Below are 110,861 nucleotides of genomic sequence, written 5' to 3'. Positions count from 1 at the left end.
ATGAGGCCCACGGTGAAAAACACTTTTTGGAAAGAAAAAAAATATTTTTTCACCCGTGGGCCCCACTGTATTTTTGTGGTTGGGAAGCCGTCGGGAAGCACTTCGCCCAATGATCCCAATCCGAAAGAGAGAGCATTCTTCTTCTCTCTCTCGGTCACTATTTAAAAAGCCTCTCTAGCTAATTTTGTGTCTCACTGATCCAAGGGCATATTGAGGTACGAATCTCTTTTTTTTTTTCCTCCCTTCTTCTTTTGTTGGGTGGTTTCCAACAAGATAGGTTTTGGTGGTGGTTCAAGATGGGTGAAGGAAGAAGTGGTTATTGAGGGTATTTTAGTCTACCATATGTATTAAACAATTTGAAAATTTTAATGATAGGTAATGATGTTAGTTTAGTTGGGACCCAGATGTAATATATTGCGTGAAAGAGACCTAACATTAGTTTAGAGTCTACTAAAAAGACCAACAGGTAAAAGACTCTATTTATTATCTTAAATTTTGCATAATGTATGTATTTATCAATTCTAAATCACCAAGAACAAACAAAAAAGAAATGAAGTATTCTTAAAATGCTCAAATAATGGGCATTTTTCATAAATATCACAAATTTAAACATTTCTTTGTATTTACTTTATTTCACTAGTGTACATTATAGTTTGAAATATTATTTGGCTTTACAATGCATCAAAGAACCTTATAACTAATTGTCACTTATGAGTATGACGTTTTGGGGGGGGGGGGGGGGGGTTTGTCTTGTTAAGAGCTGACCCAAGCTAATTTTGATAAGTTTTACCAAATGTCCTGAACTTTATAGACAAAGTATTATGAGATCTATTAGTAATTTTATACATAAATTTAAAACTAATTAGTGACCATGTTTTTTGTTTTTTTTTGTTTTGTTTTGTTTTTTTTTTTGTAGAAATTAATTACCATGCCATATGTATGAAATATATTACTCCCCTCCTCTATTTGATATTTTTTCTACACCCTCGTATATAGCTTTACATGCATATGCACCTGAAAGTTTACTAGTTTATTAAAATAATTTTTTTTGCTTTGAGATTAAATTTTTTTTTTTTTTTACTTTGACCCAACCTGGTGTTAATGCTATCCATTTGATTTGCTATGGGCCCTGGTCTTTAGGCGCCTTTGTTCTTGCTTGTAGAAGTCTCTGGTGACCTTATAGGCAAAGTTGAGCACTTGTGTTGCTGGTATGCAAGGTTTTCCATATATGCATTGTAAAGTTTTTCCACAGTGACCCCATAGTATTCAAGTGCAATAGGTACTTAGATCTGAAATACTTAAGTAGAACAGTTTCTTCAATTGTATAACCTACAAGTGAAGATCAAATTAGATCATCAGGCCACCACTACCTACCAAGATCTACATTCCAAGTATGCTCTTGAGTAATAAAATCTGCCACTTCCATGATAAAGAGGAAGAGAAGAGGGTTTTCAAAGTCTCAACACCATGAATCTAATTTTTTTTTGTACGAAACTGAAGAGCTTCATTCATGAACTTGAAAAAAACTACAGACACAGCAAAGAAAAGAAAGAAGAGTAACCATCACTAATGCACTTTAAACACCTTTGAAGCATTAGGGGGAGATTTGGCTTCAGTATTCTATCCCAAGAGGCTTGACAAGTTTGGAGAAGTTCCCATGCTTTTTTAGCCAAGATAGCTTGCTTCATATGCTCCATAGACTTGAACAGGCATGGCATTAGTTGTTGATTGAATGAGTAGAGTTCTATCAACAATAGTCAAGTACTTTGCTTTTCACCCTTGTAATTTAGTGGTCACTTCATAGATGAGGAGGTACTAGGGCTAGAATATGCTCTTATTTTAGAGACATTGAATTATTGCCCCTAGAGAGAGCAATACTCAGTGATAATGTCTTGGAATTTTGCTGTCCTTTGTCTATTTGCTTGACTAAAGAGGATCAAATCATCAGCAAAGTTAAGATTGTTGCGACTTTCAATACCCTGAGAGATTCTGATACACTTGATTTTCTATCTGAATAATACTCGATTCAAAATGGGACGAAAGAAGTTCAGTAAATAATACAAAAAGATAGAATGTCAAAGTATCGCTTTTTTGAGCGCATGCTTGGGTGATGCGTAATTAATTTGTAGCACCTGTAGCGAATGTTGGAGATTGAAATCTCGACCGCTCATTTTGAAAATTCACTTTTCGAAAAGGAGAGGTCAACCCAAGCAAAATCACTTTTTTTGATACCTTCACCATAACTACCACCACAACTATTGCCTCAGCTACCATCACCATTTCTATGAATCTATTTTTGTTGTTGTCACTGCCTCTGCCACTTGCAACACCATCACATCGAACATGTTTTCGATTTTTTCTTTTTTTTAACTAAAAAGGAAATTGTTATTACCAAGTTTTCTAATGCTTAAATTTGAGTAACAATAGAAATTTAAAAAGAAGTAATTTAAAATACAAATGAGATCCAAGTGACCTTGGTTCATAAAAATGAGAACTATAGATAAGGAGGGGCACACTCACATGCAAGGAGTTTAGGACCCATTTGATAACTCACGAAGTGACCGAAAATAGTTCTATGTGTTTCTGGAAGCTAGCTGAACCACTTTTTAGGCATGAAATAGAACTTGCTTCTAGAAGTAGAGACAACATTCATGGGCGATTTTTTTATATCTCTCGTGTACTGCTCCTGTAATTCTAATTCCAACTCTCATCTTCTTCTTGCCAAGGATGGAGGAGCTCTATCATAGCATTGAGAAGATTTTTAGCAAGCTCTTACGTTTAGAGTGTCAAATTTCACAAATACCTTCTAAAAGTGTTTCATTTAAACCTAACTCATGCTCAATTTTTGCTTTCAGAAACAAATGCAAGAAAAGTGTTTTCTCGAAGTAAAAATTTTCATAAATTTCAACTTATGTTGCAAAAAACTTGTGTAACAAAATGATTTTATCAAAGACTTTTGGCTGAAGGATAGTGGTTGGGGGATGAATTCGAGTTTGGATCACCTCTTTGTTTTCCCCTGACACTTTTGAACAAGCCACACAGTAGAAGGTGGGTCCACTCTATGCTCTCCGACGGATGTTGACCACAAATTAGAGTGTCAAATTTCACAAATACCTTCTAAAAGTGTTTCATTTAAACCTAACTCATGCTCAATTTTTGCTTTCAGAAACAAATGCAAGAAAAGTGTTTTCTCGAAGTAAAAATTTTCATAAATTTCAACTTATGTTGCAAAAAACTTGTGTAACAAAATGATTTTATCAAAGACTTTTGGCTGAAGGATAGTGGTTGGGGGATGAATTCGAGTTTGGATCACCTCTTTGTTTTCCCCTGACACTTTTGAACAAGCCACACAGTAGAAGGTGGGTCCACTCTATGCTCTCCGACGGATGTTGACCACAAATTATAAGGGGATTCACAGGATTAAGGTGAACTTTAAAAAATATATGTATATTATTATTATTTATAGATCCCACATAGTTTGTGGTTGTAAAGTCAACACGTTAGGAGAAATGATCCAGATCGGCGAGAGGGGTGGTCTTGCTTGAATCCCGATCATCACCCCGCCGATAGCTTTACCACCACAAATCCTATGGGACCCACAAGTAAAAAATAATAAAAAGATCCTGTTATCCAACCTGTGATAAAGTCGTCGGAGAGCACAGAGGGTAGCTGATCCGGACTCGCCTTGCTTGGTCATTGGTGGCGTACCGGATAAGAAGCTGTTTACACATGCCTGTGCACCTTCGGGACGCTGATTTCCTCGTGGCTACTTGAAGTGATGCCTCAGCCTCCGACAACGGATAGATAGCTAGGTTTCTGTACATCTTCTGTTCGAATAAATGCGCAAAAGAAGGAACAACGTTGTGCCAAGCCCAGACTCTCTCATGTTTCTCTTACACAAACACACACACACACGAGTGTGACGAGTCTTTGCCCTTTGGTCTTTTATTAAGGAAGAGTTATGTCAAACTCTTTCTTTCTAATCATCATTACGTACTTAGCTTTGCTCAGGTTCAGGTAGGTTTTATTTATTATTACCACCTTGGAGTCTGGACTCTGGAGAGAGCGAGAGAGAGAGGGGCAAAAAGTAGTTTAGGGAGTTGAGTGGTAAAGTGGTAAATCCATTTGAGAGTGGTCAAGAACTAGACAACTTGGACCGGCGGGGTTAAAGGATGAACCAATGGAATAGCGGAAATTTCGGGTCAAACCAATTTTGTCGAACCCGAGATAGGATTCCATTTCTCTCCCACAAGCTTCCATGTTTTCGGTTTCTTTATTTAAAAAACATGTCGCATCGCATGAAGGCTACTGTTATAGACTTCATGGTTACTATTACCTAGTGTACCTATGTGCCCTACCCTATTAGTAGACCTATACACGTGTCATGCTTTTGACGATCTCTGTGTGGTCCACACTCCACACCTCGCTTGGCTCTTCAAGAAGGTTGACTGAGACTCCGCGAGCGACGTTTAGATTCCACAATTATTAAATATAATGGTACTACTACTACCATGTTTAAATCCTTTGACAATTTTAACCCTCGCTAATTGCTAAATTTACCTCTCATACCCTTGTGTTTAACTCTCCGAGTATATATCCATGTGATATATCGTAACTTTAACGTAATAATTATCAATTTTTACTATCGTAAGATTGTTCAATTAGAAATGACCAACATTTTTTATTGAAAAAATCGTGAATTTGACTTTCGCTGGTAATATATGTAATATTTTCGTTCCTTATATATATAAAAAATCATTTCTATACCAAAAAGAGAAAAAAATCTACGATTTTTCAATATTAAAAAAGTTTGATTGAGTTTAACTTTAGAGGTTCTACTCGCGTAATAAAGGATTCGACAATCTCGTAGTTCTTGATTTAACAAATTTAGAAGGATGACCCACCATCAAGGGTGAAGCTTCTTCAGGGATAGGTTGATTTTTTAAATTTTCCTAAAAAATCCCTTTCAGCCCTATTTGTTTTTTCTTAGTCATTTGGCGCTCTTTCCGTGTGTGCTTTTTAATTGAATAAAAAATTTAAAGGTAAAGATAATAAGTAGAAAGTCATTATCAATAATTATTCAAACATTATCTACCTCTCTTAATGTTGAATCTTGACTCCATCCCTACGCACCTCTGAACATTGACAATGGAACGGAGGCGGGCTTCCTTTTCAAATTCTTTGTAACATTCATTTGTGTAACTTAAATATCTTATGTGTAAACATATTGATTCATATAAATGTACTTATGTATATTTTTGATAAACAAGTATGTGCATACATATGCAAAAATTTTCTCATGGAAGAAAATATCAGATGCAAGAAAAATGCAAATCCAAAAGATTTAGGTCATAAATTAACATTATATATAACAATAATTAAGAAGCTCAGGATTTATGTTTTTGTCAAATCAAATAACCTTGCCTGGTCTACTCAAGATATTTGTCACACATCAGATGAGATGAGATAGAAGATTTGTGGAGAGACAAAAAGTCCTTTCCTCACATGCCTTGTCTGAGGAGAGAAATTCTTTTTGTATCTTATGACAAAAAGACAAAACAATGAAAAACCTCATAAAGGGACAGCATAATTTTAGGAAAAATTTTAGATTTTCTTTCATATGATTCTTACTTCAATTCGAATTGATTTCAAGAAATAGTTAGCAAATAAGTTTTTTTTTCTTTTAAATCATTTTTGGGTAGGAAAAATAATTTTTATTATACAACTGAAATTCTAGTATTTTTGCTCACTTATAGAGAATTTTAATTTATTTGGTTTTCTTTTTTAGATAATTTATAATAAAATAAAAATTGATGTTTGAGTAAACTAGATGGTTACCTTGAAAAACTAAGAAGAGTTAAGAAGATTCAATTCTTTGAACTAGAACAAGTAAAACAAACCAGGGTTAGACCCAAGCGACTGATACCATGTTTGAGTAAACTAGATGGTTATCTAATACAGGTCTATCATAATATATATATATATATATAAATATGTAGGTACATAAATATATAAATGTAGGTACAGGTATACAATTTTTTTGGACCAAGGCGATAATATTATATTAATAAAATATTAAGATAATACAAAGCTAATAACGGAAGAACGTCTATCCTCCATTTCTTCACAAACCATTCCATGAAGTTTGTTGGACAAAATATTCGTATCTAACTGAATCTTCACCGGAACCAAAATCAAGCTTGTCGAATAATCAGCACACCGATTGGTCTTACAAACTCCGATGAATCACCCGAAGATGAGTCAACTCATCTTTCAACCTCCAAATATCCTCCACAATTCCCATAATATACCAGGGAAGGTTGGTCTCTCCATTCACAACTTGAACAGCATTGAGAGAATCACATCGAAGCTCCACCATGCTAAAGCCACACCTTACAGTCTCTAACAAGTCTGCTCTCATCCCTTGCAGTTCACATATAAGAATGTTGTCTTCCAATGAACCAGCTGCAAGTGCAAAGATGATTTTTCCTATGTGATCCCTTCCAATCGCCCCATACCCTCTCTTGTTGTTAGACACTAGCCCATCACTATTCACAACCACCTAACCGGCCAATGAGGCTGAGTAATTAAAGGAACAAGTAATGTTTGTGACGGAGGTATAACCCGAATTGATCATCAAATCCGTTGGGCATCTCTTACCCGCTTTCATCATGTTACGCCCAGTGGGGCCACATCCAATCGGGACATAACATTCAAAAAAGGCAGCACACCAACAAGTAATGTTTGAACGATCAAGAAAGCAACCCGCGCCGATGGGGGGGGAAGCGCGCGCGGGGGGGGGGGGGCTCGGGGGGGGGGGGGGCCCCGGGGGGGGGTAAACCTACCAAATGCATCTAACGGTGGGAGCACACCGCTACTTTCAACCACTAAGAAATCCTCCATAAATCAAAGTTGAACTAGTCTAATTGATCCGCACGTTGAACAATAAAAGCCTCTCACCCGGTCTTTCACCACTGAAATCCTCCTAAACGAAGTGCTAATGATTCCACGAGTCACTTGCTCCACCGTTTGCACACCACGGCTAATTACAATAATATTTACTATTCTCTAATAATGAGGGAGCATAAGTAAATTATTTTAATTGTTAAGAGAACTTTATCAATCTTTATTTTCCAAACTCATAGGATTTCAATGTGGGTTTCTTAGTCTTTGACCAAGTTTCTCCTGATGAAAACCCATTGGCTGTTATTGATAGAAATGATTCTAAATTGGCACACTTAAAAAGCCTATATCCACCATGCCTTATTTTCAGGTTTTAAGGGCATGATTGGATTGATGATAACAAATCTAGATGATAACCTCTAGATGATAGCCTAAAAAAGTAGAAATTTATTAGAGTATAAAAATAACAATAAAATAGTTTAAATTTGAGGTGTCAAAATCAAACCAAAACAAATTCTTGAATAATTGATTAAAGATGTTTAAAGTGAATAACAACAATTGACATTTTTGATAATGGCTTCTCATGTTTATCCAAAACTACAAAGTGCTTTATTATAGCCAAACTTCCAAACACGGCTAAGTGAGATGACTCATGTTTGATTGGAAGTGGAGATCTTAATCTACACTCAATCTATGATGAGTGAAAGAAACCAAATTACTTTTTTAAAATTGGTCTGATGGTGCGTTTGGAATCAATTTTCTTTTCTTCTCATTTCAAAGAAAACCAAACACAACTCCTGAGGGAGCACGCATCCCAAATATCCTGTCCATTTCGATAAGAAAATAAACCATGTAAATGTGTGACGTATGTTCTAACATTACATCAAAAGATTGAAGTCCATTTATAAGTCATATAATTTTTTTAAAAAAATTTAATCGTAACTCTTTGATGTGACTTATAAATGGATTTCAACCATTTGATGTGATGTTGAGACGCATATCATACATCTACAAAGATCTGGACGGTCCATTTTAGAATGGATAAAATTTCCACGCATCCTACCTTGTCACTTGAAGAATTGTGATGTACGTCTATTCAAATTCAAATTGGTTTAATGATTTATTCACTTTGGTTGATCTAAAATTACTTTGGTACCCATGAGCACTTTAGCAAGGTCTATGGAGGGTTACATGTAAACATTCTTTTTCGTGTTCTAAGAAAATAAGGATGTAAATTTGGCTCTGATGGCTTGGGTTTGTTATAACTCACCTTTGAGCCCAAGTAGGGTTTGGATTCAAAATTTTGCTTTGGTTGAATTAGGGTTGAATGGTTGAGTAAGATCGGCCTGGCTCGACATGGTCTAACCCAACCATCTTATAAAACCAATCCAAATTGAACCAAATCAAATAAAATAAAACCAACCAGTTGACATTTAAAATTTAATTAAATTTTGAAACAAAAGATAAGAGAAATTTAGAGGCAAATGGGTCATAGTCACACCCAACCACTCCTTTTGTTTCTTTAATACTTTTGTAAGGGGTTGGAAAAGTCTGAAAGGAAAGATTCATGTAGACAAAAAATCTTGCGTTTTCTTAACCACTCGACAGATCAGCTATGAGAAAAATTCAATTGCTGATGAATTGACATCCATTTTCTTTAAAAAAAAAGAAAAATAAACAAATATTTATTTTACAATTGAAAATTACCTTTGAAAAACGCTGAAACGATTTAGAAGAATTAGGAGTTTGGATCTTCTACATGTAGGGGTAGAGAATTGTGTTTTCTTCATACTTATCTATCATATATGTTGAAGGAAGATTTACTTTTGAGTATTAATCAAATATACTAGAGGTAGATTCTCCTTTTATACATGTAAAGGAGATATAAGGGGAGTGAAATCCTCTATCCACGTAGATAGAGGATTTAAATACGAAGAAAAATGTCTAGTTTTAATGTTGATTGAGGGAGCCTACGCTGCACATACATGGGTTTAGTCGCAATTTCCTAATTGATCAACGGAATCAAATAGTTTTCCAGAACGGCTATGCAGATTAAGTAGCTTATTTACATGGTTTTTTCACTTGACTTTAGTGAAGTCTCTCTTATAGTCTTATGGGTGTGTGGGAAAGAGATTCATCTTCTTTTTTCAAAAAAAGAAGAAGAAAAAAAAGAAGTGATTTTGATGGAAAGGAACTTTTAAAGTAAATTTGAGAAACCTTCTTCTTCATTTCCCCATCAATAGTTGCGTGTAGAAAAGCTGATAAAGCTTCGAGTTTACGTGATTCTTTCTTTTCCTTTTGCTTCTTTCTATGCTGTTATGGTTGATGTTAGGTTTTGGTCAACTTATCATATAAAAGAAAAGAAAATAATATAGAAATATAGATAAGATGAAGGAAATGGAATTCCACTAGTGGATTTTATTTTTGTGGGGAATGGTAATGGATAGGGTGGGGAGGATGTTGTGCCATGATTATAGTTTTCTTAAGGGCTTTCCTCACCGGTTTTAAACTCAAAAGAAAGTACGGGAGAAGAGTTTGAGGCAAAGTCTTGATGGTCGAAATACGTGCTCATTTTGCGCTATTTATACATAAAATTGTCCTTGTAATTTAGGATATTTCAAAGTGAGGAAAAAAAAAAACTTTCATGCATGGGCAGCAAGGAATATTTTTCCTTAATTTTTTGAGACATTAGGAGTAACAGAGGTATAGCCCTACCTCAATCATTTGGGACTATGGATGTTTCTTCATATGGTTGTATCTCATGTTGGTGGCCCATGGGCCAAAATGATTGTTAGTCTCTTGGGCTTGATGTTGAACCAAAATCTAGTTAGAGATCTCCTCCTTCATTTCATATGGATGACAAGGGCCTCTATCTAGCAGAGAAACTGATATGTATCATCTTGTAGTAAGAATTGAAAATCAGTTTGTATATATCAATGTAAGAAGACTAGTAGAGGGGAAGTTATATTAAAATATGACTCTCATAACCAAGGTTTAAAGTATCGGTATCGAGTATCGTATCAGTCAGGTGATTTTAAGAGACGTATCGTCCTGTATCGAGTATTGTATCGCTCTAGCTAATGTATTTTTGTGTAATTCAATGGAAAGACGTATCGAAATGTATCGTATCAATTGGGTCAAATATGGAGCAAGTATATAAATACTTTAAACCTTGCTCATAACCTTATGTGAACTCTCTTCAACAACCACCACAACCTTATCCCAATTCAATAGGTAAAATATGTATTTGATTTAAAAAAATAAAATGTCAGAAGTGGGATTTGAACCCACGCCCTCTCACGAAGACCAGAACTTGAGTCTGGCGCCTTAGACCACTCGGCCATCCTGACTAAATGTTTTATAAGATTCCTACACTAGTTTTATAATGTTTAACTTGTTAGAAAAACATAGAAGAGATAAGAGAAATAACACTAGAAATTTTAAGTGTAAACAGAAATAAGTAGGATTTAAAAAGTCAAAGTAGCATTCCAAGAACATCTCTTTACATGGGATCAGCTGCGTGTCTTCAACCTCCAAACAAATCTATAAACACTCACATGGGCGTCTAGTCTTGTCACAAACATATTCTTTACTTACTATAATTGTCAATTTAAGCTTATCCATACATATTTTAGATCAATCCAATAGGGTTGGATCACTTTTTCTATAGTGCTTCTAATAGTTTGCGTTAGACATTCTCAAGCAACACTCTCTTAGCTTGTCTTGAATTGTTGCAATACTCAAGTCAAATACAATATGATGTTGTTTTTCTCGTGAGGATTGGATAGGATGGTAGGTCAATCATTCTAGTCTAATACAAGTGTTATAAATCTCCAGAATTGTCCATTGAAGAGAAGAGAGAAGCCGATATGCATCATCTTGTTGTAAGAAGGGAAAATCAACTTGCAGATATCAATGTACGAAGACTAGCAAATAGGGGAAATCATACGAGAATAGAATTCTAACCTTATGTGAACTCTCTTCAACAACAACAACCATAACTTTATCTAAATTTAATAAGTAAATAAAATAATCTTTTGACGAAAAATGTATTTTGATTGAAAAAAAAAATTAAATTGGAACCCAGGCCTTCTCACGAAGGATTAGAACTTAAGTCTAGCACCTTAGACCACTCGGCCATCCTGACTCTATATTTTGTATAAGCCCATTAATATTATAATCTTTAACTCGTTAGAAAAACATAATGACTATCTCTTTACATGGGATTAGCCGCACGTGTCCTCGTCCTCCAGGCAGCTCTAGCAACACTCATATGGGCATCTAATCCTAGTACAAACGTATCATTTTCTTACTACTTCTTCAATTGTCAATTTAAGCCTACCCCTACCTCTTTTAGTTCCATCTAACTCGATCTGATCACTTTTTCTTATAGAGCCTCTATCAGTCTGCGTTGGACATTCCCATACCACACCTCAAATGTCACTCTCTTAGCCTGTTTTGAATTGTTGTAGCATTCAAGTTGGACCCAATACGATCGTTCCTTACTTTGTCTCTCATAGTCATGCTACACCTCCTCCTCAACATCCTCATCTCTGCTACACTTGTTTTATTTATACGGCTCCTAATTGCTCATTACTCTCTTCCTAGTTAGGTAATAATGCATCCCACCCATGTTTTTGATCCTATATTAACTGATACCATATCCTAAAACCATGCCCCTAAGTAGTGATCTTGATTTACGAAAAAAAAAAAAAGGTAGTGATCTTGATTTTCATTTTTAAACCTAAATTTTTTTCAATTTGATAGCTTAGATGCTAAACAGAATAAAATAGTGGGCTTGCATCACTGGACCATATCTTGAAAGATCGAGCCCAATGAGATCAGTTGCAAATCGGGTTGGGCCCAACACCTATCTCTGCAAGGCCCAACTTATGTTCCTTCTTGTGCTTTGCTTATTTCGAGTCATTAGGCTTTGGACTCTAGCGTTAGGGTTACCTACGGGCCTCAGCTGCTGAATTGTCGTTGCGAATCATGTAAACTTGAAATTGAATTTTAGGTTTCCAGAAAGCTACAGAATCATGTGGACTTGAAACTCAGTTCCGGTCAGTGTTTTTCGGAAGAAATTTATTGTTCTGTCTCTCTTCCGCATGAGATTGTAATTTTGTTTCGATTTGTTGTTTTTAACCTTCTATTGTGTTTTTTCTTTCTCAGGAAGGAGAAATCGTTGATATTCCTTATCAGTTTTCGACTGGATTTTTGACATACTTGTGACTCCAGAACTGGAAAATAGGTCATGTAGTTGCTACTTTTCAATTATCAGATTTCAGAATTGTAGATCTTTAGTTAAATCTGTAATTTGTTTATTTACCAGTATTTGATATTTTGAGGAGTGTTCGTCTGTACAGTTTTCATAACCATTTTTGATAATACGAAAATTATTTGAATGCGTGATTATTTTTGTGGATCGAAAATGGCTGATGTTTCTTTGCTCTTGATGATTCTGTATCTTCCAATTTCTAACTGTAGAACATGTAAAGATGCTATAGGGTTATAAGAACTTGCTTACTAACCAATTCATCTTTATCTTCTCTTTTCATTTCTCTCATCTTATTGCTGCTAAATGGAATAACTGAGTTACGTTCAGTTCCTGGCATTTAAATCCAATAGCTTTTATGCTTGTAAAACACTGTTTGCCGAGGACGACAACATTAGGCATGAACCTCAGCAACATTTGCGCACCAAGGTATATTCATACCTGGGTTGTTGGTGGTGAGGAAGAACGTGCCAAAATGCTAATCTGAGGCTTTATCTCTATGTTTACATGTTTCTTTTCTTTATCCATGCTTCTCTATCTTCCAATTTCTAACTGTGTAACATGTAAAGATGCCATAGAGTTATAAGAGACTTGCTTAGGAACCAAGTCTTCTTTTTCCACTTTCTTGTCTCTCATCTTATGTAATGGAATAACTCAGTTATTGTTCAATTCCTGACACTTTAATTGAGTAGCCTTTATTCTTGTAAATACTGTTTGCTGAGGACGACAACATTAGGCATGAACCTCAACAACATTTGCGCACCAAGGTATATTCGTACCTGGGTTGTTGGTGGTGAGGAAGAATGTGCCAAAATGCTAATCTGAGGCTTTATCTCTATGTTTACATGTGTTCTTTCTTTATCCATGCTTCTGTATCTTCCAATTTCTAACTCTGTGACATGTAAAGATGCCATAGGGTTATAAGAGACTTGCTTACAAACCAATTCCCTCTCTTTTTTCCACTTTCGTTTCTCTCATCTTCTTGCTGCTAATTGTAATGGAATAACTCAGTTACCATTCAATTCCTGGCATTTTAACTGAGTTGACTTTATTCTTGTAAACACTGTTTCCCAAGGACAACAATATCAGCCATGAACCTCTACAACATTTGCGCACCGAGGTATATTCATACCTGGGTTGTTGGTGGTGAGGGAGAATGTGCCAAAATGCTAATCTGATGCTTTATCTCTGTGTTACATGTTTCTTTCTTTATCTATGGATGGTTGGTTGGTTGCATCTCCCTTCCATACAATGATAAAAAGAAGAGATTTTTAGCTAGGAATCTTGATGGAAGCTTTTTTGTTTTTCTAAAAATGGTTCATGATGTCACATTGAGACTATAGACTAGCTGAAAAGGATTTCATGGAATTCTGCAATTTTCAGCCCACCCAACTACAACAGCAAAGCCCAATGATACAAACATACCTGCTATCTTCCTCAGGCTGGAGACCACCAGGTCCTCATTTTTCATATTCAACTCAGATCTGAATACTAAGAGCGAAAGAGTGGTTGATTGGGTACATAATTAGAGATGTCAATGGCGCATCTGTTTCAGCTTTCTCTGAGCTTAATGTTTACTAATTCTGTGCTACTGGAAGAGGCCCTTACACTTTGAGCTGGGATGATAGAATGCTTTTTTCTAGCACTACAATATGTCATTGCTGAATTGGACATGGAGCTACACATATGATAGAATCTGAGGTTCAGGGTATGGTGCCAGATATTTTAGATTCAGCTCTTAAGTTGTCAGTTTCATGCTTCTTTTCATATTTCAAGAGAGTTGAACCTTACTGTGGATTCCTTGTCTAGGAGGGCCGATGAGTTTTGGATGTAATTGCCAATTGCCGATCCTAACCCCTGGTTATTGAGCGCTGTTATTCTGGCATCAGGCTTTATCATATATAGACTTTCTTCTACCCCCTCCCCCCTGAAGAAAAATAGTGATAGGAAAATGCTGTTTTTGTACTACTATATACTGTGTATGGGTACCTCCTTATCTGAGTCTTGGTTTTCCCTATCTGATATTATTGTTGGAACATTGTTGTATTTTCGATTTGATTTGAAACCTATGTTTGTATGTTTGGTTTTGTACTATCTATCACATATGTTGTCAATGTCTAACGATAACACTTCATCATTTCATTCGTCCAATTTTCCAGCATCATGTTAAGTCTTGGAGGGGTGAAACCTCATCAGGACAAAAATCAATGGCTTTAGATGGTGTATTTCATATATTCTTTTGAGTGACTGAGAAGAGGGGTTCCAGGGAGGGAGCAGGGCACTGTGACATGCTTGTTAGTCTCAGTCTACTGAGTTGATGCAAGACAACCCAGCCTGCTTAATTTTGGTTGGGAAACTTTGTTGCTTTATCGGCTGTGGTTCCTCGGCAGATCTTTGGCATCTAAATTATGGTTTCCAAGATACACTATCTGCCTCTTAAATCATTTTAACCCTGTATGTACTTATGTTTTAGTGGAAACCATATTTCCCTTCCCTGAACTTTGCTTTAATTTCAACACCTACCCCTACATATTGAACAATGACACTACCCAACTGTACGCAGTTCGTGAAAAGTGCGGTTAATGGTGACTTGTATGCAGTTCGTGAAAAGTGCGGTTAATGATGACATTAGCCTTTGATATATTTTTTTGAACCCAAAGTATCCTTCTCATGATATTTAAGGTTATCCTCTGTTGACCATAGTGCCTTCTTCCTACAACACCTGCCCCCAACCCAGCTGGAAAATTGGTGAGTTGTTAATGCTGTTTAGATTTTAAAGGAAGTTGAGGTAATTTGAAGGTTAGTTGAAACGAGAAGAGTAGTTCTGGGTGTGGTCGTCAAAGAAGCTCAGGTCCAACTGTTTTATATTATTGACCAGTTGTTGGAAGAGAAGATGGACAGAGTCTACTTGAAGGCTAAGAAAAGGGGCATGCCGTGTACACCTATGTAAAACCGCTGCACGGGTATGATATCTCTGTGTGTTCAGACTTCTCAGATCTCAGGCTACTTAAGGTGTGTCTATGCTCAATTTTCCTTTATGCTTCTTTACTTACGAATCCAATACTCCCTGTGGTGATTGTGTTGCTGATAAGCTCAGATAAGAATGGGTCCTGGAGGTCCAGGAGGGGGAGGAGGAGGAGGAGGTCCAGGTGGTGGCTGGGGTGGACCAGGAGGTCCGGGGGGTGGCTGGGGTGGACCTGGAGGTCCTGGGGGTGGCTGGGGTGGACCTGGAGGTCCGGGTGGTGGCTGGGGTGGACCGGGAGGTCCGGGAGGCCCTGGTGGATGGGGTGGAGGACCAGGACCTGGTTGGGGTTGGGGTTGGGGTGGAGGTCCTTGGGGTCCTGGTGGCTTCTTCGGTGGCTTTGGGAATTTCATGTATTCTTGGTGAGTTAGAATGAATTTTGCTTGGTTTGATCCTTTCAGTAGGATTTTCTCCTCCCCCCCCCCCCCCTCCAAAACCAAAGTCACTAATCCATTTGATTGATTCTCTTTCATTTGGGTGATTTTGCAGCTTGGACTTCATGTGCTGTTGCTGGCTGCTGAGAGACTGCTGTGGTGGAGGCCCGCCTGGTGGCCCTGGTCGTCCCTATTGATATGCTTGATTTATTCGCTGCAGATGAGTCTTAGGTTGTCATGACAGAGTATCTGCTACCTTTTTGGCCATTTCTCATATATTCTTTTTCCACTTTTACGGTGATCTTCATGGGCTCTGTCAATTGCTGCCTTCCGTGCTCAACTTTCACTCTCGATCTTCTGAAATAGTACCTACAGAGACATGGTATTATGTTATTATGCAGTAAAATGATATCTGAAGAGAAATGATTGGAAGTGGATGTTGATACAAGAAGGTAGATGATGGGAAATAAATTATATCTGTCTCCTTAAAATTGTAGGGTCAAGGTGGTACAATTGGTTCTTCTTGGCGGTGTTTGGTAGTTTTTCTTTGTTGAAACACATGTTTTTCACTTCTAGGTAATGTTTTATGTATTAATAAATGTTTTCGAACCATTTGATGAATGCATTCTAAAAGCTTTTCTTAGTAGTATAGGTAGATCCACTGAGATTGAATATGATGAAGAGTTGGGGATTTTTATTTGTTGCAGTAGATGCAGTCGGTTGTTAACGGTTAGGATTTGGCCATGTATTTAAAAATAAATCGGATGATTGTAAGAGACTGTGGGATATATATAAAAAATTTTATTTTTATATTCTAAGTTTTAAAATTTTTGGAGTTCATAAAATCAATTACCTAATTTTATTGGACTCAAATCTCCAAATTTCCCAAACCCTACGAGTTTTCACCACCACTATCTGTGGTCATATTGTGGGTTTTATTCTTGGGTTTTGCTTCCTGTGTTTTTTTTGTTGTTCTTTCCATATGCTCTGAATCCGGACTGAATCTGTCTTAAAACTGCTAGTATATTATTCGAATCCGTCTAAATATAATAGGATGCGGATATGGTATTACCACTATTTGATCAGAATTTGGTTCGTTTACACCCCTAGTTAAAAGACCATAATCAAACCATTTCAGCCGTTCCAAATTAAAAATTATACTTCGGTTTTGGATTTTGCTTTTTGGGGCCTAAGGTCCAAATTTACCAACCTCTACAAATCAAATTATATTAAGGGATAATTACTGTTGCCCCTTGTACTCTGATTTTATTACTTCTTTATCCTCTCTACTTTTTAAAATTGCTAATCCAACCTTTAACTTTGTCTAAAATTACTAATGCCCCCTTCCGTTAAGCTCAGTTAGTTCACTGATGATGTGGCATTTATATATTATTTCAAAAACCCAAAAATAACCTTACAATTATCTCATTACTTATTTACTCTTTTGCAAGTTATAATACTATCCTTAATTAACTATGGAGAAAAATTAACTTTAAATTAAAATTTCTTTTTTAAAAAGAAACTACCAAATAAAGAAAAGACTTGATTTTTCTTCTCTAAAAAGAAATCGCCGAATAAAGGAAATATGTGATTAAATAAAACTTAAAATAGAAACTAAAATATTAGGAAATATCAAATGTAATTCAAAGTTGGAAATTGAAAATCTCCAAATATATGCTAACCATTGTACAAAGTGTGTGGTCCCACCAAAGTCAAAATTTATTGTAAAATATAAGATTTTAATGATATAATTGACATTCAATATAGTTTCTAAAAATGACGGTAATGTCATATTTTTTAACTTCTTAATTTTAATGAAGGGCAAAATAGACATTACATATTTGATGTTAACAACCACTTAACACCGTTAGAAGTGAAGGGGGCAACAGTAATTTCATAAAGAAAGAGGTTTGATTAGTAATAAAACCAAAGTACAAGGGGACAATAGTAATTATCCCTTATATTGAACTGGTGGGTTACTAATGAGTTGGACCAAACTAGTTCGAAACCAATTAAGTTTTTTCAATATTCAACTTGCACCCTGGGCTAATTAACCTGAAGTTGATCCGGTTTGGGTCATTAATGCACTAATTCGGTTCAATCCTAAAATTGAGTCCCATAATTCAATTAATTCTAAGCTAGAAATTGAATTACAATGAGGTTTGGATCATTTGTTTGAAAGAGAATTTCTAATGGTGAAGTTAAATTTGTTTGAAAGAGAAATTTCTTCACTAACTCTATGACTTGTTGATATTTTAAGCATAATTCAAAGTCTTCTCAGTTGGTTGACAGAGCTTGTTAAGATTAAATAAGACTTCACAGTTAAATTTAAAATTAGATTTTTTATCCAAAAAAAGGGGCATATTTGTGCACAATAGCTCTGGTCCAACTGTTTTATGTTATTGATTATGTAATTGACCAGTCGTTGGAAGAGAAAATACACAGTGAAGGCTAAGAAAAGGGACATGCTATGTAAAACCGCTGCACGGGTATGATATATCTTTCTGTGTGTTCAGACTTGTCAGATCTCTGGCTACTTAAGGTGTGTCTATGCTCAATTTTCCTTTGTGCTTCTGTACTCAGAAACCCAATACTTCCTGTGGTGATTGTGCTGCTAATAAGCTGAGATAAGAATGGATCCTGGAGGAGGAGGAGGAGGTCCGGGTGGTGGCTGGGGTTGTCCAGGAGGTCCGGGGCCTCCGCGTGGATGGGGTGGAGGACCATAACCTGGTTGGGGTGGAGGTTCTTGGGGTCCTGGTGGCTTCTTTGTTGAAACACATGTTTTTCACTTCAAGCTGATTTTTTATGTGTTAATAAATGTTTTTGAATCATTTGATGAATTCATTCTAAAAGCGTTTTCAGAAGTATAGGTAGATCTACTATTGAATATGATGAAGAGTTAGGGATTTTTATTTGCTGCAGTAGTTGCACCTTGCTACTAAACGGTTAGGAGTTGGCCATGTATTCAAAAATAAATCGGACGATTGTGAGAAGAATAAATGGTAGTAACATATGAAGAAGAATAATGGCAGTTATATATGTACCATATTAAAAAACGGGAGTTGTTGCTCCAAAATCTGACTATAGGCTGACTGGTTCGTTTTAAGACCAAACCTATTTTCTGAGGAACAACAAAAGTGAGCGTGGGAAGCATGGTCTGACATGTCGGTCGTGTGCTGTGTCGGACCATGGCGACACGGCGACATGTTGCCAAATTTTGGCCAACTTTTGGCAAGGGTTTGATTTTCTTGTTTTGAAGGGTATTTTAGGTCATTTTGACATGAAATTTGACGTGTAGTCTAATTTGAGGCCAATAAACACATTGGGAGTGTTATTTTGACCTAAAACATCACATAATCTAAAGTTTATAATTAGCACATGTCCGGCTATATGCGGGCAAAACTTGAAGTTTGGAAAATTCATATAAACTAATGTAAATATGTAACTAGAACACAAATACACAACTAGTAAATATATGTACTAAAGTTTACAATTCATTATACAATTATGTTGAGTATGGCTCATGCTTCACATATTGTTGTCGACGGATACGGGGTCCCGCTCCCGGAGCCTTGTAGAGGTCCTATGTCACTTTGGCAAAAATAGAGCGAAAAATCAGCGAAAAACGAATGAAATACTGTTATATATGCGAATGTAGTGATATATCACCAATTTTTCAGCGATATATCAACATTTCGGAGATATATCGTTGACACAAGGTGATATATCGCCGATATATTGTAAATATCGTGTCGCTGGGGGGAGTCGTGTCGCCCCCCAGCGACACAGCGATATATCGCCCTGTGTCGGCGATATATCACCGACATAGTATACCATGGTGGGAAGCCACATCCAATGATTAAGTTAGATCCTGAAGAGCACAAATTCTCGTGGAGAGGAGTAAATGCTCTCAGAAGACGAAGAGAGAATGTCTTCTTGGGTAGTTGCAGGAGAGTAATAACTAGAGTTAATTAAGATATATATCACGCTCATACCTCTAGGGTGATGAAGATGTATCGTAGCCCTTGGATTTCTTGATCCCAGAAAGAGGGTGGCGATGTCATTAGATGTGTTCCTTGATCAGCAAGCTAAGTGCCCAAACTTTCCGAAGAAGCCTCAAGACATAATCCCACTAAAAGACGATTAGATTTATGTTGATGTGACAGCAAGTCCAATCTTCGGCAGACAAAACAGTATGGTACAATACTCGAGGAAGCCTTAAGCGAATGAGAATTTTTCTGGTCGTCAATGAGCGTTTAATGAATCTCAGTGCCTTAAATACTGAAATTAATGCGTTGATTGACGTATGGAGAGAGATATTCATAATCCTCTGGCAAAGCTACTTTATCCTAGATGTAGCTTGTCGGGAGTTCACTGAGAAGTCATCCGAAAGTCCCTCATGACAGCTGGCTGCCAGCATAGGAGATGCTCTTTTTAGCAAGTTCTCTGTTGAGAAGTGCCTTGCCAAAAAGTGCCATATGAACCCCATGAACCAAGGCCGCATCAGAGGTGCTGGTCCGTTGATTTACTTGGGTCCAAGGTCTCAAACCAAATGTTCATATATAGAAGGATCATTCTTAAAAGAAAGCCCATCGTGAAACTCCTCCAAACACAACATTGTTTTCTTGACTTCTCAACGGAGGGGTAATAGGATAATTAGGAACTTGACTTCTCAGTGGAGAGGTCGTGGGTTCAACCCCTACCGGCGACAATATAATATCCCTATCCCCTATATATAAAAGCGCCTTTGTAAAAAAAAAAAAAAAAATTGTTTTCCTTGTGTTTTGATGAGAAAATATCTACAACAAGGGTTCTCAAAATTTATGTAAGCCGCAATCTCAATACATAAAGTTCAAGTGATTTGAAAGAGGGCTTGACACAAAAACTAAATTGTTTTGACCAAAAATATATAAACTAATGAATGCATCATCGTATTACTTGTGTTATTATATTTTTTATTCCACCTTTTTCTTGGTTGTTCAAACATAATCTGCATGTGGAAATTAATTGTATTTGACGAGGATGTCATAAAAGAGAAAGCTAGTCTAACACGAAATTTATATCTATTGATACTATCCAAAAAATAATAAAATACGATATGATATGTGACGCTAGTGAGTATGCATTTATATTAAAATTTATTTTCATGCTCTCTCTTTTTTTTCTTTCTTCCAAAGCATGCGCACTAGATAGCACAAAAAATGCATTGGCCAGTACAATACAATATATGATACAAATACTTCAAAATTTGTTTGGCGACATTCGTATATAAGAACAACCTGGATGAGTCAAACTAGGCCAGGTTCTTCCGAGTCTATTGGGCTCGACTTCAGTGCTGCAAATGGTCAAGGTCGAGATTGACATCTCGACCGTCCGTTTTTCAAAAGTATGAAACACATTTTTTAGAAATGGAAAGTCGAGATTTTGATCTCGACCATTCGCTGCAGCCTGCAGGTGCTGCGCATTAATTGTGCAGCATCCAAGCAATTTCCGAGTGCATTAGGGCTGAGAATGCCCTAGAAAACAAAAACACTGAAAGGGTTGGGCTGTTACTTAAGGATTGTCTGTGAAGGAGTTATCTTAGGGGTTAAAGAAGTTTCCTTAGTTGTGAAGGCAGAGAAGCAGTTCCCTATTAATGAAGTAATAGAATTTTGAAATTTGAATGGTAGGTGTTGACGAAGAGCATTACATGTGATGTTGATCTCAAGCTACTTCTTCTTAATTAGCTAGCTCCTCTACCATTCCAACACTCTTTCCCATAATGAATGCTCCATGCACCCACTTCACTTCACTGGCTTTGAAAATTTTGGACACTCACCCAGAAGGCCCTTCTCTCTATATAAAGTTAGCAACACTGCTTTGCTTCACAAGTGTCTCCTTCCCTTCATGTATGCCCCTGTCATGAACATTTGATTTGAGATCTCAGGTAACAAGTCTGGTCAGTGAGAACACAGAGAAAGAGTAACAAAAATGCGATGGGGACCGCCACCACCAGGGCCAGGAGGCCCTCCTCCTCCCTGCAACTGTTTTGAGTTTCTCTTCGGTGGAATCTGTCGACTGGTGTCTTCATGGCAAGTCTCTTCTACTTCTCTGATAAATGAAATGCTTTACTGATTCAGATATCTTTCTTTCTCTCTGGGTTTCTTTCTTTCTTTTCTCATTGTTGTTTATGGTTGCAGTTTCTACGTGTTGTGTTGTTGCTGCATCTTCCAAGAGTGCTGTGGACCATTTTTTGGTGGTCCACCCGGTCCGCCCGGCCCTCCTCCTTTTGGTCCTCCTCGTTTTTGAAGCTTTAACAAGCAACAACTATGGTGGAGATTATGTTTTTTTTCTTTACCAACATCAACATGTATGGTTCATTCATCGAACCAAGAACATAACCCTAAAATAATTTAGAGTGTGCTTTTCTGATTTTTCTTCTGGGATCCTGACCATGAAATCTTTTCAATGTTAAGTTCCATGTTTGGTTTATTGCATTTTATTAACTCGATTTGTAAATGAGCCGGGACGCCGGTTCAGAGACTCGAAGTAAGTGGAAAAACATCCTACCATTCTTAACATTTGGTTTAAAGGAAGATGAGCAATTAAGCATACGTAGGTCGATCAGTACATCTTAGTTTGTATTCAATTTAGGGGTGTTAAGGCTTTGGTCTGGACCGGTTTTGGTTTGAGTTTTCTTGTTTCGGGTTAAAGTACCAAACCCAATCAATTTTGATTTCGGGTTGGGTTTGGTTTGGGCTTATAGTTTGAGTTTGATTCGATCCGTTACAAGGCCATTTTCAACCCCAAATCAAACCATTTCAACGTCATTTCAAATTAAAAAGGTATATCACCCCTCTTAGTAGAACAAATAGCAGTTAGGCCCCTCTTAGTTGGATAATGTCATTTACCTTACCTCCCCTTTTACCTAACAAATATGTAAAACACCTCACTTTTGTTAATTTCTTGGTAAAATTTGACTTTTACTGTTAAATATCTTTCTAAAATCCTAAACTACAATTCTGAAAACATTTTTTTAGTTTAAACCCTAAACTACTTGATATGGGAAAAATATCATTGAACCGGTTTCGCCCGAGGTTCAACCCTCGACCTCGGTGGGGGATGAACCGACCGATTCAGACGCGAATCAACCGGGTTCAAATATGGCGTATTTAGGAAGAAACAACGGCTATCAGTAGATGTGCACGAGTCCGAGATTCCTGGGACGTATAACGGGTCAAAGCGACAATAGTACTGTGTTTATATACTTATTGATGTTATGATTTACTTTTCAATATGATGAATTTCATTTATGTATGATATGGTGAAATTGAGAATGTGATTGGATAAGTACGATTTGGGATTGGGGAATGTCCTATTGATATTTATGTCCTTGGACATCGGAGGGAATAGTATGGATGTTCTCCGAAGATGCCCGTCAACGCTTTCCTGGATTATTGGATGTCATATATAGGACTTGTCTAGTGGTGTTGGCTAGGATGTCCTTGTTGTATCAAACCCGAATTGGAAGGGTATTGAGACCGAACGACCCGTTGTAGTAATGTGATTTTATGGGAACTCAAGACTGGTAACCAACCCGTGAGAGGACATAGATCGCATTACAGATACTCATTGAGGCCATTTATTGGTAAGGTTGCGAATAGCTAGACTTGGGCTCACGGGTGCTCAAGACCGGTAACCAACCCGTGAGAAGACGTGAGAGCTTCCCGTCTATTATTTGTGGATGACCAATAGGGTTGATGAGTCCGTAGTCCGAGTTGGTTGTAACCATATGATACGTGACTCTAGTGTAAAAGATACTGAACCGAGTTGGTTGTAGCCATATGAAAAGTATCCGGATCTGACATGATAAGATTGAGTAGATGACTTGCATTGGGCTAGGCTTTACCGTGACATGCGTCAATACTTATACCAATGGTGATGTGAGAGAGCGGTGACTTAAACCCCAGCCATGGATTGTCCCTAGGGATGCAGGACCTAATTACCATCGAAGAACCCAATATATCGGAATGGTTGAGGGAAGAGTGATTTGAGACCTACCCAAAGAAGTATGGTGCTATGACTTAAAGCATGTCTACCATATAGACTAACATATATAGAGTTAGAATCATATTTGCATCATCTGTTTCATATCATCTTGCATCATGTTATGTTTTGGATCACGTGACTTATGTATTATGGATAACTGCCTTGCTGAGTTCTTTCGAACTCATTCCTTTCTGTGCAAATGTTTTGTTAGATTATTCCACAGTACAAGAAGGATTTGATGGCACCTACTCCGAGACGGCCCTTGATGAGGCATACTACCCTTCGGGTACTAGCTACCATAAAGATTACTGTGAAGATCCTGAGGGTGATTACGCTTCATACCAGGATTAGTTCGACTCTGGTGTGGGAGTGGCCGTGCCTTGTCTCTTATGTTTATACATATGAAGACATTTTGTATATGACTGAGGAAATAATTGTTTAGATATTCATCTCTTTATTTCTTTTTTCGAGACTTGGATTTGTAACCTTAACTATGATTTGATTTACTTTCTGCTACTCTCTTCCTTTTTGATTATATACATTGGTATCTTTTATATCCGTGCTCTAATTATATTGTTCTTATTCTTATCGTGATTTCATTGTTTATATGCTATGACCTTGATCATATTATTGTTCATGATTGTGTTATCACGTATGTGGGAGGCATGATTGCTCGATACTTGATCATTGGGACTGTGGATCACATACCTGGGTATGCTAGGTAGGGTACTGGCTGGGTGGATGTGACAGATTGTGCTTACAGATTAAGGGGGAGATTTGTTAGGGTTAATCTATAACTTTTCTGGTTTGGGTGAACTAAGGCTGAACCGTTTTGGTTCATGTCATCGTATATATTTATTAAGTGGTTTGAGAGTTTAAGGTCATATTTGGTTTTCTCATACGCGATCTGTTCACTCTCCTCTCTCTTGTGCGATTTGACTCTGACAAAGGTGTTACCGGTGCAACTGGAGGGGTTTTTCTCTTGTGATTGGTGTGCGTTCTCAAGCGATGGAGGTGTTGGCTGGTTCACCATGATTACCCCTTTTTAATATGTTCATTTTACCCTAAATCTGTAAGACTTCTACTTCTCATATTGGAATCGGACTCTCTCTTCAGTCCCGAAGATGTAGGCCATATTGGCCGAACTGCGTAATCACTTGTGGTGTTCTTCCTTCTCTTCTCTTGCAATTATTGAGTTTCATCACAATTTAGAACAACATTTGGTATCAGAGCTGGCTGGTTTTCCATGATTACCCATTTCTATTATGTTCATTCTACCCTAAATCTGTAAGACTTCTACTTCTCATATAGGAATCATACTCTCTCTTGAGTCCCAGAGATGTAAGCTATATTGGCTGAACTTTGTAATCACTTGTAGTATTCTTCATTCTCTTCTTTTGCAATTCTTGAGTTTCATCACGGTTTAGAATGACATTTGGTATCAGAGTTGGCTGGTTCATCATGATTATCCTTTTTTATTATGTTCATTCACTCTAAATCTGTAAGACTTCCATTTCTCATATTGGAATTGGATTCTCTCTTAAGTCCTAGAAATGTAGGCTATATTGGACAAACTTCGTAATCACTTATGGTGTTCTTCCTTCTCTTCCCTTGTAATTATTGAGTTTTATCACGGTTTAGAATGACACCTTTGGACGTACATACCACAACTAAACAACCAAATGCTAAATGCAGTGGAATCTCCATTTGGAGGAGATTTTGCCATGAATCAAATGCTCCAAGTTTCTTGGAAAAATTACATGATTAGTAATCTTTTATATTTTTTTTCTTCACAAAAGTAGCTCCTTAATGTTTTAAATGTGAGTTTACAAAACTGATCAAAATAGGGAATTTTCATCCTTTTAGACGTTTTTACCCTTTAATCATGCCAACACATTAAGCAACCATTATCTACTCTCTACATCCCTAACTTCTCCCATTATTTTTTTTTCTTTTGTCATTGCCTTTCTGGTTGTCTGATGTGTCAATATAATTAAAATTTTAAGGGTAAAACTGTTGAAGGGGATGAAAAATCATTGTTTTGATTACTTCTATAAATACAAAATTAGACTTAACTAATTTTATTAACTAAAATATTGGGTGGCCACTTTGTAAAGAAAAACCTACTTTTTGTTAAATTTTATTTCTGATAATTGTATTGTGTTGATGTTAACTGATCTGGTTTGGATCTTCTCCTTAAATAAATCTTTAATGAGTGACAATATTCGATCATGTGAAATATTTTAATCTAAGAGTGACAATATTCAATCATGTGAAATACATGTAAATGAATCATGTCACTCATTCTTAGAAAAAGAATTTCAGTTGGTAAAAATTTTAAAATATAAAAAGAAATTCTTTTAAGGAGTTGAGCCAAACTCAGTGTAGATGTTTTAATGGCGATAAGTCTTTTAAATAATATTTTTAGAACTTTCTTATTATTATATTTAGTATAAGACAGATGTCCCACGTGGGAGAATCCAAGGTGCTTAAAAGTTAAAACAAACAAAGGGTAACAAAAACAAAACCAAACCCCAGGCTGCGTTTGTTTGCTGGAATAAATGTGGGGTGGGAAAAAAGGGGTGGGAAAATTCTTGAAAAATGTGTAAATTTATTACTTTTCCTTTAAATCCTAAAATGGTAGAGTGTTTGGTTGCTTGGGGTGGGAAAGTGGGAGACAAGGTTCCTTGATTCAAGGAACCTTGTCTGCTGATGTGGCAGTTCAACTTTCCCACCCCATGCTATTTTAAAACCCCACATATTTGATGGGATTTTGTGGGAAAGTTGGGAAAAGTAAAAAGTGGGACCCACCTCATCACTTTTCCACAAAACCCTTTCCTTTCCTTTTCTTCTCCCTCACCCCACTACATGTGGGACCCATATGTTTTTTTTTCCCACCCCTTTTTTCCCACCCCACCTTTGCAAACAAACGCAGCCCAAGTGGTTGTGGTTGTTTTCAGGGGTTACGTATCGATGACTCAGCGCGCACTCTGATGCTGTAACCAACCTCTATTATGAAGACACGTGTTTGACTTGCTTTTGAATTGTCTTTTCTCTCTTTCTCTTACGTGGTCCACACGTTTTACTGTTCGTGATGAGAATAAAATCTCCACCACAAATAAACGGTAAACGGCCCATGGCTTTTCATTTTTTGTGTGGAAGTGGAACACGTCAGCCCATCACGATTGAAACCAAAACCGCCAGATATCACTTTTATCTGGTTCTTTTACTTTCCATGTCACTAAAGGCCAAATTAATCCTACGTGGCTAATCTTTTTCTCTCCCCCATCCATTGTAATGCATATCGCTCAACACATCATCAACTTTTTGTTTTTTGTTTTGTTTTTCGGTAAACACATCATCATCTTTTGTTAGTTACTAGATAAACATCTATGGAAATATGGGATTTTTATTCGTGCCTGTGCGGATATCCTCTGCACGCAGGTGTTAGAGTGCGCCACCTTTGTTCAAAAATAGATGAACGGTTGAGATTTATAAACGGAATTTTGTATTTAAAAAGTCTTGAATAATTACAATTTGTCACCCCTCAGACTTCTTAAATTTACAAACTAAACCCAGATTCTCCGATCAAATGAAATCCTCGATGAAACGAAACCCTAAATTTCAGAGTCGTCTTTCCTAGCGATGGTCTCTTTGGATTTTCTTCGAAGTCAACCATAGGTTTCGATTCATCTTACTCGAATTCACAATAAAGCAAGATATGAACTGAATCCTAAAACTCTACAAAACGATGAACTGAATGATTGGTGAGAATGGAATAAACCCATTCGCAAATAGAAAGAATAAGTGATGAAATTGGTGCTAATAAATGCCAAAGACTACCCACATTACCTCAGTTTCTTTGCTCCTCTGTGACCGGAAGTCGTTTTGACAAAGAGAATGGTCAATCACTTCGCTTTGCTTTCTCTTGTTGTATGTTCAACCTCTCACAGTTGTTGAATTTAACCCTTCCAACTTACTCTCTTCCCCTTCATCTCTGCCCGATAAACCTTACCCTTCCTCTTATGATATTCATTTCTCAAAGGTACATCAATTTTTGATGCTTTTCAAGTTATCCTGTTACAGATTCATCATTGTTTGAGAAAATCCAAGAAATTTTACTGAAAATTCGTAGATGCGTCCATTTTGAATCAAAACCCTATTTGGGATAGTTGCCGCTTCCCCATGTTTCTGGATTGAGTTTGCAAATTCAAGAAGTTTGAGGGGTGATAAATTGTAATTATTTAAGACTTTTAAATACAAAATCCCATTCATTAAATATCAATTTTGATGAAACGCGCCTGCGCAGAAGATTTCTACATAGGCGTGAACAAAAATCCAGAAATATGGGACTTTTGTTTGTTGTCTTGTGGATATCTCTCAACTGTCAAAGGGAAGAATGCCATTTAAACAATAAAATATTCAACAATATAAAATATAAAAAACAAGGTGTAATTTTTTACATTTTTGGGCTTTTTTTCCCTGCAATTTATATTACCAAAAGTGAGAGATGGTGTCACTCAATCATACTTTTGTTGAGTGATATGTACGATATATATAATATATATATATATATATATATATATAGTCTCTTTCTCTACAGATCAATTATAAGTGATATATATACTATTAAAAATATTAAAAAAATCCTGATATAGCAAATCTCTATTATAGTGAAGTAGAATCTGTATGTTGCTTCAATAGTTGTATTGGAAAACGAAATTTTATGTAATTTGCAAGATGCAACATTCCGGCGAGATTCGTCAATTCGCCTTTTAGTGAAACTTGATAAATCGGAGAATTTCACCAATTGTTTGCCGACATTTTCAAGACGTGCAAAGTCTGCAGATCCAGTTTCAGCCACTTTTAGGTGAAGTTCAACTAGTGCAGAGAATTTTGCCGATATGTTTTACTTTGGTAAATTGTACTCTTATGCTAGAGACAGTTCTGCCCCTTGATTAAACTCGAATAACTTCTCCAAAAAAATAAAATAGAATCAATTCTAGAATTAAATGGAACCAATTAATATGGATTATGTCTCCTTGAGAATAATTAGAATCGACTTGGATTCCATTCGATAAAACGGTTTGATCAATAATAAGTGAATGATTTTTACATTTTACTGTGATTTCTCAAATCTAATTACTTTTTTTATTCTTCTTTTTCTCCTTATTTTCGGTAAGAAATCCCATTATAAATTTCTAATTACACAAAAATCGATCTGTGGCCAAAACTCTACGGAGCCATTTTGTTCTTGTTGGCTTTCTTGCCTTATTATTATTTGAAATAACAGCATCTGCTGTGCAAAGCTTACAATGGTAGACGTACACGTTAAATAATTAGTTGAAAAAACAAAAAAAATTACAAAACTATTTTGAAATTTTCAAATTTGAAATCGAGCGTTACATCTGCCTATTATTTGGTATAAAAAGTGGATAAAAGATTTTTTTTTCTATTTCCATTTTCCACAAAATAAAAAATGTTCACATGGTGACGTGGCTAATTTCCACCAAATCCCATGAAGCTGAGTAGTCTTACGTGGAATTTAATTTTCATTTGGTGGGACCTTATCCATAATCACCCACCCGACACAGGTGGTCCAAAAAAAAAAAAAAAGACACAGGTGGTCCAGGGTGGCCGGTGACACAGGTGGAGGAAATATCCATATCCTCCTTAGACGCCACTATTAACCGTCTTTACTTATTTCACCCACTTTAAACTCGACATGTGGCATTTCCGACGTGTACTATAAATAAACGACTCCCGCGGCTTCGGTTTCGACGAACGAACATAGAATCCAGCTATTCTCTCTATTTTTCCAGATCTCTTCGCTTATCTATTTTGGATTTCGTTAGGAAATATTCATTTTTCAATCTCTTAGACTTGTTCTGACAGTTTCATGATTTCCTAAATTTTGGCGAATCAGTTTTACTGTTTAGTTGGATCCATCTGCTTTTAAAAGAAAATCTATCTAGCTATATATCTGTCTTCTTCTCTAGAATTCTCTGTGTGTCTTGCTGGAAGGTATCGTGTTCGTGTCTGGTAGAATTGAATTCTGGTTTTCGAGGAGATGGAGGTTTCAGTGGTTGGAAGGTCTCAGTCGAAGATGCGAACGACGGCAACGGAGATCGCTTTCCGTGAATTAGGTTTATTTTGTAGTTCAAACCATCAGGTCTTGCCAAGACAGAAGAAGGTTTCTTTCAATCTCTCAACAAACTGGAGAAGTGCCGGAGTTAGACTCACAGCAGCCAAGGCTAATAACTCGGCTGTTTCTCTTTCAGCAGAGACGAGCACAAACAAAAGATCAGCGACTGTAAGTAGTGCTCTGCTTTCTTTTCTTTTCGATATGAAATATTTTGATTTGAAAGAGTTTTAAGATGAAATTGATGTCTGTGTTCATCAATTTAAGAAAAAAGCCCTCTTGATGTACAGGACAAGGTGAAGTTATTCGTGGGGCTTCCCTTAGATGCTGTTTCCGATTGCAATACGATTAACCATGCAAAAGCCATCGTCGCCGGTTTGAAGGCTTTGAAGCTGTTAGGGCTGGAAGGTGTGGAACTCCCTATCTGGTGGGGTTTGGTAGAGAAGGATGCCATGGGAAAGTACGAGTGGTCATCTTATCTTTCTCTTGCTCAGATGGTTCAAGACGCAGGTCTCAAGCTCCATGTCTCTCTCTGTTTCCATGCCTCCACAAAACCAAAAATCTCTCTCCCTAAATGGATATCTCAGATTGCTAAATCGAACATCTTCTTCACGGATCGCTCTGGAAACCAGTACAAAGACTGTTTGTCACTGTCGATCGATGACTTGCCTGTCCTCGATGGCAAGACTCCCTTGCAAGTTTACGAGGAATTTTGCGAGAGCTTCAAGTCTTCCTTTTCTCATCTCCTGGGTTCCACAATCACGGTAGTTAACACATAACCACAACTTCTTAATCCAAAATTTTGGTTTATTTTGTTAAATCTGATCTGATTGCGATTGTTCCTTCAGGATGTCTCAATGAGTCTTGGGCCTGACGGCGAGCTACGATATCCTTCGAACAGAAGCAGCAAAACTAAAATTCCTGGAACTGGGGAATTCCAGTGCTTCGATGAACACGCGTTGATTCATCTTAAGCAACACGCAGAGGCCACCGGAAACCCTTTATGGGGTCTCCGAGGTCCACACAATGCACCCATATACGACGATGTACCAAACTCCAATTACTTCTTCAAGGAGAACGGTGGTTCATGGGAAACTTCATATGGAGATTTCTTCCTCTCCTGGTACTCCAACCAGCTCATCTCCCACAGCGACCGAATCCTCTCTCTGGCTTCCGCTGCATTCGCCGATTCTTGTGTCAGCGTATCAGGTAAGGTGCCCTTGGTGCATTCCTGGTACAAGACCAGATCCCACCCTTCTGAGGTAACAGCAGGGTTCTATAATACTGTTAAAAGAGATGGCTACGATGCTGTAGCCCAGGTGTTCGCTAAAAATTCTTGCAGAATGGTTGTTCCTGGCATGGATCTATCCGAGAAGCACCAGCCCAGTGGATCACTGTCCAGTCCTGAGTTGTTGCTTGCACAAATCAGGGCAACATGCAGTAAACACGGAGTTATGGTCTCTGGGGAAAACTCTAACTCAGAAACCCCAGAGGGTTTGGAACAAATTAAGAAGAATTTGCTTGGAGAGAATGAAAAACTGGGAATTTTGGATTCGTTCACTTATCAGAGGATGGGAGCTCATTTCTTCTCACCTGAACACTTCCCCAAATTCTTTGAGTTGGTCAGAAGCATCCAAGCACTTCCGGAGCCACATTCAGATGACCAACCTGATCTGGAGGAAGAGACCTCTGTCTCTCTACCCATGGATTCGAGTTCAAGCAAGGATCTGCAGATGACAGCTTAATGAGTTTCGAGTTCATGTACATAAACCAAGCATACCATAAATATAGATAAACAGATAGCCGTTGAAGAGAAAAATTTCTGGGTACTTTCTTTTATGTTACAAGTCCCTGTCTATTCTGTGCTACCTGAAAGTAGTCTTCCTATATTGGCTTCTTTGTCATTTTTTATTTCATAATGAAAGAGATATTCTATGATAAACTACAAGCCTCCTGAATCATTCCATGAGAATCAATGAAGAAAACCCGATTTCCCAAATTAAATTTTCATCTTCAAGGATCAGCAATAAACTCATTAAATCCAATGAATGTTTTTAGATTAGAATACGTACAGATGGTTAAATCTTATCATTGAACGCTTTTTGGAAGATTTCTGCTCTTCGAGGAGAAGAGCTAAATCCACTCTAGCATATATTAACGAACCAACTCAGACTAGCAGAGCTTAACGAGTGAATTAAAAAAAGTCCAATCTAGCCAACTCTCTTCTCCTCGGTAACTTGATTCCCTTTCTGTACAAGTGTTTTCCAGTGAATCTCAGAAACAAGTTCCAATTCTATTGGTTGACACTAACCAGGTTTGATTTGATTCAAATCGACCGTTCTTTTTTCTTGTAGTTTGGCAATTTGGCCAAAGTACAGTGAAGTGATAAATATACTTCGCTCTTGGTGGATGTGCATCCACTTTCACCACGGTTCCCATTCAATGACTACTTTTAAAAAATAAAGAAGATCAACAAAATCTGCAGCACACACAAACCGACTTGACTTTGGTTTGAAAGATGTATGATTTTTATTGTTATGATGAATTTTTCTTTCCCTTTCTATTATCGGCTTCCAAACATAGCCTTCGGATTGGATGAGAAATGTGAGATAACATCAACCTATCGAACTTAAGATAAACCCAAGAAAAATGACAGCAACTTCAAGGAAACACTTGGCAGGGGTGGTTCTCCAAAGTAACAAATCTGGAAAAAAGACTTGAAAAATCTAGTCTCTGGTTTGGTTTGAGACAAGGGATTAGATGTAATTGAATCTAGGAGCACAACCCCAAACATGTTTTTTTTCTTCCCAACATGTCATGTTCCAGAATATTATGTACATTGAAATATACATACAGACTTGCAGAAACAGAAGATTCAGCCCAGAAAGTAACATCTCATTGCAGTCCCACCAGCCTCTGCATTTATAGCACTGCATGCTGAATTTCGATCGATCAGTCATGGACCCTCATGAAACACCAGGAAATGCTGCAAAAACAGCTGCTCCAACAAAGAACAAGATCAAACAAGAAACATAATTAGTATCTCAGAGATTTAATCACAGTAACAATGACTCAATAACAAATTTATCTGTGCATGATTTCATTTATTTTGGCCAAGAAATGAAGAATTACGGTTGAATGGATCTAATTTAGAACAAACATCATGATTCAATGATTTGAATGAATTCAGACCATAAAATGTTCATTAATTTATCTGGGTCACCTGAATTTTTACAGCTCATCCCTCTTCCCATCTGCACTACACGGTTTTATAGAAACATGAAACATATTCTAAAATTTCCCATTCTACAACCCAACCATGAAACTTAATGCATTTATGAAAATGTTACAACTATCAGATGGTCCATATCTACATAAATAAGTTTGTTTTGGATGACTGAGGCCATGACAGCCTATGTACTTCAATCATCCAAACCTAGAAAAGAATCTGGTGTTTCAGACATCTAAGTCTGGCTTCAGCAATATGGTCTCATCGAGTCCTGCATGAATGTCACAAACACATGGCATGGAACCACACTTCCACATGGTACTGTTAGCCTAAAGTTTGATTGGCAAGCAGACCACCACATGCAGGGAATAGCTGACATGCATCCATTAGCGACTAGCAAATGCCGTCCTTATCTACAACAAATTTCACAATGGTTGGTCAGTCTGATGGACCATGGACAATTTGAACCCAGAGCAATGTTAGGCAGTGCACAATGACTGAAAGACGAAGCAGAATTTGGCCATGCCAGGGAAAAAAAAGATTATGAAGAAAACATGCTAGCAACATGTAACAGTATAACATTCAACACTAGAATTTCTAGTCCCCCACCTCAAAAATGGGTAAAAGTAGACACACCTAAATGTCACTCACAAGCAATCTTGGTGTCAAAGCTGCTGAGGCAGATAGCAAATGCCTGGAATGCTGAGATTGGATACCGGTAATCCATGGTGAACAAGTCCTTCCCCACTTTCCCAAACTGAAGGATCACCTTCTCATGCTCCTGCCCTGCAATTCCATTCTCTGGAGAGGCCACCAGCTGAAAATTCTTCACCGAAGCAACTGTCACTCGTCCTCGAAAATTCAGGCACCAGCACTGGAGCTGTTCGTGCCACCTAGGAGCCTTGTTCTTTAACACAAGCGATCCATCTTTTGGGGTAGTCAAAGGTCCTGACGGTCCTGATGGTCCCGACGGGACATTATCTGTGCGAATTGATTTCGACCTAAAAAAGGGAAGAGACGGGAAGGAATCTGGGTTGCTTAGGGGGAATTCAGTTGGTGTGGGGGCCTCACCCCCAGGTTCAATTGCAGACGCAGGGATGCCATCCATTATACAGTTCATTCTCCTTGGACCCCTGATTTATCCAGAAGACATACGAGGATCAATTAAAATTGTTTAGGAAAGTAACAGAACAAGTAAATGATGACTCAGACAAACTTTGGTACCGTGAGCAATACATATGGTATCAAACTTCTTCCAATTCCATACAAAACAATACTTGGGCTCCATGAGGGAAATAAAAACCCACTGGGAAACATCATCAATAATCTAAAAATAGTTGCATAAGCCTATTACCTGGAACCCAAAACATTCAACTCATAAGAGATGTGCGCTACTGGGTAGTTGGCAGCAGGGATTCTGGGAGAAACTTGTTTCAAACCCACCAGCCGAGTGGAATGACTTTTTGTCATCATGGCGCCAGCATGAGGAGGCTGTGCATCATATACTGTAAACTTGGTTCCCAAGAAGTTTGACCTACAAAGGAAGCAAGAAAGTGAAATCTTGGTCCAACCCACAAAAAGAAGATAACATTTATAATATAATGCCACCTGGCACACACCTCAGCTTCCCAATGTAAGTTCCACTCCCCTTAGACATATCCTCAGCATCTAGAGAGATGATATAGTCGGTGCAGGTAGGGCGTCGACACTTGCGTGCGGCAAGAAGGAATTTCCCATTATCAGTTAGTGCTGCTCAGCAGACAAGGAAAAAGAGTTCACAGCTCACCTACCCCAAAAAGTTCCTCTTTATACAAATGTATAAAAACAAATGAATTTAGCTATTTACTACTATAAGCAGCCAATAACATACAAAGATGGCCTGTTGTGTGTACAACAAACTCTGGGCTCAAAGATGGAAAAAGTTAATGACTTGATAGTATTACTAACACTCACCTTGAGTTAGTCCAAGGTAAAGACGGTATGTCTGGGAGGCTCTATTCCGTTTTATGAAACACTGGAGGAGGGAGTCTCTAGGGCCTGGCTGCAATATCATTACAATGCATTCTCTTAGAACAACAGCATAAAACCTCAAAGTCAGCTGACAAATAGATGATTACAATGTTCCAACTTCAGAAAAAGTTCAATGAGAAAAATATTATGGATTATTCCACAGGGAATGATAGAAAACTAGAATGATTGAGTTTTCCTGAATCATTAAATCCAGCATGAAGAGCGAAATATATGCACAAGTAGCACAACCGATATTCACCCTATAAAGCAAAAACAAAAGCCAATTGTCATCACAGTAAATTTGTAATTGCCAAATCAGTGCTTTACAATAGTTACATTACTTCCATTACTGTCCTGAATCTTATGATCAACTACTTCTTGGCGCACAATTTGCAGGATGATTCAATTGATACCAGCATCCACCAGCTTTACTGATATGAAGTCTAACATAAAATTGGCATACATTCAGAAAAGTAATAATCCAAACATGACAGGACTGCTCAAAGAGGCAGCACATTTAATTTACCATTGCGACAATCAATTACCCAAAAATAATCAGAGTATGGGTCTAAGAAAATAGAGAAGATTATATTTCTCCAATAAATCATTGGTACTGATTCTAAAGTACAGCATATTTTAACTGAAACTTGCAGTAAAGACTAACACAAAGAATCACGCATCATAGATAAGATTAGTCATGGAAGCATTCGCACTTGGAAACAAAAACACATTAAGTCAGGAAAATAGAAATGGCAACAGAGAAAACTGTATATTGGAAAAATAGAACATTTATAAACTCAACCTGCTTCAAGGCAATTGGAAATGTAATCTTGGCGGAGAGTTGGGGAGTCTTAACAATCTCCATTGTGATATCTCTCCAGCTCCTGCAAACCCCAGCACATGCGACTACATGCTTCCGCGGAGGCCATGTACTCTCTGAATCTTCTATCCTCATAAGCACATCCCTCAGAAGCTCCGGTGGCATGTTAGCCCAACAGCTCTGCTTCATAGCATCAACTGGAACGAAAACATCTTGAACCACTCGATGTGATCTCGATCGCAAGCCATAGCCCAGCTTCACTTCAAAGCCTTTCCTCGAAATGCTACCGAAATCCCCCTTCATGTCTTGAATGATACTCTTGAAAGACATCTACTTCCCCTTTAAATCACAACACAACACACAATGCCTACAAATCTCGAAACCCTCACTTTCAAGTTTCAACGCCGTATCAAAAAAACCCAAAAGTTTAAGAACCTTAAAAGATCTTAAAACGCAAAATACCTAGCGTTGGTGTGTACAGCACATTAGCATCATAAACACCATCGTAAAAGCGGGGCAGAGACCAGTGGTATCTTCCCAGGACCCACCAATTCAACAACCACGGAATAGATCAACGAAGAAAAGGAAATCGAATTTCAAGGATTCGATCACTTAGAGCTAAATCAACATACAACCCAAGCAACGCCATGGATCTGTCCTTGAAAGCTTCAACTTTGCGGAAAAGAAAGAAAAGATTTTGCAGTGAACCGAGTATATCAACAACTCATCCCTCTCCGGAATACTCCTACCAAATGACAACCCATAAAGCTTTCCAGAACGCGAAAGAATCAAACTTGAGTCCCAACAAGAACTTCCCACTAAATAACAAAAACTAACCACAGATCCAAAACCCAAACAGTTAATAAGCTCGAACGGATAAGATCAAGAACCCCTCTCTCTCTCTCTCTCTCTTTCTCCACTCGTTTATATATCTCTCTCATCTGGGGAAGCTTCTTTGTTATTGCTCGAACTACTACTAGCTATAGGCCCTTCAATGGGCGTTAGGAAGCCAGACCCATAAGCAAAAGAGGAGTGATTAGACAGAAATTAGGGTTTTCTGTGCAGTTGGGTCCCTTTCAGTTTCAGGGATCGATCTCAGAACAGAAGAGCTGCATTATCTCAATTTCTCACTCCCTTGTCTCTCGTTGGTCTCTACCGTCTCCACTCCATTCCATTTCTCTCTCCTCTCTCTCTCTCTCTCTCTACCTCGGTAAAGCAACTCGGTCCCTCTTTTCTATCATTATCGACCTTTAATGTCAAATGTCCAAACTACCCTTCTCTCACATGGGGCTTATAAATTACTTAATTTTTTTAAGAAATAAAATAAGACGAATAAGTGGGAACCACATGGGCATTACGTGGAATGAAGCTTTCATGATTATATAGTTGCTCCACGTGGCATCCATCTTTCTTAACTAAATACCTTTTTTATTAATTTATCTTTTTTTTTTGGGTAATAAATAAAATTACTTTTTATTCTCTATGAACACTATTCTCAAGAACATTAAAAATTCAAAGAGGACTTCCATGAATAATATGTAAGAGATGCATCAATCGATCTATACTATTATTGGTCATGGCTTTCTATATAAAACTATAACATCTTGAGACGTGCAAGATGCATGATGTCATGGATGTAATGACAATTCACTTCTAATTTTAGATTTTGAATTATTAAATTTTTAATAGATGTGTTTTCGGTACAATGGTGACGACTTCTTTCTGTAGGAAGACCAAGAAAATCTCGAGTTTTTCGTTCTTACACACATCTTTTTTCCTCCTCCCTTCCCCTTAGGACATTATAATCTAATATCTCGATAAAAAAAGAAATGGGTTTGCTGTTAAGCTGCGTGGCCTTGACCTACAATGGGTTTCTGGGAGATCTCGAACACGGCAATACCAACATGATTTTTTTACTCTATGAAGATAAGAGAGTTGTTCTAAGGAAAAATGAAGTTGTAAACTTCCTACCTAGGTCATCATAAAATGAGAAATGTTGTATTTCCTCCATAAAAAATCTACATCATAAGAGAAAATGATCCTACAAAAATCTGATCCTTTGGCATCATCATCTAATATATTTTTGCTTGTGTTTTCAAGCTTACTAGCTAAAATGGGTGCATCACATGATAAAGTTCCATGACTTCCATCACCATCTAACAATAATTCTACTTTAGTGCTAAATTTGCTAGTAATCTCAAGAAAGTGAAAGAGCACTCCAAGAGAGAGTGTCAAACTCAAATTGGTAGCTTTATCTAACAATCAATTCTATCTATTCCTAAATCAAGAGTTTAACCTCTCAATTCTTTCTATAGCTATGGTAAGGGCAAGTGTCTACTTTCTCTAGTCACTAGACTGTTTCAATTGAACAATGACTTTTGTAGTAAAATGGTCAAGTTCACATACTTGTTACGGGGTCCCACTTATATTGGGTAGGCCTAAATATATTCTTTTATTGACTTAAAATAAAGATACAGTGGTCCAATATTCATTTTTCACCGCCCGGTGATAGGTTAAGGCAAGAGTGTCAATTTAGAACCGAAATCGATAGCAGAAATACAATTAGCTCATTAAGAATCGAAAGTAATGGCGGTTCTAATCCTAGTGATCAGAACTCATAGAACTAAGTAAATACATGCATAAATTCAAGAAAATTTGCGCTCTTTCTTAAATATATGAATAGCTAGTTAACTATCTTAAATATCTAGATTACCCTAAAAGAGTATTATTTTTATCCCTCCCCCTCCTAGATAAAAAAAGAGAGTGGCCAAAAGCAAAATTGTGGGGGTCCATTTGTCTTGGAGTGAGAAGTGACCCAACATTGTATTTTATAGCAACTTGCAAGAATTGGAATGCTTAGGAAAGTTATTTGGATTTTTTTTTGATGTCTTGGATAATTTGGATCCATTAGGGATTTAGAACCTATAGTTAGTGGTTTTGGATCTTAGACATGGAATTGGTAAGCTCATTGGTTCGGGTATAGTCCTAATGTCATGGAACTAGAAAACTAATAAGCTATGTTGTGTATATCCATCATTCTATGGGTATATCCGAATTTGATTTGTATTTGCAAGAATTAAAAGTACTTAATTCTTTCATACCAATTAATAAATGTTTTGGTCAATATAAAAATAAAAATGATCTAAATACTGATGATTGTCTTAAGAGTAGACCCGTAAACAGATTGGATTCGGCTCGGATACACCAGTATCCGAATCTGAATCCGCCAGACATTTAGAGAAGGCATCCGAATTCGAATCTGAAACTTTATCGGATATCCGATTTGATAAACTGTTCGATTATTGATCGGTGATTGTCATTTTTTTAAATTTTTATATTTCTGATTTCCGATTATCTGATTACCGATTACTGGTTTCCAAATCCGATTATTAACCCCTTTCTAAAGAAAAATATTTAATACTTTACTCTAACCGAATAATTCTGATTATCCGATTATCGATTTTCAAATTTGATTATCATCCATTTCAAAGAAAATAATGTTGAATACTTAACTCTATCGGGATAAATATTATCCGATCCGATAAGTAATTATCTGAATCCAAATCTGGTTGTTTAACGGACGGATAAGGATATTTTTCGATAAGAAAATTTTTGGATACGAACCCCCTTAAACAAATAAGTTATAAATGGGAAGAAAAATTATAGACCAGTGAGAGACAAGGAATAACAGAAAATCATATCCACTAAAGTTAGGAAAGTTGCCTATCTCCATAATTGGAGCTTGAAAAATTGAATAAGAATTAAATTTTGTTTTTCTTTTTCAATCGATGATGAAAAGAAAACTGTGGTCCTTATGAAAAGGCATAATTATAAAACCTGAAATCTAGGCAAATGGGTGAGATGATGATACCATTTCCTTTTCAACTTTCTTATCACTGTGAGAAAGAAAGAAAGAGAGAGAGAGAGAGAGGAGGGGACACCCCACCTAAAGTTAGTGGACTTTGTTTAGTTACAAGTTTCCACAGAATCAAGGACAAGTTGGTAATTATACATTTGTCAGGTTTACATAAAAGCATATGATCATGTAACACATCTAAAAAACATTTCACAAAGGAAAAGAGATGCTATATTGTTATTATTATAAGGTTGCAAAAGTGAATTATTTTGACTCCCTTTATCAATTTATGGTTCCTTTTTCTTTTTCTCTTTCTTTTAGGGTTTAAAAGGGGTTGCTATAGGTTACTTAAAGTTAGATTCGATGTAAGTCCAAAACTTTGGAAGATGCTTCTCTAGACAAGCGAAAAACAAAGAAAATATTCTATCAGAATATTTTATAAATGTCAAAGGAAGTGTTTCCTAAGCAAAAAACAAAGAAGAGTGCTCCAATGAGACATTTAGTGTACGAGAGGGCATGCAAGTCTTCCCGTAAATTTAAGTATGATAACTATATTGGTCACGACCATATCGATACAATATACACGATAATTGCATCAGTGAAAGAAGTCATTTGAATTTTATTTAAAACTGATTTGAATTGTATTGAACAATTTTTTAATTCAATAATTACATCAATACAGTGAACAAAACCCTATACACCACCAAAAATGGATTCAATTTGACAATGACCAATACTTATTAATAAAGATGTCATAGATTCGACTCTGTTCGATGGTATATACAATAATCTCCCCCTTATTATATTTAGAAGCTTTCTTCTGCTCAAAACCAAAACCTTAAACATAAATAGCCTTCCTGAGTAGCACAGAGAACCCTTTTCCCCTAGATTCTTCACAAACTCATTTAGGTACCGTTTGTTTGTTGGATCTAAAATAAGGTATGAAAAAGGGGTGAAATTTTTCTATAAAATTCTCTGTTGAGGAGACATGCGACATGCTAACTTTCCTATCCTATCATTTTTTAAAATCCCACAAAATTGATAAAATTTTATAAAAAAATATAGAAATTAACAAAATTAGACCCACATTTAAAACTTTTTCATAAAATCATTTTTTTCCTTCTTGCTCCACCCCGATGCTACGTGATTATTTTTTCTGCCCATTTTTTCTTACTCCATTGTCGCAAACAAACGGTGCATTAAGATGGTGACACACAAGAGGTATCAAAGACATTCACAGCAATTGTCTCTTTCCCGGTGGCAAAGAGAAGATGATATGAGTGTGCCTTGTGGGCCTGGTTCCTGAATTTAGATTCTTAAAATGGCCATGTTTCCCATTAAACAAAAGACAAATTGATTAAAAAGAGACAACTTGGGTGAAGAATTCAGGTTCTTCCCAATCTCTGCTCCCCACTTTAATGGGTGGCTCTTAGACTAATAAAAAGAAATTTTTACCAAAAGCAGGATCTGAAGTTAGATGCTATGGTACATGGAAAGCAAAATTGCATTACATAAATGTGATTCGAAGTATTGTAAGATTTCAGTCCAACTAGGGTTTGAAATGACCTGGTAAGAAAATAAAGCTTTGAAAATCTAAGATCAATTGATGCTAATCTCATTTCCAATTCCAGCTACATGAACCTTGCTCAGGAATCAAGACAAAACTTAGTGAAATGCAATCACTGGCGCACCTTTAACATGTGATGCACTCCTGTAAGTTTTCTGGTGTTCTTTCACTCTCAAAGCTTAAAAGCAAATTCCCCACTAATTTGCAAAGTAGTTTCTGGTCTTTTCAGAGGTTGGAGAACCCAAACATTGTGGTGGTAGGTTACCCTATTATTTCCTTTTTGGTGAAGGGTTACTCTCTTAGCTGGCCTTGATTTATGAAAGGGAAATTTCATTGATTCCTTCATAGAAAGCTTTTCCACGAATATATACAATACAATGACTTGTCCGACTAAGGGGCATGGAGCACCACCACTACTGCTCATGATGATGATGGGCTTATGGCATGAGCTTCTAATTCAAATGTTCCAATTGTTTCAACATCAAAGTCAATAATTCAAACTCTCCTGTCTTCTCAATTCTCATAAAATTGTCTTATGTGTTGATCAATATGTTCAGGAGAAAAGAAGAAGAAAAAAAAAAATTCCAAGTATCTGGTGAGAGGATACAAAAACATTTCGTATTTCGTGCAGAAAAATCTCAGGATCCTAACAGAGGTAATAATCACAAATCTGAGTAAGAACATTTACAGTAACTAACGCTCAGGCTAGTTAAGTGGGTTCTTAGTGAGCTATAAGAACCCACTTAACTAGCCTGAGCTATAATTAATTCTCCTGTACTTTTTGAAATATAAAGGACCCAAATGGTTTCCTAATGACTCCCTGGCTAACACCAGGAAAGAACCAGAACAGACTCGAGCACTCACACAATTTAATGACTTTTGAATGGTTACATCCACTTCCTGTTCGATAGAAGACAACTAAAATAAAAAGAAGAATGTGAAACTAATAAGATTCAGAGAACCCTGAAAGAGAGGTAAAGTTGCAATTCATATAAAGATATAAACTAACTTGGCAAACAAAGTTTAATGCCAACAAAACAATAGACTTGGTATTAAGATTCTAAGTATCACCATGTAAGACAAAAGTGGTATCTACTGCTAAAAATAACAATGGAATATGAAAATCCTGAAGGGAATGGTGGAATGATCTACAACTTGAATTGGGAAGTGATGGACCAACTTTACCCAAGGAAAAGTAATTTTTTGAAGAGTCCTATATAACTGGAACACTACCATTCGCCTGCTGCATGGTCCCAAGTGATGTGCCTACAAAACCAGCAATAGTTTTTATGCATTAAGAACTAACTAAATTTGATATCTCCTAAATATCCCACTGTACCCAAAAGGACAGGAACACGGCCATTAGAAATCCATTGGCAGACGTAGTAACATCCCTAAGAAGAAAGGATGATGCCTACTGCTTTACCCGCAAGCATTCACAAATTTTAGCATGCAAACATATGCAATGCAGAATGTCTAATGAATTAATGTATTAAATGAACTTAGGGTTTCAAAACAAGAGAGCAATATAGACCATTGTAAATTACAGAACTTCACAACCATCAGACCAATTAAGATGTCAAAGCAGTATATGGGAAATATATATCATAATATGAACATTGCTACACCAGGCAATGAATAATAAATCAATGGAGGAAGCTTGCTAGGAGACTCTAATCCAAGATTTCAGTGGAGGCACAAGCCTAATCTGAAAATATCCTACCGATCCAATGAACTATAAGCCAGTCAAACAATTTTAAAATCTCTAGAGAAGATTGGTGGGGATACTTAACCTTTTCATTGTACATTAAACCTGAAAATTCTCATTTAAAATTATTGATTTACATTAAACCTGAAAATTCTCATTTAAAATTATTGATTTCTCAATGTTCAAACTATATTCTGCCACATGATGACACCGACGAACTTACCACAAGAGTACATGAAAATAGGATTGGGTTAAACAGTTCCTTTTTATTGTAAGAGTCTGTTCTTTCAAACAAGGTTCTGAGGGGACAAGTATTGAAAAACAAATTGATAAATAAGATTATTATTTTGGGTATTGCTTAGCCTTGTCTGAACTATTCAACTTCTCCATTCCTCCATCAAATTCTTCATCCTTCCTGAACCTGCCCTATGCAATTTCTTGAAGATCTTCTTCAAGTTTTGATAAAAAATCAGAATCAAGTTCATTCTCAGATTCAAGTTTCAATCTTTATCCAAGATCTCTATCAGATTGCCAGGCCCTCAGCTAGTGAGTCTCATACACCCCAAACATCTCAGGCACAAAAAGCCAAATCAAGAAGTAGGTCATATATCCCTGCTACAGATATGAGATGTGAATATGAGATATTATGATGTAACACGATAGTGGGAGTCCCCCTATCGTGGTTTCCTTATTGCTTTAGGTACTCTCTTATTACTTATTAGTATCCTAATCTGAGTAAGTTTCTATTGTTGTTTTCTCATTGCTTAATGTCTTCACTTCAGTGTCCTGATCTGAGTTAAGTTTCTTGTTAAGTTTTAGGTTAATTAGATAAAAGTTAGGAGTCATATTCCTTACGTAATTCTATTTTGGCTTATTATAAATATGTAGTGGGTGATATGATAGAAAATAGGTTTTATCCCCAGCCCTGTTTTCAGATTGTTCTCCTTTCTTCTCCCTCAATCTCTCTCCTTATTGGTTACAGATCTTCGGATTGTTAACCAAAACAGTCTTCTCCCAAAACCTTTGCAGATCCATCCAACCATCTCCTCTCTATTTTAAAATGTAAATCATTAACTGAGCTGAGCAGCAACTCAAGACAGGTCTGCACCAAAAGAACTATTCCTTGCATTGTTTGTAACGTGCCTCGACAGCCTACATGCCTCGCATCCAGGTGCCCCCACCCCCCAACCCCCAAAAAAAAAAAAAAAAAAAAAAAAAAAGAGAACACCACCACCTTGGTTGCTGTCTCCTAGATGCCATGAAAAATATGATCACTTCCATATTTGTACGTCCTAAATGAAAATTATAGTGCATAAGGGTTTCCACCTACACAAGGGGGAAAAACACTTAAAATGAGATTGGGAGCTGAAGGGATTCAAACTATTAGTGGACTAAAGCCAAATAAAACTCATTATTAGGCTCCAAATGAATGGGTCTGACAAAGTGCAAAACAAATATCCCTTTCGCTTAAATCAATTTTTCTATGTTTCATGATCTATGGTTATAGGTAATTAGGTTTGCAAAATTGTTTTGCTGCAAGGAGGAAGAGCACATCAAATGACCTAGAGTGAGAAGTAGAAAGTAACTACCAGAGTTGCCAGGAAAGGAATACGGAGCAGGAAAATATCTGCCTCTCATTATCCCTGCGGAAGAAGCATCAATAGAGATCCCAGGTCTTGAGAAGTTATTATCCAGAAACTGTTCTGAGAAGTTTGTGAAGTTTGTGACTGCTGGATGTTCACTTGAGTTTCCCAAACACAATTCAGAACTTTGAGCCAAAATCTGGTCAGGCTTTTGCACGGCATGCAATGTATAAGTATTATCCTGTTCCATAAAAAAGAAATGAGGGGGGCGACAAGAATAAGTTTTCCTTTCTATATGATCAAGCAAAACAACCACAGCCAGGATTCTTTATAGTATGAACTAGAAGTCTAAAAGACACACTTGACCTGCCCAACTATGTAACCTAATGTAGGTTGTGATAAAATTAAGATGCCAAATGCTAGTCAACCACAAGGTCAAAACGCAACAGCTAGGTACATTATACAGGAATAAGCTGAGCTGCAAACCTTCTTTTGTAGTGGATCATCCATTCTCTCATGTGATGAATCCTTAGGTGATGAATTCTGAGATGGTAACACCGCAATTCCCTCTGCTGATTTTGGACTCAGAGAGTCACTGGAGTTCACAGATGTGTCAAAGTAAAGACGGCAAAGTGCTGACCGGAGACGATTATTTCTTTGCAAGTTGTAAACTTTTGTTGCAAGAGGAACTGGAGCATCTGATTTTGTTACCATCACATCAACTTAAGTCAGATGGTTTAAAGACCAATAAATTCAACATGTAGTGAAGTTGAGATCATTGTGTTGCAACCCACGCAGGATGGTTGAACTGGGTTAAGATTGGAAATGCCTCTTTTTTGGCTTGGTGTAGAGATATAGAACTGCCTAGGACCAAAACCAGAATTAAACTATCTGAACTTCAGAAACCACAGAGTTCAGTTTGATGGTTTATTCACTTTTTTCAATTTTACTTTTATATCTATTTTGAGGCAGTTTGATCGGTCTGAAGAACAGACCCATTTTCAGTTCAATGCCAGGATGGATTATAAAAACTGTTGCAACCCATAAGACAAGAGAGTCAGGTGACTCAGGTTCACTTCCAAATTTCTGAAACATCTGATTTGCTCCAAGAAAATTAGGCGTGGACATTTTCTTATTATATTATTTCGTGCTCCTCAATAGATTTATCAACAGGACAATTCTTGAAGTGGGGAAAGAGGGGGGGGGGGGGGGGGAGGAGGGGTTAGGGAAATTTATTCAAATCCATTGTTACCTTTGGCTGAAATTTTGTGTTCAGGCACCTGCCGAAGCTTTGAATTTCCAGCAGAATCACAAGGCTTTTCTCTTCCGGCAATTAATCCCATGGAAAATTCTCCACCTGGCATGAGGCATGAAGAATAATGCCAGCGTTATTCTGTGTACATGTAATTTGTATAAGAATGTATCTGGCCAACAGCTACAATTCCATTCAATCATGCATGAGAGGAAACAGATAATACTATTTAAGTTACTAATTCAGTTTTCTTTTTCCCCAAGACAAGGCAACTAGAAACATGTGAGGAGATATCAGTTAGCAGTATGGTCTCAAAATCAGAGTGGTAGAAAAATGTGAAATGCAGTGTACACCAGTGTCATGCAACAATGTGCATCTCAAGATGGCAATCAGTACATAATAATTAGAGATGAAGCAGTTTGGCTGACTTAAATAAGCCTCAGATGTAGGAATTCCTCCTACACCAGCACCATTAAGTGTAGGTTAGGTATACAGAGCAACCTACATTTGCACCAAAGTTACAAACATGGTTAGGTGTTATAATTTTTCTATTGGCCTATTAGCTGCATTTTTTTGAAGGTCTACTTCATAAGTCCAATAGGACATGTGAACCTACTGTTCAAGTGGACAGTAAACTTGGTTCTATTGTGAGTCCTAACTCCTAATTTCTATCTCTGAACCCTAATTTAACTCTGGAAGTTAAGTCAGACAGTATAGAAATAAGTACTCATTTGAGCCCAATGATCTGGTTAATGAAAGTTCTTATTTGTCAGATTGCTATCTTTGAGACAAAAGTTCCCCTCCCCATCCCTCAATCAAAATTCTTCAAGCTTCCATAATCGATTTCCACCGAAGAATCTTTCTAGTTTCTGGGATTCTGCAAGTTGAAAGATATGTCCAACCATTCAACCCACCGTTCATCACTAATCAGTAAGCTGAATCATTCCCCAAACCCTGTTCTCCTTCTATTCTCTATAATGAACCCTTGTTTTCCCCTCTCTTTTTTTTTTTTTCTTTTTTTCTTTCAATTTTCCAAGATCTAACTTACCCAATGGAGCCAATTTTGATAGAATAGTCCCTTGCCACCATCGGAAACTCAAAGCTACCAAGCCTCCATCTCCTACTCAAACCCTTAAAAGAAAACCTATCTCTAATTATTTCCAAGCAACCTAAGATTTCCCCCAGCCCATACCAGAATTAACTCCAATTCTGACTGATTGCTTTCTGTACTCTCCTAACACAACCATTCGAGTTTGGTTGCATTCTGACTAAAAGAAAGTGCAGACTCCCTCATTCTTCACTTTCTAGAAACCCTGAATTGCAGAAGCTTCAAAGCAGGCAATATTCCACCGTCCATGAAACCCCAAACCTTCACCAATAAAATTCCCTACACTCACGTGACATAACCCTAACATCAAACTGTACGTTTATGTAGTCCTAGATTGACATCAACTAGGGCCCAGTAAAACCAGGATCTTGTATGCACCAGCAAATTCAGGCAGGCCAAAATTGAGTTTGGGGGCCCACTAGAGAGTTAGGGTTTAATGACGGGGGTTATGTCAAGCAATACCGAAGACAACATGTGGAAAATTATAATATCACGTTACTAAATCTGTATGTATGGAGGAATTCCAAGTAGAACTAGGAATGAATGAAGGCTAAAGCAGTAATTTCATGTAATCAGCTGGGCGGATGTGTATAAATTTTGATCAAGTCTTAAGGTAGGAGAAGATTTAATCAAAATTTCAGCAGGTTTTAATAGTTAAATTTGGCTAGGCAGAATTCATGCCTGTTGATGCTGAAGCTTTAATTCGAATCTCCTGGGACACACACACAGTCAAGGATTCAATTGGTCCAACCAATCCTACCAATGGAACACCTGAGCACTTCCCACTGAAAGGAGTCAGACTCAATATTCCACAACAATCCCACCAAAGTTTAGATCTTACTCAATAAACTAGAACCCTTGCTCCACGGAGAAGGAAGGCACCGGCACTCGCAAAGCAAATTTCATTGATGAAATTTTGTGTTCAGTAATGAACCCTATTACAACCTTATATAAAAGGCTAAAAAATATACTCCTATTCCAATGGTTCATCCAGAAAAGGGGTCCAAAAATAGACTCTTATTCTAGAAGGGAAAAGCCTCACAAAATCCTTGACATACTAACTTAAGTTGACAAGGAAACAAAAGTAGACTCAAGATAAAGTCCTAGTTACATTACACTAATTAATTCTGTTAGTAACATGCTAATTAACCAATTAGAACATTGGTTCAATCAATTCAACTAAAAAGACTTGAAATATAAGTGTAGAAGCTATTTTCGTGCTCAGCCTAACTACCAAAATTTTAGGCCCATGAGAGTTGCTGATAAAAAGTAAACCCACGGGATCAAAGCCCAACTATATATTCCCACACAAGCCTTGTTTCTAAGGAAAGAAGCCCAATTTGGTGATGAATATGCAATAAGTCTTACCAACCCTAACCCTCGTTTGGTCCCTATCGAGCTTTCCATTTCATGGCAAATCATGGTTGGTGGCTCCTATTATCTCTTACCAATCTAGGGACTACATTAAGTGGTATAAGTGATGGATCGGAAGAAGAATCAACAATGTAGAAGAGGTTCTGTTATGAATAACTCTGCAGTAGGATCAATAACATGTAGTAGAAGAACACCAAGATAGCAATAAACCAGGACTAGTCACTTAGAGAATAAGAACCAAAGCAGCCAGCATAATGGCTCCAATCTTGATTGAGTAGCTCATATGATGGATAAACACACAAGGTTTTGTCAACTTTGGATGGTTCAATCAAAAGATATGCCAGCAACTCCGAAATCAATAACTAAGGGGTGGCAGGTCAAATGAGCCACTAGAAGGCAACAAAAAATTAGACCAAAAGATGGTCTAAGAAGAGGCTGTGCTTGAAGTTTGGAAAAGTCATGATGGTTAGAATGAAAGAATGGAAGCTGGATCAACAGCTACCTGGATGTAACAACCACAGATTGAGTCCCCTGGTTAAGTATAGCTGTCAAATTATTGTCTATAACTTGGGTCCCTTGGTTGTCTTGTTGGTGTTGCCCTGATTTTAGATCCTCTATGACGAATTGGGTTATGTAGAAAACATGACAACCCTGACTCTAGGAAACCTTGATGGCCGAAGCTACATTAATTCACCAGACTAGCTTATTATTTGCAGAGGGGAAAATGGAGATTCCAGAGCCGATTTTTTCAGCAGCAATAACTAAGCAGAGAAAACCATGCAAAATACTTTCTTAATACTTGTAGCAGCCTGCCATCTAGGTGCTAGTGCACCTTATTTGAGATTTACCTGACAATCTACAAGCTGAAAGTCATGAAAGCAATGGCTGATTTGATAAAACAGGATAGCTGCAATAAATTTAAAGTTGGCCTTACAGGTTTGAGCCTCCTGACAACTTATGCCCGTATTTGTAGTTACCCCATATGCTGTTTCTATGCCATCAGATGGTTGTAGACCCTCGGAAGCCATCCTACAAAGACAAATGAGAAGACTTGCTTTAAATTTTGGGGGAGGAATACAAAAAGTAACTTCAATGCATTAAAAACCTAAGAACATAAAGATGGTCTTATTAAAAATGAGCATGATTAATATATGACAAGGCCAAAAAGTACGAATTTTTTTGTTTATATCCACCAGGACACATTCATGAGATACAATGACTAAATATCAATTCACAAAGATAACAAGAAATTAGTCCTAGGAATTGAAGCTATGCAGGTATGATCAAGATCAGTCGTACTGTCACAAAGGTGAGGTGAACATACAACTTAGTACGTCTTTTTGAAGGAGACATTACACCTGCTAAATAGTTTGTATTTCTAGGACTGAGTCGTGAACCATCAATTACAGCTGACCCATCAATAGAAGCCAAGTGCCCTGTACAGAGAAGAGGGAGGGATTAGTCTTGTCAACTCAAGGGTTAACACCAGAAATTTGCCTCAAGGAGAAACTTTCATCCACATAAGCTCTAGATTTCTAGCATGAGATAAGAGATATTCTACAATGAGGAAGTTAGGAGTACTCAGAGAGAGAGAGAACATGGAAATCTCCCACAAGAGAGAGAGAGAGAGAGAGAGAGAGAGAGAGAACATGAAAATCTCCCCCCCCCCCCCCCCCCCAAAAAAAAAAAATAATAATAATAAAGTAAAAACAACCACATACACAGACACATACATACAATTTTGTGATTTGAAATTAATCCCTTGGTCGACCACAATAAAGGTCAGATCCTTATCGTAAACATATAATATTGCAAAATCAACACAGTTTGAAGCTTTAAATGATATGAGATATAATTAACGCATAAAACATAAATTAAGAACTTACAAGATTCTACTACAAAGTATGAACTCATTTAAACAACAAGTAAGTCGGTATTACACATACCAAACTGTCAAGTATCAACTACCAACTGAAACTTGCCATCAAATCACCAAAAAGGTTGGCCTTATAAGGACTGTAAGTACACCTAGAGAGAGCCTAACCACTCAATATAAATTGGTGGCTCTAAAAATGTGCCACATTACATAGAATCATAAGATATAGGTGCCTACTTGCCTTAAGATAAGCTGGTGGAGCTTAAAAGGAAGTACCTTGAATTCACTTACAGAGAAAGCAAGGTTTGAGATCTCGTCTCAACTTGCCATCTCAACCACGACAAGATTCTAAAATCTTGATACCACAAGGCATTGCATATTTTATTCTTTTAGGTTTCAAATTGACGTTTCTGTGGTCAACTGGGCACGCTTGGTTCTGAAACTTTAAGGTAAGCTTGTTATAACATTAATAAACATATTTAAGCTTTCATATTGAAGATGAGACACACATAGAGACAAATAAATTTACGTATTTGAATTTTCACCCTTGGTATTGAAGGCTAAAACATTGTCATAAAGATGTAATATTGCATATTCTACACATAGTTTGATAACTAAATTTGGCATTAATTGACATGCAAAACTTAAATAAAGACTTGGATGTTTCTACTTTAAAGTACAAACTCGTCTCTAATGATAACTGAGTCAAGATTACATATTACGAACTTTCAACTATCAAGTACCAACTTCTACGTACAGCAAATCGTGATATACATAAACATAAACTCATGGAAAGTTAGAAAACTTAATCTCCCTGATCCATATATGCTTACCTTGGACCAACCCAAACCCAACTCGGTTTCCAACCCAAGATGGATCGTGTACAATTTTAGTCATGGGTCTAGTAGAGTTCTAGGAGTTTATGTTTCTCGGAGACTAATTGTATAAGCTGGGAAGGATATTTGGTTCCAAATCCTTTTTCCCTTAGTTGAAGAATCCTGGTAAGAAAAGTAAGTTTTATTTCCAAAATCTAATAATTTTATTTATATATGATGTGGTCCCACATCGGTATGGATAGATTGAATTATTATTTGAGAGCTCATGTGGCTTTTTGTGTGTCTGTGCCATGTCAGCACTCTTCATCCCCCACCCCCTCTCCCTTATGCATACTTCTCCCTTGCAACCTAGATTTCACTTTAGGTTTTCCCTGAAACCCTAACAAACCAGCCATCAACATGGTATTAGAGCCAAAGGATCCATCATATTTCTCCGTTTATCTCTTTCAACCGATAATTTTTCAATTCTCCTGTTTTTCGGATGCTGTTCAACAATCAGCAGCAGCACTGGCAGAGTTGGTGGAAGGTGGGAACACAACCTGCAAACCTCCCCCACTTCTTTCCTGCTTCTCTATGAACCTATCAACCCTGTTCCTTCCTTTTACTTTAGCAGTAAATCCAACTGCAGGGGCTCTGAGCTCATCAGCAAAAATTCCAAAACCACCTCACCGCCCCTTTTTTCCTCCACAATTGAAGCTTTTAGGGTTCAAACCAGTGAACCCAAAGAAGAATAATAATAATAATACAAAAGAAAGAGAAATCAAAGAAGAGAGACAAGAGCAAAGAGTCCACCACTCTCAGTAACTTAATGCCCCTTCCCTTTTTGTCGGCTTTCTAGGAATACCTTTCCCCTCATTTTACTTTCTTAATATTTTACTCCGTAACCCATGATACCTCTTCTGACCCTTCCCTAAGTGATTTTTTTTTTTAATCTTGCCTACACTACCCTTCCCTTCTGTTTTCATTACTTCCATCCTATTCTTTTTCACTTATTTCCAAGATTGCTCTTAGAACCTTTATTCTTCTCTTATGTCACTTCCAAACTGGTTTCCAACTTTGCCCTCCCTTATTGTACTACTAATTCTTCCTCTGTTTGAATTCCAACATTTTGACTTTGACATCCCTTATTCGTTTGAATTTATTTACTACTCTGCCATTTAATCACAAATTCACAAGCCACCACATGGAGATCGACCAACATGATTTACTCTATGCCAATAGTGATGGATTCCATAAAATACAGACCAAACTCTCTGACTGATGATAGGTCTTCAGGAGCTTGCCAGTAGTGCTAACTGCCTCAATGATAAGAACCCAAGCATGATAAAATCATCAGAAAGTGGATCAGATGTAGAAAATGAAAGCAACAATCAAACTGAAGTACATGGTCCAACCAAATTCATGATTGAAGAATCAATGAATGGTCCAATTTCAACTGTGAAACCCCACAATCAGATTGCCACTTAAGAGATGTCGTTTAATAGTAGACCATGATGATAGACCCTATGGTGCCCTGGCTCATCACCTCATCAAAATCAAATGTTTGTCGACTAAGCGAATGGTTGTTTGGTATGAGTTTTTCTCAACACCAGGAGTGTATGCAAACACACCATATTAGACGGACCCAAACCCAAGTAGGTTTCCAGACAAAAATGTACAAAGTCTAGACTGAGTCACGACTCATGAGTAGAATATTAGGAATTTATGTTATTTGGGGAAAATATTGTCTTTTAATTTATTTTAATCTATTTATTAGAGATATCAGCTGCATAGATAGAATATTTGGATCTTAACTCCTATTTGTTCTCATTTGAATTACGGACTACTAAAATAGTTACTCTTATTTTAGAAGTCTTTTAATTCTCTTTACATAGGATGTAAACCTACCCCGGCTTTTGTCTTACACTAGCCAGGGGCAAGCGTAAAATAACCAAAGGAAAGTGGTGAGGCAAGAAATTCAGAGCTTAGACCTCATATCATGTATGACTGCCAATTGAGCTGATCATATAGCCAACCACATTTAGTTGGAATAATGTTATATATCCGGTCAACAAATTCAGACTCACAGACAACTATCACCCATGTAGAAGACAGACTAACTAGCCAAAAATGGCAAAGATTCTCTCACTGTAGCATTCATCGATGATAGCAATTTGATATTGACAAGTACACTATTTTTGCAATATGAATTCTATGGTTATCAATTTCTATGCAAATGTTGTGAGTTTAGTATGATAATATGATAGAATATATCAAATTGAACATTAAAAACTAGTTACTTTTTGCCTCTCTAGAGATGGAATAATTCATTCCACTTTGGTCATCAGCAGTGGATTCTGAAACAGCATGATCATCAGCATGCAGAGACTCAGACCTCTCTTGTTCCACAACTGCAGCAGCTTGATCTAGAAGACATCAACAAATTATTAGGAATATAGTTCGTGGTCCCACAAACCGCTCGTATAAAATTAAAAAAGAAAAAAGAAAAAACACAACAATATTCAAGGGATACTTCCCAAAATAACATTTGCAACCTGTAAAACTTTATTTTTATTTACGACACAAGAAAGAAATTTACGCATGCTTAAGTTAACTAGCATAGTATTTCAAAACAGGGGGTGGGGGAGAGTGAAAGTGTACCCTAGCTTATGCTATGCTGGGGTTGTGCCCAACCTTTTCCCTACAATGAAATAGTATAAAGGAAGGAAGCATACTATCCTGAGCTGTTTGCAATTTTTTCCTCCCCTTTCTTGGAGGTTTCTTATGTCCTGTACCACCATCAAGCTCCAAACCAGTTTCTTCTGAGGAATTAAATGGCCTACAATGCTCTGAAAAGATTAAATGGACTTGTATCACTTCAACACATCCACAAAAAATTTAAAGGTACCAAATGAAATATCAACCAAAAGATAATGCATTAATGGTGTAGGAGAAGAGGGTGACTTGGGAGTAGAGTTGCAGTGGGGAGAAGAGAGGAGAGAGAGGACACATGCATACTACTTCTTGCACACACACACACGCATAGGCAACTCTTGCATTTACAACTTTCAACATTCGATTCTTCCTAACTTCAAATCTGAGTTCTGCTGCAATTACAATAATATATAGAGAATATTATTGCACAGCAATAGAAACCCAACAAAAAGAAAAAGCCAACTAGAAACTAGCAAACTAAGCTAATCTAAGAAAGAGAAACTACCATAGTAATCCTATGTTATCTACCCCACCTTCTAAAACAATGAGGATTAAGTACAAGGAAATAAATATTCTACATGATCTGCCAACCCTCGCCCAGTCAGAAAACTAGTTTAGAACCAGTCCTCAGTTTAGGCCTCAAAGTGGGTCATGCTGGTTCAGCCAAGGCAACTGCATCAACAAAGTCAACAAAAATATTATTCTAGAGAAACCACTTGAGGTTTCTACTCACCTCATTACTTTATTCTGTAAAAAATCCGAATATGTTTTGAAGTCAATAAAGGATACAGATAATAAGAAAAACAATTGCAAACGAGGAATTGACAGTCTTTAATCTATACAATAAAATGATCAGTCTCCTCCATGAATAACCTTTTGAAGCATCTAAAATGGGCAAGATGGAAGACCCAAGATGCAGGATATGACCTCACATTTAATGGAACATCACATCTGGGATTGGCAAACATAATTGCTCCTAAAGTAACTGATACAGCATATATTATGCAGTAATCAGAATCACGGTATGTCTGATGTGCCCAAAATATTCTGAGAGTTTTTTACCGGTGGCTCCCTAAGTGGGGGTGACATTGAAGGCACCTCCCTTAAGCGCCAAATATTACTGGTGGCTCACCCTTTTATTACTGGTTACTCACACTTAACAGAGTTACTTAGATTCTATTAAGTCCCAAAATAAAATGACTAAAATACCCTCCAATATCTATTCACTAAACTATGTCCCATACCCAACCCTTAGGTTAGAGAAGGGATCCCCCCTTAACCCATTTTCTTCCTACACCTTGCCGGAAACAACCGCCGCCCCCACCTTCCCCCTCCCGGAAATCACCCACCATCCACCGATGCTTATGAATCTTCCACCACCATGCATCCCCACCGAGTTATTATGAGGAGAATCAATTGGTTCTAGGAAAGCATAAAACCTCTCTCTTTATAACTTATCTCCCTTCTGTGATCAACTTTTGATTGTTGTTCTTCTCCTTCTACTTCCTTTCAACAGTTCCAATGTCCCCTTCTTAGATTCGTTCTCTGCTAATTTTGTTTTCCTAAACCCAGAAGCCCCATCATCTCTTCTGAAATGATTTTCCCCAATCTGTATTAGGATTTTCCGGGAGGGTGGTGGATCATTTCTGTCAAAACTGAAACACAAACCAAACACTCCCCTAAAATGAATAACCTCATCGAACAAACTCCAAGATCAACCTCCTGTAAATCTGAATGAATTGGAGCAAATTACCCACACCTTCACTTCTAGTGCTGACAGCATCGACCATGGTCCTCACCGTTCCAACAAACCCACCCAGCTTCTTGTAGATAGAACTAAGATAAAAAGAAGGAAGGGAGGAGAAAAGCTATCAGAGACCAAAAATCATTCACAAACAAAAATAATTGAGGTTTAATTACTAAAGGGTTTTCCCCTAGCGCTGGTTGAAGCTTTAATGGAATCCATGAACCATTCCATAGTGCTGATTACCCCACATTTGTTCTTCAGTGAAAACCCTAAATGGTGGGTTTAGCACACCACATCCTCGCTCGTCACTGAATCTTTTCATCCCATTTAATCAAAATGCATCTGACATACAAATTCATATCAAAGGAGGAGAAACAAATTTGGGGCAAAAAGAAGAAAATCTTCTGTTTTTACAGAAAACTAATGTAAAAAGAAGAAAATTTGAAAACTCTAAAAATGAGAATTTGGAAATCGGAATTCCAAATTGAACGTCTGCAACAAATTGAAATTTGATAAGGGAATTTGGATCAACTGAAAGATTGTGACCGGAATGTTAAACAGAGTGAGGACCACGGTAGGATATTATAACATGAGGGTTGAGTTCAATATCCGAATTGTTAATCGATTTCTTTCATCAATTTCATTGTTCTTCTATAGTCAGACTTGCAGGGTTGAGAAACAGAGAGTGAAAATCATTCATCTAAGTAACAATCTGCAAGTGGGTGATTTCCGGCAAGCGGAAGGTGGGGGCGGTGGTTTACGGCAAGGTGTAGGAAAAAGATGGGTGAAGGAGAAATCCCTTCACCCACCTAAGGGTTAGGTATGGGAGTATAGTTTAGTAAATTGATATTGGAGGGTATTTTAGTCATTTTATTTTGGGACCTAACAGAATCTAAGTAACTCTATTAAGTCTGGGTAACCAGTAATAAAAGGGTGAGCCACCAGAAATATTTTGCACTTAAGGGAGGTGCCTTCAGTTTCACCCCCCCCCTTAAGGGCAAGAAAGGAAAAATCAGCGAAATATCACCGACAAATATTGTCAAAACTCGGCAATATTTTGCCATTTTGGAGCTTAGCAATACGAATTGGAACGAAGATACGAGATTTACCAAAAATCGGCTATAAATCACCGAAAATATTGTGGAATATAAAGGTCGATATATCACCAATACCTTTAAAATATCATGATAAATTCTGAAAATATCGGAAGTTGTAGAATCCAAATGTTGAAAATATCAAAAATATTGCGATAACTCTTTGATTTTGCGACCTCTCTCCTGCTTCTCAAACTCACACGGCCACACCTGCAAAGGCAACTCCAGCGAAAGTACCGGTGGAAGCTGCGGAACCCCATTTAGATGTCGGCAATAGTTCGCCGACATATTAGGGTTTCACCCTTTTCGCCAGGGGGCGAAACCCTGATGTCAGTGATATTTCTTAACTTGCTTAAAGGAGCCACCAATAAAAAAAACTCATTTTAATTCCATGTTACGCATACACCTAAGAGTCAACTCATAAAGTATCCACCAAAAGAGAAGTTCAAAAAGAATAAAATAACAAACCAAGATTGGTAGGTCCAAATTTAACAGTTTGTGTTTGAACGGGACTAGTTTAAGTGATCTACAAATCAATCAATTATATAGCTTCTACGTGATGACTAAGGATTTAGCTGATTCTTTTCCTGGGTTCTTATGTAACTCTAGGTAATAACAGTTGCATGGTAGAATACATTCTAGTGCATGATGAATCTATTGCATGGACTATCTAAGTTTCCTTCATTACATTGTTCCTATTTTCATTCCTACAGGTTTCTCTGCCCTGTCGAGCTCCTCCCTCATGCTAACTGGACATATTTCAACAGTGTAAAGCAACTCATATAATAACCCAAGCTATAAAATACATAATTACATCTTCCCTTCTTGAAGCAGTGGGGAAAATCTGACAATTGGAACAGAAAAGAGGGATCCCAACCTGCATGCGCAGCATACTGACTGGCCTTGATGGGTTTCTTACAAGCATTGCAACAAACCTTCACAGTTAATCAAGAACAAAGAATCAGAGAACAAAGTGCATGGCAACCAAGATAATTAAAGAAGAAAACACAAACAATTCTCCATAACATTCATCATTGAACATGAAGCACAATGAATCATGGAAGTGATGACAATATCCACCAATGTTGCATTCTAAGTGCTTGAAGACACGGCAAAAAGAATGGAAGAGTAACATTTGGGCAGCCTCCATTTGCAGTAGAATAATGAATATTAGATTCAAACTGAACTTATACACAGCAATGAGATAGTTTCTTAAGAAGTTACTGAGAGTAACTTCCATTGAACACCACTCAAAGAACCAAAGAAACAATATTTTAAAATAAATTGGAATTTTTTAAGTGAAAATGCTATTCTTTTCATTGGATGAGCACCCAAAAACCTCGTCCTTGACACACAAGAAAGATATTCCACATTTGGGATGGTATCTTCTCCCAAATAAGAGTACAAGATACACATGGATTATTGAAAATCGTCATAAGAAATCAAAATCTGGAAACTTCAGCAGATCATTGTGTTGTTACCCGAGGAATTCATCTACACTGAGTCCACACAATGTGGTATCTTCTCCCAAATAAAAGTACAAGACTCACATGGAATATTGTAAATCCTCATAAGAAATCAAAATCCGGAGACTTTAGCAGATCATTGTGTACCCAAGGAATTGATCTACACAAGAGTTCACACAATACATACAGCTGAAAAGGAGCACACCCGGTGTCGAAGGCTTCTGCACATACGACAGAGCCTCCGGGGGGGGGGGAAGGGGGGCAAAATTTCCTATGACATTAATTGACTGTCAAACTCATCCATTAGATATTTAACAAACTCAATCCGAATAATAACACAACCAAAATTAACAAATATGATGCATCCTGGGTAGCTGAAAAGTGGTTTGTATCAGTAAAGGCATTACCAAATGTAGAGGGTCTGTCAATGGTTTGCAATCAAAAACGTGCATATCTGCACAAAGAATCAGAATTAGCATATATCTCATATTACCAAATATTATAACAGTACAGAATCCATGCTGAAAAGCATAAAAATTTTGAAGTAATGAATCATGTAACCAAGAGAGAAAAAGAGACACTCCCAAAACAAGCAAAATTATGTCCCATACTCAAACATTCTAAATAAATTTGCAGCTAGCTTTTAGTTTTGGTACCATTACTAACTTTTTTAATTTTCTGACAACCTTTTAATTTCATTTATATGTCAGGTATTATTTGTCAAACTTTTCATTTAAAGAAAATGAAATAACTCCAGAATCCGTAATAGACTCTTGAGTTTACCAAGGACGTTGGACCACAATTTTTTGGTGCATTTCATGGCGACGTTTAATTATCACAAACTGCAATGGTATTTTGATCCTTAAGGGTGAAAGTGCTGACTACTCCATGACTCTGTACTGTGGCTCTCTCCCTCCATCATTCCCTCATGCCGCAGATCACTATCCGCCCACTTTTTTTGTCTCAATTTGCATCTCTGGTTCAGGAAGAAGTGCTAACGGACACAATTCTGGTTATGGCTAAAGCATAAAGCTGTGAAAAACCAAAGGCCAATGTTTTCTTCATCCTTCCCGTGCCCTCATTTAGTTTATTGATCTGAGTGATTAACATTCAAATTTTTGGGCTCCAATTTTCCCAATAGCTTTACTCTGTTTATGTTTTTCTTGTTTTGTGGACTCAAACATGCAAAGGGCTTGAAGGAGTTCCAGCCAGATTCATACCCTTCCCATGCAGATTTCTACGTTTGCTGTTAGCTCTGCTTTATAAACTGTTGTTCTAAGGATTTAAAACTGCCTTCACTAGATTGATAATTTGATAAAACAAAGAGTAGACCTTGTGTTTGAGATGGCAATAAACCATCAAATTAATTAACATACAAGAAGGGCCTGTATCAACCATCAGATGACGGTCTTCAAAGATCTTTTAAATTATTGCTGCAACAACTCAAAGAGCAGGAAGTATGAATATAGCAGTATAGCACTACTGTATAATGAGGACATACCCTGTGCATAAGGCTCTAGCCACTGAGGGGTCTGTGAAATGTCATAACGTATGCAGCCATACAGCCTCTTGGTTACATTGAGGCAACCTTTACCATTGAACTTGCACAAAGGTTCACCCACTCAGTATTGTATACAATAGTAATCAAGGCATTGCGCCTACCATGGCATTAAGGGTGTCTGGAAACACCTTGACAATAGGCAGCCATGAAGCGTCTTTGGCAGACAAAATGTCTTGGTGTGCCTTTTCTAATATAAAGATTTTACTCGGCACAACAGCATCATATAAATTATATAATTCTGATTATGTGCTAAATAAATATTAAAGGATCATAATGAAAAAAGGTATTCATCAAAATAAAACAAAACAAACTATGTTGATCATAATATCATAGCAATATAGCATATAAATATGGTATTTTCTAGAAATTTGAGTGGTTGTTGTCACAGTCTATTAATAGCAGCAGCTTCAAATGGATAATAACTAGATCTTTGTTGGAGAAGATAAGTCTCCAACCGTGTTGAAGGGAAGCTTTAATGGAACCTGCCGGGCTTCTACTGAAAATGAGTTGACTAATTCCACAATCCCTACTGTAACTTGGACTTTAAACACCGAGCCCCAACAGGAAGTTGGACTTGCAGCACCAAGGAGCCAACTGCAAACACTCGAAACTTTAAACACCAAGTAGCTAATCAGTCTAGACTTTAAAGTTTAAACACTACATGAAGTTCTCTTGCAGAAAAGGATGGTAGCAGTCAAGCTTGTGACCAGTAATTTCAAAAAAAAAAAATCCATGTTCAAAAATGCAACCTGCTATAATCTTACAAAAATAGCTCTAAAACAGTCTCGTAAACTAAAAAGGGAAGACCTAACCAATCCTTAAAACTGTTAGGTAACTTAAACTAATTAGGAAACTAAAATAGGCTCAAAATAAAGTCTTAATTGCATTCTACTAATCAGTCATGTGCTAGTCACATGCTAACTTAGATTGAACAACATAGAACTGGTTCAATTTACCTAAGCCAAAACAACTTAAAATAAACTAAGCGAAAAAGAATTTTTCTTACTCAATTTAATTAGCCATCTTGTAGGTCTATAAGTTGGCCATAGAAACCCATGTATCTAAGAGTGTGTGTGTGTGTTCAATGAAGAGATGCAGTTACCGTTTAACCTAGAGATAATACCACCAATTTGGTTGCACCAGTGGAGACCCTGGAAACCTTCTGCACCCAACCACAGAAGAGTTGGCACTATTCCTCCTCAGTTGAACTAGAACCATTCATGCATGATAGCTACACAGAACCATAGATACTAAGTTGAAAACACACTAAGCGGGGTCACCACTTAACACTAATAAAATTTTGGTTTTGGACAGATGAGTAATAACCAGCAAACATTAAAAAACAATGGGAACTCAAGAAAATCTCACTCACAATCAGTTCAGTAACTAAGGGCTCTCCTTTGACTGTAGCCTAATCTAAAAGTCAGGAAATATTTCAATGAATTCTTTGAACCAAACTGATCAGAAAGATACTGGATGACAAAATCATGTGTAACAAGACACCTAATGGTACAGATCTGTATTTCTACATCCGTAAGAAGAAACCCAAGCAAGGCCAACTCATGGCCTTCTCTGTTTTTTCTTTTTCCTTTTTTCACTTAGTTTTATTTCATGTTCAATTGTTTTGGTTAGACTAATTGAAACATGGAGAGACTTAAGTTGCAATATTTTATTTATCAAGTAGTTACTAGTTAGTAAGATCCACATTGGCATTGGATAATGTAGATGCCATGACTGGACATAAAAAGAAAAATCAAGTAACGTCAAACTAGCTTCAAATTGGCCAGACTGGACCAAACAAGCAACCCAGCTGTGAGACCAGCCAAAGGCCAAGCCTCACAGGCCCAGTCTATGCTGGCCAGGGCACTCCAAGCCCCTATTATTTCTCCAGTAGTACACTTAGTGGTATTGCTAGGAAGGCGCTAGAATGTACTTTAATGTTCCTAGTTACTAGTGTTTTGACTTTTACAAGCCTTTTTCCTATTCCTGGGTTATCTATTTAATTTCCTAAGTATTAGTCTAGAGTCTAGTACTAGTCTTCATGTCATTTTTTTTTTGCTTGGGTCTAATAATGTGGACATGTCGAAAATTCCCTTGTCGCAGAATCAAAGGCCTCTTCAATACTTTTTGTAAGTTCCAAAAGAACCAGCCTCCCTGCTTTGGCTATAAAGAAAATCATGGGAGTTTTCATGCAAAATATGCAACCAAAAAACAGAAGCTCTCTTTGAGAACTCTCACTTGAAACTCAAGCAGATATAGATCTCAGCATTTACATTCAAGGTAGATCTACCTGATAGTGCTCTAGGTGGACTCGTAAGGTTGGGCTTGGACATCTAGCAACTGTAATCTTCTTTCTCTTAATTTCAACTTCAAAAATCATCATCATACCCAAAATCTTCAACCTTCCACCACATCAACTTCAATCCATGGGACCATGTCAAGATGACTCTTCATCTTCCCTAGCTTGCAACCCCTCTATCCTCTTTTGGACCTGCGCAACCTGATTTTTATCTGAGTTGTCCTCCAAAACTGATCCTGCAAGGACCCCATTGGATTTTCCATCATGATTTTTCCAGAAGACCCAAACAGGCTGCTGCTTGATTTTCCAGGAAAGGAGCCTTGCCATTGACCAGTCACCTTCAACTGCTGCCCAGAAATTTCTCGTTTTGATTAGTAGATGTTGTAGTGCCCACTGAAGCCTTTAGTGGTTTCTATTTCAATTTAGTTTGAAGTTTTAGCTGGTTAAGCTTATTAATTGTTATTTTTGAGTTTCCAAAGTTTCTAATTGTTCTGAATCAATAAATGTGCAGCCAATATAATCAGTTTAGAAGAGAAATTAATGAAAAAAGAGGCATGCTGCTACACTTGACTATGGAAGAAAACTCCCATTTCAACAGCAGAGATAGCAGTCGGTGAGAGACCCAGGGACCCAGGGCTGAGAATGCCCATCCATACTAACTCACACTCTTCTATCTTCCATATCCCCCCTCCCCCATGATCTGATTTGTCATCCTGATTTGAAGTTCGTTTTCAGATTTAACTTCTTATCTTTTTCCTTAATACGTCCCGAGTTGCTGTTAACAAGTTAGGTTCTAAATTCCGACGCAACTTCTGCTCTACTCAAGATCCAGATTCCATATACAAGCTTCTTGTTTGCATGAATTGGAAGCAGAAGTATCCAGCTGTTACAATCTGCTTCAATTTGGTTTTCAATCCATCTCCTCAATTTTGACCAGATTCTGACATACTGATCTGGTATCCCTTTTTCCAATTCTGCCTCTGTTTTTTCTTAACCATCTATCTATACCCTGATATATTAGTATCAATTCTAATTTATTTATTGTTCTGTTTCCTTTAATTATATCAAATCCATATGCAGAATCAATTAATAGTTTAATCTCTGAAATTACTGTTCTGGTCATATCCTTTTGCTGCTAGGATACTCCATATGTACAGGTCTAAATTGGGTTAAAACTTCAAGCTATAAGCAAACATACTGCACCCTAATTACTGAACTTTAGTATAGTTTCAATGAATCCATCCATCTGATTTTGAGAAACTTGATTTATCCTTAATCCTGGATTTCCATTCTCTCAGAATTTATGTTTAGGAAAATTTTGCTCCTGGATTTCCATTCTCTCTGAATTATTTTTAGGAACATTTTGAACTTTCAATTGCAGACCTACATTACCTACCTGTGGCATTGACTAGCCCAAACAATGGACTACATGCATCTCCCTCCAACAGAACTGAGCTCCAGTAGCCTCCTATTCCATGAAAAATTTTGGTCCTGTAAACCAAGTTTATTACCAACTAAACCCAAATATACAGCATACTCAATCTTCTTTTGAGTCTTGTATTTCAAGAAACCAAATAAGATAATAACCCAATTGCCCCACACCACTTAACTTTTTGCCTCTTTGCAACACGTAGATCTTCTCTGAGAAGTAATATAAATTCTATTTTCCTTATTCCAATTACCTTTTCAACATCAAACCACAAAAAAGCTTAGTGATCTCAAGTTCTTGAACCTTCAATTCTAACTTTCCCGACTTTAAAAATGTTGGTATTTGATAGAATTATTGCTATAGCAAGTCCATAGAAAAAGAAACTAAGAACCAAAAATTATATTATCAAATACCTCTAGAAATAGAAGAGAAAAATATCAATAAAGCCTGGCATCCCTGCCTAATTGAGTCGATGCAATTGGATTAAATAAATTTGCAGTAAACAGAACCTAATATGCCAAGATCATGCGTCAAAAATTGGAAAGCTTTACAGAATAACATCTGGACAAAGGAAAATGTTCTAACCTTCCTCTTCAAGCAAATTTGCTTCATCTGCCTCACGTAATTCTCTCTGAATGGACTGAACAGCTAATTTCTCGCGGCTAGCTTCTTCTGGGAAGGAGTACAACATAATAAGTGGAGCAGCAAATAATTGAAATGTACCATCCAGAGTGGATAACATATAACTTCATCCGAAACAATAACAAATATTGATTATCTCTGGTAACATGCACATAAAGAATGACATTGATGACAACGGTGTTGTATCATATATGAATTAAATGAAACTAGCTTCCATTACCAGTAAACTCAAGCTGCAATGAACAGTAACAATACTTATTCTAACCTTGCCCACAAAGCAATTGCTTAACATCATGAAGTTGAAAATAAGCAAAACAAAAAACTATTTGGTAAGGATATTATCAAAATTTCACCCAAAAAAAAAGAGAGGATATTATCAAGAATGCGTCTCTGATAAACATACTAAGTCATTGAACTTATTATATTTATTAAGAACAGCTAAGCCAGTAATGAAGTTTCATGGTTATAAAAGCACAATAATAATCAGCTATTATTTCCATGGAAACTCATAGGCAATACAATTCATCAAGACAAATATTTCACCCTTGCATTTTTCCTTAATTGTTATCTTCTTTTTCCCAGCACTAATTAAGTTAAAATGTTATTAATTCATATATTGATCTAGGCCTTTTCTCCAAAAGCTTAGTGACCAGCAAATGAACGGAGTGTCATCAAGAGGAATATTTACTCTTTCTTTTTTCCTTACCCTTCTTATCTTCTTTTTACCAGCACTAAGCTAATAGCCTAATATGTTACTAAACATATTGATCCAGACCATGTCTCCAAAAGCTAAGTAACCAGAACATCAATGGAGTGTTCTAAACCACTAATAGAAGGTATGAAGCACACAGATGCCTTACTACACCACATGACTTAGAATTACTCTCACAAATTTCCTATTTTAGAAAAAGGAACCAATCAATTAAACACATAACATGGAGTACAGATTCTACACAACTTTCATCCAAAAGGACATCTCCTAAAAGATAACATAAAATAAATGGCAGGAAATACACAATAACAACTTCTAGAGCCAGATTCCCTATCATTAAGTCTTCTTTTTTTCAGCTGACATTACAAACAACAGTCTGCCACTATTTGTCCATGCAAACAATACTTTGACATTTTCTCTCCCTCTGCAACAAAAGAAATAAGTTGCAGGGAAGACTTCCCATGTATATCAGTCAACCATTTGTTTCCAAACAATACAAACCACCGCAGATACCACTGGTATTGCAAGCAACGTAACTCTTGACAAAAACTAAACGCTTAGAGGAGAGGGATGGGGAACCAGCAGGAGCTTAGAGGAGACGTCAAAGCAGATGGCTTTCCAAATCAAGTCTAAGGACCTACAATCAAAGGTCCATCTCCTAAGGTTTCACTCGCATCATAAATGGTGTACAGTAGCTCCAAAACCAACATATCAACACGGTTACATCTTATTGGCTAGAACTTATATAGCTGCTACATTTACTACCACCAATTTTTAATGCTTTTGGGTAGTTACAAATTACAATGCATTCTCAGTTGCATCCAGTTGATGAATGCTAAATATGATGTTCTAAACCAGAGTCTTCAAATCACGAATACCACAACAATAATATATATTAGTACCTGCTGTGATTTCTGAGAAATTTCCAGATTCCAGAAGCCTCACCATAGCTGCCATTCTGCACTTTCCAAGTGCACATACCATTGAGACCAAGGAAACCTACGGATCAATACTCTGCATCACAACATCAGTTCACACAAGATCTCAACCCCATTACTAGGCAGAATGCTCCAAAGTATACAAGCAATCCAGTTCAGAAAATATTCAGTGAAAATGTAGCATGACTTGATTAGAAGGCAAACCTAAACATGTTAAAATGACTTCTGAAGTATGCATGCATACTTCTCAATTTAAATAAAAAAAATATATTATATATATATATATATATATATATATATATATATATATATATAAATGCACTTATTGCCTGAAACAGAAAATAAATAGGATTACAAACAGTAAACTACAAAATTCACATCAAAACACAAGTATAAATGCTAATTACCCAAATATTTTGAGAGATAAGCAAGTTATAAGTTTATAGCCAAAGTGAGAAATTTACAGATATTAGTCCCTTTCACAGGGTGATTGTCGGTGCTGGCAAAGATGGTACTCAGTCATTGAAAAATTCAGCAGTTATATCTAAGTCTTTGAGAAACAGTAACAAAGGGAATCTTTCTCAGACATGCACATTTGGAAGATAAACTATGAGCTATTCCAAAAGGGCTGTTGAGCTTGCTTATTCATAGGCAGGAATCTAGCTTCCACTGTTGCAATGCTGTGTGTGAGAGAATGACCCTTCCTTCTAATTCTAGATTGCAAAGAGGTTGTTGAAGCCTAAAGCAGAGAAAGCCATGGAAACAAGCATCCATAGATTCCCCACACATCAGCTGTATCTAATACACATCCAGATTGGACATGTCCACAGAATAAAAACAAATACCAAAAAGAAAATTTATGTAAAGATTGGTTATGGTGTCAACAAACTGGCTGCCAAACCCCAATTTTTTTAAGAAGACTTCCTCTCTAATTTTCTGGCCAAAACCAAGTGCTTCCCATCTACACTCAAGAGCAAGCTAGGAGAAGTGATTAAACAACCAAAAATTTCCTGAAGGGCATCAAAGCACAGATGACAAGATTGACCAAATTGTGGAACTAGAAGCCAATAATCTGTCAAACAAAATATCTCGTGCAGCAAGGGAACCCAGGACCTAGCATAAATGGGACACTTGGCAACACAATGGTTCTACATGAAAAACTAATGCATCTCTTAGCAGAAAGGATGTAATTTGTGAGAAATCAGTTTCAAGAAACTACATTTCAGGAGGGTAACTTTGAATTGGTTTACTGCAGGTGGCATGTCTAGATACCATGTACAAAGAAGCATTGCTCTGCAAATTCTATATTGTGTAGGGGTTGGGGAATGTCTGTACTTATTTGTAGAAGGTGTTCCTTAAAGAAGTTGCAGAAGTTGAAAAGCTTCAATGGCTGCCGCAGAATTAGAAGAAAATGAAAAACTAGAAATTCAGTTTTGTTAAACCAAATCTTACCCAAAAGCTTACCCTTTTAGATCCCAAAATGTATCTTCTCTATCATATCTACAACCCATATTTAACAATTTACCTACCCCATTTAGGTCCATTAGCAACCTTTAAACCCTAGGTTTGGGTATCCAACTGCTGTTCAACAACAAGGATTCTGGGCTAACCCTAAATTCTAGGGAAATATTTCAATAAATGCTAACCTTAGAATTGGGTACATCAAATGATCTAGGCTGGAGGAGATATTGCAGGTTGCTTCCATGGCACAGCCCTAGGGTGAATAAGGTCACGGAAGTCATCAAACCGATTCTCTGATCCGAGCAGCCATGAAAGATGATGTAACCCAAGGTCTGGGCCAGACTTCAAGATCCTCTTAAGAGAACCAACAGTACAATTAGGCTTGAAAACCCTGCTGTTCTATGTCAATCCTCACTCAATTCTTAATGGACAGCAGCTGCATATAACCAATTAAATCTTGTGGCAAGGGCTTTTGGCTTCCAACTCCTATGGCTAGGGTTAAGGGGTTCTAAGGTTGATTTAGGGATGATGGGGAAGAATATCAAGACTCAGCTAAGCTGTATTAGCGCCGGAACTAGAAGAAGATACTTCTGTTTTGACAGAATTTTGAGTGCAGAATTATTCTTAAAGTTAGGGTTTAAGGAATTTTAGGGTTTCTAGGGTTAGCTTAGGTTGACTTAGGGCTGGAAATTGAGAGAATTAATGCTTTTATTGTTCTGTAATTTCAGAATTAACTCCTTAAGGCTAGGGTTCAAAAACTAGGTATCCAAATTGGCTTAGGACTCTTGGTTAGGGTTAAGGCTTGCTCCAATTGGGGTGAAATTAGGAGGGAAGGTCACAAGGGCTAGGGGAATGATATTCCTAAAGTTTGGGACAGACCTAACAGTTAGATTGTTGTAGATCTTACCTTGAATTTTAGGTCTAAGAAAAAGTCCGAAAATTTCAGAAAAAATCTGAAAAATAAAGAAAGGATATGGGGAGGTGAGGAGATGCCACCACAGGGTTAGGGGAAGGGGAATGGGCTTGGGAGATGGGTTGGGAATGAGCTTACTTGTAGGAGAAATGGATTGTTGGACAATTGCAGAAAAATTGGTCTTCAATGGCTGCTGTCATGGTTGTCAAGGCGGCAAGGCAACCAAAGTGGTTGGGTCATTTTTTATATACAACTACTTTTAAACTAATAAATTTCAATTATTAAGCTAAACAAACATTCAAGAATCATATTCATCCACAAAAAACAAGCATTTAAGAATCATAATTATGAAAGATGATCCAAAAAAGGGGACAAACATATGTTAATCTCATCAAGCATCATAAACATATGACTATGAACTATATCAAATTATAAGTACGAATATGAAAGTAGTAATTTTACATTTTTACTTACCTCTATGATGGTGTGATGCAAATAAGAGCCTTATCCATTTAATGATTCATTGATTCCCAATTCCGAAATAACTAACTATTCAGTTCATATACGGCTCTGTAGAATAAATTTGATTTTTTTAAAAATCAAAACAAATATTATAATGTACAAAATGTCAAAAAAGAGGTCGCTTTAGCGTCTAGGCGGCAATAAGGCACACACAGGTGACAAAGCAATAGCAATTTGGCAAAAAAGCGGCTGAAAAACCACTTAGGTGGACGCTTTGAAAACCATGGCTGCTACAAGCTTTGAAGATGATGGACAGAATTGAAATAGCAGAAAATTGTTTGAACAATCAAAACACAGGTCGTAGCTCTCTCTCCCACGACTCCAACTCTTCCTATAATGCTTTTATTCAATTCATCAAATCTGATTTGTTACATGGGGAGTGGCTCTATTTATTGCCATATTACATTGAAGGAAAATAACTAGGACTCAGAAAAGGAAAACCAACTTGAACTCAACTTAGGAAACCTAAGTGGACTCATCTTAGGGAATCCAATTAGGATTAGAATTCCCTACTACAACTAGAATTAACTTTCTAAATTATAAAAGAAATCTTAAGAGTTCCTAAACAAATACAACTTGCAAACTAAAGAACCAACTTCCGTAAAGAATCATACTTGAAAATTTTGGGACTCTTACTCATACAAGGACTCTTCAATAAGTAGTTAACCAAGGACTCAAAAAAACAAAAAGTAGAGCTTCATTGTAGAAAGTGAAGTACAACTAGGGAAGTCCCTTCTCTTACTGGGACTCTAACCGAATGAAAAACAAAGAGTAAATCATTGCTCCTAAAATTATTTTGGATTCTCTTGGAGCACTTTGGAGCCCAAAAGTGGGGAAATGACGAAATTACCCCAAGGGTTATCCGGCCAACTTGGTGTCACATGATTGTGGGCTGAATTTGGGCCTAAAATATGAAAGGCACTAATGTTGCCAAACATAGTTACATTAGAAGAAGTTGATCTAAACTGTTTCCAAGGGTTTCATAAGGCCTAGGGTTAATTTCTCAAACCATAAAGCCACTAAGTTGGTCCAGGGGTATTTTGGTCGTTTTGCAAATTTCATGGTCTCCTACGTCTCCTAGGTCTGAGTCCCATTCAGTCCACTAAGTGTCAGGACCCTAGATTTATTTTAATCTTCTGATTTAAGTAAGTATTTTATGTTTTATTGAAGAGTCCTTGTATAGGTGAGATTTCTAGGTTGTGTTGAATCCCCTAGTTTCAATCTACTTCTAATTAGGACTACATATCTACTCTTAGAATCTAAATTGGATCCCTCTAGAGTAAGATATGATAGAATATTTTTTTATGTGAGAGTCATTAGTAAAGATAGAGTCAGAATTAGAGAGGCAATTTGAATTGATTAATAAAATTGAGATTGAAAGTTTAGAGGAAGAGAAGTCGTGGGTTCCCATTGGGGAAGCCTGTGGCAGCCTTAGAGTGAGTTATTTCAGCCATTGCCTTCAAGCTCCAGCAGCAATTCAACAACGACAGCAGCCTACTTCCACTCCCAAGTAAGTACAGCCCCTCCGCCTCCCATACCAGCCCCCTTCTCCATCTCCCCTAGCCCATGCAAGCTCCCGCCCTCCCCTCTTCCTTGCAGAAGCAGCCTTTCCCCTCCCTTTCAAACTCTTAGATCCCCAAACCCTATCCACCCCCTCCCACTTCTACTTGTATCACACCCCTCCCCTTACCATATCCCTTGTAACAACCCCCGTATTTCTAACCTGGAATCCGTATTGCAAGTCCGAGAACCCGAAGGTCTAGTTGGATTAATTTTGTGGAGTGTCCAGATAGAAGTCCATGATCCATATCCAGAACCCATGGATCTAGATTCTCTTGTTGAAGAATCTGCCTTACTGGGAAGTTGGATCTCTGGTAGAAAGCAAGTGGTGTTTGGAGATGTCCGGAATGAAGGTAAGACCTCCCCCATGTGTTGTTTTGGATTAGATTGTGTTTGGGTTTCAACCCCCTGAACAAAACACCCTTGTATAGCAATATACTTGGGGGCGGTTGCTAGTGGCGGTTGATTAAACCAAACGACCGCCACTTTCTACTTGTGGGAAAATGCCCTATTTTGCCCCATGTTCGTTATAAATAGCATCCATTGCCCTATTAACGCATTATTATGTTCAGTATTGCTATTTTGGGCGATTAGGCAGTAATGGAAACGTGCTGGAAGGTGGGCAAAGTGTTGTTAGTGATCTGAAACATTTTCCCTTCTATTCTTGGTGATTCTGGATAAGGTAATGAATCTCCATCTGCTATTCTCTTCTTTTTTAAACTCTAATTGATATGAACACATCCCCATTTTTGTTAGTGGTTACCCACTTGGTTAGTTGTGGCTCTCTTTCCAATATTCTTGATGGGATCCTATCCAGAAACGAATCCCCGCATTTGTTAAATGGATGGATCTCATCAAGGGGAATGATTTGGGTATTAGATCTGTGTTAATTTTAGGGTTTCTTGTTATCCCTTTATTATAGACCTATCAAGATTGAAATTCGGACTAAGATCATCCCAAAACGGATTGAAATCGAATGATCAGAAGTCTAATTTTCGGAGTTGGAAACTGTCTGAAACAGGGGCGGTCGCTTGTGGAGGTCACTTAACCTAAGCAACCGGTACTAGCAACCGGCTAGTTTCCAGTTACTGTGTAGGTTTGATTTTGGATTTGTTTTGACTCTTATACATTTTTGTAACCCTGCATATAAGTGTCCTCTGTTTATGCTTAAAGTCTTATAATTGTGTTTGGATTGCAATTTAAAGGACTTCTACTAAATTATAGGTAAGGACATACATTCTTATTTATATGCAATTACATATACATGATGATTCAGCTGTTCTATTTACTATTCTTTGATCATGTAATTTGCTGTAATTGTATAAACCATTTGAATCTTATTGTATACTTATTGTTTGTGGTATTCCTTGATGTACTTCATCTTTTATGATATTGCACAATTGTTCATGGTATGATAAAGAGTGATGTAGTGTAGTTGTGATGGAAGGGGTATTCCATTGGGATATCTTGGCTGGAGATATCAAAGGGCTGTGGTATGAGACACATGCTCACTGATGCCTCTAACACTATCATGATTACTGGATGACATACCTAGGAGAGTCTAGAATTGCATGGCTAGGTACCCCACATGCTATTACCCTTTCGGCAGGGGAATTGAAGCCGGGTGACCCGTGACAATGGTGATGTGACTCGTTTCATCCTACAGCGGTAACCAGTCCGGTGCGGAGACTCAGTGATCCACTGTTGATCATGCAATGGTAGGGTTGCATATGTTAGGGTTGGGCTCATAGACGTCCAAGGAGTGGACCGGGTGTCGTGAGGAGTCATGAGAGCATCCGCCCTAATAATATGTAGATGACCATAGGGTTAAGGAGTGGAGTCCAACAGCGGTAGCCAGTCCGTGAAGGTTCTCACTCCTAGGTTGCGAAGGATACTGAACCGAGTTGGTTGCATAGTTGTCACGGCGACGAGGCGATGCGAGGCGGTTTTAGCTAGTTGGGGCGATGAGTCGACGAGGCGCCCTCCGAGGCGCTTTTGAGGCGGTCGAGGCGTTTTAAGTGAAATTTTTACTTTATGTACATCTTATACACTAATTCATTATAAACCTATCTTATATATAATAAAAAAACTAATATTAGCCATTTAGCCTACCTTAAGTCATCCATAATACTACAAACCACACATAGTAGGTCCTAAATAAATTCCAAGTATCATACTACTTGGAGTAGGAATTGTATGCAGTAACCAGATAGCAGGTTCAGAGTATGAAAGATGTTGAATGACCTTTAAACAACAGTAATCAAATACTACTTGGAGTAGGATAGGATGCAGTAATCATATAGCAAGTTCAGAGTATGACATCAGAACATTACATGGATAACAACCACGTGAAAGTCACAGAGAAGTAGCTATGTCACAAGAACCATAACAGAAACTTTAATTGCAATTTGCAAGTCACAAAGAAGTAAATAATTAGTTAATAATCTCCAAACAGAAATTAAATAACGAGTAGCAACTTATAACATTGTTAAAACACAAAAGAAAAAGAAAAAAAGCATGTTGGCGACATACCGTCGCCTGAGATGGTGAACAAAATCACCGGAGGCCGCTGCAAAACGTTAATGAATTAATGTTACAAATGATCCCATGTATTCCGTGTAACATTTGTATAAGCATTCAGCCATTAGATTATTCCCAATTGGAATCTAATTTCCAATTTATTTTTGGCCTTTGATTTGAAAAAAAAAAATGGTGGTTTTTTAAAATCCCATAAGGCGGTCGCCTCAGGGTCTGAGGCGTCCAAGGCGTCCGAGGCGAGCCCGAGGCGACGCCTCAGAGCCTGAGGCGCTCGCCTTATGGGCTCCAACCGAGGCGATACTCCGCCTCGAGCCCTCTAAGGCCGCCGGACGCCAAGGCGTCGCCAGGCGACGCCTTGACAACTATGGTTGGTTGGTGCCATAGGGGAAGTATCTGGACTTCATATAGTATGTTACCATTATGACTTGTATTGGATTAGAAACCCCAACATGCGCCAGTACTCATTGCCAATGGTCGTGGTGAGAGAGTGTTGACTTATCCCCAGCCATGGTTTGAGAGCCAGGTGTGGATTTACCCCTTTGCCCAGGATCCCTACAGAGGTAACCAATCCTTGCCAAATCAGAGTGACTAGACCTACCCAAAGGAGGGCTGGTGTATATCTTAAAGCATGTCAGCTGATAGAGACTTGCATAGTTAGATCTTCGTAGCATTCATATTTCTGCATACCATCCATATCATTTCATATATGTATTCGTAGATTGTATTGACATACATATGAGAATTGTCTGTTCCTTACTGAGTTCGTCAAAACTCATTCCTTTCATTGTATATATTATATGAGGTGTACAAATGATGGCACAACATCAGAAGTTGGAGATGATTCGTATGAAAGAGCCTTCTCGTATGAAGCTGATATGGCACAAACAGTGGTACATGAAATTACAGAGCATGAAGTCTCTTGAAGATGTTTGGTGTGCGCTTATAGCACCCATTGATGGCCGACGGAGGCAGATTGTCAGGATTTTGATGATCGTATGGAGAAAGATTGGAGGACCCCCTTTACTTGCTAATTTAGAAAACCAATTTTTAGATTTAGAAAAGAAAACCGAAAAGAGGATTATTTATTTTTTTTATTTTGCTTCCGCTGAACTCGATATTACATTTGATTCTTGATTCTTTCCTTTGATTCTTTCTTGGATATTTATTGGAGTATTTGGACTCCTATAACCTTTTTATTGATTATTGCACTTATTCTTGCTCTTGATTGTCTACACTTGTGTTTATTATTATTCATGAGTAAGACCGTGGATCCTGTGACGGTTCACTCCCACGGGTTGTCGGGCGGATAACCGAGACCGGCGGGTGGGGTGTGACATCCCTACCCTTGGATCCTCGATTAAACCCTCCTCCATTAGGTTTTGAATTTCCTGCACTTCATCTTCATCCTCTAGAAACCCAAACCCTAACTTACTAGAAACCCTATATCACTCAAATTCCTCAACCAAACTTCAGAACCTTTTAGGATTGGCATCCCCCACCCCCTAGTCTACCTCTTCCTAACTGTAGTTGACTTCCCCAAGAGTCCTAACCCAAGTAGGATACTTCAACCCAAACCCAAAGGTCCCAAACCAATTAGGACTATCTGGAAAATATCAAATAACAATAACAGTCCCTTTCCTAGTCCATCTGAAACCTTAATACCTAATCCCTAAGCCCAAAATTATAAACCTAACCTGCAGTTACATTGCAGCAATAGCCGAAACACTAAAACCCTTCCATTCAGCCCTAAAACCTAATAAACTCAATCCAAACCTTTTATACTAGATCTGAAATTCTGAGACTTAATTACAGCAAGGTTCCAAGCTTCAAAATCCAGAATCCCTATTCCTAAACCTGGCCGAACCCTTCTAGGCCATTACTTTATCCTTCCAAACCTTAATTCCTCCAAAAAATCTTCAGTCACAAGCATACACAAGTAACACAACCCTAGAAGACTGCTAGTTCCCTAAGAGAGGATCCTGGAGTGAGCCCAATTCTAGGGCAATATTTCAACAAGCTAAACACTAGAATCTGGTTCACATCAGAATTGCTCCATCACTTTGGTTCTCCTAAGATGAGGAGCCCGCAAGAACTTATGAGGCTGCAACAATTGGCACAATGGTGGAATACAGGAAACAGTTCGAATTCCTAGCAGCTAGCGACACAAACAGATTGAAAGGGGTGTTAATAGCTGGAGCTCGAGATGAAGGGACATTTAGAGAAGATGACCAAAGAGAGAGGAAAATTATGGCTGAGTTGAGAGGGCATGGGCCTGCTACACTCGGCTAGTCAATGGACTTGTCCCAGTCCATCATGTGGCCTAAGAAAACACCATGGGCCCAACCCATTCCATTAACCCAAAGCTCCACCTACAATGTAATTAAGTTAGCCCAACTAGTGCAGCTGGATTGAAAAAACACCATGGATCAAAGCCCAGCCCACATAATCTGGACCCAACTAGTGCAGCTGGACCGAAAGCCCACTCGTGAATCAGTACAACCCAAGAAACCAAGCCAGTCGAACGAATCATCGTCTTCAACCTTCCAAAATCGAGCAAGGCTTTTGGCCACAATGGGAAACCCTAGTGGGTCTGTAAATGAGGGCCATCAGGAGCTGTTAGCCATCGCGAGGGAGGCTGCTTTGATTCCGATGGCAGCAGTGCTACACCCCATGGACAAAGACGATCCCAGTGGGTTGGATGGTGATAGTTAACTCCCAGGCATTCCACTCACCGGGAAGTTTTTGAAATCTTCCTTGATACCAGGATTCAGGTACTTCCAGCTCAGGTTTGGATACAAGAGGTGGATGAATGCTCTGTTCCATGTATTGAAAGGGCTTCTACGGTATTTACTAGAGTTTCTGAACCCAAAAGGCAGAAATGTCAAGGATCTTTGCAGAGAACATTAGTGCTTTTGCTCACTTGACTTCAGGTGCCATTGGAGGAACAGCTTCTCTTGTTCATGTACCAACAGCAGTTGTCAAGAAAAGGATGCAGACTGGGCAGCATGCTTCTGCTCGTGAAGTTGTCCACCTTATAGTTGCCAACAAGGGGTTTAAAGGAGATGTCCCGCTTGCTCGTTGTAGCCACTAGCCACTCTGTGGTTAGAGTGGGCTTTGTTTTATTCCTCCTTGGAGGTGAACATACCAAAAAGAGGAGACTAAATGATCTTCATATGTTTGATCTGGAAGTCCCTGATGTGGATCCCTCTCCGCTGGACAGGAGCAGGACCATCTCAGAGATCCAACCATGTATAGCTCTTTATGATGATAGGGTTCTCCTAATTATTGAAGGATCATCAAAGTCAAAGAATCTAAATGACTTGTACTCAAGGTGCGAAGTTTCGGCAAAATTCACCGGTTCTCCAAGCGAAAGTTCTCGACATTTCGACCTAAATATAGCCATCCACAAGGGAGCTTTACTTGTTTGCGGAGGTCAAGTATGCCAAAAACATTGAGACTGGAGACAGCGTAGCCATCAAAGTCCTCAACAAGGATCACGTTCTCCGTCACAAGATGGTGGAGCAAGTTTTTCTTTTCTCTCGGTGAAATCCCAATCTCCAATCTCTGGTATGAAAAATTCCCTTCAACCCAAAAATTCACGTTGCAGATTTCCTAATCTCTCTGAATCAACACCAGCAGCACCAAGTGGGTCTCTCAGTGGTGAAATCACTCTGGTTCTCACAGTAAACAATGTAGCACCGACGGGATGCGGATCATGGTTCCAGCAAGGGTTTCCATAGTTGCAACTGTGAGATGCTCTTCTCTTCTATCTCCATCCTTATATTTTCATCTTCTCTTCATCTGGGTTTATGTTGTCTGGTTGTGAAGAAACCCTAAAGATTTGAAACACAAAGGTTCGCGGCAATTTTTGCCGCCGTTTTCGCAGGTTTGGCGATTTTCCGCCAATATTGGGTAATCTCATTTTCGAAGGGTCTTTCGGTTCACTAAGCCAAAACGACCGAAAAATGGCGAATTTCAGTTGAATTTTGGCAATATATTTTATCATGCTTATACTTGCTTGATTACGAAACAATAATATGGTCAAGAATTAAAGTTTGAGGTTTCCATCCATCACCAAGGGCAGGTTACTCTGGAGTTTTATGTGGAACTAAATGGTATGTGGAAGCAGGAAGAAACGACATGCAGAAACACTGGTCTATGATGTTCTAAAGGTTGAATGGTCTATGATTTTCTGTTGGGCATTTGAGACACTGCTGAATTGGCGTGGTTGTGCAGCAAGCATGTGAAGACCAAGCTTCCGATGTAACCTCACCTTGAGGACAAGGTGAATTTCAAAAGGGGTGATAATGATAGGCCCTGGGAGCAGGACACATGGACGGGGAGGTGCTTACCATAACTGACATTTTTTGGTGGGCAACAAAAAGGAGGAATACATGAGAGGCATGATTTATCTTTGTAGAGAGTTTAGGGCAGCCATAGGCTGAGGGGCAGCTTCTGCTGTTGGGCAATGCTTTAGGGGGTGACTGGCACCGTCAAAACCAAAGTTATCTTTCATATTTTGCTTGTGTCTTTCATATTTGCATTATCGATTAGAGGATTCTTATCACTGGACCAGCGCAGCTCTTAGGGAATAGTAATAGGTGGAAGGATACAAAGTTGACACAACCCATTAAGCAATGAGGGCCTCTTTTCGATGCATGGTAGGATATTTCTAATTAGCAAGAGAGCCCACATGCTAGATGAGGTGAATAACCCTTCATCCCATATTCCCATGCATGCATCACTACTTTTTCACGATAGAAGATATTTACCTGAATAACAAAAAGTGATGCAATGAATATCTTAAATCACTAGAGATCACAAAATTACTGTTTGTTTATCCGATAATAGCAAATAAATATTCCCATTATCAAAATAACTTACTTAATGAAGAAAAATAAGCTTGTTAATTAAAGATTGTCAGAAAGCACCAATGCAGAACACAAGAACAGACACTTGAAGAATCTCATTGGCTTGGGTTTATGCAGAGCCAAAGAGAAAAGTAAAATGCAACTCAGCAATAAAATATATCAATAAAAGGCACCTCTAGTTCCTGCAGTGGATTTCGCACTGTAGCAAGTGAATTGCTGCTACCATATTATAGCACAAAAATCCTGTCAATTCCCAAAAGGCAGTTAGATAGTGAAGTGGTCAATTTACAACAAAAAATTAACCAAGCATCAATTTTTTTCCTTTTTTTTAAATAATTAAAAGGAAATTAAACACAATAAACAAAGCCAGCCATAAAACAGGTGGAAACTGCACCTGCAAAGACAAGATACAGAAACACCCACATAAAAGCCTACATTTTAGTTACATAATGCAAAAGCATATTGCATTTCTTCTAGACACTAAATTCAATCAAGGACTTGATGAATGCTACAAATTATATGAGATCTTGATGTAATGTCAAAAAATGAAAATATGGGGGAAGAAAAGGACAGGAAAAAGAGGGGGGATGGTACAGGCCAAATACGACACGATAGGCTAACAGAACAAGACAGAACACTATGCCAAAAAGTAAAAGAGATAAAAGCAAGTGAAATAGATAATACCGGAGGACACTCAGATGGTGTTCAAATGTTTCGCTAAGCTAGCTTCCACAAGTGAGAGGGATTTGCTCACCAAGTTGAACAATAACAGTGGAGAATGCTTATAACTGATGATTTCAAATCTATTTTATGTACATGATGCTGCCGGATTTTTCAACACATGCAACCATAAATACGAAAATGTATAAAAAACTGATACAAGGGGTGAAGAGAAAAGAAAGATGATTCAGCATGTACATGATATATTATTATGACTTGCTCTACCTCAACTCCCTTAAGAATCTCATAAACCCAGAGTCCAAAAAAGATTTTGTACCACCCATTACATAATGTCCCTCATCCATCTCAAAATCCAAGACAGACATCTTAACATCTCTTCTTGATCAACCGATGCAGAACCCGACGGCCACCCAAAGAAGGTCTAGGGTTGCTGCCTAGCACCCTGCAGCCCTGCCAGCAGCATGGGGAATTTCGGCCGGCATGAAGGACAATTTGGTAATTTTGGGTAGTCCTAGTCAAACCCAGCTAGGTCCAATCGAATTCAAAATTGTATTACTGAGTCTAGTCCTACTCTTATTTTGTTGTTTTACTTGGTCTAAGTTTAGATAAAACAAGGGTCCTAATCATTTCAGAAGAAGCTCTTTATTTTGGTTTCTAATCTGAGTACCAGTAGCAGTAGTTTAATAAAGGCTATAAATACAGCCTATTGCTTGTAATCAAACTAGTTTTGATGAATGAAATTTGCAAAGGAGTTAAAGCCAAGGGAAAGGTGCGACTGAGGTGCCTAGGATTTCCAAGTTGGGAGAAACCTTGCAGCAGCTTGTGTTGTGTGTACTTCTTCAACTGTTCAACAAGTTCCTATCTTCTATAACAAGTGACCTTCCCTACCCTTTCCCATCTACTAACCCCATTGCAGCCCTAAGACTCCTCTTCTCTTTTCTTCCCAAACCCTAGTTTCTAAAATCTCCAAATCCCACCCCCTCCCCTTGCCTAATACTCAAACCCTAGAAGCAGCACTCATCCCCAAAACCCTAGTTTCCCTAAACCCTAAACTTCTGATAATTAAATCTGAAACCAAAACATCAAGGTTTTATCAGCCCTAAGCTTCTAAAACCTAATTACCCTCGCCATAAGGTCTAGAAACCCTAAATTTTGCTTGTTGGTTCATTATTAGATCTTGGTATCTGACTCTTGTCCTATTGGACCTACATCTCAAGCCACCTTCCATGCCAATTAATATTATCAGCTAAGGTAATCCCTCTTCTGAATCCTATCATTCTATGTCTCTTCTCTACTTAAAGAAACAGGTTAACGATTGCCGGGATTAAATCTCAAGCCCCCTCTTGATATCAATTTATTATCAATATCTAACTCATTCACACCTTGCCCATGGACAATGACAAAAAACGGCAGTCTCAAGTTTAGACAATAGGAACGAAAAAAAAAAGGAAGAGAGGAGGGCTTGAGGTTATATACCGTCTTTCTCCTATTTCTGTCTACTTTTCTGATGTTGCAAACTGCAATTCTCTTCTTAACTCCGCATAATTATATTTAAATTTTTATTTTACATACTTCATTGTTGCCCAAAAATATTTTTGGACGTTCCTATCTTATTCCAACAGTTGTCCTCGAAAAAATTATCACCGGAAACCAAATCCTAGAATCTGTTGAGATGCTCGATTTGGCAAAATTTCTCCTGAGTTATGATAAATCTCCGATTCGTACTGGTACTTCAATTCTTCAAAATGTAGGGGGATATGTGGTGAAATTAGCCCAAACAAAAGAAAGAATCTAGCACCCAAATCCCAGAAGGTAATGCAGTGCGAGAGCACCCATGTGAGATGAGCTCAAACCCGGATGCAACCTATGAAAGGAAGGATTGCATAGTTAGTAGTATACATATTTCTAAAAGCAACCACGCAAATGCCGCTGAATCAAGAACTTTCGCCTCCATGCAAGTGGGGAAGCGCATGCACCAAAGACAACCAACAATAATATTGAAACTAAGAAGAACCAGGAATCAGTCCGTAACTAATAAAATGCAAATCAAAGCAGGATACAAAACCTACTTTTATGACGCCAGCTGATATGTCAGATCCAAAATTTGAATTAATCGATGAAGCTCTTGAGATAGGCAGTCAGAGGAACTCAGGAAAAATGAAAAACTTCGACTGAATTAGATAAAAACCAAAGAAATTTTTTCCCAACCCTCCTTTCTCTTCTCCTGGGAAGAGGAGAAGATCAAGACGAAACGGAAAATTGAAAACTTGTGAAACGTGGTATGGCCTATCTCGCAAGTGGCACTCCCTCACACATGCATGGTTTGAAACGCAGCTTGGCCAGAACTGAAAACCTGGAATTTTTCAGGAGCGGACTAGGATTGAACTGCAACGGTTAACGTTGCGGGCCTGGATCTGATACAGCAAGGTTTGCCGTGAGAACCATTGGAATGGAATCTTTCTATTGAGTAATGAATAAGATTATAAGATGGATTTTCAATTTTTTTTTTTAAAGAAAATGAGACTTTATATTAATATAAATAAATAGAATACAAACAATAATACAGGATTATGTCCTAAAGACACTACAACCCTGTCGCTCTTCTACAACATATTGAGAGAGCTGAGCAGGCAGAGTGAGAGGATCCAACAAAATTTCTTGGTCCAACGTTGCTAATCCGGCTAAAAAATCCGCGCACCTATTAGTCTCCCTAACACCATACATCAAAATATACTCCTCAAACAAATATCTCAAGTGAAGAATATTCTCAACAAATATATCAAGTGAAGAATATTCAAAAAAATGATAATTTGCCTTAAATTGATTTTTTTATAGCATAGGAGAGGCAAATGCAAAGTTTCAGTTTTTTGGACTAAAAATGACATAGACCAAACATCAGAGAGTCCAAATGAAAATGACCACAAAAAGAATAATGATAGTAAGAGCAAATTGGTCATAAAAGTGATAATTTGTCCTTAAATTGACTTTCTCTATAACACAAGAGAGGCAAATGCAAAGTCTTAATTTTTTTGACTAAAAATGACATAGATCAAACTTAACTGGGCCAGATGAAAATTACCCTTATTTAATTATCTCATTATGATCGGATTAGTGTTCCATATGATTTTTCTAAATGATGGTAATATCATCTTTTGAAGTATAAAATGGCAATGGAAAAAAAAAATCATATGTTGTGCACGGCGAGGGAATTTTTTTCTATAATAAACCTATTTGAAAACTCATTTTCAAAAGAAATAAGTAAAGGTGAAATTCATTTTCAAAGCATAAGTGAAGATAGAAAAGGGAAGTTGCAACTTGCAAGTATTTGCTCTTCTCTCTTTGTTGTTTGAACTTGCAATAAAAAATAAATAAATAAAAGAATATAGCTTATCTAGAGTCATTTTATTATCGGTGCGATAAGGTTTCTAATGTTTCTAACACAAAAATGAGGTCAAACTATATTACTCATACACGTAAACAGACTAGTATATCCAAATGGAAGATTTCGTTATTAAAATAAATAAAAATAATCCCACCAGCACAAAACAACACGTTAGACAACGAACATAAGCACTACCACCTGGTCCATAAAATTATCTCATAGACATTCCTAACCAACTTTCTAAGCAAAGCAATCAAAAGTTAGGGCATTATGAAGGCCAAACCACACCTCAAACTTCATTTATTTATTTATTTTTATATTTAAAAATTAAAATAAATAAATATAAATATAAAATTTTATATATATTAAGACTTCTCATTATAGTTTGTAATTTCTCCACAACTATCTATAATAGATAAATGTATGTGTATTAAAGAATGCAAATATTTTGGAGTTTGTAGAGCCACTTCAATACTACAAAACAACCCTAAGAAGACCAGATGAACCCTCCATTATTAAAATAATTAGGACTAATAAGACAAATTTATCATATACCCCTTGAGGCCTTGAAGAACCCAAATGGACTACCATTAAGTTTGATTAAAAAGGAAGCTAAAAATTTAAAACTTAAATATCCAAATATAGCACGAATTAGGCCTCATTTAAAACCTTCCAAAAAAAAAAAAAAACACAAATATGTCATGAATTAGGGCTCATTCCAACTTATTTATTTTGTTCAAAATTCCAAGTTGTTATATAAGTCGTACTCATATCTAAACTTGATAGCCCATGGGCTTTACTTTTCTATTGTTACTTGGGCTTAGTGGGCATCAGTACATGGGCTTAAAGTACAACCAATTCTAAATGAAAATCGGCCTACATGAATAAAAAGGCAGCATCTACTATTAAGCTCACTTGTTCATTATTTATTTACTGAATACTTTTTGGGAATGCCAAAAGGGGGTCAAAGACCTAGAAGAAAATAAGGAAATTAGCTGGAATGAAGAACTTCTTCCGCCGTTAGAACCTCCTTCAAAGCGAGAGGGATGTTCTGAAAGAATTTCAAAGGAGTCCCAGCATCAAGCGGCACCTTAGCCATCCAATTGGCAACATGGTTTGCCTCTCGCCCTACATGATCAAAGCAGACAAGACCTCTCCTACCGGCCACAACCTTTATTTCATCCATGTAATTTGAATACCTCCCGAGATCCAAATAGTAGGATCGAGGAGTTGTATAGCCTTCAATGAGTCCAATTCCAACTGAAGTGGGTCCGCATGCATTTCATGAGCAAGCCTAAGTCCCTCAATGATTGCTGCAAGTTCAGCTTTCAAAACCTAGCAAGGGTGAATGCATCTAACAAACGCCCCTCTATGTATTGTCCTTCATCATCCCTGAAAACATCTTCTACTTGGGCAAACCCCTTTCGCTTTTTAACTGATGCATAAACATTACGCTTGAGCCAACCTCGCCCAGGAGCCTTCCATTAAGAGCACCTTTTCATTGCACCACTGCTCATGATTGTCCTAGAGCCTGACGACCATGCTTCAATCACGGTACCGACATAGGAGTTTACAAGTTGCACTCCATTACCAATGCGAACAAAACTTTATTCATGCAATGTCTCAATTACGCTAATGTCACGACGACTAAATGGTACAAGCGAACTTGGTCGACCATCGCTCATTCTTCTCTGCCATCCACCCAATAATATTAGCATGGAGCCATTCTTTCACCCTTCCCATATAAAATCTCGTACGCTTATTAGCTGGAACAAGAGCATCCCAAACTCCCCGAGCATAAATGCAGTCTCTGAGAACATGAATAGCATCCTCCCTTCGTCCCACACAAATGTTACACGCTTCATGGTTTGAGAGATTCATCTTGAGCTTTCCGGCATTCGTTAGGAGACACCCTTTTGACACAAGTCACACAAATGCAATGATTCTTTGAGGGAGATGTAGACCCTCCCAATACCTTCCATCAAAGAACTGTTTGACCCTATTTTCACCATCTGCCACCGGGAAACCATAAGCTGATCAGACCGTGAGAACAACCTCTTGGGTAGAATTCCACATGATAACATCCCTCTTTGTTATCGACGTCGACAGAGTGCACGTTTCAATCTTCATAATAATTCCACCTGGCAAAAGCGCCTCAAATCTAATTCTGTCTCAACCACCAGGGCTATCAAGATATTGACATACCTTCTCCTCCAACATAGAGCTTGGTATGGGAGATAGAGCCTTTTCCATTTTTTGTGCAAATAGAAAGTTATACTAAACTCTCCATACTAATATTTTTGGAGGTAAAATAAGAGTTATCTACAATGACAAGGGGACATGTCCTAAGAATATATATTGAGCACATGTCTAAGAATCAAAGGTCATGGTTACCCCAGCTAGACAAAGTTCTAAACCATTCCTGAAGTCCAAAGGACCTGATTCGATTTCAGTACACAAGATGGATCCAATGATCTTCGATTCACCTTGACTGAATCAAAACCAAGGACAAATTTTTTTAATCTCTCATGTTGCCATGTAAGGCAAGCAACTATGAGTAAGATCAATAAGAAGTAAAAGAAGAGACCAAGCATCGTTTGCATACAAGGAACAAATATCAGAGACCAAGCATCGTTTGCATACAAGGAACAAATATCAAGAAGAAGAAAGAATGTGAAAGGTGAATAATACACAATAGCGGCATATCCAACTTTTCCATATATACAAATTTTTTTTCTTTTTTTAATAATAAATATAAATCAGAATCTAGATAAGTACCCATTTAGATAAGCACCCTTTGTCTATACCTGAGATTAGATCTACTTATATTTTATATAAGTTTATAGGTTAAGGCTTTCATGACAGAGTGGATGCATGGGGTGCTCTTACAACATTCATTGATGAGAATAAAGCTCCAGTTGTTTGCTGCTGGGATAAGGGATGAAAGAGGGTCTTATGATTCATTTCATAAAGAAATTTGAAGAAAAATACCCTAAGAAACTGAAAGATAATTGTACACCATAACCAGACATATTTGTTTTTGTTCTTACACTCATATTTGATTTATTCAATATTCATTTTCTTAGGATTTTAGAACCTTTATTAATTATTAAACCGTTCGTTTTGCTTTTGATTATGGAATTGTATGCCTTATTTATTACTGATAGTGTAACTGAGATCTGGAGGCTGTGGATCACACGCATGGGTTGTCGTGGCAGATCTGATACCGTCGGGTGGGGTGTGACAATTTCCGTTATTGACCTTGAGTCTTCTTGTATTCCATTATTTATGCTCATCTTGACTTAGACTTTATGTTTATCTTGGCTTGGTTTTTGCCTTCACTTGAGCTTGGGGATTTGGTCTTGAGTTGAATTTGGTCTATTTGCTCCCTCTTAGGCTAGACACATACAACTCAAAATAGCCATTAGTACTTTGTGTTTGTTGATATGACAATGCTGACATGGCATTTAACGGGTTTGAATATAGAAAAGTACATAATATTCCTAGGCAGCCATGAAAGGTTGGCGATCATTCATGGTTGTGTCAGCTAACATCTTTATCTTTCTCCAATATTTTAAGACAGAACCACTCTTCCAATGTTTGTCCTTTTTAAGCCCACTTATACATTTCCATAATTAAAAGAAAAGGCATCAAGTAAGACCAGCAAACAAAACAAAGGCAAAGAGACCACTAAACAAAGGCATCAAAGGAGACCATCACCATCATTTCAAACAACATAGATATTACTAAGGGTTAAGGTTAAATTATTCCCCTTTTCTTTTATGGTTTTGAAATTTTAAATATTTTTGAGTTATTAATATTGTTGATTGATGTGGTACTCGTTTAGGAATTATCATTTTTTTTTGTTATGTCCTTTTAGAAAATAGATATTTGGGGGATTTTTGGAGTGGGATAAAATACAATGAGAACTTTTATTTGTTGTATTTTTTTTGGTAATTAAGTATTTTATTGGCTCAAGTAGAGGGAGTGGCAAGCATCGCTCAAATAACCACCCAGTGGAACATTGTCATTCGATTGAGCTTGACACCAAAAGGGCCTTCTTAGCTAGAAGACCAGCTATAACATTAGCCATAATTTCCAGTCAAGGTAAGAATACCATTAAGCAAAGGCTTCATCAAAGGTAAATGATCCATGCTATGACCATTCGCCAAATTTACCAGTTGTTGGTTGTCTCTTTTAGCGTGTATATGTTCAATGCAATCTGCCAAAGAGTAGAACAAGCCTTCCCAAACTGCAAAGGCTTCACCTTTCAACACTGAGGAAAAATTGCTTGGAATAGACTATGCTAGTTGTGACTTCCCTTCCCAATTTCTACCAACAAAACCGAGGTCACACTTTCTTGGTTTTTCCTTCCATGAAGCCTCAACGTTAAGCTTGATGATAGGTTGATTTGGTGGACCCAACTACAATGTTCCCCTACTTGACTGCTTGTTGACTAGCACAATTATAGTGTACCTTCCTAGTTCCTACCATATGTTGTAAATAATATTTATAGGAGAGAAATAAGGGAGGTGGGCGAAGAAACATAACTCATAAGGTTTGAGATAGAGGGTGTTAGTTGAAGAGGTGTATCTTTTCATAAGGCGTGAAAGAGTGAGTTTTTTCCAAAGGTGGTATGTTAAAGCGGTTAAAGATCCAACTTCCCTAAGGGAGGTCTTGGGTTCGCACCCAGCGGCATTAATATAAAAAAGCTCTTTTGAGGATGTAAATCGTGGTGTGGCGGCGCTGGCCCAGATGAACCTCATATCCAAAAAAAAAAAAAGAGTGAGTTTTTTTTTTAATATTAGTTTGTAATCCACTAAACAGACCCACACTTAAAAAAATACTCTTTATGATAAATATTGATCAGAATCTAGATAAGTAGCCTCACCTATACTTGAGACCAGATCTACTTATATTTTATACATATAGATTCTTTTATAATAATCTATAATTTTTTGGTATAAGAATAATAATATATATATATTATAAGCATCCAGATTAAACCTCGTACCACAGATCTATTTTACCCAAAAAAATGAAAGAAAAAAAAACCCACAGATCTAATTATATTATATACATATACAGATTAAGGCTTCCATGACCTGGTGGACAAACTCATGTTCTCTTCAGGTTTAAACCGTCCAATCCATTTAATAAATAATATTTTCCTAAATTATTCGGCTGAAATGTTGAAAGTGTATGCAAATAGGTGGCAATGCATTTCTGATTTTACATCTATATATAAGGGAATTGTTGTGTTTCTTTACTAACTTGATCGTCGGAGACGATCTGATCTGCCCACCAAACTAGGTCAACCCACATTCATAAATTTTGTTCATTGATAGATTTTATGTATATCAGCTCGATTTGCCAAATAAATTTATTTTGGATGCAAAAGATAAAATAAACCCTGTAAAAATATATACATCTTCATTTTTATGATAATTACAATCCCCAGAAGCAAAAGTGCACAAGAGAGTTTGATAAGTAATTATATGGTTTGAATATTGAGAAGCATAGAATATTCCTAGACAACCATGAAAGGTTGGCCACCATTCATGCTTGTGTCAGCTAAGATCTCATCTTTCTCCAATATTTTAAGACAAAACCACTCCTCTATGTTTGTCCTTTTAAAGAGCTTTGGGCCTTTCTCAGGCTCGCTTTCTTCCTTTAGTTTGAATTCAAGTGACACAGAGAGGCATCAAAGGAGACCATCACCATCACCATCATCATTTCAAACCACACAGAAGAGATATCATTAACGTTGGTCCTTGTGTGTCTGTTTACCTTGTAACCCATTTTGGCAAAGTTGAAGACTGGTGGGATCAAGCATCTCACTGTGTTGCTTTCATGGAGTGCAAGTTGAGAGCAGTGATGCACATATTTCTTATTGAATCATGATAATTAGAGAAGAAAATGGTGGACCGGCTTCCCCCAGCTAGATTGCCGGAACAATCAATGAACTATGGGAACCTTAATGACTATGATTATGGTGGGATTTAAATCAACACTCTCTCGTGCTTCCTCTTTTATGTTGCATGGTTTCTTGGATTCGCTTTACTATTTAGTTTTTTGAGACAAATAAGAAAAGATACCATCACTATAGACTACACTTACTTTAGTATAATTTAGTCTTTAGATGCTTTGATTTTTCCTTTTATTCTTACCCAAGAAAAGATTTTTCTTTCCATTAAAGATGTTAACACTCAACAACTAAGATGTACCCTTTGAATCAGGTTGATTCAAATTCTTATCAGTTGACTATTGTTATTGCTGTGTTTTTTTGAAAGAATTGGTAGCTTCATGTTAGGGGTGGGGTTTGTTACACATACTAGAGAGACATCGAAACCCGTGACCCCGTTGAATAAGAGGTGCCTGTCATCATCAATGGAGCTCCCCTTGAATTGTGACTATTGGGTTTTTTTTTCTTCAATATAGAGTTGAGTTTTTGTCCTTGATTAAGATCGACATCAGTGGAAGTTTGATGTTTGATCTTGAACCAATAAAAACACATAGAGAAAAGATAAGACCTGAGGTGTAAGCAACGTTCAATGATGTATCACCGACACAAGGCGATAGATCGTCATGTCGCTGGGGTGACACGACTCCCCCTAGCGAAATGATGTATTGTTTTGTTTTTTTGAGACAATTAAGAAAAGACACCATCATAATAGACCATACTTAATATAATTTAGTTTTTAGATATCCAAGAAAAGATTTTTCTTTCCACTAAGATGTCAACACTCAACAACTAAGATCGTACCCTTTGAACTGGGTTGATCGAGATTTTTATCAGTTGACTATTGCTGTGTTTTTTAAGAGAATTGATTAGGGGTAGAGGCTATTACATATACTATAGAGACGTCGAACCTATAAATTCATGATCGGCTAAATAAAAATCCATAAATCAATGTAGTGCAAGTTTGACCTTAATGAATAGAACCAGCGGCTCTGAGCTCCATGTACAGGATTTGAAAACTACATCCATGTACCATGACAGCAAAATATTTATCATTCAATGGCTTTGATGTTGAATTTACTTTTTAAATTATTTATACGTGAGATTGTGAGAAGATGATAGTTTATGGATTTTTATTTGCGGTAGCAGCAAGCGATGGCCCTGATCTCGCCTTGTCATCGAAATATGATCGTGTGGTTGAGATTCAATTGAAAAGGTTAAGATATAAATATTTGATTTTCATTTACGTGGCTGGTATTATTACGTATCAGCAAAGCAACGAAGAATTTCAGAAAGTTTTTTTTTTCTTTTTCCACGATTGCTTGGCGATTGTCATCTGGTTTTTGAAAATGGATTTACGGTTTTCCCATGCCCACTCTGTTTGCGCGTGGATTTGATTTGGAAAGTTTCAGATCTTTCGCGATTGTTGAGGATGATTTTCGTGGGGATAGACAAAAACTCAAAAAGTAGGAAAAGCTAATTGGACTGTATTGCCCTCATCAATATCAACAGGCAGCACCATTATGGGTAAGGGTGTTAATTGCGTATCAAAACCGTTTGACGTACCGAACCGCGCCGTCTAAAACCGCACCTTACTTTACTGTTCAAAATTTGGTACTGTACGTACGGAAACCGAATTTATTCGGTACGGTTCTGGTTTTAGGTACTCATACCGTCGGTACGTACCAAAACTATACCGAATTGGTACCGTATCAAATTAAGAGATATAAATTCTAATTTTACACTTAAAACACTTAACCTTTTCCCTATCCCTAATTCCCTATTTCAATTTTTTCGTTTCATCATTCACTCCTCTTCTTAAATTTACTTGTTTTGTCTCTATTAATTAAATTTATTTGCTCTATCTATGTTAATTTCAAATTATATCGATTGGTTGATCACAATTTCATTAGGATCTTAATGAATTAATCACAAAAGCAGCATAAGTTCATTCGTATCAAAATTGTATCGCACTAGATACCTTATTTAAACCGTTTTCCCGTATCGAACCGTTTTTGTAAATACAGAAACCGTACCATACCATTTAAATTCGGTACGGTACGGTTCTAGTTTTCGGTATTCAAAGTTGGTACTGTACCAAAACCGTACCGAATTACCGAAACCGTATCGGTTGACACCCTTAATTATGGGAACATCACTTAGAAGGGCAGAATCGTAACTCCAAAACGAAAAAGAAAAGCCGATATGGAAACGACAAAGGCTAAAATTGTAATTTGCATGGAAGGAAAAGACGGCACCCGCACCAGCATGGCCTGATACTCTGATAATTTGATAGCATTCAGAAGGGTAAAATGGTAAAAATAAAAGACACACTAGTCTTGCACTCTTGCCTGGTTGTGTGCATCGAGCCCTATCATTTTGCCCCTTTTTTATTTCATATTTCCATTTTTTTGTTTTTTTTAATATTTCTGGTCAACAAACTTCCTTTCGTCTTCTACTGTTCTACATGAGAAGTTTCAAGTAGGTTCCGAAGTTAGGGGGTTTCCATATTGCCACGTGGCCAATTTAACTATTTCCCTCATTTGTAGATTTGATATTCAACTTGTTTACAAAATCTAATTTGCCAATGCTGTTGTGAAGAGTTTGAATCTTCTACCTCGGGGATAGGGTGGAACAACTTCACGCTATTGATACGTTAGGGGTCCCACCAGCCTTACTCTCTTTAGAGGTTTGGTGCATAGAATCCCCAAGACAAGTGTTCTTGAAACTGAACTCTATGCTATTTGTATAGGCATATGCTATGCAGTAGAAAGAAATATGCTACCTGTTTACATGGAGTCTGACTCTTCACAAGTAATTAATTGTTTGAAACTGAGTACTCAACATCAAGGAAGGATGACAAGGATTATTGTGGCGATTCGAGAGTTGGTAGATTTACATGGAAATATCATCATTACTCATACTAATAGAGAATCAAATATGGTTGCCGATTGGATGGCGAAAAGAACAACAACATTGGAGTCTCCTACGCACTTCTTTCAGGAACCCCCTCAAGGTATGGAGGAGTTCCTTCAGGTGGATCGTTTGACCAGCTCTCTTTAAATTGATTTGGGTTTTTTAACCCCGTCTATATATTAAAAAAAAAAAAAGTGCTTTTTACCGAGGGTGGTTCGTCATTGTTTCTTTTCTCCTAAATTGCTTCGTCTACAAACACTATTCCTAAGGAAGTTGTTAGATTTGGATCTTTTCCCTTATTTTGAACGATTATGTGTGCGTTTATTATGGCAGTTGATCAAATCTGACCCTTTGATATCGAATATGAATATCTGAATCATATGTTCCTATGCAGTTATATTTGTATCTCCATTGATTCAGTGGTTGCTTTCGTATTCTTTTCTGACAATCCAAACACCACAGACGTCTTAACGAGAAAAAGGAAAAAACAAAAATTATAAATAAAGTGCCAATTTGGAACTTCCAAGCTATAATATTAAATAGAGAAGAAGGGTAAATTTGGCAATACATTGATCCCAGCGTGTGGCCGTGTGGGATTGAAAGTGTAGATGGCCCTAATGATGGGCCCCACACTCTGCGTTACGGAATATGAAGACGAAGGTGTCACGTTACTTTCAGATCACACCATTGGTGGAAGGACAGACTAAAGATTTGCACATTATTTAATGGAAAAGAACGAGAAAATAGAACAGAAATAAAAATAGAAATAGGATGAAATTAATTAATTAAAAATAAGAACTACCGGGAAATGCTCAGCGTTCGGTACTAGAAATTTCGTTGTTTGGTAATGGTTTTCATTTTTTTGGGGTTCCCTAGATATCCGTTGAGAAGCAAAAACGAACTCAGAAAAAAAATAAAAAAACCGTTTTTTTTTCTATCTTCTTTTTCGAACAGTTAGGATTTTGCACCTCTTTCCCTTCTGTGTCGTTCCATCTCCGTAACCAAATTTACTCTTTCTTTCATTTCTCTCTTTCTCTCCATTCCATTTTTTCATTTCTTCGCTTCGCTCCTCTTCTTTATAAGAGTCTCTTCGTTTCTGTCTTCCCAGTGATCCAATCCTCATTTCTTCTCTTCAGCTGTTAGTGGAGAAACTAGAAGTATTGTCTTCAAGTATATGATCCTACTTCTCTTCCAATTACTGAGTTGGATTGGTTCAGCCAATTCAGAGTTTTCTCCTTCTAGTTCAGGGTAGGAATTCGGAGAAATCGATCTTGTTTTGGAGTCATTCTCGTTGAAATCTAAAGGTGTATTTGATTTGGGATTCTGAGATCTCTACAAGTTCGAAAATTTGATATCTTGGTCCAACCAGCGAACTTATTACTGATGTTCGTTGTTTTGTTGCAGAGTTACATTTCGGGTCTGAAGAGGAAGCGTCTCGAATGGGTAGTATTGCTTTACGTGTAGTGCAAGAGAGTTGTAACATGTTATCCTCTGGGTTTTGCTTGGTTTAGTTTTCTGGACTGAGGTAGCCGACATGGCTTTCCCTCTTGGTTCTGTTTTGATGAAGTTGGGGATGGTCTCCACTTCTGATCATACCTCCATAGTTTCGATGAATATATTTGTGGCTCTCCTATGTGCTTGTATCGTGATTGGGCATCTACTGGAGGAGAACCGATGGATGAACGAGTCGATTACAGCACTTGTAATTGTGAGTTGCTGCACTATCGCTTTTTTACCTTTTGGCTACAGTTTCACCCAGTTTGTTGGATCATAATAGGTTTTCTGTGGGTTAATGGCAGGGACTTTGTACAGGAGTCATCATTCTACTGTTTTCTGGGGGGAGAAGCTCTCATATTTTAGTCTTCAGTGAAGATCTCTTTTTCATATATCTTCTTCCTCCAATTATATTTAACGCTGGGTAAGGGGAAAAAGAAGAAGCAATTCGTGTAGTTCCGTTTTAGCTTATGATTGTGAATAGTTTGTTTTATTGGTTTCTCCAGTTCATGTAGATTTTTCTCATACTTTTAACACTCAGTAGTTCATCGTTTTCAACTGCAAGTTCTTCATCTGCAGAAATTGTCTTGCATTTGCATTCTCACTCTATGTTCTGCTGCTTCTTTTGCTCACTGGTGCTATGCATTTAAGAATCGTCGTCATATAGATAAACTAAGTGTAGCAGAAATGAGGATGTTGAGGTGGATGAGTGGCAAAATTAGGAAGGATAAAGTAAGGAATGATCACCATTAGAATTGGGAGTTGCCCAATACATGATAAGCACAAGAAAGTCATTTGAGCTGTGTTCAGTGGAGGCATTTAAATGCCTCAGTCCAGAGTGATTTAGTCCAAATTGAAGGAACCAAAAGAGCAAGGGGGCAGACCTAAAATAACCTTAGGAAAAGTTAGGAAAGACATGAATGGCTTATGCCTTGTATCCAGTATGACCTAGAATAGAGTTAATTGGAATGCAACGTTCGATGTAGCCACCCCATTTAGTAGGGGGTTAAGGCTGAATTCTTATCGTTGTGGTTGTTGAAAGACAGTAAATTGGACTAGGACCTGATGGTTTCACTTTATTTAGGTCCCTAATGAATCATTCACAGGATGAATTTAAGATTTTGTAAAAGGGCAGTTAGATATACATATTGTTTGAAATAAAGTACCTTGGTTGAAATAAGTTCTTTATCAGCATGTACAAGCTCAGAACAACTAGTTAGTATTGCTGTTAAATCTTTGTTATTAGGGCTCAATAATCTTTCAGCACCAAGTATATGATCCAACCCGATAATATTGATGAGCATTCTGGCTGTGAACAATGATCTTTGATTCATAGACCTGCCCTAGTTCAGTCAGTCTGAATAATTATTCCTAGTCCAGGACCAGTGTCCAACTTGGTCAGCATGGGAACAGACATGGGTTGGTTCTGACTTGAATCAATTTTATCTTGAGCTGCACTAGTTATTCAAGGTTGTAAATGCTCCACTAAAATTTTTGTCCCTGAAACCAAAAAAACATTAGAGAGGATTCAGCCAGTTGGCCTACCAATTTGAACTGGTCAAAGGGTAATGATGAACCTTGTTCTAGACATCCGGACACCCAGAGCAGTTGAGCTTGTTTGGCAGTGCCCTTGGCATTGGCATTTTAGCTTCCTAAATTAGAAGTTGACAGATGATGGCTTGGTGTTACCTGGGCAACCAGAATCCCCATAAACTCATTTGATTTCGACTTTTTTTGCTAATACACGTTAGATAACATTTGATATATAAGTGAATAAAAAAAGAAAATAAATAATTGGTATACATTTTCAATGTAGCAGCTATCGCATTCTTCCAAATTCCTAAGTGAAAAACTTGTTCAATGTATCGAGTGTTTGCGGTTAAAATCATTATGTATCCAACTACCGAGATGAACAGTTCTAACATTTTATTTCCAATATTTTTGTACAAGTACAGTTCTATATTTGTGATTAAATTATTGACTAGGAGCTAGGAGCTAGGAGCTATTTATTAACTGACTTTACCTCAATTGAGTTGATAGTTCACAAATTGTTTAGGCACTTTAACAGGCAGATCTGTCCAAGTCATTCTTGTAACAATACCCAAGTCACAAATATACAATGTAAAATACAAGTCTGTAAACGGCAAAGTAAAGCTCTAGAGATCTCTTGTGTGCTATGAGAGTAAAAGTTACTTTGAATTAGTTGTCCTCGTTTCAAGTGTGTACTTCACAATTACCTCTTTGGTCTGCTTTTCTGGTTCAACCAGTAGCTGTTACTCATTGTATAAACCATAAAATGTGCAAAAGTTGAAGTTTACATGGCTTCTCAATAAAGATTAATTGTGAAACTCAGGCACCACAAATAAAAAGAACTGAAAATGTTTAAAGCAGCTTAAACCTAGTTTAACTTACTCGAGTTTTTGGTTGTATAGAATTTACTCATCTAAATTTTGTCCTCTCTTTCAATGCATGCACATGAAATGTTTTCTGATTCAGCAACGTCAAAATTTTCCCAGTCTTGATGATTTTAATCTTTACCTTCCTTATTGATCTTCACCAGGTTTCAGGTGAAAAAGAAGCAATTTTTCCGCAACTTCATGACAATCATGCTATTTGGTGCTGTTGGTACACTGATTTCCTTTATAATCATTTCACTAGGTATGCTATATGATTTTATATATATGCTGTTATTTCAGACTATTCAATTCTTCTATAGCGCCATTTGATACAGCATTTAAGAGCTAAACTATTGGACATAAGTTTGTTAAAATTGGAGTTTTTTGAAATTGTGAGTTCCTGATAAAATCTGTCTTTTTTATTTTTTTCTTTCCCTAATAATAGGTCTCTTGTAAAATCAAGTCTATAAGAAGTTGTTGAGCAGTTAAGCATCATTCTGAGGAAATTCAGATGAAGACTCTAAATAAGCAAAGGGGAAGTGTTTGACATCAAATTCACCCGCCCCCCACTCCAAAAGAGGGAAGAAAAAGGAAAAGAAAAAGAAAACAACACCTTAGCCTTATCCCAACTCAATGAGGTCAAGCACATGGATCAAAAGAACCTACTTGGACAAAACTTTGGTATATACAGAAAAGATGGGAAATGGAAAATAGAAAATGATGAATCAAACATGGAAAGTTATTAAAAAAAGAAAAAGAAAAAAAATTATAGTAAGAGAAAATTGGCACAAATTACTGGACAAGAGTTGTTAACATGTTCATACAGGTGAAATACTCTCATACAACTCTTTTAAGGGGCCACGAGGAGTCATTTTGCAAATCTAATTGGGGATGAAGTTTATACTTTCCTCCTTTTTCATCTGTATTAGTGCCATTTTTTAGCACGATAAGCTTACGTTGGTAGGTTGCCATAAAATCAAGCCAAAATTGTTCCTTCAAAAGAAGTGGGTTGTGACCCCATATTAGCAGAATATGAGTTTATATGTTGCATTTCTTGAAGCATGTCAATTGGCTATGGGTTTTGGTTAGTTAAACTGCTGTAGTGGTTTTTAAGCTGCAAACTTCTAATTACTAAGTTGATGCTCAAACTAGCAGCTTGTACACATTCAACAGACAATTTTGGACGAAAAAAACAAAAGAAGAAAAAAAAATCCAAAATTCACTCAAAGTTAAAATTAGTATAAATTTGGTAATAAGTCAATGCTAACAGTATTGATGCCTGCAATTCTCATGATTGGCCTTTTTATTGGTATATTATCTGTTTGTGATACAATCTCTCTAATTGTGGATCCAGGTGCCAGAGAACTGTTTAAAAAGTTGGATGTAGGTTCCCTTGATATAGGGGATTATCTTGGTACTTCTACCAAACCTTCCTCAACCCCCCCCCCCTTCTTTTTTCCTGTTTTCTTCTGCAATGAACTCTCTTTGCTGTTTTTTTGTTTTTGATTTTGTTTGATGAATGCTGTAAACCTGCTTGTTATATCATCTCTAATTCTTTTCATTGTCTGTAGCAATTGGCGCAATATTTTCTGCAACCGATTCTGTTTGCACCCTGCAGGTATGGGAAGTTTTAAGAATCAGTCATCGCTGTTTTGTCACAACAGCTCATTGTTATATTAATTCCATCTGATGGTGCAGGTTCTCAATCAGGATGAGACACCTTTACTCTATAGTCTAGTATTTGGGGAAGGTGTTGTTAATGATGCCACCTCAGTGGTGCTCTTTAATGCAATTCAGAGCTTTGATCTCTCGCACATTGACACCAGCATCGCTTTAAAGTTTGTTGGCAATTTCTTTTATTTATTTATATCAAGCACCTTGCTGGGAGTGATTGTGAGTCTCTCTCTCTCTTAGCCCCCTGAATTTGTTGGACCATCCTGTTAGAACCTACATTTACATTATTGTTGCCTTGCAGGCTGGATTGCTAAGTGCATTCATTATTAAGAAGTTGTATATGGGAAGGTATGCAAATGGCCTGTTTTAAAAAAAAAATTTTCTTTAATATTTCTTGCCATTCTTCTATTCTTTTTCTTTGGTTGAATATTCTGTTCCGTGTTTACTGACAGCTTTCATCTGCAATACTTATGGGCTATTCTGTATTAGCTTTACCTTTTAAATGGGAGTGGGGGAATAAGTTTTAGAAAAAGATTTAAGGTGGAATGCCTGTCAACCTTGTAATGATGCACATACAGGAGTGTACTTTCATATCAGTGCTGGGTACTGTTGCACAGGTGTGTGTGTGTGTGTGTGTGTGTTTTTGTTTTTTGGGTGGTGGTGGTTGTTGGGGGAGAGGGTTGGGTAGGGGGGGGGGGGGGGTTTGGGTCTTCAGGACCCCAATTGGTAGCTTCTTATGCAACCTATTGGTTCCCAGCCAGCGTGGCTTTCTACAGCTTACTCAAACTTTTCTCAATGACAACTAGTGTCTTGCAGCTCATCAGGGTCATGTCTTTATTGTCTAGCATGTTTTTGGGTGGGGGGGGGTGGGGGGGGGGGGGGGGGGGGGGGGGGGGGGGGGGGGGGGGGGGCCCCAATTGGTGTTTTCTTTTCCACCCTTTGGGGGCCCGGGGGGGGGGGGGTCCTACATTTTACTCAAACTTTTCTGGCCAATGACAACTAGTGTCTTGCAGCTCATCAGGGTCATGTCTTTATTGTCTAGCATGTGAAACAAAAATTATAATGGTACGCCATGCAAGTCATTTGCAATTTATTTTCTATCAATACTCTAATAGCTTTTGTTCTCGTGACTAGAAGGCACTCTACTGATCGTGAAGTTGCACTTATGATACTCATGGCCTACCTTTCCTATATGTTGGCTGAGGTAAAATGTTCTCTCTAATGTTGTGTGAGCCTTATTGAATGCTCCTGCTCTGGATTATTTTCCAAAAATTCAGTACCAACACAGCCCTATGGCAAATTTTTATTGCAGCTGTTCTACTTGAGTGGTATTCTTACTGTATTCTTCTGTGGGATTGTCATGTCCCACTATGCCTGGCATAATGTGACGGAGAGTTCAAGAGTCACCACAAAGTATGTTGAATCTCTTCACAATTTATTCCTCTATAGTTTAAATATTTCCTGTACCTGTAATTTTGTTTTGCCTTACTGATGATTTAGATTAGTTATTCTTACATATGGGCTGTGTTTACTATTTTCCCAGGCATGCTTTTGCAACGTTGTCATTTATTGCTGAGATATTTATCTTTCTTTATGTTGGTATGGATGCATTGGACATTGAGAAGTGGAGGTTTGTGAGCAATAGGTAGGTTTATGTACCCTTATGTCATTGAGCTGCATGTAAATAAGATCTAGGAATCATTTTGACTTCGTGTTTTTCACTTTTTCTTGTTGTTGAATACCTCTTAATTCTCTTTCTCTCTACTTATTTTTTATTTTTGAATGTCAGCCATTGAATTTCAACTTACAGGACTACTCAGTTCATAAGTTGCAAATAGAGCTGCATTTATTTAGAAGAGTTTTATTTACTTATATTAAATCCTTTAACTTTGATTTATTCTCTTTGTAGTCCTGGGAAATCAGTTGGAGTGAGTTCGATACTACTAGGCTTGGTTCTGGTGGGGAGAGCAGCTTTTGTCTTTCCATTATCATTTTTATCCAACTTTGCTAAGAAGGCTCCTCATGAAAAAATTACCTTCAAACAGCAAGTAAGCTGTTGATTTTTCGCTTTTTCATCTTTTATTTTTCCTATTTCGTTTATTGGATTTTCATCCTTTTTAACATTGACGTATTAATTGGCAATTTTGATCCTGCAGATTACAGTATGGTGGGCTGGTCTCATGCGAGGAGCAGTATCTATGGCACTTGCTTATAATCAGGTAAAATATTTCTGTTTCGTCTTATAAGTTCAAAAAATACATAATTGGCTAGAAGAGTGACAGATTTGTCAAACCACCAGAAACTTAAGACAGTTCAATCTCATTATTAAATAAGAATAAAAGGGGTACAGTCAACTTGCTTCACTGTTCCAGTGGTGAGGGAAGAAAGGAAAAATATGTAGCATATTCCCATTCTAATATCGTGCAATGAAGTTCTCCGCATAATAGAGTCCTAGGACCCTCTATATTTCTGTGGAATCATCCTGTTTCAAAGAAGCAATGATATTGCTCTGTGTTTCCAGTCCCATCATTTTTTTTGATAGCAAAAAAATGGATCACTGATACTATGATTTCTGCTGACCTGTAATGGTTCTCTTTCCCTCTCCCTCCCTCCTCTCTCTCTCTCTCTCTCTCTCTCTCTCTCTCTCTCTCTCTCTCTCTCTCTCTCTCTCTCTCTCTCTCTCTTGAGATGCGTGTCCAAGTCCAACTATTGTAGGATTTCCTTGGTCCATGAGGATGAATAGATATTTTAATAAACAGATAGATATGTAAATCATGTATTTTGTACTAAGTTTGCTCACGATTCACTTAAGGAAGTCCTTTTTCTCTTTCTTTTTGGTTCACTTGCAGTTTACTCGGGCAGGCCATACTCAATTGCGTGGGAATGCTATCATGATCACTAGCACCATTTCCGTTGTCCTTTTCAGTACAGTGGTAAGATTTGCATGCCCTAAAAAGATCATTTTGTAGTTGCTCTGGATTTGCTATGGTCACTGTGTTTGTTCTTTTTCTGAAGTGTTGGCTCAATCCATGGTTTTGAACTTGCATAATCTTTATAGAATTGAAGTATGGACCTTAGTGTTGGGTTTTCAAATTTCCACTTTCTGGTTATGATTAGTTAGGCTGAAGGACTGAAGACCGACATTTAGACATTATTACCTTATTAAACAATGGTTTACAATGTTTCCCCAAAAAATGGTTTATACATGGACTGCTGTGTGTGACATATAGTAAATGTTTTGGCTCAACCTCTGCTGATAATCACAAACCTATAAAAACATCTATACTTAATCCTAGAGAGGGTTGCAGTGAGCAAAGCTACTATGGTTTTTTCAGTTATCTAAATTTTTTTTTTGGGGCGGGGTTGGGGGGGGGGGGGGAAGGAAGGGGTGTACAGTATTTGTCTTGATTGTCATTTTGCCTCTGTATCTGAGGTTATCTAATCCTCTTATAAGGCCTAGAAAATTGTGTTTAATACTTCACATCTCTTTTTGTTTTCTCAGGTTTTTGGATTGATGACTAAACCTCTAATTAGGCTCCTGCTACCTTTTTCGAAACCCTTGAGCAGCGGCATCCTCTTCCCTGAGCCAACAACTCGAAAATCGTTGTCTGCCCCACTTCTTGAGAACGGACAACATGATTGTGAAGCAGGTTTTGGTGGCCAAGATATCCCCCGCCCAACTAGCCTCCGGATGCTCCTAAGCACCCCATCTCATACTGTTCACTATTACTGGCGTAAATTTGATAACTCTTTTATGCGTCCTGTGTTTGGTGGGAGGGGATTCGTACCAGTTGTTCCTGGATCACCAGTTGAGCAGAGTGTCCACCGATGGCAATGAGAAGAAATTGAGAAACAGAAGGTCTGTAAGCAAGTTGTGGGTGCTTAAGAGTTTATGTTAGTGATGCTTTAAGAGCGGGAATTTTGTTTTCCTCCCCGGTTGATTGTAATATTCTTTGCTTCTCTTCCTCTCTGCTATCCCACCTCAAGACACCCCAACCCCAGTCCATTTGGCTAGCAGGATTGACCTGTTTATAGAGAGAGCTTCCAATGCATTTACACATGCCTGTAATATTTTAGGTTAGATGAGTGTAATATAAACTTCATTCCAATTTACTGGGTTCGATGTATTTTATTTTCTGTGTTTGAGTTCATCGATTCTTGTCATGCATTCACGAAGAGGGGCTATCTGGCTACGCGATGTACGTTGCTGATTGTTGAATTTTTTTTATTTTTATTTTTTGATGAAAGCTGATTGTTAAATTTGACTGTTGGTTTTATATATATAGTACCAGCTAGGCCACTTGCTGTATAGTTTTCGGCCATCTCAATTGTATTGGAAATGCCCAACATGAGCACATGAGCAATAGGACTACTGTGGCTGTTGAATAGGCTTAAATGGAGATATAATGTTATTTATCCACCATTCCGCACCTGCATTGATCTCCTATCTTCCTGAGGATCTTTATGTTGATCATCTTGAACTCATATATGGTCCTACGAATTGATCAAGCTGGCCACCTTCTTACCTGTGTGCCATGAGCAGCAGCAATCCTTCAAATACAGGTGTGGTGTTTCAAGTGTTAACGTGCGTCATGCCCTGCTTCAAAACTTGGGAAAACTGCTGCTGACCTTGATTATGTGCTTAAATTCCTTCTGCAATCTTTTGGGGAGAGGGATTGCCATCCCATCTCTCTTTAGGTAACTCATCGGTCTCTTTTACTTTGGTGCAAGTAAAAACTACCCATTAATGGACACTTCAATAGGAGACTTTATATACTTCTTTTTGTCAGACATATGGTTTGTACTCAATATCAAGCGTAATGGGAAAGCACCCTAGCAGCCTGCTTTGCTAAAAGGGCTGAACCAGGGATCAATTTATGCTCACAAAAATAGTCTTTTTTTCAAACGTGATAATACATTAGATTGTGTTTGGTATGCATATAGGGAGAACCTTTGTTTTCATGACAACTACTTAGGGGATCAGATTAAAATGAATCAAATTAAGAGTCTGTAATACTAAAATGGAAGCAAAGGTTCAGTAATGAGATTATGGTGATCACCAGCTAAGGCATCAAGAATAGTGGGCACAACCAGAGACCACACCTGGCTTAGTATACCCTGAAAGCCATGGAAGGACTAGTTTGCTTCGACTCTTTCCATCGGACTAGTTTGCTTCGACTCTTCCATCGGTACTGTCACCTACCTTCTTGCATGTCAAGAAAACACCATCTCTTTGCTTCTCAGCTACAGCCCTCTTCAATGCTTAGCAAAACTTGCTTCACCTCTTGGCAATGCATTTGCTTCTAGTAGTTCTGTTAGACTTAATGCTCATTGTCAAGGGATCCACCTCCAGTGCCCCATCTTTGAATTTGATCCTGCTAGGCTTGGAATCATGCTGCATCTTAAAAAAGTTAGGAGCCATTCTCTATACTCCCACTGAGACTTTAAAATCTACAGAGAACTTGGGTTGGTTGCCTATACTCTTACCTAGCAACTCAAGATCACCACGAACTAATTCTCAGAATAGTAATGTAATTTAAAGCTTCCCACTCAAATCCGGCATTGATTTTAACAGAAGAAAATTGCCCCAACTTAGCAAGATCTTGCAGAGATGTTATTCCAACTATGGTTTATCCATGTATCAATTACGCAGTGATAGGCTTCAAGATCGAGATCTTGCTCTATATATCATATCTTGGAGTCTGAAGCCTTTAAAGCAATGAGTTTGATGTACTATTCTAATTTGAAAAGGACCTAGTAGTTACTCAGGAAAGATTTTGCTCAACTAGACCATCCTATTCGCGATCTGCAGTTTTGAGATTTGGTTGATTTTGCCTACTTTATATAGCAGCAACATGGGAGAATTGGACAACCATCCCTTGCATGAAGCCATTGTAACCTCTTCTCTCTGGTTTTTTTAGTATTGCTTTTTTGGTCATCACTTTTTCCTCTTTTCCCAGAACTTTCTCAGTCTTCCCCTTTCTGTTAATGTTCTGCGAATAATAAACCTTTGCAGAACCCCCCACCCCCACCCTCCCCAACCCAAAAATTCAAAGAACCACTCTGTTCCAAAGTGAAACTTGGAGGGGGTAATGTGCTGATTTGAATTCCCTAAGTCTTCAGGTAAACATCATGCAGTAAGAAGAACATTTCAATCCAAATTTCAAATATCAGTGTTACCAGGGAATTCATAATGCAGGGCTTGCAAATCCTAGAGCTGCATTGACCAACACCCTGTCATAATGACTGACGCTACAACTCTGAAGCCTGTAACACCATCCCTGTAATAAAGTAACATGGTTTTTGTATGACCAGAAAGCTCCTGACATAATTCAGCCCAGGTGTGTTTTTACACCTCAACTCAACAGGTGCTTAGTAGCCAATGTACCAAATGAAGTATGAAGCATGCAAATATTCACACAATCCACATATCCAACACCACCTGAACCCTTCAAGGAACAAGCATGTCCAAGGAGATATCACAGATCTTGACCAACAAAAACCTAGATGTTCCCATTTATGCACTAGCTTGAGTCCTCCTGGTTATGTCCTCAGACCTCCTTGGTACATCTTTGTTCTGTGACAACCATTTGATTACAATATTTGAGTTTCTCTGTGTTACTGAGGTCATGTCTGATGAGTATAAGTTCATTACCCTTGAAAATTTTCCAATTCGACCTGGAAATGACAAAACTATATTACTCAAATGGTTTCTAAACACTCCATTCTCACTGGAATTTTGGATTCCAGACCCCACACATCAAGATTTAATATAACTCGGCCATCTCTTGGTGGATTCAATTCATCCCCCATAGCTGTTTCACCATTTGCAAGCTCGCAACAGCAATTCCATGGTTCACCAGTAGCCCCTGCAAGAACAAGACCCAGCTCTAAAATGATGGAAATGGTTGCAGTCCCTTAAGAGTTATTTCTCTATTTTCAAGTTTGGAGACCAGTTCAATGGCTCTATGACAATCCCCACATATCCTTACATTCGTCACAATTCTGATTGGTGATTCAGGTTCTGAAGTAATTTGTGCAAATGATAACACCAACTTTTCACTTTGACAGTATAAGGCTTGCTCTCCATCCTCCTTATTCAAGTTCCTCACAAGACCCCCTCTGGTTGGGTTCATACCATATTGGCTTGATCCGCTTCATGAGCTCATCCCAAGCAGCATAAATCTCTACAGATCTTGGGTGTGACCCTATCCCCAGCACTAAATTCATGTAAAACACCGCCGAGTTCAAAAGCACTACATCCAGGAGTCTTTTGCACATCAGTGGTCTTCATTAAAGCTCTCCCCATCGCAACATCTCTCCATTTCCTCACCGAGGAATATATATTAGACAATAGCACATAATTACCATCATGGTTAGGATTCAACTCAATAAGTCTATTAGCCGCTTCTTCAGCCTATACAACATTTTGGTGGGGATTGACATGCACTTAGCAATGCTCCCCAGACAACCCTGTCAGGATGGACAGGCATGCATTTTATAAACTCATAAGCATCCACGACCAAATATATCAACAGCACAACCGTAATGCTCAAGTTGTGGAAGAATGTTGTATTGGTGTCGCATCAAATCAAACAGTTCTAAACCCTCAGATGTCAAGTCTCCATGAGTCCATGACTACATGCACTAAGTAAGTAGCCTGCAATCATCGCATTCCATATCACAAGATCCTTCTCGGGAATCTCATAAAAAACTTTCTTAGCATCATCCATCCTCCCCAGCTTCGCGTAAAGACTTAAAAGTTCTGTTGAAACAGAAAGGGAATTAGCTGACTTTGCAAAAATGGATGACCTGTTCTACAGCATCTCTAATTCCGGACATCAACATCTGTGTAAATATTGACAAAGCTTCATCATTCTGATTATTTTTAGAATAACCAGCAATCAAAGCATTCTAGGAAACTAAATTTCTTCTTTGCAATTGCTGACTGCCCTGATTTAGCATAAGCACTAATCATTGTATTCCAAGAATTAGCGTCTCTCTTACGCATTTCATGGAACAGTCAAATTGGGCTAAGCAATTTGTTTGAAAACTAGCTAGCATTGCAGCTTCATTCTGATGAAATTTGAAGTGCATATTCAGATGCCAATTTAAGACAAATATATCTTGAGAAACTGTACTGTTTTTAATGAGGTACCCATGGATTTGCTGCCCAAGGTGGATGAAGCCAATGGCAGCGCAAGCCTTGAGGACATAAGGGAAGGTGAAGTGGTCAAAAATGAATTCTTTCATAATAAATCGAACATAGAAGAGGAGAGCTTGCTCAAAAAAACCGTTTCTTGTATATCACTTAGCATGGAATTACAGAGGATGAGATCAGGTTCTTTGACATGGTTGAAGAGACGACCTGCATAGTCAATGGTTCCAGAATCGGAGCAGACAGAGATGAGTTTTGTGATGAGAATATTGTCATGGGGGAGATCTCTGCATATGAATTGGGCTTGGACTTGCTTAGCTCAAGCAGTTTGAGCCTTGGGTTTTGTCGCAGTAGAAGGGAGAAGTATTGCTCATCTTTTTTTCTTTCTATCTTAATTGGTGAGTTCAACGTAATCCTTCTGAGTTCTTCAAGTTTGACAATTTTTCATCAGTTAATTTATTTTTGATTTGTGTTCCAAAGAGATCAGATTTCCTAAAACCAGATACACTTAGTCAAGCCAACGGAAACCCATATGCCTCTGCTTAACCAGACTGGTCCTCTTCTTTCCCCGATTATCCTTTCTTAGATAACCGTCCAGGACTCCGATCACAATCAATCTCATCCTGCCTTTTAACCAAAAAATTTGAAGCTCTCACGCAGGAAATTATTTCATTTCCAAGCTGCTTGGTTAGCTCATATTTGTGCTTCATCTTGGGAATCTCTTGGAAACGACATCTTGCTGGAGAAACTTTCTTCCCCAAGAAGAATACAGTGTCTCTGTGTCCCAGATTTATGAGTTTCCATTCAAGCTCATCCCTCACCTGTGCCTTATATTGCAATAAGTTGATGATGCTTACGGATCTCTTGGGATGAGCAATGTTTTGATGCACGGACAACAGGAGAATCCATGCTACATCATGGAAATTATCACTAGTTAATAAAAGAAGAAATTATCACTAGTTTCTGTATAGTTTTTTTTTTTTTTGTGTCATCTAGTTTCTATTTAGTCACGAGTTGAAGAGAGACAATTTTTTTTTTTTTGTGAATTTTTCCTTTTTTTCTTTCAATAGTGCTGCTTGCATTGATTTTTCATTTTTTACCAATTTAGCTTTTTACCAATTTAGCCATCCTCATGATTATGCTTAACTTAAATGAGTCTGATAAATGGTAACAAATAATTCTTTTCTGGTGAGTGAGTTTGTTGGTTTTCAAACCCATCAATCATCCAAGCTTTCTTTCTTTAAAGGGATTAGGATTTTGATCAAGACAATGATCTACAAAGAGTAACAACCGGACCGGAATGGTTCTGGGTTTTGATCGTGGAAATGATGATCTATAAACGATGTGGGAGTTTTCAACAGTTCCAGAAGTGAAAGGGCCAATAAAGCTCAAAGCATGTAGAATTAATATAAAAGGCATATACAAGACAGTTTATAAGGCTTATAAGGTGGAAGGGATTGCTTTTTTTTCGGTAGAAGAGGAAGGGATCCAATTGTAAACATGGAAGAAGTGGACTGATTAAGTTAAAGAGAAAATTGGTTGCAAAAGCAGGCTCGGTGGTGGGCGATTTCGGACCCTCATTTTTTTGGTAATTCAAATATACAAATTTTTTTTTTTTTTTTTTTTTTTTTTGAACTGAGATTTATCCGGGCTGCTTGTGCACACCACGATTTACTTCCTCAGGGGGGAGCTTTATATTAATGCCGCCGAATGGGTGCAAACCCAAGACCTCCCCTAGGGAAGTTGGGTCTTTAACCGCTTTAACATACCACCTTTGGCACCAAATATACAACTTAACTAATGAAGATAAAGTCCCTTCACCAGTTCACCCAGTTGGCTTTCATTTTATTTTTATGTTATTTTGAGTTTTTTATTGCCTGCCCACTTATATGGAAAAATTTCAAACTGTTCACTTTTCACTTTTTTAGACATTTCAAGTTAGCCACGGTTAAGTTTCAAAAGTTTTACAGTTAAATTTTCAAATTTTAGGGGTCAACAGACTAAAATAGCTCTTTGCTTGTCAAATTACTAAATTGCCCTCAAATGCATTTTCTCTATCTTTACGAAGAAGCATCTACGAATAGAGTAACACCGCATCCTCCTCTTCTAACTCCGGCGACCATAAAGCCCTCACTCTGCAAGTAACTCCCACTCTCCTCGCTAGTATAACCCATGAGAACCCTAACCTTGACGCAACATCTTTGAAATTATAAGAAGGGAAAAAAGAGAGAAAAAAGACAAAGATAGAAATTCGAGGATGCAACGCACGATTTTACTCTATGATTTTGGACCCTGCATGTTCATCGCAACATCTAATTCTTCCCTAACCTCCCTTTGATTCTAATGGGTTTGATCCGAGCTGAACTGAATATTTTCTCACCATAATTGTTGTTAGCTGTCACGTCAGATAGATTTGGTAGAACAAGGACTACGTAGCAAGAACGTAGTTTGAAATCAAATAAGAGTTAGGGTTTATTTTTGTAAATTTAGAAACGTGCCATGAGAAAAACTCTTTGAAAATACGATTGATTTAAGTTATGGATAGATAATAGTTGCATAATAACTTTTTTATTTGAAGGTAAAACAATAATCGCCCATCAACACTTCAAAGCCAAGAGACGTTGTCAACCTTGGGAGACGTCTTGTATGGTTTGCGAAAGGAGCAGAATAAAATCTTCTACTGTGCACAGCAATACACTTATATGCCAAATAGAAGACTATGATTAAAGACTTGATTTTAAATTGAAAAAAATTCTCAATAATCTTATAATTTTCTTGTTTTCTCGGCCACTTATTTAGCATATAAATGCACTATTGTGCATAACAAAGAGATGTGCACAACAGATGATGTTTTTCCCAAAAGGGGTGGAGTAGGGTAGAGCTACCCAAAGCCAAGGGCCATGGTACTCCTTGATTTTTTTGAAAAATTCTCTTCTTTTTAATTTTTAATAATTTCATCTTTAGTTCTCTTTTCATGTGTGAAATATCTGCACTTTTCCCTTTAAAAAAAAATAAAAAATTCAAACTCTCCTTCCAATCCTTTTTCCATGTGTGAAATATCAATGCTTGCACTCCCCGTTGAAAAAAATTTGAATGGTAAAAATAATAGGTAGAAAAATCATTCCATTTTGTGTGAAAATTCAGTACTTCATCCCCTACGATGTTAAAAATCCTAACTCCACCCGTAATGGCACTCACACCGACCATTTGATGCTCAACGGCTGTCTTTAGATTCCTATGCACAGGACCGTCAAGTGACGACCTTTGGTTGGCAAGCTTCTATCAAATTCAAAGTCTCTACACTAAGTGTCCTAGAGTAGTTAAAAACAATATGAACATACTTTGGGTCCTAAAGACAGGTTAGTATAAAAAGAACCACAAGCCTCTAGTTTCAGCTTCACCTAGACAGACCATCATACAGTATTCTGAGTATTCTCAGCTTGCCTATCCACAATTCTCTGTTCTCGGCCTGCCAAATACAGAATGTTCTATTCTCAGTTTGCCAGTATATTTTCGCGCACACACACACATTGCTAGTATATTTTAATAGCGTGCCATAGAGTTTAGGGAGGAGAGTGTCCTAGTTATTGGAGACAACCATGTCACCATCCATTAATTCCATTCCTCAGGCGCAAACAACTTTAGAAGACATTTCTTTCATGACTATAAGGTCCCCTATTGTTATATATACAAGAACATATGCTATTGACAAATCCATTGCAAAATCAACATCATAATCAGACTAATGTCCCCTTACTCTGCTATACCATCGAACTTACAAGTGGAGGAAGTCCAAATTTCCCAGAATTTCTAACTAGCGCACAAGTCAACTATTTCTCTACTTACTTTCAGCATCCGCCCTCTCTTTAAGAGTGTAGAATGTATCCAAGTACCATGCTAACAAGTCCAACCATGCAAACGAACAGAAAGGGGAATCCCACAACAGTAGCTCTTCTGACACCATTATTCCTTCTCAAAACAACCTTACAGGAGGAAAAAGGTAAAGAGGACATCAGAAATGTAATCAGGAAGAAAATGCCACAGAATTCATTGCAGACAAAATTATACCAGAGCGACGAGACAAGATACAAGCAGCTTCATCTATGATAAATATTACTCAATGGAAGAAAAACAATTACTGAAACTTGGTCACCTGAATATGGAAAGCAGTAAGATGCTGTAAAATTCCGGGGGGAGGGGGAAAGGGGGAAGAATAGTAGAGTTAATTCACCAAGAACCAGGAGATTCACGAGTTAAGAGTTCACACTTTTTGGGAGGTTTGTGGATTCGAACTATTTAAAGTCTTTTGGATTGATCATATTGTGGCACCACTGCAATGGCACTTTGCGCACCATGCTCAAGTATCACTGTTCTACCAAAATGAGCAAAATTAAAATATATTAATATAAGAAGAGTTACACTACCACATTGCTTAAACTAAACAGGTTATTAACTCATTCTCCACATTTTTTTTTCCTTTTCCGGGTGGGGTGTGTGGGGGGAGAGGAAGGGTTGGGGTGAATAAAGAAATCATTCCCAAGAAAGAAGGAAAACAAGGGGGGCTAAATAGCAGAAAAGAAAAAAATTATAGTAACATACAAAAAGCATCACCAAACTAGTTGGGGATCTGCCAAAGGAGAAACTGTGACAAGGGATATGAATTTTAAGTCATACTATCTTCTGCCAAGGAGACAAGGGGCTGCTGACACCGATAAAGTCTCGAACTTAGGGAAGCATTTCAGAAGGGTGAAGGGAGAATAATATATCAAAGACCCCAACTAAGAATTGCTGAATTTTGGTGAGGATTCTACAAAGGCCTGAAATTGATGCAAATTGGACAGAATACTGAATAGTCTCAACTCTCAACCAAACAAATATTCACCTTGGAGAACATTGCTAGGTTGTCAGCAAAAGCATGGCGAGAGATCTTGAGTGCCTTGCATTCAGGAATGGGGGAGGTGACGTGCTGGTCAATAATGCACTGAATGCTTATGAAGAGGATTTCAAGGATCAGGGAGACAATGAATAGGAAGAGGCAAAACCTTGCTGAAAACCCACAATCCAGGCTATGTAGCCAGCGGGGCTACCATTGACAAGCACATAGAAGATGAGAGAGGCAATGCAGTCATAGACCAATTAAAACTAGAGGAAATGACCTGAGGATATCAATCTTCAAGTAGAAGGTGCATGGATTTTTTCGGTCAAAACCTCTCACTAACTTGTTGCAAGGATAACACTGTTAGAGATACTTCTACCGCAGTATAATTTGTTGTCATCAACAAAAAAGACTTCTGACCAACTGCAACCTCCTGGCTGTGGACTTGAAAAAGGGGTTGCACTCTTGAGAATGAGGCAAAGGAAGGAGTAGTTGACCCCTCTGATCTGGGATAGGATTGAAGAAGAAACTCCTATGGCCTTATAGAGCGGTCTTCCTTGATGTGTCCAGTAGGAAGAAAAGAAACCCATAATCAAGTTATTCAGGCCTAAGCCCAATGATGGCCATAATGTCCTCCTCTGAGCAGACAAAACTTGGTAAGAACCAATGAGGTGACCAGGGATTGCAGTTGTCATGCTGTCTACCCTAGCAAGGTGTCCTTGTGCACCCTTTTTTTTGGGGGAAGGTGGGGGGGGGGGGGGGAAGCAATACCAATGAGGGTGATAAGGCAACACTCGGATGCCTAGGCAGTCCTTGAAAACTATGCCAGGGATGATGTTGTTCAGAAAACCATTACGATTAGGATCAGAAGAAGCTGTGGAAGCATGCCTAAAGATCTTTGTGAAATACTCAACAGCTGCACCCCTGACAGCTGCAATGTTGTAAAGGGAGGAAGCGTCTTTAGCAATAAACATGAGAATGGACTTGGAATGATCCAAGCTTTGACTAACATTTGAGGTAGGCAGTATTGGATCTAGACCTTCGGCCTAGGAAAGGTATCCTTTTGGGAAACCAGAGTATGGATCTAGACCTTCGGCCTAGGAAAGGTATCCTTTTGGGAAACCAGAGTATGGAGATTTAAGTAGACTGACATTCCTTCCACAGTGAAGGAGTCATTGATGAGGTTAGCTTGAACGCACAATTAAATAAATGTTTGGATGAACGAAAGAATCCCTTACCAAAGAGAAAAGGCCTACAAGGCCAGAAAGGGCAGAAAGAGTAGAAGAACCTAACGTCAAATAAGCGGAGCATCGGCATGAAGAAACATAGGAATACTGCCCCAAGAGATAACAATATGCCTGTCTGTCGAGGTCTTAAAACAAGAAGAATCAGCTGGCAGTAGAAATTTAGCTTTAAACTTAAAGGAAAAGGAACCAAATCTGTTCGAGAGGCCGGAAACTGGCAGTCCATCCAACCACATAACTAATGGTAGACCCTGAGAAAGACTGTCAATCCATTTCCATTCTTTACTGAAGGGAGAATGCTTCTGCTTCTGGGCCAACACTTTGTAAGGATCTCTTCCAGACAAGCAAGGACATAGGAAAAAACGATGCTCGATATCTTCTGAAGCATTCTAACAGAGAGCACATAGGAGAAGCATTGATTTGGCGATGTTGAAGTCATGAACCCCCAAACCCCATGGTTGAAATTGAATAAATTGATTTGGTTTGTCATCAATGATGGAGAAAGTTTTCCTCTGGTATTCCAATTGCGACCCTTTTCCCTCCTTTAGTGGGATAGCATGTCACAATAATTCCCCTCTTGTTTCCATCGTACTGGCCTCCCTTATTTCTTTCCTTTCAATCTCTTCAAATTAACTGACAATTATTTGAGCTAATTTAAGTTACATTTT

At 37.7% G+C, this 110,861-nt stretch overlaps 6 protein-coding genes, 1 long non-coding RNA gene, 1 other non-coding gene and 1 pseudogene across 17 annotated transcripts in view; 4 read left to right on the top strand and 5 right to left on the bottom strand.

The window, feature by feature from the left end:
* Positions 1 to 10,169: 10,169 nt before the first annotated feature.
* On the bottom strand, positions 10,170 to 10,253 carry TRNAL-CAA (transfer RNA leucine (anticodon CAA)). The gene has a single exon. It is a non-coding gene; the product is annotated as a tRNA-Leu (tRNA).
* A 1,607-nt stretch (positions 10,254 to 11,860) lies between these two features.
* LOC149010421 (uncharacterized) lies at positions 11,861 to 16,801 on the top strand. The gene is made up of 3 exons (XM_089163797.1): positions 11,861 to 11,966; positions 12,076 to 15,562; positions 15,690 to 16,801. Exons 2-3 carry the CDS (start codon positions 15,282 to 15,284, stop codon positions 15,769 to 15,771), a joined length of 363 nt encoding a protein of 120 aa, XP_089019923.1. The 5' UTR covers positions 11,861 to 11,966; positions 12,076 to 15,281; the 3' UTR covers positions 15,772 to 16,801.
* A 4,468-nt stretch (positions 16,802 to 21,269) lies between these two features.
* Positions 21,270 to 21,994, top strand: LOC149010420 (uncharacterized). Its single transcript, XR_016174518.1, has 2 exons — positions 21,270 to 21,645; positions 21,754 to 21,994. It is a non-coding gene; the product is annotated as an uncharacterized LOC149010420 (long non-coding RNA).
* Positions 21,995 to 29,376: 7,382 nt separating this feature from the next.
* Positions 29,377 to 31,656, top strand: BMY3 (beta-amylase 3). The gene is made up of 3 exons (XM_089161084.1): positions 29,377 to 29,915; positions 30,035 to 30,508; positions 30,593 to 31,656. Exons 1-3 carry the CDS (start codon positions 29,673 to 29,675, stop codon positions 31,487 to 31,489), a joined length of 1,614 nt encoding a protein of 537 aa, XP_089017210.1. The 5' UTR covers positions 29,377 to 29,672; the 3' UTR covers positions 31,490 to 31,656.
* LOC149010418 (tubby-like F-box protein 3) lies at positions 31,541 to 36,991 on the bottom strand. Of its 4 annotated transcripts, none has more exons than XM_089161087.1 (6): positions 35,786 to 36,991; positions 34,927 to 35,014; positions 34,593 to 34,722; positions 34,328 to 34,507; positions 33,610 to 34,106; positions 31,541 to 32,742 (listed from the first exon to the last, which is right to left on the bottom strand). In XM_089161087.1, exons 1-5 carry the CDS (start codon positions 36,131 to 36,133, stop codon positions 33,617 to 33,619), a joined length of 1,236 nt encoding a protein of 411 aa, XP_089017213.1. In that variant the 5' UTR covers positions 36,134 to 36,991; the 3' UTR covers positions 31,541 to 32,742; positions 33,610 to 33,616. The 4 variants fall into 4 exon arrangements, with proteins under 4 accessions (XP_089017213.1, XP_089017211.1, XP_089017214.1 ...); XM_089161085.1 differs by having other exon boundaries at positions 33,625 to 34,106; XM_089161088.1 differs by lacking the exon at positions 31,541 to 32,742 and adding an exon at positions 32,752 to 33,386.
* Positions 36,992 to 42,001: 5,010 nt separating this feature from the next.
* LOC149010417 (uncharacterized) lies at positions 42,002 to 80,471 on the bottom strand. 6 transcript variants are annotated; one of them, XM_089163718.1, is made up of 16 exons: positions 80,161 to 80,470; positions 77,584 to 77,653; positions 72,534 to 72,570; positions 68,394 to 68,489; positions 65,510 to 65,621; positions 63,839 to 63,925; positions 58,372 to 58,418; positions 57,376 to 57,433; positions 53,678 to 53,791; positions 53,243 to 53,368; positions 49,576 to 49,687; positions 49,186 to 49,280; positions 45,770 to 45,874; positions 45,004 to 45,215; positions 44,524 to 44,758; positions 42,002 to 42,492 (listed from the first exon to the last, which is right to left on the bottom strand). In XM_089163718.1, the coding sequence occupies exons 5-16, from the start codon at positions 65,589 to 65,591 to the stop codon at positions 42,440 to 42,442; spliced, it is 1,326 nt and encodes a 441-aa protein (XP_089019844.1). In that variant the 5' UTR covers positions 65,592 to 65,621; positions 68,394 to 68,489; positions 72,534 to 72,570; positions 77,584 to 77,653; positions 80,161 to 80,470; the 3' UTR covers positions 42,002 to 42,439. The 6 variants fall into 6 exon arrangements, with proteins under 6 accessions (XP_089019844.1, XP_089019846.1, XP_089019843.1 ...); XM_089163720.1 differs by lacking the exon at positions 68,394 to 68,489; XM_089163717.1 differs by lacking the exon at positions 72,534 to 72,570.
* Positions 80,472 to 91,315: 10,844 nt separating this feature from the next.
* On the top strand, positions 91,316 to 100,660 carry LOC149010416 (sodium/hydrogen exchanger 1-like). Of its 2 annotated transcripts, none has more exons than XM_089161591.1 (15): positions 91,316 to 91,655; positions 91,756 to 92,059; positions 92,151 to 92,269; positions 94,406 to 94,503; positions 95,596 to 95,655; positions 95,813 to 95,859; positions 95,940 to 96,134; positions 96,217 to 96,263; positions 97,053 to 97,119; positions 97,228 to 97,328; positions 97,459 to 97,560; positions 97,825 to 97,963; positions 98,072 to 98,134; positions 98,765 to 98,848; positions 99,418 to 100,660. In XM_089161591.1, exons 2-15 carry the CDS (start codon positions 91,886 to 91,888, stop codon positions 99,751 to 99,753), a joined length of 1,632 nt encoding a protein of 543 aa, XP_089017717.1. In that variant the 5' UTR covers positions 91,316 to 91,655; positions 91,756 to 91,885; the 3' UTR covers positions 99,754 to 100,660. The 2 variants fall into 2 exon arrangements, with proteins under 2 accessions (XP_089017717.1, XP_089017716.1); XM_089161590.1 differs by having other exon boundaries at positions 97,050 to 97,119.
* A 2,111-nt stretch (positions 100,661 to 102,771) lies between these two features.
* LOC149010415 (pentatricopeptide repeat-containing protein At5g48910-like) lies at positions 102,772 to 104,695 on the bottom strand (annotated as a pseudogene).
* Positions 104,696 to 107,707: 3,012 nt separating this feature from the next.
* LOC149010414 (vesicle-associated protein 1-2-like) overlaps positions 107,708 to 110,861 on the bottom strand; it is a gene marked incomplete at its 5' end in the record, with an annotated part of 15,261 nt that continues 12,107 nt past the window's right edge. The window contains one exon of the mRNA XM_089162429.1: positions 107,708 to 108,056. Coding sequence (XP_089018555.1) covers positions 107,940 to 108,056 — 117 coding nt within the window. The remainder of the gene's footprint in view (positions 108,057 to 110,861) is intronic.

Source organism: Hakea prostrata, chromosome 7 (genome assembly GCF_041222555.1).
Source record: "Hakea prostrata isolate BN-2017 chromosome 7, UWA_Hpros_2, whole genome shotgun sequence".
Taxonomy (NCBI): domain Eukaryota; kingdom Viridiplantae; phylum Streptophyta; class Magnoliopsida; order Proteales; family Proteaceae; genus Hakea; species Hakea prostrata.
This window is presented reverse-complemented; position numbering and strand designations above follow the sequence as displayed.

What these genes read in the sequence shown, in the direction of transcription:
- LOC149010421 (XM_089163797.1), top strand. Translation starts at nt 15,282, where the DNA reads ATGGGTCCTGGAGGTCCAGGAGGGGGAGGAGGAGGAGGAGGTCCAGGT. An exon ending in GGGAATTTCATGTATTCTTG is followed by an intron (nt 15,563 to 15,689) that starts GTGAGTTAGAAT and finishes GTGATTTTGCAG; the next exon opens with CTTGGACTTCATGTGCTGTT.
- BMY3 (XM_089161084.1), top strand. Translation starts at nt 29,673, where the DNA reads ATGGAGGTTTCAGTGGTTGGAAGGTCTCAGTCGAAGATGCGAACGACG. An exon ending in CAAACAAAAGATCAGCGACT is followed by an intron (nt 29,916 to 30,034) that starts GTAAGTAGTGCT and finishes CTTGATGTACAG; the next exon opens with GACAAGGTGAAGTTATTCGT. An exon ending in TCCTGGGTTCCACAATCACG is followed by an intron (nt 30,509 to 30,592) that starts GTAGTTAACACA and finishes TTGTTCCTTCAG; the next exon opens with GATGTCTCAATGAGTCTTGG.
- LOC149010418 (XM_089161085.1), bottom strand. Translation starts at nt 36,133, where the DNA reads ATGTCTTTCAAGAGTATCATTCAAGACATGAAGGGGGATTTCGGTAGC. An exon ending in TTCCAATTGCCTTGAAGCAG is followed by an intron (nt 35,015 to 35,785) that starts GTTGAGTTTATA and finishes ATGATATTGCAG; the next exon opens with CCAGGCCCTAGAGACTCCCT. An exon ending in ACTTACATTGGGAAGCTGAG is followed by an intron (nt 34,508 to 34,592) that starts GTGTGTGCCAGG and finishes CTTCCTTTGTAG; the next exon opens with GTCAAACTTCTTGGGAACCA.
- LOC149010417 (XM_089163718.1), bottom strand. Translation starts at nt 65,591, where the DNA reads ATGGTATGTGCACTTGGAAAGTGCAGAATGGCAGCTATGGTGAGGCTT. An exon ending in TTGTCAGGAGGCTCAAACCT is followed by an intron (nt 45,875 to 49,185) that starts GTAAGGCCAACT and finishes GCCTCATGCCAG; the next exon opens with GTGGAGAATTTTCCATGGGA. An exon ending in TTCCTTTCCTGGCAACTCTG is followed by an intron (nt 42,493 to 44,523) that starts GTAGTTACTTTC and finishes CTGGTTTTGTAG; the next exon opens with GCACATCACTTGGGACCATG.
- LOC149010416 (XM_089161590.1), top strand. Translation starts at nt 91,886, where the DNA reads ATGGCTTTCCCTCTTGGTTCTGTTTTGATGAAGTTGGGGATGGTCTCC. An exon ending in CTTTATAATCATTTCACTAG is followed by an intron (nt 94,504 to 95,595) that starts GTATGCTATATG and finishes TTGTGGATCCAG; the next exon opens with GTGCCAGAGAACTGTTTAAA. An exon ending in AGTTCAAGAGTCACCACAAA is followed by an intron (nt 97,329 to 97,458) that starts GTATGTTGAATC and finishes CTATTTTCCCAG; the next exon opens with GCATGCTTTTGCAACGTTGT.